Here is a 144179-nt window from a genome sequence, read left to right as displayed (position 1 = left end):
TATGAAAGTAACAACACGCTGGGACGCGTCGCGGTCATCAGGCGAGGGATCAAGAACCCCCTCGCCACCCGTACGCAATTTTCTTTGTCGCCAGCCATTCATGTCCTCGAGGATTAATCCTAATCCATCGGCAGGCATTCCCTTCGCTCTTTATTTTAGGCCGAACCCGAAGCCGTCCTTATTACGACCGCGTGTCAAAGTCCCGCGCGACTTCCACAAATTCGGAGCGAGTTATAGGTGTGATGGTGTATACCTATAGGGCTTTGATGACGCACGTTTCTCCCAAACGCTCCGGAACGAGTCCAAAATGTAACATCGGCTGGCCGTTATTAGCGCTTTGAGGTTAGAGCCGCGTTGACCCTTCATCTGACTCGCGACCATCGGCTTAAAGGGGATAAGAAAAAACAGGGCGACACGACTGGATTTTTAGGAGATCTTCCATCATAGAAACTTTGACAGCCCCACGGAGAGCCGATGGTCGAAGAGGGCCGCCATACGCCGAAATGAATTGGAGAAAAGAATTTCCAACATATATAGTTGCGAGAAAATACGGGATGGCGAAATTTATTCAAGAATAATAAAAACAGCGAGAAAGCGAAATTCTATTTTAACCTTACCCTTTTTCAAAGTGCATCCCGGTTTAGAAAACGATGAAAAGACCTATTTAGTTGAGCCAAGGCTTAAAAGGAGATTTATCAGAAAGCCTCGGCTAGTCCTAGTGTTATACAGAAATAGTCCCCAATTTGTTCCGAAACTTGGAATGTGTTGCGTTAGACATTGCGAAACCTATAATAATATAACGCGATATCTGCCGGTTATTCGAAGCTCTCTATTCGGATATTGCGTGATGCGATGAGCGGAAGTAGGTTATTGGATTTTTAAATTAGTATTGTTGTCATGTACCTTAACGTACGGGTTCTTTACGGGCCAAGGAAAGATAATCGTGTGTTAGGAAAATATCGATTTTTCGATAGCATCCACGATTTATTTTCCTCGGTTACGATAACAAGGTCAGTTCCGTATTGCCTTTCCCGGGTCTATAGCTTCGATTAGCCATTTAAATAAGTAACGAAATGTTTTTACATTTTCCAGCCAAAATATTAAAAGTGAAATAAGAAATATTAATCGCTAAATAGACACTTCAATAAATGCTGCTCTCTCTTTTTATTTCATCCCCTTTGCGCATGCGCGAGTCACTGAATAAATTAGTCGCGTGTTTATGTTAGTTTTATTTGTAAAGCCCCATTTTCATGCTCGCTGGTAGCGGGTAAAAATCGACAAAATCCGCTTCCGCTACACACTTTTTAACTTTCCGCGTCGATCTGTTTCCATCAGATATTTTAGCTTTATTTTCACGCTTGCGAGTGGCGGATGCGAATTTTGACAATTTTTATCCGCTACCAGCGAGCATGAAAATGGGTCTTAAGGCTGAAGTAGAAAGCGCGCGCGCATTTTTTATTTTGGAGGCGCGAAATTGAACGATCCATTCTATATTGAAATATATTAACCAGCGCGCTCTTTAAATAATAACGCTTTCACAAGTATGTCCTGGCTCTCCGTATTACTACTTCTAGGCAAATCGCTGAACAGGTTTTATTTAATCGTCTATTGACTTAATAAGAATTTTTAATTTTCGTGCGTGACTGTCCTGGCTGTCCCGAATTTTTTATAGGTGGACATAAACTTACTTAAATAATCTAATATTTATCCGCTACCCCCTCGATGTTTGTTCTGTTCTTGTCATACCGATAATTTTACGAGCGGAAATAGATATTTTGACCTAATAAATGAAACTAAATCAAATTCAAACAGCTACATGTAGTCTAATACGCGAGGTACCACTTTAGACCCAAGTCATCTATCGACTTTCAATAAGCATACCTTTAATTCAGATGACCTGGTTCAATGGTATATAAGAGGGTGGTGGCAAGGCCTATATGCCACGCGAGCCAATAGCTTCCTACACTTACTGATTACTATTACCGTTAACCTTTACAAGTTTTTAATTAACTAATTTAATAGTTAAAATTAAAAGGAAATAACTTAAAAATTAGTATGATTGAAATGTCAGGAATCCGTTGGTGGTTTTAAAATGTATTTACGTTACATCAATCGTTGTTAGTTTAAAACGATCTCGCTTCTATCTAATCTAAAACTCAGATTAAAGTCCCTAAGCTCTCAGTCTTACGCTACTCTATTCATTAAAACTATGTGTGGTTAGTACGGGTAACTCCTAACATTTCTAACTCCGAACACTTTTCGTTTTAAATAAACATTTAAACATTCGTTTGATCAAATTCGCTAAGATGGATCTCATTTAATAGCTTAGATATCGAAGAATTGGTCACCAAAGACTTTAAAGTCGTAGATAATAGTCTTAAAAGTCACGGGATTAGATAGCGCTTGCCCCCAACTAATCGACTTAAGATAATGCAATTTTGATGCAGGTTCGCATTATTCCCAGCCGGACTGAACGATAATCTTTCGTTCCGTTAAATTTTCTATTTCTGTAATATTTTTCCCCCTTTAGTTTTTCGGTATAGTTATTTCTAGCTCTCTTTTTTGCGGCTCGCGTTCATTAGGCATTCCACCGCGCGTGCTTTTAAATTACATTATAGGGCCTAGTAAATAGCGGACCTTAACAACCTAGTAATCACGAGAAAGAGAAAACACTTCTTAACAAAATCAACTCTTTAGACCCAAATGTTTTTTTTTTCAAAATTTAATTCTGAAAAATACGGTTTTAAAAATTAAGTGAATTTTCTAACTCTGAATAGCTCTCGCTTAATTTTTAATAATAATTCACACAAAACATCTAAAATCTGTGCCTAAATTGACTTTATTTGAAATTTGTCTACTTTAGAAATTTGAAAATTTGCGAGAATGTGTTTTAAGAATACTTATTTTAATTTTTCTCTGTACTTACAAATAACTAAGTTATCCAAGGATTTGTAAAATATATTCGGAGTTTTAAGTGAAAAGGAACCACCTATGAACTCCATTGTAAAGGATTATAAAATTAGCGAATAAGTAGATTAGTCCATTACGAAAAGGGATAATAAATCTAAACCCTAAAAAAATTTGAATAAATTTAAAAACTTACTAATAGCTCGTACCGATAGGTCTTCGAGCGAACAAAAAGACGCGAAACTCGGACCAAATAGATCTTCGAGTGAAAAACTAAATTAAATTAAATAAAATAGCCAGAAATTCCAACGGTAGACCGGTTTCGTCCTATTTGGGACTCGTCAGTACCGTGCGGGAAATCTGGCTCGCGACTATAACACCGAATAGAGAAACTAAGCCTAAATATTAAAATTTTCAAAACGAGTTGCGTAGCAACGGAAAGCCGAATAGGGGGAGAGTGGTGGAGATTAGTATATACGCAATGTTAAGTTACGAGCTATAAGTAAGTTTTTAAATTTCTTCAAATTTGTTTAGGGTTTAGCTTTATTATCCCTTTTCATAATGAACTAATCAACTTATTTGCTAATTTTATATTCGGAGTGTTTCCCTATCTATTCTTTTTTTTAAATATACAAAGTGGTGTCGACCCAAGGCCTTAGACACCAGTCCCTATCTATTCGTATATCTATGAAGTCATGTTCTGGTTGGTTAAAAAATACATAACGCATTTGCAACTGCCACTAAATCTGGAAACCGCTTCGTAACACAACGCTCGTACTTGTAATTTATTAGTTAACAGCCGTTCATTTGAAGATAATATCTCGAGGCTACGCGTGTGAACGTGTTCAGTACGTGCGAAGAATAAATGCGCTGTTTCTCTTGAAGTAAACGCGGCTCTTGGTTTACGATAAGCGTTAGAATACTAGTTTCGGAAATATCCACCATAAAGGCAACAGGTTCCTGCATAAATCGTCGCAACGGGCTTTTACGGGATAAGGGCCCGATCGAGAATGGATGTTACCCCTCGCACCGACCTCGTGCCCCAATAGATAGTAAACGCGATAAAACTCTTACCCATTTCGGAGGATATCGCGACGATGTAGGCAATATGTCTAATTGCGGCCAATTCGGATTGCTCATTCGATAGAACGGATCTCGGGTACGGGTTTACGTCGCGGCTTTGGAATGGTGGATGGTGATAATTATCCGAGCTGAAAACGAGCGAAGAGAAGCCTTTGGGTGGACGCGGAAAGTTTACCGGCTGGCCGATTAATGTTGGCCAATACCTATTAAGGGCTTTTGATGACCAATAATACAGTTTTCGTAACGCCAAGCGGAACGAATTCGAGGACCCAAAGAGTCTAGACGCGAGGACTTGGCCTCGGGTTACGCGTCGGTAACGCAAACAGTCGCCGAACTCGCAAACACGGGCTGTAGAGCTGGCCAAGGCGATCTCCGTACGGAATAACTCGCGGATAATGCAAAGTTCCTTCCTGACCTTAATAATGACCGTCGGCAATTAGTAAAATTTATAATAAACGTCTCGCGGGGAATTCGCTAAAGTCGTTTGCCTTCTCTTCCTTCTGCCTCTCCAAAACGCCAGGTCCCCTCTTTCGCTACGAATTGCAGTCAGTTTTGTCGGTAAACCGAATTCGCTAAAGACACGAAGTTACCAAGCAAAGACAAGGAATAAATGATCCCGAGTAGACCTCTTTTAAAAGTTTACAAGTACGACTCCCATCCGCTAGTTGCCGCTTTATCCTCTCGTGTCCGTAAACTCGTCTATTCGAGACTGCGAAACTGCGTCCTTAAGCTAGATAGCTATAGAGAAGTACTTTGTCATCACGCTGCTATTTCGAACTCGGGTCCCGGCGACTGTTTATTATTGCGGTTTGTTTACTCCGTCTCGCATTAACGTATGTGTTTCACACGCAACTCCCAATTGAAAATACTAAACATTTATTATTTATATTTTAATTTCTAAGATTTAGATAAAGACTATCGATTACTCGGATAAGAAATGTTCCTTCGTTTAATAGTTAGACCATCCTTTCTGTTCCAAAGTCAACCTTTTCGTCCGATATCATTTAGTATTAAATATATATATGTATACACTTGGAACGTCAGCCTGCATGGTGATTCTAATAGTTACGGCCATGGCTTACAAACGGATATTTTCACTAGCGATGTGTTGAAGCTAAGCTCTCGTAGTCGACATCAGGAATCTACTTGGAATGCTTATCTTGGCGTATCGCGTATGGTAAGATCACTCTGACGGCTTTGGCTCCGCCTACGAGATAAAAAATCCCGTCTGCACGCGCTCCCCTCTCACGTTGCTGTTTGTTAAGTTAACATTTCGTCAGCCAAGTCGAGACGAAATTCTGCAGCGATAAGCATTCCAACTACAGGTAAAGATTACTGTAATAAACTGTAATTTTTAATTTTGCCCTTATTTCTTATAAATGAACCAAATAATAACAGTTATATATCACAATCCAGGTAAATATTATATTTCAAATATAGTTTGATCTGGAAATACACTCCCGTCATGTAGGTTACCTTAGATTCATATTCTAGAAATCAAGCTAATCCGAGGGGTCTGATATTCAAAGAAATTCGACAAGAGATACGAAATCCAGTCTGGATTTCTTAAAAATCCGGAGATTTTTTCAAAATCCCGAAATACGGCAAGAAATCCAGAAATCCGACAAGAAATCGAGAAATTGTCAAATCCGAAGAGAAATCTCGAAATCCAACGAGGAAACCAGAAATCCAACGACAAATCCCGAAATTCGACGAGAAACTTGAAATCCAACGAGAAATCCCGAAATTCGACGAGAAAAACCGTCAGCCACATCGAGACGAAAATCTTCCGCGATAAGCATTCCAAGTAGAGATATGAATTCCTGTTTACATAAAGTCTTGTCCCGAGTAGACAATAAAACATTTCCAGCAAACAATGCTTAAACCATGGACAGTAAATTAAGAGGACAGGTTTTCGATACCCTTCCACAGTGCATTTTATTTCTCCCCGCGTATCAATCAGCTCGAGAGACTCCGAGGGAGTCTTGCAAGGGTCGTTTGTACCACGTGATCTTAAAATTTCAATATGACAATCTAATGCGGTTGATATTGTTACGTAAATTTTTGCGCTTTATATTTTAGTAATTTTTCATTTTGGTTTTTTAATTCAATAAAAACTATCAACTGATATTTAGTATATAATATTTAATCTATAAAAACGTGAAAAAATACCTTTTGGCGTAAAAATGTACTTCGTGTTTATCTTTTTACCTCTCCGAGGGGACTTTGTACCCAAGGAGGGGTTATACAACCACCGTGTCTGTCTGTCTGTGGGTGGGTCTGTCTGTTTGTACAAGGTGATCTTAAAATTTCAAAATGGCAATCTAATGCGGTTGATATTGTTACGTAATTTTTTGCGCTTTATATTTTAGTAATTTTTAATTTTGGTTTTTTAATTAAATAAAAACTATCAACTGATATTAAGTATTTCATATTTAATCTATAAAAACGTGAAAAAATACCTTTTGGCGTAAAAATGTATTTCGTGTTTATCTTTTTTCTTTTTTCGAACAGTATCGTCCACCCTTAGCGATACTTGTTTTTTCAAATAACCTTGGACGATTCCCTTAAAATTGTTAGTGTGATTGGTTTACGGGGGCTAAAAACCAGGCTTTTAACCGATCCTCTAAAATCTACTATCCATGCTTTAATACTCAATTTTCGAGGGTCGTATTAGAATTAGATTATTCGCAGATGACGGGTCAAATGTTTCATTGTACCCGCGTCAGTGCAGTGATGGGCATTTTTGAAAAATTTGTGATACCTTTCACTCCATCTCATTCCCATTTCTCAAATTTTACTCTCTTCTCACCACCGTAAACTAACTTTTGAGGTGATCTCCTCTCATCGAATTTCGCTAATTAAACTAACCTCCTAATACTTTCTTTCAAAAATCTTATTTGGTATCACCCTTCTCTCACTTAAATACATTACTTGGATACTCATCTCACGCTCCTCTCCATTGGAAAAAGGCTCACCTCCTCTCAATTGCTCTCACTGATCTCACGGTGAGAGGAGAGTGCCCATCACTGCAAAAAAAGTGTACCAACATTTACGGTTCACCCTGCTTAATTAACTGCCAATTAGTTAGATAAGTTTGGTGGCCAAACAAATTGGCCTTTAAAAGTTATTTAGTCTGAACGCTCCTTTACCTTCTGTGGTCTTTTTAAACAATCTAAATACAGGATATCACGCGAAACTAGATCAATTTCGTGAAGAACTTTACCAAAAGAAAATAAGTTTTAAAAACGTTCATTTTTAGCAGTCATACAAACATTACAATTTAGATGGGTACGCTCTACAACTTGTTCATTGATAGTTTTAGTCTAGGTAATATAGATTTTGAGCAAAATGCCTGGGGCGATCAAATTGAAACACCCTGTATAGTTTGCTGGTTATAGGTAATCAAAATGATGTGTACGAAAATTATTACGTAACTATTTAAAACTAAGCCTCGGTCACAAAAATTGGCCGTTGTCGAAAACTTGGCCCACAAAGGCGTCTGCGTGCCCGAAACGAACGTTGTGGAAAATTTTTCTACATTCGCACGGAGAAAAAAATGTTTTACGAAAATGTTGGCTAGTATGAATTCGCGACCGAAAACTATCTCTACGCTACCTTTGGTTTTCCATATAAACCTAGATAGGTGGCGGCTAAAGCAGACGCTATTAGTTTTATTTAAATTTGCAAACAACATATTAGACTAATCATGGAATGAAAACTTATTTAATTTTTTTCGTAAAATTACGGAAAGTTTCCGGAAAAACGGCCTCGGACTTTTCCCGAAAAATTTTCCAACTTGCAACACTAATTTAAAAAAAAAAAGTTCTTATGACTTTTCAATTTGTCTGTAGCAGACGCTAGATCATAGGCGCTAGCTCGGAGAAGCTAGCACCGTTACGCCACCTACACTCGTTTCGGTTGCGAATAGGCTTTTATATCTCTGAGAAATTCAACAGTACTCTGTACCAGGGTATATGCGGACGGAGTAACGACATTAAAGCAGATACGGAAGTGAAACGACTCCAATATTGCGTCAAAGTTCCAATTTCTTAAAAATATGTGAAAGTTAAGTAGAGTGGTCGAGGGAAAAGCGAGAGCGAGGCATCAGAAAATCAATTTTAATTTCAAGTATAAACCACGCGTCATATACATACAAGTATAAAGAAGCCGTTACGTGAAGAAGCTTTGATTCTGGCTCTACCAAACAATCCAAATCCCCGGGCCTGAAACGTGCTACGGCATAAGTATAAAAGTCATAAAAATATTGCAAACAAGCCGTCCCTTCACCCCCAAATACCGCTCGCGATGTCAAATTTTAAAGTTCACCGAAACTTTATACCTTGTTTGGCGCCAAAATGTGGGCGCAACCATTTTGTTCAAACCGTGATATTCAATATTGCTACTTACTTAAAAGTAGGTAGTCTATTTTATTAGCAAATATATAGATAGAGCAAGAAAAGTATAAGAAGTATAAAATATTTTCTAAATAGTCAGCCATAAGTTAATTTTTTTGTGTATAGTTATACAAATATTTTTTGTATAGTTATACAAATATTTTTTTGTATAGTTATACAAATATTATTTTTTTGTGTATAGTTATACAATTATTATTTTTTGTGTATAGTTATACAAATATTATTTTTTTGTGTTTAGTTATCCAAATATTATTTTTTGTGTATAGTTATACAAATATTATTCGCGACCGAAACGAGTCTAGCTAGCTTCTAAGAGGTAGCACCTATGATCTAGCGTCTGCTACAGACAAATTAAAAAGTCTTAAATAAACTTATCAAAATATAAGCAAATGGTTCCCAAAATTAGTGTCAATATTTATAGTCAGCTTTACGAATAACGACGAGGAAAAACGTTTAGCGTCTGCTTTAGCCGCTACCTATCTAGGTTTCAATGGCGAACCAAAGGGGGCGTAGCGATAGTTATCGATCACGAATACATTATTGAGATGTCGTCATTGTTATTTTAATAATTTAACCGATAAATGCAGTGATGTCAAGTACAAATCTGTCCAAGCCTTTGCCCCTTGATATTCCAAAGGTAGTATGATTGCGCGAGAACAACGGACTGACAAGGAGAGTACCCGAGGTGTTTATTGCCGATTTTGTTCAAAGTCGGCCATAATGTAGACCTGTATGAGATATGAAATTTCCCAAAAGGAGACTTTGCACTAGAGGTCGGGGATGGTTAACTTTTATTCAATAGATAAAGCTCTCAAAATTATTCGTAAAACGTTTTGATCAAGTAATTTATATTTCTGTTTTATCCGATTAATTTATTAATAAATTTGTAAAATTAATCGGAAAAACGACGATTTTTTCAATAAAAGCTCAAATTTTCCGAATAATACATGTTTTTTAATCATTTTCCGAAATATTAACCGGGTAAATTTTTTTGTTTACATTTTTCCCCCGAAAAAAATCAATTTAAACATGGATAATGATTAACCGTTACCGACCTCTACATCTCTATAATATTAATAGGTGTTTCTATAAAACCAAACAATAAAAATTAGAAGTATAAAATGTTTTTATCTGCGTCACGAGCTCAAGTTATTGAAGTGCTTTACTTTCACGCGAGATTTGCACGCGGGTTCCGGAAGGGTCTCGTGACTGCAGCGCGTGCTCTCTACCTTCAAGAGCTACAGCTAAGCATGGACCAAGAATTTACGGGGGCTCACTTTTCCCGATATTTTGACTCGGTAGGCGTCGCCTAAATCGGAAGGCTTACGGAGGTACATCAGCCGCTTTGAAGCCCCTCAAGAATTCTGTTCAACTATAACTGCGAGTTGGGACTTAGGAGACAGTGCGTGCGAGAAAGTTAGGTTAGGCTTAGTTCATTATATTTTTTAAGTTTAGAAATGAAATGGATTCCAATAAATTTGATTAAAAAACCTCAGTCATACGTGGCGTACTAATTATTTTTACTTAACACAATGTTTAATTACCATTACTTAAACTTTTAAAGGCCCAATTTCAAAAAAAAGGTCAAAACCTTACTAAGCCTAATCATTTAACCAACAACAACGGCACCATTTTATCAAAATTGAACGTGAACGCTGCGGCTTATCTATGAAACTACGCCGGAAATCGACTTCAGCGACGCCAAGTGTTTGTCCACATTGAACTAAAATTAACCGTGATTTTCCTATTCCCAGTATTCACGCGTGCTTTTTAAAGCCTAAACAGTAAGTCCCTTTAGCTTCTTTGTCCATGAGCTAAGTGGCGTAGACAAAACATTGTCACATGTAGAAACAATTATTAACCCAAGCTGAGAATCTCTCGACATCGAACCTACAACGCCGTTCTCAAACCGTTGGCTCTATCGGCTCTGCAATGGACCATTTCCTTCGACCACCGAGTCGAAATCAGTAGCTTCCCCAATCTTCCAACGCGCTTCTAGTCTCGATAAAAGCCACGAGGGCTGAGCGACAAAACCAAGTTCATCCAGAGACTCTTACAACTATGGTCCTAAAAATATACACGTCGGATATAAAAAAATAAACTTTCATTTTTGGCCTTCTCGGTCGCGCGGGTATCCCCCTGTAGTTGGCTACTCCCAAAGCACGCCTCGAGAGTCGCGTAGGCTCACGTCTCGAACTTATTGAGTCGTAACTACCTGAAAGCCCGCGCTGCCGAAAGAAGAAAACTACGGCGAGTTCATCTTTGGAAATAAGAAGCCGTCGTAAAGCGCGTAAGGTATGCCATATTCAGAAGGAGCGCGCGTCACCAGTGTATTAGGAGTGCTTCGGGGAAAGTGGTGCCTGGATTCGAGAATATCCATTGGCGGATATTCAAGGCTCGTGCAGATCGTCGCCCACTACGATGATTATTATTAAGAGCTAAAAATAGTTTCCGCGCCAGGATACTCTAGCCAACCTTTCCCCTTATAATTTAATATCGCTCTTTGATCCACACTTCGTTTATGGATGTTTAAAATGGCCCAGGGGCTTAAGAAAGACAATTATAATTGATTATTTGGGTATGCGTGGATTAAGAGTGTTACGACTATGGGTTAGTCCTTTTTTAAACTTTTCAATGTTTAGCTTTAATCAAAATGTATATTTTTGTTGTTTTATTATCAATTTTATTTTTTTATAAAAGTATTGAAAGTATTGCTTCGTCATGAAGAATCATTTTAAAATAATAAAAAAAATTGTTATATAATTTCAAATCTAATAAAAAACATTGTTATATAATTTCAAATCTAATAAAAAAAATTGTTTCATTTTTAATCTAATAACAAAATTGCTATAACATTTTTAATCTAATAACAAAATTGCTATAACATTTTTAATCTAATAACAAAATTGCTATAACATTTTTAATCTAATAACAAAATTGCTATAACACTTTTAATCTAATAACAAAATTGCTATAACATTTTTAATCTAATAACAAAATTGCTATAACATTTTTAATCTAATAACAAATTTTTATATAATTTTAACTCTAATAAAAAACTGGTATATAATTTTAACTCTAATAAAAAACTGGTATATCATTTTAAATCTAATTAAAAAATTGTTATATAATTTTATATCTAATAAAAAATTGTTATATAATTTTAAATCTAATAAAAAATTGTTATATAATTTTAAATCTAGTAAAAAAGTTGTTATATAATTTTAAATCTAGTAAAAAAATGATATATCATTTTAAATGCAATTAATTTTTTTTATGTATTTCAAATCTAATTAAAAAATCGTTATATCATTTTAAATCAAATTAAAAAATTGTTATATCATTTTATATCTAATTAAAAAATTGTTATATCATTTTAAATCTAATTAAAAAATTGTTATATCACTTTAAATCTACTTAAAAAAATGTTATATCATTTTAAATCTACTTAAAAAATTGTTATATAATTTTAAATCTAATTAAAAAATTGTTATATCATTTTAAATCTAATTAAAAAATTGTTATATCATTTTAAATCTAATTAAAAAATTGTTATATCATTTTAAATCTAATTAAAATGATATAACAATTTTTAATTAGATTTAAAATATATAAAAAAAAATTAATTACATTTAAAATGATATATCATTTTTGTTATTAGATTTAAAATTATATAACCATTTTTAATTTAGATTTAAAATGATATAACAATATTTTAATTAGATTAGACATCAGATTATTTATCACATTAAGTTTACATCAACATAAATAAAGTGGGATTTTGAAATTGTTTTCAATTGCCCCAATAAATAGAAGGTGAAAAAATCAAATTTACGTTTTTTTACAAAGACCACGCTACCCAAGCGTCCAATATTTAACGAATCTAAACATTAAAATGATTAATAATACATATGCTAATTTTAAATTTGTAAAATTTTTTTTCGAAACAACAGTTATTTATAACAACGTTCTTATTCTCTAAATAGGCTTATATCCACGCAATACATCTTCCCGAGTGCACTCAAAGCTATAAAATCAATATTCAAACGTGGAATCGCATGTTTTACGTTTGTCGAGATGCATCCATTGAGAGAAGGTAAACGAACTCTCGGTCAGGGAACTAAAGGATTTGCGTCATCGAAATGTGCCCTCAACAAACCATTAAAACCCTCCGCTCAACGAAACCAGCAGATGTAAAGAACTAACGCCCGAAGCTACCAAACCACCGTATTGAAGTTAATCAAAAATTCCCCGGAGCTACAAATAAAACTCCGGATTTAAGGATTTTACCCTCAACAAATGTTCTAGGATGGTTGCCAACAAAATTCATAACGTCTTCCGAAGAGGAAAAAACCCAGAGCTCTAGCATCCGGACTCCAGCATTTCCAATAGATATATATTCGTTTCCGGAAAGAACATTGCTCGAAGTTGGAGCATGACAAAAAACCGGGATTTCTTTATTTACCAGGAAAAAAGTACGCCGGGTTTTGCTCCTCGCTAACTGAAATTTATTTGCTTTAGCGAAAGTAACCACCGCGCTACGGTTATTTTTATTTTTCAAAAGAGTGATCTTCGATATCCCGTGAAATGTTTAGAGCGAGCCAAGGGTTAGAAGTCCGCGGTTCGACTAGCACTCACCCGGCCCTGGTGGTATGTACCCGGATTATCTCCTCTATTTCCCTCAACAACAACGAAACAACAAAGAAAGATAGAAATAACTACTTCAAACACGAGTTAGGTTTAAACCACGCTTTTCCAACAACGCAAAGAGTATGTTTTTACTTTAAAATGAAATCTAGGAAAGCAATAGTTGATTTTATAAAATGTCTTGACGCTTGCCCAGCTTGTTGAAATGTTGCCCTGGAATAGTTCAGCCAATGCCTAAGTATGACTTCATAAACTCTTTAGTGGGAGAGAAAACCAATCCACAGCTGAAGCGGGGAGGCAAACTTTTCAACAAGATGGCCAAGGTTATTTTATAAAAAGAACTATTGCGCCAAGAATGAGATGCGGGAGAGTCTGATTGGATCGGTACACTTTTCGTTCACAAAAACAAACATTTTGATCAGAAAATTTCTGACATTAGCATTCTCCTAGGGATTCTCTAATTAATAAATGTTTCTACAAAATAGCCATCAAAGTCAAAGAGATTAGGTCGATATTTATTTATTTTTCAGAGGTTTATTTTCGCCTGTTGTGTCATTTCGGAGTAGGGTAAGAAGAGTAACCCTATCACGTCATTTTACTTCGAGTAATGTGGTGGCAAATAGTTCGAGTCCGGATAATAACGTCTTTCCAAAATGGCTGCCCGTGGCTATTTTAGCAGATAAATTCTGAGTAAGCGGAAGATTTTTTCAGTTTACTCTCGCTTTTGAGAAGGATCTGGCGAATAGTTTATGAGCCAAAGGAAATGCCGCCCCCGGAACAGGCAAAAACGTTATAGAGTAAAAAGAGTACACTTTTAGTCCGAGAACAGTCTAAAATAAACCACCTATAGTAAGTCTAGTATTATCGTTTAAAAAGAATTTCCGTCAAAGTCAAACAAAGAGTTGCAATCGATAATTATTTATTTTTATATTTTCTATTAATAAGACCTAGGTAGCAAAGATTCGCTTAGCACACGTGTCTCCGTTAAGTTAAGTATACAGTATACGTGGAAAAAACACGTGTGGGAACCTTCGCAGATGTCCGCACGTGTGTAGCGCAACACGTTGGCTCACACGTTCCCACCACGTTAGGTCACCGTTGCAATAACGTAGTTTTACTTGTTCCCACGACGTTGGCTCATACGTTGCAACAACGTAGTCTTACATGTTCCCACCACGTTGACTCACACGATGCAATAACGTAGTTTTACATGTTCCCACCACGTTCGCTCACACGTTGCAATAACTTAGTCTTACATGTTCCCACCACGTTGGCTCACACGTTGCAATAAGGTAGTTTTAAATGTTCCCACCACGTTGGCTCACACTTTGCAACAACGTAGTCTTACATGTTCCCAACACGTTGGCTCATACGTTGCAACAATGTGGTCTTACATGCTCCCACCACGTTGGGTCAAACGCTGCAATAACGTAGATTTACATGTTCGCATCACGTTGTGACACGTTCACAGCACGTGGATACTCACATTTTCACTACGTCATAGTTAACCAAACTGAACGTTTATAATTAAGAGCAAGTCATTAATTAATTGAAATGACAACAAAAAATCAGTTTTGTTTGTTTTAATTTAAAAACCACTTGTCAAATCTCGTGTTCAATACATTAAGCCACCACCAGTAGACTGGATGTGCCCTTTAAGGGTTCATAATTACTGTACAGGAGTTTTGGCATTTTTCGGAGATCTGCCGATAAGAATTAAACTAATATAGCTGAGTTCCCCTTTATGTGAGCGGTACATTGCAATTTATAATGAAATTCTTCACTCATATTGCATGGCGGTTTTCGTTCATTAAACCACTTTTACGCTCAGGCTTCCGTCAAATTTCGACATTCGGATATACATACATAAGCCAAAATGAAACACAATCATCAAGATTCTTGGTCCAAGATCACGCACCAATGTCTTTAAAAATAAATCCGTAAAATATGGCGGCTAACAAATAATATCAAAGTGTCTTTATTACATTTTCTAGAATTAATTTCTACTGTGAAATAAAGATTTATCGGAATCCCGCGTTAAACCGCCAAATACGTAGTTGGTTGATACAACCATAGTGACCTAAAGAGAGATAGAGAATATTGAATTTACCATTTATTTACTATATTTACCATATTTACCATATTTACCATATTTACCATTTTTACCATCATTTACCATCATTTACCATCATTTACCATTATTTACAATTATTTACCATCATTTACCATTACTTACCATCATTTACCATCATTTACCATATTTACCATTTTTACCATTTTTACCATTATTTACCATAATTTACCATTATTTACCATTATTTACCATCATTTACCATTATTTACAATTATTTACCATCATTTACCATTATTTACCATTATTTACCATCATTTACCATATTTACCATTATTTACCATATTTACCATATTTACCATTATTTACCGTATTTACCATTATTTACCATCATTTACCATTATTTACCATATTTACTATATTTACTATATTTACAATATTTACCATTATTTACCATATTTACCATATTTACCACATTTACCATTATTTACCATCATTTACCATCATTTACCATTATTTACCACATTTACCATTATTTACCATCATTTACCATCATTTACCATCATTTACCATTATTTACCATATTTACTATATTTACTATATTTACCATATTTACCATTATGTACAATTATTTACCACTATTTACCATATTTACCATATTTACCATATTTACCATTATTTACCATTATTTACCATTATTTTCCAGTGGTATTCATAATATTCGAAAAGTTTTAATTTTGAAATATAACCAAGAATGTATTTATTTATTCTCAGGGAGAATAAATATATCGAGACGATCGACGGACACGTTGAGGCCCTAACCCCCTCACGCTAAGGGGGGGGGGGAGAAAAAGGAGGCGGTCTTATTTTTTGCGTCCTCGCAGCAGCGTTAATCGCGTCGGAAAACGTAATTTTTAAGAACCAATGAGATTGCAGTATTATTTGATTTTATTAAAGCGGAGGAGCATACCGGGGGGCACAACGGGTGGAATTAGAGAAACGCTAAAAATAATCTCAACATATTCATTCTCCCTGAAAATAAATAAATGCATTCTTGATATAACTATAACCTTTAAAATGCATTGCTTTTTAGTGTGTTTAAAACATTTTCTAGACTTTACTTGTAACAAAAAAATAATAATTTAAGAAAAACCGCGATAACCCGCCAAATGCTGACATAGTTGGTGAGATTATTGTCGAAAGAGAATTACAATTGCACATACGAAATAACGCGGAAATGTTATAAATAACCGAAGAAATCTCGCAACGATTATTTACACCTTAACATTTTTAATAATATATATATTATAGAGCGTCCAACACGAAATATCAAAACCAATAAATCATATTAATAATGTTTTATAAGTATGTCTCAAACTTTCCAGACTTAACTTGTACGTCATAAAATGTGGTAAACTCCACTTTACCCCTCCAAATGCAAAGATAATTGTTTGTGTGGGTGGCGATCTTAAGACATTTTAGACGTTAACATATTTCTAAAAAATAATTTATTTGTTTAAAATATTTAAAATTATTGTAATGTTACACTAAACAGATTCAGTTTTTAGTATACTTAATAGAGGAGTTTTTAACACGTGATATTAAACGAAATAAAGTTTGTGTTTTTGAATACCAAAAATACAGGTTTAAGAATTGAAAACGGTGTTTTGATATACCTAAAACACAAGAGTCGAAGTATATCACAAATATACGTTTATTCAACGTGTAATTTTAAACATTTGAAAAGGCGTGGTTGAGATTACTAACAACACAAGTGGATAACATGTGATTTTACACGCAATAAATTTTGGTTTTTGAATACCAAAAATACAGGTCTGAAAAACGTGTACTTTAATTAGAATTGAATGCGGTGCTTTAGTATACCTAAAACACCCAAAACACCACGTGTATGACACGTTTTTATATATGTTTAACACGTGATATACACGCAAGGCACGAAATTTCGACCTTAAATTCACATGCTATTGCTATCTGGGGAGTAATATTATTATTATGAAAAGTGTTATTATCAATAAAGTTACACCTTAATAATCATAACTAAGTTATCTTGGAAAACCCGGTGGCTGGAGAGATAATATTATTTCCGTCAGAAAATACGGCGTTAATTTAATTACTTTAACGTAAATATTGAATTCTTGACTGGAGATTAAAAGCGAGTCAAAAGAGGCTTATCGAGAAGAGCACTTTTAATCAGCCACCGTCAAAAACTTTTCCGAATTAAATAATTACGTATACAAATTTGCGTACAGGCAGAACTCATTCGTATCACCTAGCGAGGTTTGGAAAATGCTGCTTCTAGTCTTGATTGAGTACCACTGAGGAAAGACTTTGATCCTCCAGCTCGCGATGAATACGAAGATGAATTTGATGGATGGCCAAAGAAACGCGTTTTCTCGTTATCTCTGGCAAGGTGCGGAGATTAAGAAAGACTCGTTAAAATATCCTTTCCAATAAGTACTGGCAGTATAATATCGGAGAAGCCAATGACTTTGACGCTACATCTATTTCGCGTTCTACATAAAAAGAAAGTTACCCGTACAACCTATCTTTGCAAGCCACACGAGAAAAATTACTAATTGAGAAACCATATTCAAAGTAAAACAAAACAAAACCTTGGAAATATAATCATATTGAAATCAAATGGCAGAGCTTAGACTAATAACGTTATAGCTATCAACTTCGATCTTAGAAACAGGAAGTTGGAAATGGCTTAGACAAAGTGATACAATCCAATAATTTGATGGCTAAAACGAGGTACATGAGTTTCAACCCAATTATTTTGACCAGGTCATTTTAGTTTCAGAAATCGTTTGATCTTAACTAATGATTTCAGCTGCATTCAGTTTCAAAGTTTTGCCATAATTCCAAAGATAAATAATCAGGGTTAAATTTCCGAGAATTATAATTTTAATTTCAAACATCATTCTTTTAGTTATATATATTTTAGTCTGTTTAAAAACCTTGTGCAGTCCAGATTTCACGATTATAAAACGAAATTGTCAAGGAATTATTGAAAAATTTCGGGGAAGGTAGTTTTGGCGGTACTAAGGAACGTAGAGTGGTGTACCCTGGTGCCCAGCGTAGGCGTTCGCTCGCATGGTATGATCCCATCCTATTCGTCCCAAGGACGTGTCATTTTTTCCAATTTCATGGCTTGAAACTTTATCAGTATCCCTAAAGATTATAGACGATACCCTTTTTGTTCAGCCATTAGTCAAATCATAGCAAATTCGGAAAACCTTACTAAAGATTTTAAAATTTCAGGAAATGTAGATTTGACCTCCCTGGTGAACGTATGGCGGTATGCCCTGTAGTCAGGCGTGAGTGTACGCCTTCATCTTGCAAAATGGCGTACCAAAAACATCTATTGTATAACGTTTCACCTTTTAATTTAGAAACCATTCATCGTAAAAGCATGCTTGCCTTTTTATTGAGATAAAGGATCTACAAGTTAATATATTAATATGTATATGGACGGTTTCAGAGGTTATATTATAGGGACCCATATTTCAAATAATAGATTCATCAATAATGGACAGAAGGAATCGTTTTAAAATAAACACATTTTTTGGGCGGCATAAAGTTATTTCCTTGCATGAAACATAAAAGCGTTTATTGACCATGGGTTAAACCTAGGAGCAACAAACACAACATCTGTTGCTCCTAGGTTAAACTATAACGAGTTTGTAAATAAAGTATTTTTAAACTCCATGAAGTAGCAGTCGTTTTTAAAACTTTTAATAATTAAAAAAAACCATGGAACAGAATTTTAAAATTAATAACTATAACGAGTAACTTAATAAAAAGGAAGGTGCTAGTCGCGTGGTAGATCCTTTTTACTCAATACACATTTGTACTACGATTTGAAGAACAGAACTTTTCGATATAAATCATGAAATATCCAGGTCCATTCATTTAAGTCATTGATATACATGTTATCGTCTGTCGTAAACCGAAACTAGATGGCAATAGCTCTGCAGGTTTGAGATAGACTTTTTCAGGGGCGTAGGAACCAGGGGGGGGGCAAGGGGGGCAATGCCCCTCCCTATAATTTTGCTGGGAGGGGCAACTAATGTTATTGCCCGCTCCAACCTTTTGGTCAGTTGAAATCTTCAAAAGGCTCAAATTCTCATTTTAAAAGCATAAAAAACTTATAGAACCTCAACTGTGTTTAAATATCAGTCTTTTACCGCCAATTTACATACTAGTAAAATTTACACGTGCATTCGGAGAAGTTACGCTCCATTAAAAATTCAAAACCATTCTCCAGACCCCTTTTGGTTTATCTTTGCCCCCTTCAACTTCTAGAACGTTCCTCCGCCCCTGGACTTTTTACCGGACAGGTCAGCATTTCGACACATTTTACAATAAGGCGAATAACCCCCCTAACAATTTACCCTTCTCTTGTTCGAAAAGAGATAATACAGAGAGTTTTGTAACGCGTACGAGAGCGGCTACTTCCTCTCGCTTCGCATTGCTGTACGATGGACAGCCATCCCCTCTTTTTATCTATATAGTCATTATTCTCATTAAAGGTTCAATCAATAATTAAACCAGTGTAATTCTTTGATATCGCGCGCCATATACAAAAATTCAGTCTAAAACGCTCTCTCATAATTAATACGAGTTTTAATATCGTCGAAAACAAAATAACATTTTGATCATAGGGTTATACGTAGCCCGAGTTTTGAAATTGTATCTGTAATGAGATATTTGAGGTCAAAGGCACCATGTTAGATCTAATTTCCAAAAACATTCAATCATTTTGCATAGATATAAATTAGCTACAAATATTTATCTGTACATGTGAAGTCTATGGTATGGTATGTCGTAGTATGTCCGAAATGCACCGAACCAGGTGCAATACAACCGAATGCATCTACAATTAAAATTGTGGTGTCGAGAACGTCGTAGAGTCTTGGCCATATCACTGCTTAGGTGCCTTCCGTGCCAGTCATGTAACACTCTCCTAGACATGTTCAAAAATAAGAACGTGCTCAAAAGTAGATGTGTTCATCCTTTAAACATGTTTAAACGAATATGTGTTCATCCTTTCAACATATCCATAATGTCAGGTGTTTATCCTTTCAACATGTTCAAACGTAAATATGTTCATACTTTCAACATCGTTAATGTTCAGCATGTTTAAAATCTCTAAGACCCCATCTGCTGCAGAGTAATTACCTTGGAAGTATTTCTCCGCTTTTTTGATATTGGTCGTCATTGGTTTATTGGTATCAAATACCACACTGAGGACTTACAAAATGAAATAACGCGTTAGTCCTCTATATTATTTTCCTTTAAAGCATGATCAACTAGCAGAAATAACATACTATGTAAAAATAACATATATTTTTTTTTAATAATAATCGTTTATTTGTTTTAGTTATATTTTTTCCATCCTTTTGCGGTAGGCCAAGTCGCTATCGGACTTTTAGGTCACATTTCATATTATTACAAGCAATATAAAGTGTTAAAAGAGAAAATAACATAGTTAATTGTTTAAAAGGTAAATAATTAACAAAATAATACATTGCGGACACATTCGCAGAGTTACGTAACTCTTCACATATAAATAACATATACTGGTAATAGCTTAAAAAATCTTTTTATTAAATATTATACAAAATTCCTCATTTAAAACATTTAATTTCAAACATATGCAAACTTAAAATATTCATTTGGACATTGTAATGAAAATATTTATTATTTAATAATAGCTTGTTATTTAGCGAAAGGATTGAAATGTGTCCTCTCTTATACATTAACCCTTCTATTATGACTTGCACGCTAATTAGTAGGCCTAACATTATAAGTTTAAATTTGAAACCGTTTTCAAAATAATCTTAACTCAAAACTAAATGAACATGTTCATGAAATTTAAACGTGTTTATAGTGTAAGTGTTCAAGTTCAGTGTTCAAAGTGTTATAAAATACTTTTTTTAGGGGCTAACGCCAGGAAGCCAATTTATGTGTTCATAACTGATAACGTTTTAATCTCCGGTCTTTCTCTCAAATTCTAATCATTTTCTAGTTTTTTTAATAAAATTTGTTAATTTGGTAATAAATTATTTTTTGGGTATATGATTCTTAAGCTGGATATGAAATTTGAATTTTGCATATTATACGTCTAATTGAATACTTGAAGACATTGAAGTGAGTTACTAAATATAATAAAAAGTAATATAATAGTATAAAAATATAATAATAATATATTGGCACTTAATGATAATTTGTTTTTTATATGTTTGAATTTGATCCATCCCTACTAAAAGTCGATTCCAACACGTGATCCAATAATTAACAACCAGGGTCATTATCGAAATGCCACACCGTCCCAACAGCAATAATAAAGGACGAGAGGCTAAATAGCAGAGTTCTCGATAGTCTTTTAACCTTTAAGGTTGTTTCCTCGTCTCTGCAGCAGCCGTAAATCCTGGAGCAATTAATGGAACAATCGATGGATCCGCGCGTTGAGCTGCTCCAGACTTCCCTTGCCATTTGTACAGTCCCGATCAAAAGTTCCTGGAAAGGTTACGGGTATATCAACTTGCAATTAGAGTTGGCTATAGCTGTTTACCCTTAACATTATTTAAAGAGAATAGACTATCTAATAAAACATCTCCAAGGAAATCGCCAAGAAGTAATATTTCCGAGAACCAGAACCTGAAAGTTACTGTTTATATAATTAATGTTGAAACAATGGAATCTTTTCACCTGTTCGGTATGCAATAAGTGTTTTCTTTTAACCAGGTAGCTTTTTTGACTTTTTAATCCTTAGCAAAAACACGACGTTTTGTTTACATATGTTAAAGTTAATAAAAATCATATATGGACTAAAACGCAGTAAAATTACTTAAAAATGTAGAAAAGTCCATAAAAAGGGGTACGAAAAGCTAAACACTTACAAATTTAGAGTAATGATAAAACTTACGAAATACTCGGATCGATAGGTCTTCGAGAATAAAATTAAAACGCGAATCTCGGACCAAATAGATCTTCGAGTCAAAATGGAATTAAATATGGAATTAAAATAGGAAGAATTTTAGCGGTTTCCATTATTTCCACAAACAGTAACTTGTAGGTCCTGGCTCTTGGATTTATTACCTCTTGGCGATTTCCTTGAAGATGTTTTATTTAAGAGCCTATTGTGTTTAATTGAGTTGAAGGAACTTTTAACAATGAAAGCTCAGATCATGTAACCAATACGAGAAATTTTTAAATATTTGCCACTGCTATAAGTAATAATATATTTATATATCATTAGGGAGAATGACCATGTTGAATCGATCAGCGTGCATCATGATCGAATTTCCCTCAGGACGAGTGGGAGGAACGTTTCAATCCGTTGGATGACGTCAGTTTTAGGCAACCAATGAAGTACCAGGCTGATTGATTTTATTTAGGGGTAAGGAGGGATTGGGACCAACGCTAAAAATCATCTCAACATATTCATTTTCCCTAAGTATGAATAAATACTTTAATGCTATAAGCTTGTGTAAATTGATTTACTAGAATTTTGTTAAATATTTGATAATATTATTGGACCTAGCAAAACGCAGTTTTCCTAAATTTTTTCATATCAATAATTATGATAAAATTGGAATGCATTTTGGATTGTAATTTATATTCAAAAAGTCTAAATTTTGGAATGAAATCTGATCTATTATTTTCGTAAGCGAAATGTTTAAATATATTGCATACTAGCTGGGACGATTCTCCAAGTGACGATGACGCAGCCGCGAAATTGACTGAGGCAGAAAAATATTGGTTGTATAGGTGTATGTAGGTTGCAGGATTCACGGCACCTTTCCTGGGGAAAAAATGCATAGATTTCGACTTGCTTTTTAACATTATTTAATTAATTAATTAACTTAACCCAAATTGGAAATCGATGAAAATAGCGCGACAAGCTGCCTTTGCGCCATAAGAATAACTGTAAGAAATTTTTAGGTCCTAGGTTGAGCGGCTCGGACGTCTATAGAGAAACAGACGCAAGACAGACAGAAGACACTTCGGAATATAGTATAGAAGATCCACTTTAACATTTTCCAAGATGGCGTCCTATTTAAACGAAACCCATTGGTCCCAAAAATCAACGCGGAATATTTCATAAGAATCTAGTAGTATATTAACAATTACGGTAGTTATTGCATCCAAAACGTTTTATTTTTTTATTCACGAATTGCCACGATGGCGTCGAAATAGGTTTTATCTCTTGGGTGTTACCTACCAGCTCGAAACATTTAACCAAATCGGGTGGACATTACGGCAGTCATCACTTAAGGAACGTTTAGATTCTAATTAACTACTAACAGACAATGATTTTCAAGCATGCTTTACTAGTTTAGAGACTTTAAAATTGTATTTTGTTGCCTTTTAAACTTTTCACAAAGTTTGTCTGATTAAATTATTGTAGGAGTCATTATATATTTATCTCAAACTTTAATCAATTACTTGTTCATTTAAATTTTATATTTCAGATATATATAGGTTGATAAACTATTGAATAATGTTAATCAATTTTAGATAATGGCCTTCCTTGTATTTACTTTTAAAGTAAATAATTAATTCACCCACGACTTGATCAATCGTAATATATTTAGTCTGTGTTTATGCCGATTAGCTAATAATCAATGAAGTCTAGACAAATTTAATATATAAGTTGTTACGCGTCTTAAGTTTCAACTCGTACGAGATAGGATAATATTGATACTTCTCAGAAATTTAAGTTTGGAACTTAGATATAGAGATAAAGCAGAAGCCATAAACCCATAAACGTGCGTTTATAGATTCTTGGTAGACGTTGTAGAGAAAGTTAAGAAAAGAAGTGGAGTTACCAACCTTTCGCCGCGAAATCATCTTGTAAGGATTAGGGAAAGGTACGCGTGACCAGCAGTCTTTGGTCCAGATCTCAGACACGGCCGAGAATTATAACTTTTATCAACGACCCAAAAGGACAGAAGCGACTCTTATCTTTAAGCTTGAGAATCGTGCTGTAAACCTCGCCAAGAGTCCCGCAATCGGCCGCCAGCTCGGGGCATCTTTTGTTTCAAGAGCTTCTCTTTAAAAGCATCAACTTAGCTTTCCATTCAAGTGCCAACCGACCCGAGGCTAGAGGTCACACGAGGCAGTCATTTTCAAATTATCTAGAGGGAGTCGGGTTCGCATTGAATATTGCGGACGAGATTTCGAGAAAACCTTTCTGTGATTGTACGAGACTAAGAATGCGCCCATGATAGCTAATAAAGCCACGATAATTAAAATGCCTTTAATTTTTTACGATTTTCGAGTTAAAATTCAAACAGTAGTACCTAGTAAAATAACAACAATGATGTACTTTTTTCGAGTTGGGAATATAGTTTGAATAACTACGAATCAAAATATGCTTTTCGAAAAACTTGTAACGTAAAGAAAAGTTATTTAATATTAAAAATATTTTCTTATTCTTAGTAATTCTCTGAGGTAAGAACTATTTTTAAAGACGGTATGAATCTCAAATTACAATAACCACAGAGAAAGGTCACTTAATTGAATTAAAAGTATTATACTATTCTTGTTTCGGTAGCTAGCTCTGCCGCAAGAGCTATTTTTAAAGACGGGATGTATCTCGATTTACTGTATCCACAAAGAAAGGTAACTTAATTAAATTAAAAGTATTATACTATTCTTGTTTCGGTAGCTAGAGCTGCCGTAAGATCTATTTTAAAGACGGTATGAATCTCGATTTACTGTATCCACAAAGAAAAGCTACTTAATTAAATTAAAAGTAAATACTCAATTTTAATCTGAAGCTAACTCGGACGTAAGAACCTTTTTGAAATACGAATTGAATAGCAGTTTAAAACAATTAGATAATATAGCTAATGGTTTTGGTAAATTTAACTATAGAATACGGGAATAATTTCCATTTAAAACAATAAGGAAATATCGCTCAATTATTTGATTAAAATTTATAAGAATACGTTATAAGAAATTAATATATTTGAATAATATCATCCCAGAATTATATGCGATCAAAATCTGGAAAATAAATTTGAACATGGATATTTTTAGGGATCTGTAATGAGCCCGGAGAAAGATTTCTAGGGTATCAGCGAGCACGGTCACCGGTGCTCGAGTGTCTATTAAATTGGCCGTTGGGTACAGCGCGGCTCGGTACACAAAGGTAACGAACCTCCAGGGGCAATCTGGAATCGCTTGGCGCTCACCATCCCACGCTACCGCTCGATAGGAAATAGAAGAAAGGCGCATTCACATATTTTTACTTCGTTACGAAAACCTTCCAAACGCTTTGAATTCGAGGGAAATAGGTAAAGCAGCGAAATTCAATTAGTGACCGCCCATTGATATGAAACCGCCATTTTTCACACGGCTGAGTTCAGAGTTTAAATTTCTTAAGAAACTAATTAAATCGAAATTTAAGATTGAGAAGAAAGCCAAGTTTTTATAAGGTTTGTTTGTTCGTTCTTATATATTTGGAATTAATTACTTGAATATTTGTTATAAATATGTTGGTAAGTGGATTTTTTAACGTTTCATTTGATTGTAAAAACAAAAAAGAACGTTCCACATGGTTTGGTTTTATAAATACAGTTTCTAAAATGGTGCAAATTTATAAGGGTGTAAATTTAGAAAGAGCGTGTTAATTTATTAATTTTTTTTTAGCGTTGTTAATTTTCCGGAAAAAAATTCGGAAAAATTTCCAGAAAATTATCCGAATTGCGGAAAATTTTCCGCAAATCGGAAAAATAAAAAATTGAAACATAAATTACTTTTTAGTAAACATACTACAAAACATTAATAGTGTTACATTGTTATCCAGTTTAATCTAGTCTAGAGGTTTAGTTTTACTTTCAGATTCGAAAAAATTAGGCGAAAATGCCGCTTTATTTAAATTTGCAAACAATGTATTAGACTAATCATGGAATTAAAACTTGTTTTTATTCTTTTCGGAAAAATACACAAAATTTTCCGGAAAAAAGGCCTCGAAGCCCTCGATCATTTTCAAGAAAATTTTCCGCAGAAAAATTTACAACTTACAACACTATTTTTTTCCTGATTTCCAAAACAGGATGATATATCAAATTTGTGAATGGTGGGTTCAGCTTTTTAATTTTCTAATGTATTCTTCATTGAATTTTTAATTCTATTGAAGTAAAAGAATATTGCTGTTAAGAAAAAACTGAAATAAATTACCATTCGTTTCTTCTTGAATATCTGCCTTTTTTATAACTTCAGTGTACTTCTTTTCAATAGTGTACAAAAGTTAATTTGGAATCGAAATCTAATTATAATCTGGAAAGGTAATTTATTAATAAAATGTAACTTTTTTGGAATAAAGGTCATGTCAGTGGTAAATAATGACAAATAGTGGCAAATTTGACATACAATGGCATATAGTGACAATTAATACGAAATTAAACATATAATGGCAAATAGTGACAAATAATGGCATATAGTGACAAATAATGGCAAATTTGACATATAATGGCACATAAATAAATAAAATAGCATATAGTGGCAAATATGAAAAAAAAAATTATTTCTGTATTAATGGTAATTGCTAAAACTTTTAGCAATGAATATAACACCAAAATATTTTATTGTCTTACAAATTGTTTCAAACTTTCAATTATCTGACGTTGAATTATCTAATAAAAATATAAGTGATAAAAATAGCCAAATATTCCATACATTTACGGAAAAATATAATAAATAGCCCAATTTTTGGCAACCCTGCTTTGGATAATTACAGAAATAGCCAAAAACTGTTTTTACCGTATTTCTTTTGAAAAATGTATTATGTACACGAACCAACATCTGTGCAAAACATCTGTGCTTACGTAAAATATTTAACTTCTAATAGGATAATTAAAATTTTTTAAGCTAATATTAAAATTTGTTTGTAAATTAAATATCTTAGGACTACCAACTGCGCTACCATGTAATCCGTTTCTTAAACCCTAATGAACATTAACTAATTAACACGCACAGAATCCAAAGATAAAAGAAACCACCTCCAGGCTCAAAACACGAGCAAATAAAATATAATCACCAATATTGAATAGCTCTTCAATTTTTAATATTTATACTAATTAACATTGTTTGTATAACAGCTCAGAGGGGACATATATTATCATCTTGGCTCTGTTAGAAAGTACTGTTTATTTTATCTAAATGTGGGCGCTAACTTCAGTAACGCGCCACTTTCCGAAAAGTTTATATTCTAAAAACACTAATATTATACTCTATGAGACTTAATATAGAAATCTACCAACAAAGTACAATCATTCTTGAAACTCCACAGAAAACAATACAACTGAATAGCTTCTAGATCGATTAATATATATATATATACAAATAATAGTTTTAAACAGTACAATAGCATAATGTGCCTTTAATAGTATAAGTAGCATCGTGTTCCATCAATAGTATAAGTAGCATCGTGTTCCATCAATAGTATAAGTAGCATCGTGTTCCATCAATAGTATTTGGTAGCATTATGAGCCTTCAATAGTATAAGTAGCATAATGTGTCTTCAATAGTAAAACTAGCATCACGTGCTTTCAATAGTACAACTAGCATCATGTGCTTTCAATAGTATAAGAAGCATCATGTGCCTTCAATAGTAAAAGAAGCATCATGTGCCTACATTAGTACAAGTAGCATAATGTGTCTTCAATAGTACAAGTAGCATCATATTCCTACATTAGTAATACCCAATGCACCACCTTAGGCCTAAGTCATCAAGCCCCTTTTAAAGCCATTAATTAACGATCCGCCCTCGGGCTAGTTAGTGAAACAAAGTTATATTTTATTATTTTTCCATAATATTATAATATAATATTTCAGTTTAATGCTAAAAGTTCGATTGTGACAGTATCATAGATAATTTTATTTGAATTATTGAACAATTGTCAAAAGCTTGGCTCCAGCCCGAATCAACAAGCTAACAACTGCCTTTATATTTTTAATTATGGAAATTAGTGCTAGTATCTTTCCGCAAAATGTACTAGATATTTTGCCTTTCTTAACCCGCAACTGAGTGTAGCTTTAACCGTTAATTTTAAACTACATCTACAAAATTATTTAATGTGGAAATGAAACTTTCTTTTTAAGAAGTGTGCAGGCGGACAAACAAAACCTAATATTAAATTCTTAAGGAATCGAAAATTTCTAGGTGTACTAGCCACTACGCGGCCGCAAATTATTTCGCTAAGCTACCGAGTCTGGATATTTTTAGAAATTCTGCAGGCCGCGCAAGAATCTCCAGTTTCTAGGAAAATTTAATTTTCACGTTTCAAATGAAATCCTCAAAGAGAAGCAAAACGAAAACACACACAAGGAGAGACCGTAATTTAGAAATCCTTATCGTGGTTCTGCAGATATAAAAGAAGCGAGAAAACGTTTACAAGAAAATGACGTGACTCGGCACTTTTGCTACGCCATCTAGTATCGCGATTGCGTCATAATTTTAGAATTTAAACCTAATAAAAGTGAAAGGGTCAATTACGACTTTGAATGCAATGGACGTTTTTGGAAAGATTTTCTTTAACTAGAGATATGATTATTAAGCCTCATTTATGGGTCTAAAGGTCAGGTTTGACCTTAAAATTTATGATAAAGTAAAAGGGGTTGTTTTGACATAATTTCTTACAGTTATTCGAATTTAAATGAAATGCGAAGTGGCGGCTCTAGTGTAGTACCTCGATCGTTTAATAGATGTCGTTGGCGGTAGAAGAGTCCGACCTAGTGTATTACGTCCAATTGGTTGAGGTTTCTACGTGCAGGAACTTTATAACTGTAGTATATTTGCAAGCGCGTCACTTTAAGGTCTTATTCTACTGTCTAACTCAAGTATTTAAAAAGTTTGACGTCTTAAGATCGAGGCTAAGCGTTAAATTATATTTCGCAAAACTTAGTAATTATTTTATCGATTGAAGAAACTAAGGCGGAATATGAAAATTGCAGACATTTATTATATTTAATTACAATTTTAATACGAGAGATAATTATCAAATAATTACAAGACGAAATAGCAAGAACTTCGCTTCGGGTGATAATATTATAATATATTCAAAGATAGGGGCGATATTTTACAGTCTTTTTGGAGTATTAAGTTATCTCAGTAGTTGTTTGTGTTTTTATTGCCTTTTAAGTGTTTCGTACAAGTTAGAAATTAAATTAAGAAATATTTAGATGATCTCTGCTAGAATAGAACGAGAAAATCCCTTTATTAATATTGACATCTCTTCGCGCGCAATTTCCTTTGTTAATGAAATTGTAATTTATTATGTGTTTACATATTTGAATAATTTTAAGCTGGTATAAATTTAAAATAAACCCCTTTTAGGGCTACCTATTTCTAAACGAGCACGGTAAGTTGAACGTGAAATATGCATATCGCCCAACACATAAATGCGGAAACAGGTTATTAAGCTCATCTTTCACTTCACGTCCAACAAGGAAACTTATCACTGCTAGGTCGAAATTTAGTACTACATATCTCCACAGCAGAACTCTTTTTCACTCATAACATACTTCCAATAAGAATTTAATAATAAACTTCTGATGGCCAATGTTTATTCAAGGCACAGATGTTTCTTGAAAAACTACTTAAACTGGAAATTCGAAATTTTCAGTAAGGGAATTCTTATTTTTTTGTAAATTTCAGAAAAATCAGAAAAAATTTCATTCTTTTGAAAAAATTATTTTCTCACCTGTAGGCAAAAGTTGTAAAGCGTAAAATATATATTCTGAAATATGCCAATGGAGGTGGTTTTCCGAGTGCATACAAATGTAATTTCATGGTCGAATCCAGTAGAAAATTGGTGCCTAAAATTTCGTAAAAGCAAGTCAAAACCTACATTTTTAATTTTTGGGGCGAATATTTCCAACTACCAAATTTTAGAAATGTTTATAAATAGTATGATTTTGGAAGTTTAGAAAATAATATAGAATCGGAATTATATTAAATAGTAAAGTTTCGGAATCTTAGGATATAGTATAGTTTCTAAATCGTAGGAAACAGTATAGTTTCTGAATTATATATGAAATTGTAGAGTTTCGGAAATATTTGAATAAGTATAGTTTCGGAACTATTTGAAAAAGTATAGTTTCGGAACTATTTGAAAAAGTATAGTTTCGGAACTATTTGAAAAAGTATAGTTTCGGAATTATATGAAATTGTATAGTATCGGAATTATATGAAATAGTATAGTTTCGGAATCTTAGGATATAGTATAGTTTCGGAATCTTAGGATATAGTATAGTTTCGGAATTAGAAGAAATTGTATAGTTTCGGAATTAGATGAAATAGTATAGTTTCGGAATCTTAGGATATAGTATAGTTTCGGAATTAGAAGAAATTGTATAGTTTCGGAATTAGATGAAATTGTATAGTTTCGGATTCTTAGGATATAGTATAGTTTCGGAATCTTAGGATATAGTATAGTTTTGGAATCTTAGGATATAGTATAGTTTCGGAATTAGAAGAAATTGTATAGTTTCGGAATTAGATGAAATAGTATAGTTTCGGAATCTTAGGATATAGTATAGTTTCGGAATCTTAGGATATAGTATAGTTTCGGAATCTTAGGATATAGTATAGTTTCGGAATTAGAAGAAATTGTATAGTTTCGGAATTAGATGAAATTGTATAGTTTCGGATTCTTAGGAAATAGTATACATGTAGATGCATGATTTTTGTCTTTCAAGATAATCTGAACTTGAAGTCCGGTTGTAGGGGTAGAGGTGGTCCCATTGGCGAAACAGAAAACGATCTTCGAATGGAAACTAAAACAAGCGAGGATATAATGAGGTAACAACCGGAAATGGAAAATTCAAATTGCCGTCAGCACACGCTCGGCACCGGAAGTCGGATTTTCTATTCCGGTACTTTATCTTCTTGCCAAGAAAGACGAAAAAATTCTAAGATATGAAAGGACAGCGGCGTCCAAAAATACACAAACTTAGTAAAGAGCTGGGTATAGGATGATGCCGGTAATATTTTAAAAGGGGAAGTAAATGACCGCTTAACGCTAGGACCCCAGTTTGAATATTAGTCATCCGGGTCTAGTCGTATATTACGGCCCTGTTGCGCCGCCTTGCTGTCGTTTCGGGAAGTTTTTACCATAAAATTTCCCTGAAACTACCGGAGACCCGCAGACTTCGCTTCCCGATCTATACCGACACTGAGTTTCGTCGATAGCGGTCAGTTGGCACTCGAGTTGAAGTCACTCACGCGGTGAAGTCTGCGAAGACCTCGAGTCTAACGTCTCCCACTTTCTCCTTAAACAAGGTTCGAGGCAGGGGCGAAAACCGGGAGAATCTGCGAATCTGCGCTCGGAATCTACATAGGGCTTCGAACTAAGCCGACGCTGGTCTATCGTGTAATATGGGCGCTAGAAAAGCTGCTAGAAACAGCGGTGAAAATGTGCCCGCGATTTGCTTAATGAAGGCGAAATGATTGAGAAATAAGGCGACCGAGAAAGGGCGTTGGCAGGCAAAGACCGAAACCGAGATTCACTATTCAATTTTTATTACACGATGGACGCCTGGAAATTCGATATGAAATCATTTAAAATGCGAAAATCTTAAGTAGCTCACACGAATCTTAGAATTGTTTACTGTCTGCGCTTAGATTTCATTGGTTGTTTATCCGTGTAATGAAAAATTCGTGTTAATATACAGCTGTCCATCACCTTAAGACGTAATAAATCACTTCTAACCAAAAGGCTGGACGATCTGAAACTTCAAACTGTTAGTACTCGCAGTGAGGGTTACAATAAAGAACTATATAAATAGTCAAAATTTCAGCCACATATCCCACCAGCAGACCGGTTTCTGCCTTTTGGGGCTCATCAGTACTGTCTAGTAACTCTGACTTTACTCAGAAATCTGCCGATATAAGTAAATCTAATATACATCCAGGTTGCCCTATACAGGGTGTTTCAAAAGGTTATGCAAAATCTTTAAGAAGTTGTAGGGGTGAGTTGAGAAGTATACCTGTTTTTCCCCTATTTTCCTACGATGAGTTAAAAGAGCGCCAGAGAGCTTCAAAGTGTGGCCTGGAAGTAGGCTGCAACAAGCGCAAAACCAAGCAGCAGGGACTTTAAATACTATTTAAGTTTACTTTTTTACGCTGGTTACTTCGATTTGTTTACCCAAACCTTAATGTTCGCATTTCTCTGCTGCTTGGTTTTGCGCTTGTTGCAGCCTACTTCCAGGGGCTAGTAGGCCACACTTTTTAGCTCTCTGGCGCTCTTTTAACTCATCGTAGGAAAATAGGGGAAAAAACAGGCGTACTTCTCAACTCACCCCCTACAACTCCTTAATATTTGTGCATAACCTTTTGAAACACCCTGTATAGTTTCTTGTAGTAAATATTCTGTTATTCAACTAAATGGTTTTGAAATTATTCCTCAATTTTATTGTATTATATATAGTCAGTATTATTTTAATCTACTGGCGCAAATGAAAATGGATAAGCAGGTACGAAGTTAGAACATCCTTTACTCTATAATGGAAAAGGGGTGTGAAAGTTTCGCTCAAAAAATTACAACATAAGATTTTACATTTAGTGAAAGTTGAGTTAACATACCAAAAACCGTAAAAGTACAACATTATCGTAGTGAGGTTTTAGAGGAAATGATCTTTATTGGTTTTCCATCCGAATCTCCAATTGAATTATATTTTACTAGACAATTGTACTCTAATATTCTCCCTAATTAAAAAAAATGAAAACCGTAGCGCAAGAATTTTGAAATGCTTTCCTGAAAGGCAAAGTTCGGGAAAGAATTAAAAAAAAAATCTTTGGGAAATATTTCTATTCTTCAAAAGGGTTGTATAGATTTTTTCCTAAGTTGAGAAGTAGTGACTTCGATAGGTTTCTCCGGTTTTTTGTTCAGTAGGTAAGACTATTAGGTTGACGAGTGAAAATCCTTTTTCTTATCCTTCGTGACACAATATATAAAAATGATGTCTGTCGGATAGCCAAAAAGAAAGGAGACTTAACACACTCCCAGGGAGTAATTCGTATTAAATACGACACTAAAGCGTCCTTGTGGTATTCGATGACCTTAATGGCAGCCACTAAGAGCGACTCAACTAGCGAGACGAAGTCCGGTTGACCTTATGGTCCGCAATTAAATTAGGACGTCTGGTCATCTGGAATTGACCCGTGACATTTTCTGGGTAGCCTCCAGAAATAAGGATAGGAGGCTTCGGTAGAAATTCAATTAAACGAAAGAATCCTTGGCTGCTTTTCTCTCCGAACATCTCGGCCTTGGCTGACATAATATTGTAAAATGGACGAACTAGATCTACGACTGTTTTATTGAGAACAAAACAAAATGGAATCAATTTTAATATATTCGTCTTCGCAAACATAAGCGTACCTAACTACAATTTTTAGATAATTGGGCATTTTAACTTCTGCGAAAGTTGCAGACAACTTACCATTCTACAGTACTTATGGGTAATTAAAAAGACACCAGAACAGTTATGGCAATGAGAATATGTCGCTATACTGTCGTAAATTGTACATTTTTAATTGTTATACTTCCTTTGAAAGTTTAAGCCTACACAGAAAAAACAACGTTTAGAATCTAAACATTTTCCTAAACGCAAGCTTGTAACGCTTTTTTAAGCACGTGTAAAATCTAAACGCGTTTACTCGCAAAGCGTTTATGCGCCTGACGCGTTTAGCCACCTAGCGTTCTTATTACACTACTGCAACAAAAATTTTATTTCGCTTTTGTTAAGAATGAAATTTTATTAACTCGACTTACACTAATTAGATAATTAATGAAAAATGTCTTATTCGCTTTCGAAATGATGGCACCGATGAAGCGATGTGCTGTCTCAGTCTGATATGATTGAACAATGAACGCCACTTGTATACCGCCTTAGGTGAACCGCGCTACGTATTTTATTTCTAAGCCCCTGGAGGCGGTTTCAACGTCATCTTTTTATTTTCTAAATCCCTGTGTTTGATAGTGTTTAGCAGGCGTTTATCTTAAGTGGTGTGTAGTTATTACACGTGTTGTTAGCACTTGTGTTAGGTGCTTTTATGTTTAGCAGCTATCCGTTTAAAAATTTCAACACTTTGCCGTATATAGTTTAAACATAAAATCTAAGTGTTTATTTTTTTAACATGTTCATTTATTTTTTTATGTTGAAAATCTAAACTCTGTTTTTTCCAGTAGAACGATACATCATTTATATGACTACATTGAGGATTTACTTTCACCTTTCCTTTAAGATAAGTCAGTTCTTTTAAAAAGTGATAAAAATTAAAACTGAATCATCTGTAAGAAGGTCCATTTAATGTTCAAGGAATTCATTCTGCTAGAACTAAGATGGATTGATATGTCTTAGTTTTCCATACTTGAAATTAAATATTATTTTAAAAAATAGCTACGAGCCCTCAACAAACCCCGCATATTCTAAGTATTTAAAACATATTCAAACATGAAGGCGAGATATTGCCATATAAATACACTACAATGAAGAAAACTAACAAAAATTTTGCAAAACCTTTTAACCAGTACCGGTTGTGTGAATGGAGCAGGGTTGGTATAAAAACTATTCATTTTAATCCATTAGATATAAACCGGTTAAATCTACTTAAATATCCATTGTTATAAATTTCAAAGACTGACATTGTCTGGCCAATGGTTTACTTTGACTACCCCCTGCACAGTCGCGGATGCAAGGAGCCAAGATCAAAGCAAAACTGCGTAAGGATCTTAGCCTAAGCCATGCCGCGGAAACAACTAAGTTGTGGTTCTCGTCCAGTCTATATAATCAAAGACTAGAACGTTGTCGAATAGTAGATACTTAGAATAAACCTCAGCAGTCACTACTGTCGAAAGCGAAAGAGCCCTCTCAAGCCTGAGCGTAAAGTCTCAGGTCACATTGATTTCTAAGATACATATACGTACGCAATGTAAGGGTTTACGAAGAGTGAAGATGAGCTGTTCCTCTTGGCTTACGCGAAAGTCTTGGCTTATTTCCTGGCTGGCGCGAGGGTGGCCGCGTAATGAGGTGCCGAACCCCTCTTATCTGACTAAATGGAGCCTGACAGATCAGCCGGACAAGGAACTCCCACAAGACGACACTCGACGGCGAATTTTCTTCCGCTTTGGCATTTAATCCCTTCGCGTGAAGCTAAGAAATGCTAGAAAACGCAAAGGTTACACCTATGTAGGAGAAATATTGCCTTATATCTGTAAGGGTACCTAATATTTGAAAATAAAAGCCCTAGCAAGGTTCATGGGCGATTGAAGTTATTGATACATGGAAAGACAATTATATTGATGTGCGTGAATATTGTTGAAAAAAGTAAAGAAAAGTCGAAACCATTGCCAAACGAACAAGGCTTAAATTATAAGTGACGATCATTTGGTGCGAATCAACTACCGTCATCTAGGACGTTTTTGAATAGACCAATTGTTAAAGCTGACCTAACGACCATAAGAATAATCTTTAAATTGTTACAGATGAAATAAGAGTTAACCCTAAAAACACTGACTTGCGTTAACTTTATTTTAAAAGCACAACGAAAAGGTAGAAATTCTTAGAAACTGCCAAGAACTTTATTTTAAAAGCACAATGAAAAGGTATAAATTCTTAAAAACTGGCCAGAACTTTATTTTTAAAGCACCACCAAAAGAAATAAATTCTTAGAAACTGGCAAGAACTTTATTCTAAAAGCACAACCAAATGATATAAATTCTTACCAACCTCCAAGAGCTTTATTTTAAAAGCACAACCAAAAGGTAGAAATTCTTAGAAACTGGCCAGAACTTTATTTTTAAAGCACAACCAAAATAAATAAATTCTTAGAAACTGGCAAGAACTTCATTCTAAAAGCACAACCAAATGATATAAATTCTTACCAACCTCCAAGAGCTTTATTTTAAAAGCACAACCAAAAGGTAGAAATTCTTAGAAACTGGCCAGAACTTTATTTTTAAAGCACAACCAAAATAAATGATTTCTTAGAAACTGGCAAGAACTTTATTCTAAAAGCACAACCAAATGATATAAATTCTTACCAACCTCCAAGAGCTTTATTTTAAAAGCACAACCAAAAGGTAGAAATTCTTAGAAATTGGCAAAAACTTTATTCTTAAAGCATACCCATTTCTGAAAATTGTGAGAAATAACAATTTACGTAAAGAATGAGGCACGATCTTAGCAATAAACTTTATTTGACATGTCAAACAATTCTAATACTGTACAAAAGAGGGGGATTTCAATTACTATAGGTTTGTTCTACTACCTTTTATAATTTGATCATAATTGGCTCGAATATTTCTAATAACAACGTAACTACTAGCTCGAGAATGTATTTACACTGAGGTTATTGGGAAACAGAGTTGAAATTTGAGCTTCCCTCCGTGAAAGGGTTATGGTTAACCGTGAACACCTTGAAGCAAAACATCTAACGAATCAAATCAAGATAATTGGACTTGGAACGCCAAACGGCCAAAAGTTAGAATGAAAATTCTTTCAATGGAATCTAATTTAAAAAGGTCAACGATGGCCCAAATTCCGAGAGAGACTCGAGATATATTCAAGATGTTCTCTATAGATGTTCACCGAATGTGGACTTTCGTTAATATTGAAATGTAAGGCTCATTTTTTACACGCTAAGGAGTTTAAAAATTGTACATTCGGTCCTATCGTCTATGAACTATTTACAATACGCCATTGCCCAATACATATTTTTCCGAACCCGTTTCCACGCGAAACGTTTTGATTGTGTCCGATGTAGTGACGTCGGCAAGCAGCCGTGTTATTTTTATCGCCTCTATATATATTTTAATATATAATATATTTTTAGTTTGTAAGCCACGAGAATAACTATAACCTAACTTCGATATTTACACTATAAAAGTGTCGTAGAAGACGATCAAATTGTAATAACGTTACCTTATTTGTCTTTAACTATGCGTTAAAATATTAGCAAATAACGATATATTCTTCCGACTGCGCATTGTCACAAAATTATCTCGACAAAAAGAAATTCGAGTATAAAAACCGCTTTGTGTATTTTCATATTTATACTTCGGAAAACTGAAAAATTCAAGTCAAATTATTCGCTAATATTTTAATTTATTACCCGTAACGTTATAACCCTTAAAGACATCTTCACGCGCGTTTCTAATGATATATATTCTTTTACAATCGAAAGCTAAGTCTAGGATTTGTTACGAGGACAATTTATCCTTTCACCTTTATTGAGAGTCAATTGAATTTTTTTAATTGTTTTTAGTAATTAGAGGAAATTTTGTTATGATATGTGTTCAACGTAAAACGTTCGACTGAGCACCATTCTATCAGCACATTGTGGGGATTTTTAAATAATTTTAAAATTTGCTTGAAATTTGCATCGAAAGCCATTTAATTTAAACACACGATGGTATAATTAGTGACTCTTCTTTAGATTATTCGCGACTCGAAGCTAATGTACTTAGAAATATTTTTTTGGAAGACTAAGTTTGCCAATTTTTTGCGATACTTGTGATGCCGAGTCTACCACATACACGCGGCGAATAACTACGTAATTTTCTTAAAAGGGCATAGGCCTATATTTTTAATCTAATTTCGGTATAAAACAGTTTTTTATTTAACCCTGCATAACCTCAAAAACCGTCTAACACGGTTTGGTATTTCATTAATTTTAAAATTGTTTACAGTTAGCTATAATTTCTCGTGTCTACCAGTTTTTTTATAAGGTTCTATATATATCTTCATACGCGATATTATTTATACATTATTTATACAGTATAACAAAAACCGATCGCGTGATTGGCGCGTCGGTAGTTTAAATCGTTCGATGAAAGCGCGGGAACACCACCGTCAAGATGACCTTCAACCGCAGCTTCAAGGTCGTGGAAGAATTCGATGTCCCCGCTCTCCAATCGGGAGGAACGAATGCGGAGATGAGACTGCTCTCCTATTGGATGAGGTTCAGCTCGGGCAACGATCTCGCGTTGGAGAGCCAATCGTAGCGCTGCTGCTGCGGCAATTGTCATACTTGCGTGTGGGTGTTGGTGGGTGCGGGTTCCGATAGGCCGTCGACCGTGATCATGTGAGCAGCCGGGGCGTAGAACTGCAGGGTGGAAAGAAAATGGATTCCAAAATGATCCCCACTGAGATGTCACGACTTTTTACCCCATCAGCTGTTAACGGAACGAAAAAACGGCAACTACGTCTACTCAAATATATCTACTACCATCGCAAAGCCTTAGGGGCTTTTACGTTACACGTAGTAGGAAATACACTAAATGCCATAAAAACAAGAAAAATTGAAACTAAAAAGGAAATTAAAGTCTAAGAAGGAAATTAATGAAATAAAAATTAACTTTCAACGGAAGAAACAACGAAGGATTTTAACAGTATCCCCCGATACTTTGTTATTGAGTTTTTTAGGGAATCGCGTACGGGAGCCACATGCATCGGATACTTCCTAATATGAAAAACCGAATTATTTTTTAACAAATACAACCCAGAGCTTAATAGGGAAAGAAAATGGTGTTGGGGCTATAGGCCATACTGCCATCTACATGCGAATTAGGGAACGCGGATTTCTAGAGATTGGAAAACGTGGAAAGATTTGAGTTACGTGTGAAAAGAGTGCGTGACGCTGATGGATGAATTTTAGAGAGAGAGGCGAGTGATTGTTTTAGAGAGTGTGGGCATTTGCGCCTTTGGTTGGATAGTCACGACGCCAAGTCACTCAAGAGCCAGGCAAAAATTAGAACGATCACGCGCATCGTCCTAAAAATCGACGGACATAAAAAACAACGTGTTTTTCGGAAGGAGACGTCGAGGTTCGGGGAAAAGGTGGACCAATTAAAAGAAAGACAGGGTCAAAATGGAGAAAGAAAAATCCAACAGAATGTGTACCACTTAAACAGAGCCAGTCCGTACCCTTCCACGTTCGCCTTCGGGACATCCCGTGAAAGACATCCTCATCTTCGCTTTCATCGCGTCATACAGGGTCAGCTGACAAAACACAAACACGAATCGCTATAATTAGAGCCTCATACGATACTAACAAAGGAGACATCCCGAAGTGTAACCCACCGATTTTGTTCAAACTCAGGGGATTGGTAGACCTTCATGTATCATGAAAAATCCTAAAGGGAATTTATTCAATGGGCAACCGTTTTTCCATGGCAACGAAAAATGTTTTTGACAACAACAAATGGAAATTTTCCCATTGAAAATAACATGGGATTCTGACCGATTCCTAGGGGCCCCCCTGTGAAAAATTTTAACAAATTTCAAAATTTCGAAAATGCCAAAAAAAAGAAAAAATAAATAAAAATTGACAATAAAAACATCAAAATTGATCAACTTTTGATCAATTTGAGTTCAAAATCCCATGTTATTTTCAATGGGAAAATTTTATATTTTGTATTGTCAAAAACATTTTTCGTTGCCATGGCAAAACGGTTGCCCATTGAATAAATTCCCTTTAGGACTTTTCATCATACATGAACGTCTACCAATCCCCCGAGTTTGAGCAAAATCGGTGGGTTACACTTCGGGATGTCTCCTTGTTAGTCGAAAAGTGCAAAACGTCGCCGTTAAAACAAAACCACGTATTTTTTGCAGGGACTTGTGAAATTGCGTGTTAGGTTTTTACACGCGAGTTAATTTTATAGTTAAATAATTTCGTTTCAATATTGAATTTGAGGATTTTAATTTAAAAATATTTTGCTAAAGGGGAATTTTTAGAGATACGTGGTCTCGCGTCATGAAGTGAGATAGCAGCTGAAAATAAGCGAGATACGTGCTTTTGCGCGAAATGCGTTGTGAATATGAAAGATACGTTTAAATATTTTCTCCATTTTAAAAAAATCCAATTGCAACCTATTAATGTTTTTAATGTTATATACGTAAATTGAGGTGTAGAATCTAAATATGTCAATTTTGACAAAATCACGTATCTCAAGTTACATGGTTTTGTTTTAACGGTGACGAAATATTAAATCGATCGAAAAATATCTTGAAATATCTGTTTTTTTAAAAAACGTCTTCAAATAAATGGTGACATCAACTATACTTCAATTCTTCCCTCTTAAATCTTTGAACTTAATGGCATATAGGAGCAACAAACACAGCACCACTCACAAGGAGAACGCAACCCGTCAAAAGTCGTGCATTTTCTCACGTACATTTTTCATTAGTTAGACGCTTTAGCGCCTGCTGCCGTCGGAAGGGGAAAAGTCGGAAATTGTCTTCCCCCCGCCCGTAAAATGCTCAGCATAAAAGTTTGTCCAATGAAATTTGTACACAACACTGCGTTAGCGTGTTCAAAGGCTAGCTCCTCGATGGCATTTTCTAGACTATATTTTTACATATATATTCTAATTCTTATGGAAATTAATTAATAAATTGTGGTAAACTTATTTACTGCTTAATGTATCGGGCTAAAAGCGAACTGTGAACCAAAAAAATTATTGAGATAGTATAATTTATTAATACTTTTCAAATTAATTATATTTTGAATTTTATACTGTTTTCTAAAATCTCATTAATAATTCTGAACACAGAAACAACGAAATTTTCTCGCGCACAAGTGTTACAAAGTTTATTAAAATACCCGACCGTGGTTTTTTCATAAATTAAGGGGATTTTTAATATACCTAAAAGCAAAAGTGACATAATTACCAAAAGTGTGACAATCCCTGTACTTTCGTATGTTAAAGGTTTATTGAATGCTCGACTCGAGATCGACCACATAAAAGACTATTTATTGTCGCCTTTCTGGATCTTTTTTTAGTCTATGGTATTATATCGTAGGTAGATGGCGATAGCATCTCCACAGAACGACGAAAAATCAAAAAATACACTAACTTTGACCAGTGCTACTTAGTTCCTCCGTTCCTCACTACGAGGCGTTATTTGTGGGTTTTAACTTCCTTCCCTCCCCAAGGCATACTTTCCCTTCTCAACTTCCAACTTGTATTTCGCTCGTAACATTCATTAAGAAATAGGTCCGACTGACACACTTTTGGGCAATTATGTCATTTTTGCTAAAAGTAAAAGGGCATAGAGAAAAAGTGAAAGAGGTTGAGGAGTTACCTTGGATCTTGAGGCTTCCGCTCTGGCTTTTAAGCAAAATTCTAAAAGAGCTACTATCATCGACAAAACTAAGCCACCGATCAAAATATAGAAGCATCCAGCGACGTTGCTTAGATTGAGCTCCGTATGAGGGGTCTCCTACGCAACGAAAAACCACAAATCAATTTCCACCTCCAGCACCCGGGCCGAGTGATGCCTTACCTTACTATCACCTGATTTACATTCACTACGATCGTACCACCATTTATTTTCTAAACGGGCTAAGTCACCCTTTTCCTTCATCGACAGAACAGCTAAGTTTAGTGGTTCCCTGCAAAAGAACGAAATGTTCTACGATATGTCTAGTAAAGGGGAAGAGTACTATATCCCTTGCCTCGAGTAGTCTTAGTTCAAGTAAAACGTTTTCTATAAGAGAGTGATTTATGTCAAGATTGTCTTGTTTATTTTACTTATTATTATAAAAAGATTCTTATAGGATAAACGTTTTGAAGGTCGTCATTTTCAAGGTCAAGATTGTCGTTTAATAAAGTCAGCCATTTTGGTGCTTGAAATAGGTTTGACAATTATAAAGGTAAAAGTTAAATAGTTATAACGGTTAAAGGAAACCACTCTCTGACAAATGAAGCTGCAATTAGCCTTTTAAGTTTACATAGAGACATCCGGCGTCCAACTCCAGAAGCTTATAAACTGCTGGATTTTCGTCTGCTAAGCTGTCACTTTGTACTTACCCATTTATCACCTGTTTAGCAGATGCAAATCAAACAGGTTATAAGCTTCTGGCTATACTCCCCATGTTGGAGGCATTTTCCTTATGAAGTTACATTTTGACCTCGAACTTGAAATTTTGCGCGCTCCTAGGCCGAAAACTAAACGTTTTTGTTTCTATTAAAGCATTTTTTATAAATAGAAATAGCTATACCCACAATTCCCAAGTGCAATTTATCGCGTCAAAAGACGGGGATGGAAATTAGCTTTTATTGGACCCGATTTTCTCATCATTTTCATAGGGAAAACGCTCACCGATTCTGAGCGCTATTTCGATAACTTCGCTTAATTTACTTCTGGTTCTACTTGAACTAAAAATCAGTTTTAGAGTACTCTTTTGAGGTATTTGTCAGGTGGCAACCAACCTTAAGCTAGAACCTAAAGGCGTGGCCACTCCGTAACCTTTCGCATCAAGATTGCGACCCACTTTCATGGTGTCGCACGGTTGCCTTTCGTTTATGTAATCATTCTTCGTAGATTCTATAAGAAAGGCATATTTCCCTTTGGATTCTCGGACTCGGTTTATTCCGTCTTCATACGAAGATACAAAAACGTGAGACTTAGAATTCATAAATTCCCACATGCGCGCGTAAACGGCGATCCTGGAACGCTGCAATTTCAAATTCAAGTCATTAGGCGTAAAATTATTCAATATGTTAACTTCGCCTCTAATATAGTTCCAACTTTGTCTAACCGATAGCGATCGAATTTGTAATAACCGCGTTCATACTAGACACTTTGGAACCGTTTTAAAACGGTTTCGAAAGTACAAATTGTAAAATTTTTGTGTCGAATGTATTTATCGTACGACAATTAATACAGTTGACACCGAAAATGTTCAATTTTAGCTTTCGAAACTGTTTAAAAACGGTTCCAAAGTGTCTAGTGTGAACTCGGCTAATGAGTAATTGATATCGATAGATTTGTTTAAGAAATCTCTCATAAGAAAGTATTCATCTTGCTATTCTGCAAAATGTTATTGGCTTGAAAAAATGTACCCGAGCAAAATCCCCCTAATTTTTCTAACTACATTTTGGAATACAAAATTGAGAGGCTCGAAATACCTAACATAATAGACGGGTTAAGCCATCATCTTGAAAACGTGAGCCGGGGAACTTGTAGCTGAATGTATATTATACACAATGAATCTACAAGTTCCTCCGTTCACGTTTTCAAAGGGTGGCTTAGCTTGTCTACTATTTTTCTAAAACTATTACAGACCAAAATATGATTTACAAATAAGTAAGTAATTTTTACAGTTTAAATTTACGGTCCCATTGACAAGAGCTAATAACTAATAATCAGCTAGCTAGGCTAATACCCAAGGCGCCACCTTAGGCCCGGTCATCGAGCGACTTTTAATGCCTTCAAACAGGTGACTGGGTTACATTGCGTAGGAGGGTGGTGGCAAGCCCTTCATGCCACGCGAGCCAACAGCTTTGAGGCTGAGAAAACGCGTGTTTCATTTTGGTGGTCTAGAGGGAATAATTAATATTTAGTCTCATAGATATAATCTGGAAATAGCTTAGAGGCAAAGTGATTGCAGAATGGGACATCAGGCTCACCCTGAAAAACTCTTGCGTCGACGAATGGAGTAGCGTTCCATACTCCACTTCCGTCTGTTTGGCCAAGTCATCAGCCGAATTGATGGGTGCCACCATTCTCTCGACCGTCAAAAAGGCGGCCAAGTTGGCAGTATACGAAGATATGATGATTAAAGTAAAGAACCACCATACGCTACCCACTATTCGTCCGGCGAATGACCTGTACGTGAAATGGCGACAAAATCGGCATGGATAAATAGCGGAAAAAATACCCTAGCGTCCAACGGACCAAAAGACATTTAAATAATTCCTTTGTCACGTGTACGATATGTTAATGTAGGTATATTTTTGAAGCAAATTTTCGATAATAACCACATATTTCACTCTCCCTATAAGGGCCAAATTCCGCAACCCAAAAAATGAGCACGAATTTTCCTCGACCACCTTGGGCCACCGGGACGTCAGCAAGTAACAGGGCCGTGACCTCTGCCCCTTCACTTTTACGAATGAACCCTAATAAATCCTCGGAGGTGGAATAATGTCTCAAATTTATTTAACTTTAACCAATCCAAACCCTAACAAATGATAAACGCAACTTCGAACGAATATATTGCGTTTTATATACCACTCGTAATTAGTCCTAAAAAGTGTCGACGAAAAAAATCATAAATATTGACGAAAAAATGATTCGCGGAAAACGTCATGCTAACCCCGACTTCTAACGCTATTTATCGTAAGACTAGGAATTCGAGCTAAAATTAATATTAAAATGGAAATTTCAGCTTTCTCGGAAATGAATTTACCTTCAATAATTAATGTAATTTAACTCGCATTATTAATTAAGCTGTTTTGTAATTCTCGGTTTAGCCACTAGAGACGGCCTACAACGTTAGTAATCAATAATCTGGAGTGAAACAGTGCGGGGAGCCCCCACCGCAGGCCTCTTTCGAAAAATCAATTCCAAGTAAACTTTCTCGCGGAGCAAAAAATCAAATAAACTCGTAATCTGCTTTGACCGAAATAAAGTATTTTCTAACCGCGAGGGCTCTTCTAAATATAAGGAACAAAAAGTGTTTATTTGGGCGATGCTAAGACATAACGGGGAATTCGTGTGGCGTGAAATTCTGGAGTGGTTAAAGTGGTGCATTGGGTTCGAAGCCAACGGCAACCCTGCGTGGCCTTCGGTGGTAATTTAAACACTTCGGCTGCCCCATGGCAAAACCTTGTAACCAACAAATTTTTGAAAAATTAGATTTTTACGTATCAGTATTACTAAGGCATGTACAAAAGTACTGTAAAAGTTTTAGGTAAAAGTCATAAATATTTTAATATTTATGACTTAAAAAATGGTTTTGGATTTTATAATTTTCGCATTAAAAACCACGTTAAAATCTTATAACTTAGGTTTTGAAAAAGTCAAATATCTCAAAATTACGTTCGTGTTGGTTAAAAGGTTTTGCCATGGGACAGCCGACTTGGATTGACTTCCAATAGGGTAGGGTGACGTATATCAATTTTGAATTTTCCATTTTGACAAAGGCAATGAGTTCTAGGGTTTTACTACACTTTGAGAAAATAGCTGGCTATGAAAGTTCGTAAAAACTTGCTTCAAAAATATGTCAAATAGATATATATTTACTGTCATTAAGTCTATTAATTTACTGAGCAACACAAACAATTACTTCTCAAAATATTTAAGCTTGTGCAGGATATTCAAAGACAAAAAGCTGAAAATGTGAATTGTATAAACCAAGCTTGACGACAGCATTCTATTCTACACATTGATCTTAGAGACTTTTCTTTGATTTCCACTATTCTACTTTTTAGTCGAATGGTTTTATTAGGTTTTATTTATTTATTTTACTAAAACCTCTAGTCTACGATTTTAAGCCAAAACTAAAATATATATTAGGAATAGGGGCTAGGTTCCTACAGAAAATACTACTACAGACTACCATCGCCTCTGTCATGCATTTGAGAAAATTTCTACTAATCTTAGAATCTACCATATATTCGAGCATATTATCTTCATGCAGGTTATCAAAAGGCTTTATTAATTAATAAGGCTTTAATTGAAGCTGCAGCCGGCGCTAAAAGCATTTATTAATATTTCGTAATATCTTTCTAAATTTAATATTTTATAATAATGAACTGAAGGCCGGGATTCGAACCCAACACATGCACTTGATTAACACGGGGCATCTCTTTACGCCTGTGCTGCAAGTCACGATACTGGCTCCGCAATAATTGATTATTTTACATTAATTAGCCTGTTTTATTGACTCCAACAAAGAACCTATCGCTAAAACGAGTGCCTCAATTACGAAGCCAGTATTAACCGATAGTTTCCGTTCCTTCTTAAGAACCCTATAAGTGTTAAAAGAAATTAAACGAAAAATGGCGCGAGTTTACTTAACACTACAGTTCATGCACCGTTTTCAAAGAAATAAGAGAGACATACACGATATTTTTTGATAAAAGAATAGTTACACTACTCCACCAGAGAAAGGCGCTGTCGTTCCTACTTAAAGTCATTGCCTTTTTTGCTTCGACTCGAATTACATTTTTCTCTGTTTGCTTTATTGCTAAGAGAACGCGATGTTTTGCCCAAAGCCGTTTTTCTTTCAGCTTTACGTGTTATATTTAGACTAATGTAGAGCAGTAATTGGTCTGAACTGAAACTGGTCTAAATGCTATCTACCTTCGGTTCTTAATAATAAACAGACTGAAATTTAAGACTATTTCAAAAGGTTTGAATTTCAACTAGACGCATAATTCTTTTCATAATGTGAAATATTTTCGATCTGTAAACTGTTCCAAACTGAAAGGTTTTTCACTTAATAAAATATGCCCACCTGTAAACTGTTCAAATCTGAAAGATTTTCACCATGTGAAATATTTCTATATGTTAATAGTAGAAAACTGAACACGTTTTCACTATGTTAAATTTTTCGACTAATAAAATGATTTTACACCATATGAACTATTTCGACCTGTAATCTGTAGAAAACTGAAAATGTTTTCACAATATGAAGTATTTCAACCTGTAACCTGTCTATAACTGCAAGAATTTTCACAATGTGAAATATTTCTACCTGTAACCTGTCTATAACTGCAAGAATTTTCACAATGTGAAATATTTCTACCTGTAACCTGTCTATAACTGCAAGAATTTTCACAATGTGAAATATTTCGATATGTAAATTGTCCAAAACTGAAAGATTTTTCACAGTGTCAAATTTTTCGATTTGTAAATTGTATGAAACTGAAAACGTTTTCACAGTATTAAATATTTCGACTTGTAAACTGTCCAAAACTGAAAGATTTTCACAATGTGTTATATTTCGGCAGCTTACGTTAGCGAGTGAGTAAATAACGCGAGTCAAGCGTAAGGCGATGACTTTAGGCGTGGAGCGTAATTCGTGAGGGGGAGCGCAGTGCTACCTGGGGCAAACGTCACATCCCTGTTGCATGAAGGCGCCGAGTGAAAACCAAAGGCTGTTGTAGAGCGAAAAGTCGTTGGAGACGGAGGGCCCCATGAAGCCTTCCTCGAACCGCCATTCGTTGGGTGAGAAGCGGCTGACCAAGAAAAGGACCACAGACACCCCGACGTAGGCGAATGTGATACACATCCAAATTTCTTTGGACAATGGATTCATGAATGAAAAGACTCCGGGTTTCTTCTTGATGGGTTTTTTTATCATTATGCTGATGCCCAGTGACATAAAGGGCTTCGTGAAGTCTATGACTCGTTCTCGAGCCGAAGTTATCGTTAAAGGAGCTATCGCCATATCCGCTTCCTGCCAAAGAAATAACGTCACCAGTTCGCGTTAGAATCCACGCCATATAGGAATGAAATTAAGGTAATAAAGAGGAATATAGATATCCCGCAAGAACCTTTCCAATTAGCTCCCCAACCATGCCGTTCCATCCAGCTTGCGATCCTGGATTGGGACCACCGTATTTTTTGTCTTTCACCAGCTTTAGCGTGTAGTTAATTCCGAGAGTATTCGCGATTAGATCAGCCAGATCTTTGCAATAACCCTCAAAGACGTCATTTCCGTTCAAGATCTCTCCTTTGTCCGCTTTCTTAAACATCAAGTAAGGTTCTTCCTGGAAGATTCAGAAAGTAAAATAATTTAAGTAATTACACTAGTAGATAAATAGCGAAAATATTAAATTATTCTTACAAGAATACTGGTAACAATGTAGGTTCTGTTTTCTATGATCGTGTCCTGGTAGATGCGACGATAGCTCGGAAAATCCATTTCCAAGCCATGAAAGTCGGACCATTGAGCGATCTTGACCATCTCGCTGTTCGTGGTCATTTCTACGATGTCCAACGAATAGTTCTTCCTGCATCCGAACTCGTCAAAGGTGATGTTGCCAGTCAAACCAGTTATTTCAGTCTATTTCGTTAAAAAACACGTACAATTATCTTATTTAAGTAATCACCAGACGTAGGAATCCATAACGCTATTTGAAATTAATATATCCACATACTCCCTGTGGTATTTTGTGGCGGAACATTATGGGTTGGGACAAAAACGCTAATAGCGCCTTAAATGACGTAAAATTGGGTTACTTGAAAGCTCTCGCGTTTGATTCGTTAATAAAAATATACAGGTTTTTGTTAGTTGTCTGCTAGTTTTTATCTTCGGTAAAAATGGTACAACCCATCGGCATAGTTTATTTATATGATTATCCGGTATTAGAATTCGCGATAGATGAGTCATTAAAAGCAATTCATGACTTAAAAAAAAACAGTAGTTTGTAACCAAGCTTCAAAGAAAAGAACGATAATAATGGTCCCTTAAGATTAAGTCTATTTTCCTCCAAATCCCGAACAAAGGTCTAACAGCTCAGATTTAGAAGCATGGAGTGAAGCAAATTGTTATCAAAATCATGTGAGAGTTATCATAACATCCAACAAATTAAAGGCAATCCTATCATGATAGGATTCCATAGTGCTTGGCACAAAGGGTTAAAACCATTCGGTCTTTTCCTTGCAAGAGAGAATATTAAAAATGTCGTTCTCTAAAATATGTTGATTTTCGAAACAACTGCTTTCAAGCGTTTTTTAAGTTCTTTTAGAACGTTTTTTTCTTATCCGTATTTTGGTCTATAACATTATAATCAACTCTACCAAAAACCATATTAGCGTATCTTCAATGACCTTGAACAAAGACTCTAATTAGCAAGCAGACGACAGAGCAAACGACACATTAGTCACGTGGTCTTATGAGAGGAAGATCTAACACACACTCGGCTTATAAACTCCGCCTGATATGTTTCGCCACAATGGCAGATAATCAAACCCGTTAGTCATTTCAAGTAGCGTTATGAATTCCTGCCCGACGGTTTGAGAACAGGAGCCTACCTTCTTTAAGTACTTTGCAATCTTTTCTCCGTGTTCCCAGGTGGAAATAGGACTCTTCTTACAGTCTATGCCTTTGGTGCCGTTGTTGTACACTTCTCCTCTCCTGAAGTTGTTACGAAAGATGTCGGGCTTCTTCTTAAGCAAGCGGCTATAGGCGTCTAACAGAACCTTAGTGGAATCGTACATGAGGGCAGCTTCAGCCTGTAATCCAAACGGTTTAAATTAATATTAGATACGAATTAATTTCGTGTAAAAGGATTTACCGAAATATATTTGGTTCCGGCTCCTGGCCATCTGTACGGGTCGAGATGCTTCCAAATGCTTATAAACTGTCTGAATTCTTGACCGGTGTGCTGAAGAATTCTAAATCCAGTTACATTTAGGGCACCGAATTCCTGTACTTGCGAGTGCCAGTATTCATCCATTACCTGCGATTAAGATGATAAGACAAGTTATCTAATTGGTTTAAAGGCCACCCATTAACGAAATATCGCTTTAACCCATTCATAAGAGAAGGTACACGTATATGGCGTTTTCCTTTTGTCTACGCAGACGTCGTGAGTTGGCTCCCAAAATACGTGAAACGTAACCAGAATTTTCACGCTCGAAGTGAGAGCTAATATTCAAGAGCGACGGTTTTGTCTTAAGATATAAAGGTAAAGTTATTCCCTTCACAAAGCCAATGACTTCGACGCATCACGATCGGAAAATGAGCTATATAGAACACACGAATCTCTCACAGAGTTGATGAGCATTGTTAATGGAACTCATAACTATACCGCCCAGGCTTGAGCTATATTCGTGCCCCTTGAAACTTATCTAGCTTCGTCTAGGGGCCCCTCATCTAGAGCATACTCAGGCTTTTGGATAATCCGCTACTGCACTTAGCTATAAGAATAGGTGACCTCCGACACCAACCCGAGAGTGTTTAAGGAAAACTCCATAATGAGTAGGTTTCGAGTAAAAGGGTCTAGTTTTACCAAGTTAGTAAGAAGATAGTGGTAGGTTCTTCGTCCTAAGTTGATGTCACGCACATGTTCGATGATAAGATTTCTAGCCGTCCCCGCGTTGCAATCGAGTATGATGTATTTGTGCCCTTCTCTGTCTCGGTTCTCTAGAGTAAGCAAGAACTCGTGGGCGTCTGTCGAGTTTTCAATTCTTTTCACGATTCCAATACGCAAACCGTAAGCGCCACCCATGTGAAAGAGTTGCTGAAGCTTTTGTAGACCTGCGTGAGAGATAAAAAGAATAATAACATAAATATTTGTATTAACAGTATAATGAAAATAAAGTTCGTAAGGGGCTGTTCACAAATTACGAAACGCAGAAAATAAATAAAGTACAATAAGATCAGGTACTAAATTTTATTGTTTGTAATTAAAACTTGAAATGACAACTGTATTTTTATACAACACTTTATACCCACCCATGGGTTTTATTGTGGTGTCTTATCGGGGAACGCTTTTCCGTAAGCAGATGTGAGGGACGTAAATAGAGCGCTTTTGTCCATTTTTAACAGTGAAAAATCAATCTAACCTGAGGAAAAAATTTAAAACTTTAAAATTCACGTGGTAGATCCAGACTAATCGTTCTCGCACTTTTGTCCATCCCGAGCGGGGGGAAATAGGCGAAACTGTAGATCAAGGTCATATGCAATTCTTTTAAACGTGAGTAAACCAATGAAAATGCTTATGTTTTTAATAATTACGACTGTTTCTGAAAGTTATGAAAATTTTATTCTACGATATTAAAAATAAGATGTGTTACGTAACATTTTAGTGAACCCCCCCCCCACGTAACAATTAGTAACGCTTGCACAAACCCCCTCTCCCCCCCTACAGCGTTACGTAATTTGTGAACAGCCCCTAATGCAAAAAATGTATTGTGTGGTTAGTCATTTCTTTTTCTTAAAGGAATGTTGACATATTTGTTAATAAAAATGTTTGTGGTAAATGTTTTCGAAACTATTAAAATCACATAATTTAAACTTTATATCAGTATAATCAGTAGGTATCCTTATGGCTTTTGTTCCATTGGGTCGATTCTCATTCAACCGAATCCCATTCGATCGACATTTTGTTTGCTCACAAGTGGAAGCATAAAACTTAACCTAACCTAACGAAATAAACAGATTTGGATAGGTAAAAATATTCTATAAACTTTTTCGAATAAATGGGATTCGACCCAATGGGATTACAAAATTAGAATTCGATCATTGGGAAAGTATATTTTTTGATTCGATCCACTGGGAATTCGACCCAATAGATTCTATCCAACGGGAATATACCTCCGTATGTGGTCTGAACAAGGAAATTCGATTGAGCTAAATTTAAAAAACTTTAATTCTAATAAAGACCTAAGAAAATCAATAAATATCGATAACAAATAATAGGTCAACGTTGGAAGGCAAACTATTCAATAGATGGTGTTATTTGGGAAATATTTTCAAATCGATTAACCCATTCAATGAGGAATTCAATATAGGGAGTATCTATCAGGCAAGAGCCAACCAACAGACCTCCATAAAATCAATATATAATTTGCGGTTGATGACTCAGGTCTACAAACCTAATATCAGACACCGAAACAATGTCCTACTATTGTTATAAAGCTATTGATAAACTTGGGATGAGGATGTATGCCCTCCTTCGCGAGAAACAATGGGGAAGGGGACTAAGGTCGCTTACGAGGGAACTCCTATCATTCGGAAACTTAAAATTTGTTTTAATGGCTGTAGGAACTAGCGAAACCTAGCTTTCACTCAGAAATTCCTATCCAAAAATGGAAAGTAAAACGATGCAGCTCGACATCCGGTGACACCGTTTGCAAAAAAAGAAAAATATATCAACGGAACTTTGAATTCCTGGAATAGTTTACAATAAAAAGTTAATTCTTTTTGATTTTTTTTTTCAATTCCCGAACGTTGGTGTTTTCTATTCGCGCTATGCTAGTTTATGGGAAAAGTTTTTACAGGTTACAAGACTTGTAGTGTAAGCAAAATTCAAAAGACTCTGGGGAAATTAAGGTATCTGGCACAGAGGCAAAAAAGCTTGGAGAATTTGTGGATATTCGAGCCAAAACATATATATTGATATTCTTCGCGTGCGGATAAAAGATGATATTTCCTACCAAATTTATTTTGATAAGTAAATAACATGAACAAATAATGCTGGAAATATTGTGCCGCGCTGCAAAAGTACTCAAACAATTCCATTATTAATTTTGCAAACTGAACGCAATAAGCGTAAGGAACAAGAATATGTTTTGTGTGTGGAATATTTCTTGTTCCTAAGGTTACTTAGTAATTGCCGTATGTAAAAGCAGCAATAAGAAAAGTTTTCGTTGTATGTTATATTTTTCATTTTCCCTATGCTGATTTTTAAGCAAATATGAATACATATCATAGTTGTAATACCTCATTGTAATTCATCTAATTATCTAATTATACGAAATTACTGCAAATATGAAATCTTAATATTGTAGAAAATAATGTTTTTCATATAATTTCTAATTAATTAATTAAGAGAAGAACGCGTAGAAGTAACTAAGACCTATGAAAATATTGAATGCTGGCACCATGAAGTTGTTTCTCAAATTCAGGCTATTAACTCTCGTCCTCAAGTGCCTAAATTTACATTTACCATAAGTAACATAATAACAATAAGTATGAAACCTATTATTTTAATGCTAATTTCCTGATCGAACCTTTCTATGACACGGACTTTCACTCGACCTGAGCAGTGAGTTATCGTAATCGGCTTATGCAGTAGTATATTTAGCATTAGTAATATTTAGACATTAGGGGGCTTTGTGCTAAGAATAAATCCTAGATTGTGCTATATTTCTGAAAATCAGTTCGATGATATTTTTTCCTAATTGTCATACTTATTGTTATTATACTCCTTTTTGAATTTAAAATTTTAAGACAAAAGGTCCGATAAGATCCTATAAAGCTTAATTAATTAATTTTTAGAAATCTTTTCCAGTTTTATAGACTAATTGCTATTAAACTAAGTTAATTTTAAAATAGTTAATGGTCCATCTTCGGGTGGCCTCGCAGCAAGAGGAACCGGGTTCGATCCCAGCTTGTGGCACTGGGTGAAAACTCGGAACATCTCCTTCTGTATAGAGTTTGCAAGTTATCTCCTCACTGGTTTAAGGGGTTTCCCCTTCCATAAAGACTTGTTGAGGTTAACGGTAATAGTTAATGTAGCGAGCTGTTGGTTCGCGTGGCTGGAAGGACTGGCCACCACCCTCCTACGCATTATAACCCGGCCACCTGAATTAAAGGCTTCAAAAGTCGCTCGATGACTTCGGCCTAAGGTGGTGCCTTGGGTATTAGCCTAGCTGATTATTATTATAAGAATTGCTTTTTTTACTTTATTGGACCGAAAAGTTTTAGTATATATTCAGATTCGTAAGGTTCTTAATTGGGTGGGTTTTATTGGTTTATTAGAAACTTTTTCAGATGTCTAGGGAACAGATTTTACTATTTTTTATCAAGTTCTTGAATGGTTTATTTTTAGCTTTGCCTTATTGAACCTTATCAAATTTGTTTGGTGTAATTTTTTTAAGTCGGTCAAACCCGCGTATTAAAATTAGTAGCATTTAGTACATAACTTAAAAACGTAAATTCAATTTTAAGCTCCAACATAACGTTAAGCAGCCAAAAACACAATAAGTTTTACGGTCTGCTAAGTTGACTGTAGAACAGCATTCGCTAAACTGCGCCGGTCTAATTCAGTTCAGCTCGACTTCGGGAAGTCACGTTTTAAGAAATATAAAATTGAAGGAGAGATCCATTGCCGTTTCAAGCTCATTAACTCGGTTTGACGATAGGGCGCGTCCCACGGACTTTGAACAACAAATCTAAACGGATTATGTTCGAGTTGACGCGTGGCGGCTCGGGAACAACAACTCTGAGGAAAACCGCGCTCAGTTGTTTACAGTCGAGCTACACGCTCCAATTAAAGGAAATACGTTTCGGTCTCCTGAAAGTCGGATGAGCGTTAAGCCGGACTCCACTCTTGTAAATTGCACCGAAGCGATGTCTCAGCTTTTCGTCGGAGGAAACGCTAGCAGTAATTTCTCGCGCATAAAGGCTCAATGAAGCCCTCGTGTAAGGAGTCCGTTTCGATTACTTAAGGTAATCACTCGGAAAACCTAATTAGTCGGAATAGACGCTGGAGGTCGCCGTTGCTGAATTGGGGGAGGCCAACTGAAGTACAACGAGCCGTATGCAAATCATTTCGAGCATCCTTTCGGACAAGACGCCAACGTTACACTTCTCCCTGATTCTCGCGGAAGGTTCCGACATTTTGCGTCCACCCATTAAAGATTCCAAATGGGATTTTAACGTATTAAATTCTGTAGGTATAAAGGGATGAGGAGTGGGTCACTGTGGACACCCCGGCTCTTTTAAAACGTACCGCGACATTTTAGGCCGTTAATATCGGACGATTTAATGGTGGGCAACCTTCGGGAAATTGCTTCCTCGTTGGCCGTACGGATATTACCAATGTCTAGGTCTACGGTTAGCGAAATTGCTAGGTTTAATCGTCGGCCACTCAGCGTCACGTTCCTATCTAAGGAATACACGAAGAACACCAGATGGGACAACACGAAGACTTAGATATTACTAACTTTACCCTCTACGCGCCTTCGATTGAACTGTTCGCTAAACTGGGTTGCGACTGTAGAGTACGCCGATGGTTGAAGGGGTTCGTGTTTGACGTATATTAGTACGTGTTATTTGGACACACCACGCACTCTATACGGCTAATCGTGAAAGTACGACTCGAAGATTTAGAACGTCTAATAATGTCCGAGTCTCAAAGACTGAATCAAAGTCTACAACTAGAACAATATCGAAATCTGCTGTGTTCACGTGATTAAGTGTGGTAAAATACCGGTGTTTGCTCCTTTTTGCAATACGTGCTTCAATAAAACATTTTCAAAGGCCTATAGGAAGACCGTGAGTGATAATTTAACTCTCTTATCTTGTGAAGATTAACTTCCCCTACGTCACAACGTCGTCTGTTCCATCGTCTTCTCTCACACTCTCCAAACTTCAAGGCTGATTTTCATTGTGGCCAAAACGCCGCGATGGTATGCGTCGACGCAAAAATAAATTGATTAGGCCTAACGTTGATTTTTTGCGTCAACGTTCGCCGTCTCGACGGTTTTGCTCTATGAAATCTAGCCTTAAAGGATGAAGACGGAGAAGACGACGATTTGAAATTGGGGGAACATACATTTTTGTACACTGACTTTCGGAACCGACCCAGTAGCGGCCCTTACAACCATGGAGTGTAGCTACACTCCATTTTACAAATTTAGTGGCCCCTTATAAATTTTCCAGGAAGCGAGAAGAGCAAGGTCGTTTTCTTCGTGCGGCTCTCGTCACGTCTACTGGACCCCTATGACGTTGTATCTGACCTGGAGGGGATACGTGCATGCCCGGGGTATTTCCCTAAATTCCGTTTCTTTTCTTTCTATTGTCCATTCAACTTTCTATCAATTTCCGCTCCCTTCCTCCCGAATCTAAGTGTTTATGGTCTACTATTGAGTAAACAAATTGATTTTTTTCTCAGAATTTTTTTTCGCAATAAAAACAATTTCTAGAGATAAAGAAAATTCTTAAATTGAAATATGTGGCCTCTTAATTATAAATATGTCGCCCTTTTAATAGAAATATGTGGCCCCTCTCAGAAAGGCAGGGGGGCTAAAGCCCACTTCAGCCCACCCTTAGCGCCGCTACTGAACCGACCTATATTATTAGTTAACTTAAGGCCTAATGTTAAAAATACTGGAGGTGAATTTTTTTTATAATATTGTACTGTCTAAAAAGTAGTGCTCTGAATTGTTTATTCATTATCCACAAAATTTCCTATTTATTCAACAAAAGCTGATAAAAAGAATATAATTTTCACTTATTTAATTATGTTTTTTACGCAACCAATCATTTATTTGAATTAAAATGGTATTTATTTAAATAATTGTTTGTTTTGTTTAAATAATAGGCTTATCCACTTTCGATTATTTAAACATTTTACAACTATTATTCAAATATTGGTTATTTAAATAAATATTATTTAAATATCGCCGAACTTATTTTATCCATGGATAAAAGTTACTCGAACGCCGACCTCTACTAAAAAGTCAAAAGATTGAAAACTTGGTAGACAATGTCGTTTCAACGAAACCATACAAAACTCGCCTTTGGAAGAACACGCGCCATAACTTATACAACATTTCGGAATGGGACATTTCGCAGTTAAAGGACAGTAGCGCTAAGCTTTCCGTTCCTGTTTAATGGCTTCGTATATTAGTCCCTGGGTGATATTTCCCTACTTGATAAACTAATTACGCGTTGGTCCAGTCTAAAATTGGTTCCCTTAAAATAAAGTTTTCCCTAAATCGCTACGCATTAGCCGCTAGTATAAATATCCAACCGTGTGTACGGAAAGTCAGCTCGCCCAAATAATTCAGCGTTCCCAAGCGGCCAATTCCTTTTGCTAAATAAATAGAACGAGAAAGAGAGAGGATACCCGCCAGGGTCGTGTACTTTTCATTTGCCATCTCTCCGAGTAATGCAGCCATTAAAAACGACTAACTTTTCTGGGTAAATACGGCCAGCTTAATGGATATGTACAAACCACAGCGTTCAACGGTTTTCTCTTGGACAAATATAAAGTTCACGTTTTGTTTTTATCATTCTAGCTTTTGTACACGGATCATGCGGGTCCCGTACTCTTCAAATATGCTATTTGAAGTAAGGTAAATTCCCCTAAGTTTCAACTAAATCAATACCCCCCCCCCCCCAAATTATATTCTAGGATTTATTTGAATTAACGATATGAAATTTGAATATTATTAAATTTTAAATATGAATAAATACGAACTCATTTCCATTATAGGTGCGATAAGATGCTACCAATGAAGAAGTCTTTTAAATTAATAGGCATTAATCGAATTAAAACCAAGCTCTTGCGTGTTTTGGTCACTCATCAAAATATTGCTTAAAGTTAAAGAATACCTCTATAATTTTGAGTATTCTGTGATACATCGTTTAGAAAAGATAATGTAAAATTATATAAAAATTCTTTACTTAATTTATTTAATTTAAAGTTTAAATTTCAATAGACATTTGAATACGATCGTCTAGAAGTTTGGTTTTAAAACTCATTAGGAAGTACACTTTTTTGGAATATCTCAAATGTCAGTTCAATTTCAAACGTCGAGACACGAAAGAGTTACTGTTAATTTGTTTTCGGCAAATATGTCTACCATATCTCAAACTACGCTATTTCATACCAGAATAGTTGTATAATAAATTAATTACGTTTACCATGACTGTTAGTTTTCAATCTCGTAAAATGTTTACTGACAATTGTGAGAGACATCATTTGATTTTTAAGTTCCTTATTTGTGTCACTAGACACGTTTGTCTTTGGGGGTATGACATAATTTTTCGTAGCTCCACTCAACCATCAGCAATTGTTTCATATAATTGACCCCTTTTGCGAGTTATGAATGTTGGTTGATAAAGAACAACTAGTCTTAAAGGGTTAAGTAGATACTGTTTAATATGGACATACTACAAAAATGGAACTACAACGAAAACTGCGAGTCAGCGCCGATGATATTTCCTCTTCTCACTCTAACTTAGTGTTGTAAGTTGTAAAATTTTCTGTAAAATGATCGAGGCCTTTTTTCCTGAAAATTTTACGTATTTTTCCGAAAAAATAAAAAAAAGTTTTAATTCCATGATTAGTCTAATATTGTTTGCAAATTTAAATAAAGTGGCATTTTCGCATCATTTTTTCGAATCTAAAACTAAAACTAAAACTCTAGACTAGCTTTAAACTGATTACCAATGTAACACTATTAATGTTTTGTAGTATGTTTACTGTTATTAAAAATTTTATATCGATAAAAAGTTAAAAAAATTAAAAACCATTAAAAAGTCATTTATTTTTCAATTTTTTATTTTTCCGATTTGCGGAAAATTTTCTGGAACATTTTTCGCATTTTATTTTTCGGCCAAATTATCAACACTACTCTAACTGCGTAGATCTCCAAAAAATAATAACGTTCGGAATCACACTCACAGGTGGCGGTACCTTGTATTGGCGGTAAATCGCATCTACTCTAATATGGCGTTCATATTTAGTTCTAATAAAATTATATTAGATATCCCATTTTTACGTGAAGACATTAATGATCAGATTAAAAACGCGGCCTACAAAAATAAAGCTACGAGAGCTGATAATAAAAGGGATTGTACGCGCGAATAAGGACTGCACAAGAGAGTGAGTGAGAGAGAGAGAGAGAAGCTGGGAAATAGGCCTTTGTCGGATCGATGTATAGTGGCGGTACTATTACGCTCATCAGAATGTACTTTATGCTCGGGTTCGTCGTTCTAGATTCGTCTTAATCTAAAAGACGCACCAGGGTTCTCTCTCGTCGAAGGTCTCGCGTTTTAACAGAGAGAGAGAGAATAGAGAGATAGTGGAATACGAATCGGGAAGGTCGGCCAACCCTATATATTCCCTGGAACTGAGGGGAAGCCGACAGGAGCGGGGAAGCCAAAAGAAAGATGGATACATTGTGGATACTACATTGCTGCATCATTTGCAGCGAATTATCTATACTCGGGAGGAAGAGCGTCGCGGGAAAGAGGAGACGTAGGAGAGGGGGGAGTACAAAGATGAGGAGCTATAGGACGGAGCTATCTTTCCAAGGGGGCTGCCTCTTCCACGCGCCGAGTTAAGTAAAAATCAGAGGTGTAGGCTTACCACGCTAGGGGGACATTGGCGGAGCTAAAAAATCCGGGGACGCCGTCAGCCTCACCACCACCGTTGCCATAAATGGGGAAAAGCCCACGCGAGCATTATCTCTCATGTCAGACATAAAGTGTTAACAAAGAGGGGCGCCATAGCTTAGCTCTCTTATTTCCTGCCGGTTTACTGCAGTAAAAGAGGACACCCGGCCCAAAGCCGAACGCGGACCGTTAGCGTACGTCGAACGGTCTCGTTACGGACTGTAAACTGGACGGAATCGCCGCCTTCGAGTAAGCCGTCAGTTAAGCCAGAGATGAATTAAGATAAAAGTAAGACGGAGAGGCGAAAACGAAGTAGTTTTCACGGAGCGGCAAGCAAATTTAATGGGCAACAGAAACTAGCTTTTACAGGCGACAGAGCTTCCTTTCGTAAGACGATACCCGCGGCATTTTTTTCCCTTCGTTGTCCTTTATCAGGACGACACGCGTTCTGCTATTGAGAAAAAGACAAACAAGAGCATTACCCGCTTGTATGTAAATGAGGGAATTCGAGTCACGGGGAGGGGGAGGAAACTAGCCCGAATTCGTGGTAATCAAAACGAAATTTATTTATTTCCCCCACACGTTAAAGGTTCATTCGGATTTTTTTATTTTACGGTTGTCTACCTTAATGAAATCAAATTCTATTTTCTGACTCGTTGACTTTTAACGTGAAATTTGGTGTCCTACGAAAATAAATTCTTATTTTTCTCGTGGATTACATATTATCAATAATAATGTCAAATATACTTACGTCGTTAGTAATAAGAAATATCCATTTTATTTGTTTCTATCCATAACCGAAAATTATCAGAATAAAAACTTACTTTTGGTATATTAAATCGTTTTATAACCGCGAATAATATCCATAAATAAACAGTTAACCGAAATTTTGGCGGTTAATTTATCTGTTCTAATTATACTACCAAGGACAATAAACTATAAACTATAAGCTTAACTGTAATCATCTAACTAAGCAACTCTTATTAAAAGACTTACTAAGTAATATTAATAAATTACTCATACTAATAGACTCACCAGTATTTATGTGTATCTAACTGTTAACAAGATTATTAAAAAGAACATTGTTCAATAAATGAAGCTTAAATTCAACGCACTAATCTGCAATGATAATAAATTTAATATAAATTTACAGCTCTCGCTTAAATTAATTTAAATAATTGATAGTCCCTGGTCCTTTCCTAAGTACTAAGAAACTTTCAAAACTCTAACTGACTCAAACAGGTTTTAACTAACATTTTTTAAAAGTCAAATAGACTAATTAATAGGGCTTCCCCACCTTACAGTTTAATTAAATCAACATCAAGGTAACAAATGTACTCTTCGATTATAACTCCAAAAGTTTATCATAACTTATTATTTATAATAATCAGCTAGGCTAATACCCAAGGCACTACCTTAGGCCTAAGTCATCAAGTCACTTTTAAAGCCATTAATTCAGGTGACCAGGTTACAATGCGTCATCTAAATAAACAAAATAATGATGGTAAAGAAATGAAATACTTTATTATTTGAATTCAAAGAAATAAATATTTACACTGAAAAAAACAATACTGCTAGACTTCAGCAATATTTTCACATTTTATTTAAACAAAATAATTTTATTTAAACAAAATAATTTTATTTAAATAAAATAATTTTATTCAAACAAAATAATTTTATTTAAATAAAATAATTTTATTTAAACAAAATAATTTTATTCAAACAAAATAATTTTATTCAAACAAAATAATTTTATTCAAACAAAATAATTTTATTCAAACAAAATAATTTTATTCAAACAAAATAATTTATTTAAACAGAATAATTTTATTCAAATAAAATAATTTGATTTAAACAAAATAATTTCATTCAAATAAAATAATTTGATTTAAACAAAATAATTTATTTAAACAAAATAATTTTATTTAAACAAAATAATTTTATTCAAACAAAATAATTTTTTTAAACAAAATAATTTTATTCAAACAAAATAATTTTATTCAAACAAAATAATTTTATATAAACAAAATGATTTTATTCAAACAAAATAATTTTATTTAAACAAAATAATATATTTAAACAAAATAAGTTTACTTAAACAAAACAATTTATTTAAACAAAATAAGTTTACTTAAACAAAACAATTTATTTAAACAAAATAATTATTTAAACAAAAAAATTATTTAAACAAAATAATTATTTAAACAAAATAATTATTTAAACAAAATAATTATTTATCAAAATAATTATTTCAACAAAATATTTATTTAAATAAATTTTATCTAATTACAAAATTTATAAAGAAGATACACGCAAGGATTTTAAATATTAAGTGGGGTATATAGAGCCCTCAACACTGAGCTTTCAACCTCTAATGAATTGTAAAATTATCTAAATAACTCCAAATGTACACCGGACTGAAAAAAATAAAAGGGTCAGATTTTAATTATTTTATCGATGAATAAAAAAGGTGCACTTTAGAATTTATAAATTTTAATCTGGGAATTTTCTTTCTGAAATACGTTTAATTAGAAAATTTGGCGATCCTTTGTTCTAACGTTTGATTAATTCATATTAAAATTATCTAATATACCTTACTAATAATTTAAATTTATTAAATTTGTATGTATTATAACCAATATTTATCTACGTAAATTAACTTTAACACTAACGTTTGTGCATGGGCAAACTACTACCGGACTCGTAATGTAAGCCTATAAAACTTCGTCTTCAAAATGTCGCGTTGAAATTTTACGTGACGGGCAGCGCCATCTAGTGAAGTTCTTTGAAGTTAAAAATTTGGGACAAAATGGCAGCGTCCATGGAGTTGGAGATTAGATTATTGAAAGGTAAAATTAACGCCGAATTTTCATGTTAAGTTATACTAATCTATTTTATTAACTAATATGATAAGAATGTTTGAATATCAGATATTCTTGAGAATATATTTCAATCTAATCTTTGCGAAACGGTTGAAAAACTAGAGGAGGCACAAAATAGCCCTCTTAATGAATCTTCTAAAAGGCTTACATAATATCGAATGGATATTCAATAGAAAGAGATAGATAGATCTTCGAGTAATAAACTACATAAAAACTAAATAAAATAGCCAGAAATTCCAACGGTAGACCACTTTCGTTCTATTTGGAACTCATCAGTACCGTGCGGGAAATCTGGCTGGCGACTGTTATATCTAAAAGAGAAACTAAGCCTAAACATTAAAAATTTCAAAACGCGTTGCATAGCAACGAAAAGCCGAAAAGGGGGGAGTGTGGTGGATAAGTTAAGTTAGCAGAAACCACCTATGGACTGTGCGAAGGATGATAAAATACGCGAATAAGTAGATTAGTCCATAATTAAAAGGGATGATATAGCTAGATCCTAAACAAATTTGAAGAAATTAAAAAAGTTACTAATAACTCGAAGATCTATTTGTTCCGAGATTCGCGTCTTTTTGTTTGCTCGAAGACCTATTGGTACGAGTTATTTGTAAGTTTTTTAATTTCTTCAAATTTGTTTAGGATTTAGCTATATTATCGCTCTTAATTATGGACTAATCTACTTTTTCGCGTATTTTATCAGAATTAAAATAGGAATTTATTATCAGTTGAGTTACATGACTTTGGCCGATCACAATTTTATCTAAATAAAATGAGATTAATGAATGATGAGTTTATGACAAGCCATATTCGCCATTATTTATGAATATTTAGGTAAATTTTTCACTAATCAAATTGACTATACTCGAAATCACTGTTACCTGGGTACACTACCAAAGGCAGGGATTTTTCTACGTCCTCCGGAAATATAATCCCCCAAAGATAGCGATTGCTCTTTAGAAATTTTTGCTGAGAGTAAAGTTTGATATATTGATTGACACCAAAATAAACTACGAACGTAAAAGAGCTTGTAAAATATTTACTATTTAAATAAATACATTTTTTTTACCGAAAATTCAAATTTAAAGTAACACGGTGACCTCACTATCTCGACCATTGTCATTGGTCGTAACAACGGTTTCTTCGCTAAAAAGGACATGGCAACACTGTTTTAAAATAATACATAACCAAAAGACTAGCGATAGGACAGAAAACCGTTGATTTTTCTATGTAAATTAACACGTTGATTTTCCTGTACGAGCTTGGGTGCAAAGTCCGTAAGTTCGTTGTTGCGAGGGTGCGATTATTATAAGTAGCACCGCTAAAACCACTGTGGACGATTAACGCCATCTACTAATCAGTAAATGAAGTTCCGCTTATGAGTATTATTGTTAAATGCCGGACAATTTTCGGCCCCAGGTAACAGTGATTTCGAGTATAGTGAGCCCCCAGATTTCGATTAATTTGAGTAGTCAAATGCCGTGACTTACGTCCAACCCTGGGCGCTAATTCGGAGAAGCTAGCGCTATTATAATCGATCAATTTTTATCTCTTTAGTATTATCGATGGATAATTGTCTACTAATACCATAATTAACATAATAACATAAGTATGTCACTGAACGATTTCAATACCAATATTTCGTTAAGACACGGTAGCTGCTGCGTAAAATCTACGCGAATGGAACTCAAGAGGCGTAGAAATTAAGTTCCTTTCAAAACGATTTCTTCGTAAGTGTGTCAAGCAAAAGGGAAGGAACAATACCCGTCGCTATAGGCAATTAGTGACAACGACTATTTGCGTGTTTCTGTTACCCCCTCGAGTTTCAGCTGGTTATTAAGTGAGAAATAGAAAGAGGGGGTACGGTTTACGCTCTTTATAGTCTAGTCAACCCCGAGATAATAGCAGATTCTAGAGATTCCATCCCGGGTCCTGCGGGAAGGACCTCTGTCTTTCATTTCGTCGTTAGAAGCGAGTTAGCGGTCCATCAACGTCCATCTAGCCCGATATGCCAATACACTCTTCTCCACCGCGGCAGCGGCCACTATAGGGGTACGTACAACACGCCATCTATATCGCCGACTGCAAACGAACCGCTATAGGGTCGGCGGGGACATCGCTTCTCCATAAAGGCAATTGGTTCTCGCTCCGGGAATGAGAAAGAGTCCGTTAGTATTCCGCTTAGAGGCCTTTTTCCTTCGCTCCCTTCCAACTCGAGCCTCGATTCTATCTCGCTTTCTTGACCAATTTGAGCGGTCTATCGACGCGACTACGTTCGCATTAAACGAAGGAGACCTCAAACAGCCATCTACGACCCCGGGTTTCGACCTCATTTGGCTGATATTGGCACGCAAATTGCGGTGTGAATAAAGTATTCCTTCGGAGATTGGAATAGAACGATGTCCCTGCTTTTTGGAAAATGCTATTGCGCTCTCATTATCTGGTGAAACGACAACATACATGGAGTTTGATCTAACTAGGCGAAAAGTTAAATCGTAATACGGTTCTGAGTTTTAACTAAAAGTTCGTAAAACTTTTACCATTACTTAAATGGTGTTGGCAGTACTAGTCCAAATCGTAAGAAGGAATTCTTCTCTTGAGAAGAGTTCTTCGTGAAAATTTTTCTAAAAGCGTCAAATGTAAAAATAATCTTCTAAAGATGGCGGCTTACAAGAATACAACCTAGGCGCAACAAACACAGCACCCCACACAAAGAGAACGCAACCCGTCAAAAGTCGTGCATTTTCTAGGGTACATTTTTCATTGGTTAAACGATTTAGCGCCTGCTGCCGTCGGAATGGAAAAATTCGCCAATTGTCTTCCCCCCGCCCGTAAAACGTTCAGCGTAAAGGCTCGTCCAATGAAATTTGTACACAACACTGCGTTAGCGTGTTTAAAGACTAGCTGCGTTCTCCTTGTGTTTTTTGCTCCTAGATGCCACGAACGTTGTAATCTAAGCCTTTGACAATAAATATTATTTTTACACGATTTCACGACTATATATGAAGGAAGAAAACATTTTATTTATAATTTAAAAGGAAATATTTCATCGGAAATTAACTTAACATTCGGTTTTCTCTGAAATTCATTTTCGTCCAAAAAAATATCATACTGTTTATTTTCTTCAGCATCAAGTAATATGACTAGAATATTAGCTTCCATTTTTATTTATAATTTCCTCCCCTTTTTGACCAAGAAAACTCGTGAGAAGAGATGACGTCACCTCCTGTGAGAAAGACCGTCAAAAATTTTGAGAAGTGAGAATTCTCACTATCAAAGAAAGAATTCTTAGAATTTTGACGCGCCCCAGGGGGACACAGCCAACGTGTCCCCCACCCCCTAAAACACTTCATCACAACGTGATCTGCCTGTAGATAGGGATTCCAATTTCCAATCTAAGTTTTCAAAAATTGCAATCTAGCGAGTATCGTGAGTTGCATCAATTATAGATGTGTTCAATCTTTTTCTTAAGGTTTCTTCGAGCAGTTAATTTGGATAAGGCCACATCCTAACAATATTTTAATGGTATTCGTTGACTTTTGTTCAACTTCGTTACGTTATTGATTATTTCCATCGAAAAGTTATTTATATTTTATAACGAATTAATTTCTTAAGAAATTGATCTGCTTTGTTTCCTCATTAAAGGTTTGTGGATTTTTAATAAAACGATATAGGGGGTTTAAATCTTAAAAATATGAAAATTCTTAACTCGTTCGGGGATCATGTAAATAATGTTACGAAAATAAAAACGCTTTGAAGTGCAGATTATAGAATGCAAATTTGCATAATTCAAAAGTACAAAAAGGTTTCGGTGTAAACAAGACTCGTGTTGAAATCTTTAAGCATTGGGGGGTTGAGGGGAGAGAAAGGACCCCTAGGTCGGGGAAAGGGAGCTAAAGGAGGACTCATTATAAGGCCACGTGACTGGAAACAAAAAACTCCATCATCCTCATCTGGAAACGCTGGGCTCGTAAAAAGAGAAAATACCCTCTTATCTCAAATTGGAATCAAGGTGAATGAAAAATTCCGGACTGCAGCTCGAGCGCGTACTGGCATTCGAAGAAACTAGGAAGATGGTAATAACCATTTCTTTGGCTCTCGTATCAAACTGGAAGAAATGGATCCCCGGTGGGTTCACGAAAGAAGCTACTACGTGAATCAATTGCGAGAATGGATGGATAAGTAAGAACAATCGAAAATCCAAAGAGACTTTTTTCTACCATTTCTTTTAAAATAATGCTTTTTTTGTCTTTTTTCTTATTACTTATGACTAACGCAGTTGGCCTTTGTTTCCGAACTTGTTAATTTTGTAGTCTGTGTAAAATTTATCTATTTCTTATTGGTATATATCTCTGGTTGAAATTTTGACTTTTTTATATAACTATCTTAACGTTGGGTTTCAGCGACCGCCTTGCAATAATTGCTGGAGAATTTCACTATAAATTGTAATGGACTGCTTACATACAGGGTGTTTTAAAAGGTTATGCAAAGATTTTAACGAGTTGTAGGGGGTGAGTTGAGAATTATGCCGGTTTTTCCCCATTTTCCTATTATGAGTTAAAAGAGCGCCAGAGAGCTTCAAAGTGTGACAACAAGCGCAAAAACAAGCAACAGGGAAATGCGAACATTAAGGTTTGGGTTCATGTGATTGGTAAAAAAGGACTTTGTAAACAAATCGAGGTAACCAGCGTAAAAAAATGAACTTAAACAGTATTTTAAGTCCCTGCTGCTTGGTTTGGCGCTTGTTGCAGCCTACTTCCAGGGACTAGTAGTCCACACTTTGAAGCTCTCTGACGCTCTTTTAACTCATCGTAGGAAAATGGGAAAAACAACTGGCAAACTTCTCAACTCACCCCCTACAACTCCGTAAAATGTTTGCTTAACCTTTTGAAACAACCTGTATAGGGCACCCTGGATGTATATTAGATTTACTTATATCTGCAGATTCCTGAGTAAAGTCAGAGTTACTAGACAGTGTGTCAGAATTTATAGCCCGGTGTACCTACACTCTTAAAAATGAAGAGTTAAAAAAGTGGGTTGTCTCACTGCAACCCAAATTTGGGTTAATAACAACCCAACATTAGTTAATTTTTTTAAAAAAATAATTTTTTATGGGTTGTTTTATTAAACCAAAATTAGATTAAAAATTTGGTTTGAAATCCATATAGAATCTTTTCAAATCTCATTTGGTTTCAAAATTTTCAATTAATTATTCCTACCGATTATCATATTTGTTGAAAAGTACATATTATGTTAATTTAATAATTAAAAATAAAATGTGTTTAAAATACTAAAAAAAATGAATAAAAATAATACAACGAAACGGGCATAAAGAAATTTTCAGTATGTACTCTCTCGGGGGAGATCGTTATTATTTGTAAATTTCAGAAAAATCGTAAAATGTTTCACGGTTTTAAAAATGTTAGTTTTTGAACCAAACCAATTTACTTATATATATCGTATCGTAAAAAACCTAAAAAGTTATCAATCGTGAAAAAAATGTATTTTTATTTTTAACAATTGATAACTTTGTAGGTTTTTTACGAAACGATATATATAAGAAAATTGGTTCCTTTCAGATTAGTTTAACAAAGACCTGCGGGTCGAAAGCTCAAGCCAGTAATTATCTTGAGGAATAGTAATCCATGTGTGGCCTCCGTTAAAATTTTATTCCTTTAGTTTCTCCATGGATCATTTAAATGATTCATATCTAAGAGGGACATTAATTTGGTCCTTTATAGGTACACGAAATTTTTTTTTATCTACCTAGCTGCACTGCAAATCACGCGATTAAAATTCAACCCAAGGCGGAGTAGATTTCAACTCAAGGCGGAGTAGATTTCAACTCAAGGCGGAGTAGATTTCAACTCAAGGCGGAGTAGATTTCAACTCAAGGCGGAGTAGATTTCAACTCAAGGCGGAGTAGATTTCAACCCAAGGCGGAGTAGTTTTCAACCCAAGGCGGAGTAGTTTTCAACCCAAGGCGGAGTAGTTTTCAACCCAAGGCGGAGTAGATTTCAACTCAAGGTGGGGTAGGTTTCAACCCAAGGTAGGGTAGATTTCAACCAAAAATCAAGTTGAATTTTTAACCTTTAATGGGTCGAGTCTAAACAACCCAAATTTTGGGCTGGGTAAATAAGGACCCAGGTTTGGGCTGAATTTTAACCCATTTTGGGTTGAAAACAACCCAACCTTTTTAAGAGTGTAGTAACAAAGACCATACCACCGAAGTCCTATCATCATAGTGCCCTACGCCAGCGTCCTCCTAGCCCGGACAGGTGACAAATCCAGCATGGGTAGCAGAACCCTATACTACTGATGGTCGCACCTTTGACGCAAGCCACTCAACCCAGCAGAAGGTGTTGCAATGGGTGGACCAATCCCCACTTCGCACACAGCAGTGGGATTAAGAGTGGATGCTGTAGCAACTCCAGCTGACACCCTACCTATACGTAGGTAAGGAGTCAAACCCTTTGGAGAGAGCTCCTAAAGGGGAACGACGGGCACACAAGTAACCCGGCACCGCTGGCACCGGAGATCCCGGTGTGGCTCCAAAAGGCCGGGAAACAGGCCCGCGGTGCCCTCATACGGAGGCCCGCCACCCCACAGCAGGCTACCCAATCCGCCGAAGCGGCCAGTTTGCACGGACCCTCTCCGTTAGCCTGAGCCGAAGCGCAGTATCCAGCCCAAACCTGACCGAAGTCGGAGGTGGAGATAGGACCAATTGATCGAAGCTAACATCTCCCAGTGCGCCACCGCCGACTCCCCGGTAAAGCCACCAGTTATTGCACACTCCGACCCATTTAGGGCCAGAGTTACTAGACAGTACTGATGAGCCCCTAAAGGCAGAAACCGGTCTGCTGGTGGGATATGTGGCTGAAATTATGACTTTGTATATAATTCTTTATTGTAACCCTCACTGCGAGTACTAACAGTTTGAAGTTTCAGATCGTCCATGTAGCCAGCCATTTGGTTAGAAGTGATTTATTACGTCTTAAGGCGATGGACAGCTCGGCTTCTAGTCGACCGACTGTACCAAACTATCAAAAGCTAGAGCCCGAAGGACTTCAAGTTTTTTTGCAGATATATTCCCTATCCGGTTTCTGGGAAATAAGGCTGTCTGCAACCCTCAAATCTTTAGTGGCTTACTAGGCCAAGGGTTTCTGAGAAGTCGCTCAAATTTTGTTTAAGAAGAAGAAAGTATCAAATTTTGTTTAAGAAGAAGAAAAGTATCAAATTTTGTTTAAGAAGAAGAAAATAATCAAATTTTGTTTAAGAAGAAGAAAAGTATCAAATTTTGTTTAAGAAGAAGAAAATAATCAAATTTTGTTTAAGAAGAAGAAAAGTATCAAATTTTGTTTAAGAAGAAGAAAAGTATCAAATTTTGTTTAAGAAGAAGAATGTATCAAATTTATATTTTCTGATATTCGCGAACGAAACTATCGCTATTGAAACCTAGAAAGGTAGTTTTTCCTCATCGTTATTCGTTAATTTGACTTTATAAATAATCATACTTGCATTTTGATGTAATTTTTGCATCGTTTGCTCATATTTTGATGTTTATTTAAGAAAAAATGTTCTTATGATTTTTTTTATTTGTCTGTAGCAGACGCTAGATCATGGGTGCTTTAAACGTCGCTTGATGACTTAGGCCTAAGGTGGTGCATGGGTATTAGCCTAGCTGATTATTGTTTGTTATGTTAGGTGCTACCTTGGAGAAGCTAGCACCTTTACGCCACCAATAAGTCTTGAAAGATAAATTAATGACAACCCGTTGAAACATACGCATTTTTCTGTATGATAAAATACCTTAAACATTTTAAAACTTTCTAAAAAAGATTAGTTTAGTATTTAAAAACCACTCTTTCCTTATTTAAAGAAAATCTAGCAGTTATTCAATTAAATATTTTACTGATAAAAGTCTCTGAAAGGTCAATTTAAAACACAGATAGCATCGGCCTATGGTTTATCGAAGCTTTAAAGAAAGTGCCAATATTTTTATTTCAATTATATTATTAATGGGATTTGTTTACCGAAGTGTTTCGAAACTAAATTATTTGATGGTTTTAATCTTTAAACTTCTGAAGTTCTAAATATTTTATTTTCAGAAGTCTTTAAAAGATTAAATAAGGATATATCGACCATCAAACTCTCACTGAAATCGCAAACTGTAACTTTATAAATATTAATAGAATTCATCAAGTAGTTTTGTCCAAGAACAGTGCCTACCACGAATAATTAAGGCAAAAAACCATTAAAATTCGCGACTTAATTACATTTTAAGTCAACAAAAGTGATAACTAGTGACTTAATATATCCCACAAAGATAGTACGCAAGATCAAAGAGGTATACCCAAACGCAACCCTGTTCTTATCCTGCAAAATTGCGAAGTTGAATAATATTATAATTAAATATAAGCGCCTTAGTTACATTTACAATATAAACTTCGCGAGCTAAATATTTCAGAAATCTAACTATAGAAGTCCTTTAATTTATAGAGATAAACGCTAATGTTCAAATTCTGGAAAAGGAGTGGCGTAAATACTTAAAAGCGGAATCGATTACGCCTTCAGCGCTCACTAATCTTGCAGCTGAATCTTGGGAGTTCTAAGCAAAAATTGCTAGTTGGATTCATTCGCTCAAATCAGGGCTCGTTCCATCTCGCGCGCATTCCGAAGTGACGTAATATTTTATCCCGATTTTCAATTTGGCTTCGGGGAAGGGGGAGAGAGATAATTTTCTCAGCGCGAACTATCCGCGCCTAGAACAGCTTGTACGAATAAAGCGCGGGTGGGTAAACAGACAGGGAAGCTTCACCATAGGCGAAGGAGAGAGAGAGGGACTGTAACTTAAGCGAGGGCTCTTTAAAGGTGAGCGGGAGAGCGCTCGCGGCGGAGTTCCGCAGTGTTTAACGTCGTTTGGTTTAGACCAGAATTATTACGCTTCGTTCCTTCTCTCATAACTCGAGATGCACGGATCATTTCGTGGCTTTCCCTCTTTTGAAGGACTTTCTCTTCCCCGCACTACAGACCCTTCCAGCCGAAACGCACACTTCAAAGAGCCCGCCTCTCCTATTCAAAACTAAAACCTACAACTGATTAATTAAATTATTAAATTTGAACTTTTCATTTTATAAATCGGATTCTCTACTGATTTTTTATTTTAAATAATTAGGGAATAAATTACGAGTTGTAGTTAACCCATTATATAATTAATTCTGATTAACCGATAAATTAAATTATGTAAATTGAACTTTACGTTTTACATAGCTGATCCTCTAGTAACTTTTTTAATTTTTATAGTTATGAAATATATGACGGCTTGGGGTAAACTCATTATATAATTAATTCTGGTTAACTAATTAATTAAATTATGTAAATTGAACTTTACGTGTTACATAGCTGATCCTCTAGTAACTTTTTTATTTTTTATTATTTATGAAATATATGACGGTTTGTGGTTAATTCGTTAGATAATTAATTCTGATTAACTGATTAAATAAATTATGTAAATTGAACTTTACGTTTTAAATAGAGGATCATCTACTGAATTTCAATTTTAAATAATAATGATATATTTGGTGGTATTATTATTAATTTATTCCTAGAATGTACAATATTTATAGAAAAATTGGAAATATATTGGTAAACCAAAAGTCAAATCCTTATTAATTTATGCTGTATAAAATCAACCGTGACACTTACCCTGATAATCCTACCATCTATAACTGACAGTCTTACCGAATATCCCCGATAGTCCTATCATCTATCTCTGACAGTTTACCGAATATCCCTGATAGTCGTACAATCGATCCCTGGCAGTCTTACCGAATATCTCTGATAGTTCTACCATCTATCCCTGGCAGTCTTACCGAATATCCCTGATAGTCCTATCATCGATCCCTGACAGTCTTACCGAATATCCCCGATAGTCCTATCATCGATCCCTGGCAGTCTTACCGATAATCTCAGATAGTATTACCATCTATCCCTGGCAGTCTTACCGAATATCCCCGATAGTTCTATCATCGATCCCTGGCAGTCTTACCGAATATCCCTGACAGCCTTACCATCTGACATTGCCAATCTTACCGAAAATCCCTGATAGTCCTACAACCGATCCTTGGCAGTCTTAGCGAATATCCCTGATAGTCCTACCATCGATCCCTCACAGTCTTACCAAATACCCCAGATAATATTAACATCTATCCCTGACAGTCTTACCGAATATCAATGATAGCCTTACCATCTATCCCGGGCAGTGTTACCGAATATCCCTGATAGTCCTACAATCGATCCCTGGCAGTCTTACCGAATATCTCTGACAGTCTTACCATCTATCCCTGACAGTCTTACCATCTATCCCTGACAGTCTTACCATCTATCCCTGACAGTCTTACCGAATATCCTCAATAGTCCAACCATCGATAACTGACAATCTTACCGAATATCCCCGATAGACCTTCCATCGATAACTGACAATCTTACCGAATATCCCCGATAGACCTTCCATTTATCCCTGGCAGTCTTACCGAATATCCCTGACAGCCTTACCATCTATCCCTGGCAGTCTTACCGAATATTCCTGATAGTCTTACCGAATATTCCTGATAGTCTTACCATCTATCACTGACAGTCTTACAGAATATCCTCGATAGTCCTACTACGGATCCCTGGCAGTCTTACCGAATATCCCTGATAGTCGTACAATCGGTCCCTGACAGTCTTACCGAATATCCTCGATAGTAAAACCATTGATCCCTGACAGTCTTACCGAATATCCTCGATAGTCCTACTACCGATTCCTGGCAGTCTTACCGAATATCCCTGATAGTCCTATCATCGATCCCTGACAGTCTTACCGAATATCCTCGATAGTCCTACTACCGATCCCTGGCAGTCTTACCGAATATCCCTGATAGTCCTTAAATCGATCCCTGGTAATCTTACCGAATAACTGTGATAGCTCTACCATTTATCCCTGACAGTCTTACCATCTATCCCTGACAGTCCTACCATCTAGTCCTGACAATTTTCTCATCTATCCCTGGCCGTCTTACCGAATATCCCTGATAGTCTTACCATATATCCCTGACAGTCCTATCATTGATCCCTGGCAGTCTTATCGAATATCTCAGATAGTCTTACCATCTATCCATGACAGTCTTACCATCTATCCCTGAGAGTCTAACCATCTATCCTTGACAGTCTAACCGAATATCCCTGACAACCTTACCATCTATACCTGACAATCTTACCGAATATCCCTGATAGTCCTACCATCTGTCACTGACAGTCTTAGCATCTATCCCTGACAGCCTTACCGAATATCCCTGATAGTCCTACCATCTGTCCCTGACAGTCTTAGCATCTATCCCTGACAGCCTTACCGAATATCCCTGATAGTCCTACCATTTGTCCCTGACAGTCTTAGCATCTATCCCTGACAGCCTTACCGAATATCCCTGATAGTCCTACCATCTGTCCCTGACAGTCTTAGCATCTATCCCTGACAGTCGTACCGAATATCCAGTAGCTTGTATTTAATATTTCATCTCGCTTTAAAGGCCAGTCCTTCCAAAGCCTCCTTTTCTCCAACGAAAACAAAATATAAGTGTATCAAATTTTCAGTTCGGGTCAGAGCTTCTACAAAGTGAAGATGAGCTCCATCTCTACTCCCACTACCAACGAAACGCACGTGGACAGAGCTCTTTGAAGAACATCGACGGAAACGAGAGGCCAACATCGCTCGACCAAATTCGGCAGAGCGCCAGAGATCGCGACATACGCTCTTTAACAATGCACTTTACCTTCCGAATTGCGCGTCCGAGATAATCGTGTTTCTGATGACTAATCTCGCGTGCGGGGGCTGCCTACCGAAATTAAATTATCACCCCCGCCGATCCAACCGCTCTCTCTCTCTCTCTCTCTCTCTCTCGCTGGGAAGTCTGAACGGGGAACATTTCCTGGATATTTCGCGCTATGTTGTACTGCCTTTTAAGCACCCGACGTCATCTTATCCTGCTCCATTGACCTTACACTAAGCCGCCTTTTCAGTGGCGTATTTCGCTTTACGAACTTAGTCAGTCGTTCGTATTTAGATACCTCGCATTTTCTTCCCCGCATGTACCGTTTCCTATTTCATCGTTCAAAAGGTATATCCGAATCGGAGCAAACTTCACCCGCTCGCTAGTTTCGACCGCGCTGTCGTCTTACCCGCGTATAGGTTCTATGAATTTTGGCGGGAGAGCTTCCGCGATTTGGGAGAAAAAAGGTTACTTTTGGTATATGGGCACGGGACGATGGTTGATGTATGCCCTACGGGCTTACGGCCTGGATAACGTATCCCATTCCGGATGAGGCTTCAAACCACCAAGACTCGACGACGCTCTCTGTCCCCCCGCCCTCACTCAAACTCCCCGAATGCCCAAATTTTCACGCGTTCCTGGTCTAGTCTCCGAACCCTCCACTCATTCCAGTCAAAGCAAACAATAGAAACTAATACCAAGGCCTGGCGACTAAGGCTGGTAGGAGCGCGCGGGGACTAAATCCCCTTCCCCGTAATGGGTCTCTAGGTAAATCCAACAGAAAGAGACGTGGAGAGGGAATTTAACGTCGCCCTAGGCCCCACCCCCTTCCAAGCCTATTACCATTCAAAAACGATTCGCAAAATTACCAGAAAGTCCTTCTGAACTAAGCCGACACACTTTCCTGTCTTTGACGTCGCCTACAATAACCGTATGTTTTATGCATAGTGGATTAGATATGGTAATGCGGGTTCCTCTTTTTATCTTTCTCTATTTCTCTGGCGTATCTCATTTCGAGCCGGCTAATTCGTTACCGCTGTTGAAAATCACCATACAATACCAGAAAACCACTATAAAATACGTAAGACTTTCTTTAAAGGGGAACGGTCAAGCTTTAACCAGTTAGATAGCCCTATAGCCCGTTAAAAAGTAAAATATATGGCGAAAACCGCCTCAGAAAATATTAAAATTTAAAAGTTTTAATAAAATAAAGAAATTTCGGGAAATTGAAAAGCGACACCTGGTGAGAAATCGGTGAGACACTCCTTGCTTGATTAAAATTTAAAAACCATATAAAAGCGCGCGCTGCTGAAGACGCGAAAGATTTGTTTAGCACGCGCGGTGGGTTCCAGTTATACGAGACCTAAGCCTAAATTGCGCGATTTTAAAAGTTAGGATAGTTCGCAAATCGCTCACTGTTTCCGTGCTGGCGCTGGTGATACACCTTAAGATGGTGCCGAAAATTCAATCCCAAATACTTGGCGTTATTTTGCGTTTCAACTTTGGGGCCAAAAACTATTTTTCAAGACAAAATAAGGTACGTGTAAGTATATTGAACGTCTTGTTGATCTTTTGATATGCAAATAAGGCGATATTTGGCCTTCTTCTTTAAATGTTGCTCAAGATTACGTCACAGTTTCTAACTTTTACAAATCTACTAGCGCTCTACAGTCGCCCGAGGAATATAGGTTTTTCCAGAGCGCGTGCGAACAATATACTAATAAAGCTGGGTCTTGTGACGTAATAGCAACATTTTAACAAGTTGGGCAAGACCACTTTTTAATTTATAAAATCAACTATTGGTGTTTCTATAAAATAAAACCATAAATATTAGAAGTATAAAATGTTTTTATCTGCGTCACGAGCTCAAGTTATTTAAAGGGCCACACAAGCGTTTGTAAAATTCGGCCCGAATTTAGCCCGTGGTAGCAGATACGACCAATCCTATTCTGGAAACTAGCACGTGAAACAGGTTCAATTCAAACGTAGGTGTGGCCCTTTAAGAGGGAAGACTACAGTGGCCATTGTTTACTTTCGCGCTATTTCGAGCTGAACTCTTTTAATTTTATATTTTAACTTATAAAATTAATATTTAAATGTAGAACAGCCTCTTATTTAGTGCCTAAAATAATTTTGACAATTTTTAATTTAAAAATAATTAAGTTATTACGTTTTAATTCGCACCCCCGGAGATAAACAACCTGGACAAGCGCCCAAACTACCCTTTAGTTAGGACCTTATATCTCGTTAACTATTAATATTATAATTATCAAAATTATTTTAAGCACAAAGTTCCAGAATATCTGTAACTACATTGTTAAAAATAAAGGTGAATGAAACGACTAGAACTCTACTTTTAATTTAGGTACTAAAAAATTATTTATTTTAGACCTATTTTATCCTTAAGACTAAACCTCTTACAGTACTTGTGGTAAAGGTATAAAAAAGTTATGTACATTTACATTTAGTCCTTTTCAATACTTATTTAATTCCCTTAAACGAAGAAATAAATTATATTGATCAATTCCGAGACTAGTATTTTAATACTACGTTATTCCTTTTTTGAATAGTTTCTTTACGTAAACACTCCACAAAAGATCTGAATTTGGAGAGCAGAAGGCTTACATATTGGAAAGAGTTTAAGCCAATTTAGAGGTCTAAAAAACCTTTATTTCTAACAGTGTATGTCAGTGTTAAACCCTAGACCAAAATATATATTTAAATTAAACTTATTCAGTCTTATTCGCGAAAGATTGTGATCGATATAAGTCGAGTAAATTGTGACGGTTAATATAAAAAAGCTTAATATAATAAAACATGTTAAAACGTCAAAATCAAAAATCGTGTTGACAGCGTGCCTTTCAAGAACGTTCAAGAAGCTGAATATTTGAAAAGATTTAAAACAATTTGAGTTCATTTTGAATCTCTCCTTTCCGACGCGGTGAAAGATGTCAGACGTTTTACTACAGAACGTGTTGCCGGAAACCGCGACCCGTCTGTAAAAGAGTCTGTTCTGAGAACGGATATCCTTGGAGTTATGAGATGGAAGCTCGGCGGCAAAAAAGAACCATCCATTCAAGTTTTCCGAGCGAATAACCCTATTTAAAAGGCTATACGTTTTCGCAGTGGATCACTCGGTCAACTCTCAAAAGAAGAAAGAAAACTTAGAACAAAAGACTTGTTTACGAAAAGAAGGGAGATACCGTATAGTATATCCTCGTACTATAGGCCTTTAAACCAACTTCCGTTCCGAACTGTGTACTCAATTTGAGCCTCCATCTCGTACTGCGATGGTATAGTTTAACAGAGATATTAAACGTACTGGTACAAAAGAGAGATAACAAAGAAAAATGTCCAACCAGAGGGAAAATGGGCGATAGTCTAAAACCGCGTCATATTGAAAACTATTATAGCGCGGAGGGTGGTGACACCCCGTCATTTCCTTTCGGACCGGATGTAGACGGCTAGTCTAGCGGAAATTCCGTCTTAGCCACGAAACCCTCGACGACGCTTAGACTCAAAACCCAATATGGCAAATTTCATTTTCGGATAGAGCAAAGTGGGCGATTTGGTCCTTTTGAGAGTCGGCGTTAGACTCGAGAGAGTTACGCGATGTTTGTCGTCGATTGCTGGCTGAGATCCCGCGAAATAACTCGCGGCGTATAGAAAATGGTTAAACACATATGGCGACTAATGACCCACCTTGGTAACTATTCAAATACGGCCAGATCGCGATCTCTCTAGCGATACTGCGAATAGTGAATTTAAAAATTACGGCATGTGTTTAATGAGATAGAAAATCAACTTCAAAGAGGATCAACGCGATTGATGTACCGAATCGACAAACTCATTCCGGGACACGCTTCGACGCTTCGCCAATTACTCCTTGTTGTCTCGAGAGGTTGCCCGAGGCGCTCCTTCACGAGTAAAGGCTGGTTTACACTAAGGCAAAACCGCCATGACGGCGGGCGCTAACTTTTGAAATCCTCGTAAAGGCTGGTTTACACTAAGGCAAAACCGCCATGACGGCGGGCGCTAACTTTTGAAATCCTCGTAAAGGCTGGTTTACACTAAGGCAAAACCGCCGTGACGGCGGGCGCTAACTTTTGAAATCCTCGTTAGGCCTAATAGAAAATTTTTGCGTTCACGCCCGCCGTCACGACGGTTTTGCGCTAGTGAAAACCAACCCTTAGGCCTAATAGAAAATTTTTGCGTTCACGCCTGCCGTCACGACGGTTTTGCGCTAGTGAAAACCAACCCTGAGTTTGCACTTACCGGCGTCGGAATCGTAGATGAAGGTGACGTTCTTCCAGTCGTAGTATCGGATAATTTCCAGTATGGCTCTGATGTAGTATGGGCGCAGGGAAATTCCGTACGTCGCCAGCCTTTCCATGTTGCCCTTTGCTTCCGTGAAGGCCGGACTGACCAAGGGGATCTGGAACGCATTGGAATAAGACGCCAGGACATTGTACGATACGTCAGTCGTCGGGGCTACCAGGGTGAAGATTCCTCTGGTCATTTGGTTGCATACTGCGAAATAAATTCAAAATAGTTATTATTATCTGGAAATAAAACAAGTGGACCTTATTGTAATATTGGCTAAGGTTATTTAACTACGAGGTTGCCGCCCTGATTAGTGATCAACTGTACACTATAGTATAAAGAGTGTTAGCTAAAATAACGATACAGACCTAATGCCTCAAAATGTGCTTTAGGTACGAATTGGAAAGTTTAAGAGTGTATAAAGCTTGTAAGGGTCATTCGACAATGAAAATTTCAATGACCTTGAACCATGTCTTCAAGGTCATTCAAAATGTATCTCGAGAACCATTAAAGATGGAAACTTGGTTCCAATTAGGAAAAAGTTCCCCATCACTATTAATGTTGAAATAATGTAATGTGACCAATTGGAACTTGATAAATTTTATACTAAACACCTGAAGATCGTAAAGAGAATAAGGATTAATAGACGACACTTGAAGGCTAATAAATCGAAAACTACAAGTTTTAAGGCTTACAAATTTTCATGACCAACTAGTTTTAGTGAGGAAATTTGAAATTTGTAAATTAGGATGACTCTGAACCATTATGAAATTAAAGTAAAAAACCTGTAATGTCTAAGAATTTCATAATTTGAGTTATTTTTGGTCAATTTGTATCGGGTCAAAGATAATTTGACATATTGGCGCTTATTTTTCTAATTGGAATCATTCTTCTACCCCTAATAGTTCTGGAGATAAATATTGCGACGTCCAGTAAGGTTGAGGAAGATAATACGTTTATTTATAATCAAAAGGAACACGACTGAGTAACAATTAAGTATAATAATAAAAGATAATCTCGACGTTCAGGTCTTGTAGCGGGGATGGAAGATTCTTGGACGAAAATAATACTTTGGCTTAGCGGCGATTTCGGCGGTTGAACCTTCTCCTTCCTTCTCCGGACTTAAACCTAAAAACCCTTTTTTCAAAACCTCTTCCAACCGTCGTTTTTCAACCACGCTCGCGCGCTCCTTTTCTAATCTCCTCACCACGCTCTTCGAAGCGCGCGGGCTTTTCACTGCTCTTGAATCTTCGGAAACGTTGTTCTCTAAATGGGACACAGTATTTAATGACCTTGAACAAATGGTTCAAGGTCATCCTATTTCGCATTTTGTTTTTGAAATAATCTGAGATTAGTAATTCCTTTTCCAGTGGCGTTGCCGGGATTAATTAAAAACAATTACCAATGTCCTATTCGTATAATCATACACTTTGGAAATTCCCCAGTACCATGGTTATTGCAAATGACAAATCGCGCGAAGGATCAAAGCAACCGAAATAACGTTAATTTTGGCAAGTACCGTAAAGACATTATTTCTTCACTAATAGTTCGTTCGTTCCATTTGGGCCCCAAGAAATCCCAAGTTGATAATTTAAGACTGTTCTCGAATAACGTCTTTCTTTCGCGTCTAAAAATACCCGGGGCTCAAATCTAAGATAAAAATAGTATAAAAATACCCTTGGGATAGAAATAGATAGAAGTAGATGTACTCCCGTTTCTACGCCATCAAAAAAAGAAAAGAACTCGGTCTCTAAAGCGTTCTTACAAAAAAGGCGGCAAAGACGGCCCTACAGTGTCACGAGCAGTCGTTTTTCAAGAGAATATTCTGGCTCAACATTTTTCCTATTTAGCGTATCATTGGGAGGCCACTATCTCGGTCTCTTTCGAAAGAGTGTAGACCCGAGGGTTCAATCCCCCCCTCCGTCCCCATTGATGGTAGCGGGTTCTCGGGGGATAAAGCCCCTGAGGACGGGTCTCGGAGTGCCTTTTTTCAGTCTCTTTAATTCCGGCGTTGCGTCAACGTCTATCGAAAAGCGTTTGTTAATGCGTCCTTCTAGTAGCGCCATTTCTATCCGAGGTGAACGCCAACGGGAAGGGACCAGCCTCGACGGGTTGGAGGTGTCGTATGTCCCCTCTAAAAGGGGGGACGCGCGTTTTCCGTGAAGAGTATACGCTAGAGATGGTGCTCTCGTTTGTCACCTGTCACGGACAGACTTTTGGGTTAGCGGCTCCTCACAGAAAGCGAGCTCTAGCCGAGGGCGAATTCCCGTTTTGTCCAGCTGATAATTCGAATTATGACCGCCTCCGAATCACTCGAAGAATGAATCGCCGTGAGACGAGCGCAAATCGAATATAAGCGCGATACAGCCGCCATGCCAGTGTGGTTGAATGGTTGAATTTGATGGTTTTGAGGGCGTCCCATTAATGTTCCCGTCACAAACTGATCCGATCCACGCGCGAAAACAATCGAATAGGCGATAGCATAAATTGTTGTGGTCTTAGCTAACTTGTTAAAATGTTCCCGGAAATTCGTCATAGCACTGGCAACTTCTATATCGCGCTTACGCGATCGGGGTTGGCCGTGCTCAAAACATATTAGGGGCCAGTGTGAGAAATAAGGCACTATCACGGGCCAATCGCCAGTTTAAAAATTAGCTGGGCCAGTTTAAATATTACGTTAAAAGGAACCACCTATGGACTGCATTGCAAAGGATGATAAAATTCGCGAATAAGTAGATTAGTCCATCATGAAAAGGGAGAAAAAAGCTAAACCCTAGTCCATAGGTGGTTCCTTTTAACGTCACATTTCGTTAAAACTTTCCTCCACCACTCTCCCCCTATTCGGATTTCCGTTGCTATGCAACGCGTTTTGAAATTTTGTTAGGCTTAGTTTCTCTTTTCGGTTTAATAGTCGCCAGCCAGATTTCCCGCACGGTACTGATGAGTCCCAAATAGGACGAAACCGGTCTACCGTTGGAATTTCTGGCTAATTTATTTAATTTAATTTAGTTTTTCACTCGAAGATCTATTTGGTCCGAGTTTCGCGTCTTTTGGTTTGCTCGAAGACCTATCGGTACGAGCTATTTGTAAGTTTTTAAATTTCTTTAAATTTCTTCAAATTTGTTTAGGGTTTAGCTTTTTTCTCCCTTTTCATGATGGACTAATCTACTTATTCGCGAATTTTATCATCAGTTTAAATATTAAATGCTTGGGGTGTTAGTGGCCCTGGTGAACACTTAATTAATTCAAAGTTTTTTCCCTTCAAGATTTATTGTTCTTTATTTAACACTCCAAAATTTTGAAATACCCATAATAACTAACCTACTAAGCCTATGCCCTAGCACATATTGTCAAGAATAGATAATTTGACCATAAATGATGAAAGCCTGATTTTGAAGGTTTAAAATGGTAAGTGGCCAGTGGCCAGTTTTTTAATTAAACTACTCTACTGGCGACAGGTCCAGTTTCAAAAAAAATCCTTATTTCTCAGCCTGTTAGGGGCTGCTTCACTAAGCCTAGGTTAAAAACGTGTTCTAGTCTAAAAGTCTAAGCATTTTTATAACCACGTGACTATTTTTTAAACGTTTCTACCGTTTGATGGCGCTCAAATGTTTCCCGAAAGAAACTTTACCTAGTAAACCTCGCAATTTATGCTATCGCCTATTAACAATAATTGTCAAATTAAAGAATGTAATGATTGAACAAATCGTAATTAATACTCGGACAAAAATAAGGAAATCGTAAAAGTTTCATTTTTGATACGAACATAATATTATACTACGCGACAAACTTTTATTGATACAAACATTTCATTTTTAATATTTTTAAAAAAATTACAAGAGTGACTCAACCAAATTTTCTAAACCACCACTTCTCATAAATGGGCATATTTTATAACAAAAACAGTTCTTCGAACTGAAAAACAGTTTAGAGCTCGTTAGAGGTGCGGCCTTAAAGGGACATATATTATTTTTTATTGTTGATTAATTTGTGAAATTAGTTGAAATAGTATTAAAAAATACTCCTGTGAACAACAGAATGACGTCATTCTGCTTTCAAATCACAGTCCACTGCTCCTCCAATTTTTTTATTAGTTTATTAGTTATTTATTGCAGTAATCTGCAACAAAAAAAACTAATAATAATAAATTTTAAAATTTTAATGTTAAATGAGTAGTGAAGAAAATAAATATAAATATGGATACCTTTTTGGGCAAAATTTGACCAAAGATTTTGTGTTAAAAATTGGAGGAGCAGTGGACTGTGATTTGAAAGCAGAATGACGTCATTCTGTTGTTCACAGGAGTATTTTTTAATACTATTTCAACTAATTTCACAAATTAATCAACAATAAAAAATAATATATGTCCCTTTAAGGCCGCACCTCTAACGAGCTCTAAACTGTTTTTCAGTTCGAAGAACTGTTTTTGTTATAATACTCAATCGCTTTGATTTTAATATAACTTTAACGCTGAATATTTCCTAAATTAAAGCGGTAAAAATATTCTTAGACTTAAAATTTGTAAATATTAAATATTTCAGGTAAGAACTGACTTTGCTGTTCAAAATATGTATACGGTTGGATTTATGTGCAGAGACTAACCTGCGATTTGGCTATCTTCAATTCCTACTTAAGTGTGAAATTTCGGGATTGCGTTAAATGTGATTAGAAATAACTCAGATATCACATTAAATATTTAGTAACATTTATAACCATAATTCTAACTATGCAGAAATATTTTGTTGATAAATATTGTTCATAACACGAAAGCCATTGATAGTTTTTAAAGTGGAAAAACAAATTATTTTTTGCACTTTTACTTTGGAATTATAAAGATGAATTGTTGAATGAGAACAATAAATTTATTATTATAAGCATTAGCTTCGTTTCTGTAAGTAGCTATTTCCGTATTTGGGTCCCAAACGTACTATTACCCTAATTTATTGCCATCGAACTAACCTAACAATAATTTTGCTAATGAAGGAAGTTATGAATTTTCTGTTTGAAAACTTCCGATATAATTGGCTAAATGCCATACTTTAGTCTCTATGTAACTTATGATTTTACCTCTAAACAAAATTAATTTTAGACCTCAAAAGTACGTACAATTTTTTTCAATATTTTAGACCATTTAGTGTATTGTCACAGAACATATTTAAAGCTTCTGCTCTCCAAATTCAGAACTTTTGTGGAGTGTTAAAGTTCTTATTTTACATTTTTCTTATCCATTTTACTTCATAACCAATAAGAAGTTAGACCTTTTAAGCTCTATTATCAGTCCTTTATACGCACTTATTTATTAACATTTTTAAAATAATGCAATGTGAATCAATATATTAACTATTAACATGGCTAGATAAAGCTGGGTTTTGACCCGGGGCGTCCCTAAAGTCGCGGATCAAACAGGGGTTGAAAAATGTTAAATATAATTTAAGTATTTCGATATCTTAGAATTCTTCAGCGCCCTTATTTGGGTACGCATAGTTGAACGCCTTCATCAATATTCCCTATATATATATAACCTGTAATACAAATTCTTTAAGACTTAACTGTTGTTAAATGTTACAGGTTATTGGAATTAGTTCGCATTGTGTTATTGTGACGACAATATTCAAGGAAATAAAGTAGTATTCAAATACTAGACTCAAAATTGGTCCACATTATTTTTCCCTTCGTTTAAGGAATTTAAATGGGTAAGAACGTAACATTTTTTATACCTTTACCACCGGGACTGAAAAATGTTTAGTCTTAGGGTACCCATTCAATACCCCAAAAGGAATTGTATTCAACACGAAAGAGTAAAATGGGGGAAAAATAAATTATTAGACCTTCTGTGAACTTAAATGGTTCGAAATAAATTTAAAGTCCAATTGGTGTTTATATAAATAACCATGGCTTTCTTGTTTGAATGTAGCTACTACATCACAACTTTAAACCGCGCGTGTCAAAACTATTCTAATAAAGCCACATAAAACAAGTTCGGCAAGCGTAGCTGAATTTATAAAAAGAACTATTTTAGTGGACGGTAAAAATCATAGTATAAATTTAGAATAAAAGATCTATAATCGAGAAAATTAATACTACAAAAACCACCGCATAAACAAAGTCAAAATAGTCATCAGTCATTTTCGCTGAAGGAGTCACTTTTTTCCGCCATCTGAGCATCGCTCGGGAAAAGCTTTCGGGCTGACGACATAATAATAATAATAATCAGCTAGGCTAATACCCAAGGCACCACCTAAGGCCTAAGTCATCAAGGGACTTTTGAAGCCTTTAATTCAGGCGATGTAATCATGAAACGGAAGACTAAACGTCAAAACGTTTCCCAAGTTCGATAGAGAACATTCAACAAACTAATATTTCCAATAATACTTTATTTTTCAAAGTTATCGTCGAAGGTCTACCTTGTACAGCGAGTCATCGGAAAGCCAATACCTATCTTCAGTCAATCCGGGATATCGGCTAATAAATCCTGACTTGATTCTAGGAGATGGTATAGTAATAAAAACAGAGCACGCGTGCGCGATGGCAGCCAACGTTTATTAGTTCTCGCGGCTGCAATCTGTGTCGACGAAGTTGACACGAAGGAGGCTATATATGGGAAGGACCAATATCCACTGACAACTGGAAAAATAGTGGGTTATACCCGGCTTCTCTGTCGTTGGAAGCCTTATCGGGGGCCATCGTCCCCCGCGTGTGCCATCGCCAGGAAATGAGAGTGTCAAGAGAAATGCCTCGCAGGGAAGTTCTGGGGTTTCCTACGGTCTTCTTCCTCAGTGCACCAACGTCATGGCTACCGGACATTTCACGATTTAGTTCGAAGACAGAGACTTTACCAGCGCTTCGCCTTTTATCTAACACGTCACTAACACCACGCTAGTCCGAATCTAATATTTGAAGCTTTTCAACGGGCTGTGTGGGAAATTTTTGGATAGAAAGAGCCGGCATTTTTCGAAACATTGCGACCGATAAACACGGCGAAACATGTCGGAAAAGTTTGAAATGAAATTCGAAATGCTATGGTTCTTTTTTCTCGGAAACAGTCAGATAAATTTCTTTTTATTTCGATTTAAAACTTTGTCAGTAGACGTAATTCCACGAGTTGTCTAAATAAAATATAGGGTTGTGAGTCGGAAAATTTTCCGGAAAATGACCCGTTAAATTTAAAAAGTTTTTATTTCACGATTAATTTAATATTGTTTGCAAATTTAACTAAAGCGGCATTTTCACCTCAATTTTTCGAATCTAAAAGTAAAACTAAACCTCTAGACCAGCTTTATACTGATTAACAATGTAACACTATTAATGTTTTGTAGTATGTTTACTGTTATTAGACGTTTTATATCTATAAAAAGTTTAAAAAAAATCAAAACCCTTAAGGGGGAAGACTATAGTAAAAGCCTCTTTTTCGTTCGCTGAACGTTTTAGTTTTAACAATTACACAATCGAATTATATTTTTATTAATAGGCTGAGCCTTCCTCTAGTGCTTAAAATAATTTTGATAATTCTAATATTAATAGTTAACGAGATATAAGGTCCTAACTAAAGGGTAGTTTGGGCGCTTGTCCAACTTGTTTAGCTCCGGGGGTCCGAATTAAAACGTAATAACTTAATTACTTTGTAATTTAAAATTGTCAAAATTATTTTAAGCACTAAACAAGAGGCTGTTCTACACATCAATATTAATTTTATAAGTTAAAACACAAAAATAAAACAGTTCAGCTTGAAATAGCGCGAAACTAGACAATGGTCACTGTAGTCTTCCCCCTTAAAAAGTAATTTGTTTCAATTTTTTTATTTTTCCGATTTTCTAAAGTAGGTCATGATTTTGGAACGTTTTAGGTGTTTTCTCTTTTGATAGGTTCATATAAACCGCGCTATTCCATTAGATAAAATCCTAAGAAGATTACAACCACATCACTTTCAATATCGTCATTTTCTAGCAAGCGATGAGAAAAATACGCCAAACGATCTGGAAGCATAATGTTACTATCCAGGCAGAAAGAAATCACTGTCTTCCATATAAAAACCTTATATGGATAGAAAAACGTTGTACATAGGCGATAAGGATGGACTATGCCATCGTGATGGGGTTGACTTGGTTGAGCGCTGACCAATGGAGTGAATGAAGAACGGCCCTTCCATCACGGTCGGTCGCATTTTTGGGCCACGAGCTTGTCGTCGCCGTCCGACCGTTGATAGTGTACAGAGTCGGGGTCAAAGTGTTCTTGATAGCGGCAAGATACGAGAAGTCAACGCAAATCTGGAGCGTAGCTCTCCCGCTAGTCAATAATTCCCTTTTACGCGAATACCCCCGAGCCAACTTCTTTATTCTGCCAGAGAATATTTATTTTTTAAGACGCCTTATCGGCTTCATCCACTTTTCCTTTTAGTCGGATTTTAGTTACATAGGGTGAGTACTTTATCACCCAGTTTGACAAATCGAAAAGTAAAATGTTTTTGTCATCGTTGTCACGTGACTGGAGAGTAAACTCGAAGTTAAATCCGATGGTGATAGTTGGTATAGTTCGTACGAACCATTTCCATATAGACGGATGCACATTTGTCAAGGGAGATGATCCTTTCATATGGTATAACGCCATTAGAGGTCCATTTTTAAATACCCGAAGTCTCACTAGATGGCGCCAACTGTCTGTAGCGTTAAAATTTTTTTTTTAAACAGCAATAATTATATTTTTTTGCCCATTATTTACTAAATTGATTCTATGTTTATAGTTTTAAAATAAAATGGTGTTAAATAAATTAGTGAATGAGTATTCTCCTTAAAGTTAAAATTGACGCCATCTAGTATTTAATCAACACATTAAAATCGTACCTCCAAGGGCTTCCATCTAATTGTTTAATACCCTGTAAGCAATTTCTGAATTAGTCTATTCTCAAGTAAGGAAAGACTTCGTACACAGTCGAGTCAGCGTCATTAGCGTCTAAGAGGTTTGTTAGATATCGCGTGCTAAATCCTAGCCTACATCAATTTAGGACAGTGGCATTAGGTCACGTATTGAACTGCAGGGCGAATATCCTTACGCGAAAGACGTCGCCGACCCAAAGGCGCATTTAGCAAATCGGTTTTACCCGCGATACGAATGAATCTTTCTAATCTTTGCCATTGCCTTTGAAAGCAGGCAGCCAAGAAAAAGGGTAAAAGAACGAGAGAGTGCTAAAATCATGGCTGGGAGTCGAAGGGAAAGAGGACACCTGTTACTTCCTTCCTCGGGGCGCTTCAAACAAGAGGCCAATTTGTATAGAAACAATTGTCCTATCCCTCCTATAACCGTAAAAGCCAATGAGAGAAAAATAAATCTCAGTTCAGAGATAAATTCTCGCTAAACGGCCCATACAATTACCATTTCACCCTCGAAACAAATAAAAGCTTATTTGTCGCCCCAGTTTCGAAGGTATAGACCGAATGATTATTAATCAAGAACTGGAAAATTTAGGCGAACCTTAATCCCGTATCCCCTCGCTATACGAAATTGAAAAAGTAAACAAGATCACTTCCCCACCAGCTACCATCCCCGTTCACGTCAAAATATACGGAGAGATTACGAAACAATAAGGTCGCAGACTTTACCCTAGTCCTGGCGTGTTCCTAACTAGCAGTTATCTCTTATAGTCGCTATAGTTCCCTACTCGAGGCCCGAGTACGGATAGATGGATAGTAGACTGTTTTATGACTTTTTGACTGGAGGCTATTGGGATGTGTCCACAGAGTGTATGTTAGTCTTCACGTAGGAAACTAGCGAAGTAGTAACGTGTACTCGGTGGAGTCCGAGATAGGCAGTAAAGTCAACCCCACACTCCCCGCGTATATAAAAGGATTAATGCCAGAATTCACTGGATTACTGATACGCCGAGGAAAGCCTGGAGGATTATAACGGCCGAACCTTACCGGAGCCAACATTGATGTACTATGGGGGGGTTCCGCTCTCTCTCCCAATCCCTAGAGCCCCACACTGCAGTACAGTCTCCCCATTTTATGAGCGGTATTATTCCAGACATCGCGAGCCAGAGTCGATATGGATGTGATGCGTGATGAAAAATAGAGAAGATGGAGTGCGAACGCCGGAGAGATATTATAACAAACCTAACGAAAAAGTAAATCTTTCATTTTTATCCCCTTTTCCCTCCGCTGGTTTTATATTTTATTTCGTTGCCTTTCATCTTTTTTTTTTCACGTTCAACGCCAGCGCGTGATATTCATTTCTATTTCGAGCGAGAAAAGTTGATCCTCGGGTATAGCATTTGCTCTTAAGCCGCGCTAGAAATGGACAAAATTTATCATACGAGAACCGAGGCCTAAGGTTCGAGTTTCGCCAGAGAAGCGATTGACAAATTACCCGAAGGAAGAAACGAGAAACAAATCATTGATTTTCAGAGAACGAAAAAAATACTAAAAGAATGGGCAAATATTGGTATTGGAGTTGTTACGGAAATACATAAAACGCCCTCTTTTATTCGGAGCTAGATCTGGGTGTAAATGGATTCCTCCTTTCAAAATGCTGCTTTTGTATTCGCTACTAGGCCGTATTCCTAATTTTGACAAAGTACACATTTTATAGATCATAAATCAACTACTGTCAACGTCATGCTCTGAACAGTTTTAGGAAACGTGTTATATTATAATAATTTGAACTATAAAAAACACGTATTTGTTTTTAGTTTTTTTCAGTTTAGTTTTTTAGTTCGACTTACAAGGAGACGACCCGAGGTGTAACGCGCCGATTTAGTTCAAACTCGGGGGTTTGGTAGACCTTTATATAACTTGAAAAACCCTAAAAGGAATTTATTCAATGGGCAACCGTTTTGCCACGGCAACCAAAAATGTTTTTGACAACACAAAATGGAAATTTTCCCATTGAAAATAACATGGGAATCTAACCAATTTTAAGTGTACCCCCTTTAAAAATTTAAATTTTTGAAAATGCTAAAAAATAGAAAATATAAATATAAAAATAATGAAATAGTTCGAAATTAATTAAAATTTTTAAAGGGGCCCTTAAAACTGGTCAGATTCCCATGATATTTTCAATGGGAAAATTTCCATTTTGTGTTGACAAAAACATTTTTGGTTGCCGTGGCAAAACGGTTGCCCATTGAATAAATTCCTTTTAGGGTTTTTCAAGTTATATGAAGGTCTACCAAACCCCCGAGTTTGAACTAAATCGGTGCGTTACACCTCGGGTCGCCTCCTTGTTAGTTTTAATGTTGTGCTAACATAAGGTATAAATTCGTTTTGTTATCAAGTATAAAATGCGTGCATTATTGTAAAGTATAATTTTTTTCAGGTATAAATACTTTTTGGAGTCCGTCACAATATATTAATTTTTTATGTATAATCTTTTTAAGGTAGAAATTTTTAAAATATAAATTTTTTTAGGGTATAAATTTTTTATATATAAATTTAAAAAAATTATCTTCTACCGACTTTAGTTAAAAACCATTATCTTTTTAAGCAACTTGTGTTGTTTTAAGGCACAGATATTGTAAAGGTTTTATATTTAAGGATTTTTTGATCATTTAAAAGAAGATATTTCGAATCATCCTATTTAAAAGAGCAGAATTTGAGTCGGAAAGAGTACAATACCCAAAACCGTCTTCAAAAAACAGATGAGTAGGCATCACGGATATTGAAAACGTGGCCAATTTAAATATATATATTTTTGATTATCTACTAAATTTATTTGCATGATATCATTTAAAACGTGTAGTTTAATATTTAACATTCTTTCACAAATATTAGGCACCTCGTTATACAAAAATTATTAGTTATCTAACTAATTAATAGCTGTAAAACTTAGAAACTTTCTTTTGTTATTATAAATAACTACATGACGTATCCAGAAAGATTGAGTTTATGCGAAATTAAACTTCAAAAGCCGAAAGTAAATTCCGTCAAGTAAAATTATTAACATCACGAAAAATTAAAATAATATCTTCAAACTACCTCTCAACGGTTAGTTCTAGCCTTAGAATATTATATACACTCGATCGTACGGATAGGAAACTATATAGGTATACACTTGGAATGTCGAAGGAAGATTTTTACGGCCGTGATGAAGCTCGTAGAAATGTGCGTGTCTTAAAGCGGGAAAACTAACGATAAAAACTCTCGCGCCTCGCTACCCTCATTCGACGAAAACTCGTCATTAAGCCTAGTCATGGTTATTATATTATTAGCTTACCTGATTATCTCTTTTATAACCATACAAATACCTGAAATTAGGTATCACTACACTTCTTTCGCGAATAACATTATAATTACTTTAAAATATTAAGTACGATAACAAATTGAGGTTTTCAAATCCATTGTTTTATAAGCCTATTTTGCGCGGGAAGATCGCCTATTTGTTACCATGACGACGCATTATTTTCGCGTCAAACCTCGAGCCAATTAATTTTAAATGTCGCTTTACGTCTTACACTTGGCGTAGTTAAGCCCCGCCTTTTTCTCGACGCGCTTTGGTATCACCGTCCCAATGGAACCCTAGACATTCCAAGTGTATACCTCTATAGTTTGCTGATACGGAGGATAAAATGTTACCTTAGAACGTTTCATTGCTTAGAAAGGAATTCTTGACTAGGAAATAGTCGTAGCTTGGTAGTTCTATTCGCCGAAAGCACATGAATTATTAATAGTAGTGCCGCATTGATTATAATATGAATATTTTACTTCTTTTGAAATGGAGCCGGGTTCCCGAGTTTGCCGCGAGCAAGCACCGCAGCCACGCGGAAATCGCATCTACGCTTCAAGCAAATGTACGCGCTAGCGTATCTTCGTCGTAGCGCGGGAAAAAATCTTCATTTCCAAGGCGAAATTGAAATACATTTTTAATGCGAATCCCTATACTCGCTTTCGTAAGTCATACGAAGGAACAAATCCACTAAAATAAGTCGAGCATAACGGTACTCCAACCGCTTCGAGAACTGCCTTTTTTTTCTCGCTGCATACGGGTGTTGTCATCCAGCAGTGCTAAAAGTGTACTCAAGAATGTAGTTAAATTTAATATGGTATATTTTTTTCCGCAACAATGTGTAACACAAGGTGACGCCAGTTTGCCTTTAAAACTTCAACGTTAAGATATAGCTCGGTATCGGAATTCGTGATGTGATATACACATTCTGTTGGGTATAGATTTTGGGAAGCATTGGAATTTCAACCATTTTTATTTATCTTACCCTGTACAAGTTAATTTAAATTTAGATAAAGGATGTCAAGAAGTAACTAATTGGGGTAATATTGTGATTTAAAATTTTATTTTATTTTATATTTATATTTTAATAATTCACACTGACTTACATATACTTTGGATTTATCGGTTACATTGATTCTATTACACACGTAAATTGTTAAAATCAGAAAAACTTTTGTTTAATTTTTAACACGCTGACCTTCTGCTCGCGTGATATTAGAACTTGAATATGGCGCGTGGTAAAATTTTAAATCAAATTAAAACTAACGAACGACTGAAGAAGAGCCTCGGCTCGAAACGTCTTGTATAAAATAAGTTTTATCTTCTAATACCATGCCGTTTTCTCTGAATTAAACATAATTTCTACTAATATTCACCATGGTAAATAATAAGTTTAATATATATTAATTAAAGAAGTTTACCAAAATTTAAAAAGCACCTTAAGAAAATCCACGACTTTATTTGCGTTATCAGATAGTCAAATACAATGTTTTAATGTTATAGCTTGGAAAATAATTTACCACCATGATTTGAATCTATGCTAATTACTTTGCTTTCCGTTGCTATGCAACGCGTTTTGAAATTTTTAATGTTTAGGCTTAGTTTCTCTTTTCGATATAATAGTCGCCAGCCAGATTTCCAGCACGGTACTGAGTTCCAAATAGAACGAAACCGGTCTACCGTTGAAATTTCTGGCTATTTCGTTTAGTTTTTATGTAGTTTTTTACTCGAAGATCTATTTGATCCGAGATTCGCGTCTTTTTGTTTGCTCGAAGACCTATTGGTACGAGTTATTTGTAAGTTTTTTAATTTCTTCAAATTTTTTTAGGGTTTAGTTATTTTATCCCTTTTAATTATGGACTAATCTACTTATTCGCGTATTTTATCATACTATAAATCAAGAACGCATTAAGTTACCAAGAATATAGGAAAACAGATATTTTAAACACATTCTCGCATACTTTTGTAACAAAAGGTCATCTGCTTCGATTTCTATTAAGAATCTACTTAAAAGGGAATTTAACCAAAGAACGATTTTGGCTATTGGATTTATCATTAGAAGCTTAAATTTTGGAACACGTAATCCACAAAGACCTCATTCCAAAATCCTTTTACAAACTTGTTTAACTTCTAGTAGTCCAATTTCAACATCGATAAGATCACGAATCTGAGCAAAGCTCTTTTTAACACTAACCCCGAGTTTGAGGGCTCGTTTAAGGTCACGTGTAAAGAGAAAAGCGAATGCCCACTCACGTTCTCTATAATGAGGTTCCAGCTGATTGTTTGCTCAAAACAGAGAAGGGTGGGCGTAGGAAACCAGAGAGAATACATGTAAACTGTGTACTTCAAAGAGAAAAGGCTTAGCAAAAATACTCTCTTTCAATTCTATTAGCTCGCTCGGCAAAGAGTTATATATTATTTATAAGGGCTTCTTCTTCAAGGAATTTTCACATTTATTTTATGAAAGATCAGCTTGGAAATATTAACACTAGCTAGCTGCGAAATACCACCAGTTTCAGCTTACTACTAAAATTTAAAAGCTAGCGTACAAACTCTAAGACTTCGTGTTTACCTAGATACACAATGTTTCTTTCTCGTAAAAGAGCAAGAAAGGGTGAAACTCTTTTTGACTTTGTAACTTTAAGTTTATTTTAGAGACGCGCTGATGGTAAATCCCAAACGAAAATCGAGTATCAGTTTTAATAAATAATTTGTTTGGAATTTAAATTCAAAACCTTTTCTACAACAATAAGGAAACCTAAATCCAGTGACGTAAAACGCGTCATCAACTTTATAAATGGTAAACGGAAGTTAATGAATTTTTTAGCTTTGACAATCGATAGTTTAAGCTTGTGCCTCACGATCATGGGATTTGGTTTCCATGGTAACCTTTTCAATGGAACAAAGAATATAAAAAATTTGTATTCACTAATTGTATTTTACATGTGAAACCAGGTTTTAATGATATTTTGGCTTATCATACTTATGATACATATGCTACTACTATAGTTTTATATTTACGATGTATGAAGTATTTCATCACAACCGGTCCATGTCAGTTTAAATTAAAGGGTCTCTCGGACTTAATTACTAGATAAAATTACTTTGCAAAAACCATCCCAGGATCCTAAGGTCCTACAGGTTTTTGCTTTTTAAATATATTTCACCTTCTAGCTTGTGATTTAGAAAATAACAAATATGTCTTTATATAAAGTAACATTGGTCTTCTTGTTTGACGCTGCTGATGGGTCACGGGTGACGTATCGATGACGTTTTTCTACGAAAAGCCCTGGACATAAGGGTATATTCGACTAGGCACCATTTTTAAGCATAAACTGAACTGAAGTTCTAAGTATTTCGTGACAAATGAGCTACATAAAAACAAGTTCAGCAAGCGTAGCTTATTTTATGGAGATTAAATTAATTAATTAAATGATTAAAGAAGGAATTAGAATTTTTATTGCAGTTATTAAATGCCAAGAAAACTTACTAGCCTCTCACAAACAACTATGTTAGTACTAATTCCGGTCATGATTTGTACAAAATGGGATCGTCCACATTTAATAATAATAATAATAATCAGCTAGGCTAATACCTAACGCACCACCTTAGGCCCAAGTCATTTAAACAGGTGGCCGGGTTACAATGCCTACACTAACTATTACCGTTAACCTCTACAAGATTTTATGGAAAGGGGAAACTGAAGAACTTGGGGAAAAACCACATTAACCAGTGGGGAGAACTTTCAAACACAACGCAGAAGGAATAGTTACGAGTTTTCACCCAGTACCAAAAGCTGGGATCGAACCCGGCTCCTCTTGGTGCGTGGCGAAAGTGCTAACCACTTACCCACCCCACCCCACCCCACCCCACCCCACCCCACCCCACCCCACCCCACCTAACCCCACCCCACCCCACCTAACCCCACCTATGGAACGAAACGTTATGGCACGGAAAAAGTCAATAATTTTGAAAGAAGTCTATCTATACACGAGAGAGTTATATCCTGGCAAGCAACGTGAGCCGTTTTATTAAGATGAAGAGGAGTCAAAGCAGTATCTCGCAGACAGCGCTACCATCATTAGCTAGTATGAAAACAATACGAGAGCAATATAGCCATCATTACTCAAAGCGAGGCTGACCGCCGAAAATATCGAAACAATGGAAAGGGGATCGCATTTCGTGTCATTAAATTGATATAGCTTCGATGTGAACGCAAACGAGGCCAGAATGGGCCTCCACAAATAAACGCGTCCTTAATACGAGCCGAGAGAAATTCGATAATATTGAGAAAAGCATAGACTCCGCGAGGGCGGCATCAAGGGTGGCACGATGAAGCGGACGATAGAAGCTAATAAGACCCAGCTGACGACTGCGAGAGGCCAATCGGCGGTTTTGTTCCTTTTTTGGCCTCCCGCTGTCAAGATGAGGCTTACGCGCTATGATTTAGCGGCTGAGCAAACCATACCGCGGGAAGCAGCTGGAGTTAGCGAGCGATGCTCAACTAGACGCCCAGAAATAGCCAGACTTCTTTAGCCATCAAAGAGTTGAGCGAGTAGCCTCGTTTAAGACGAAGAACGGGTAAAGTTTGCGGGGTACCGTCTTCTATATCCAACAAGCCGATAAAATTCATAACGGCACAGCGGCAATCGAATGTTAGAACCCCGCAGTTTTCTCGTTTAATGGAAGCTTAAATCACGTCAAACACCCGCTGTTACGGTCTAGCAGCGGGAACAAAGAGACCAGACCTCCGAGCGTCTCAAACTTCGCGGTACCTACCTCCCACCCTTAGCTCATAAATGCTAAAATAGAAAATTCCATACAGTCTCGGCTTGTTTCGGAGGAATGATATTAATGGCTGTTCGTGTATCTAACGAGATTTTAAAGAACAGGGGATGGGTTCCGACTGAAATCCGACTTCAGACGCTGCTCGCCTGAAAAATCTCTTTCTATTCGAGGAGGCTCCGAAATTTGCGAATCTATTAGTTCGATCGGCAAATGAATGACTTGAGGTATAGTTTCGAATGTCTAATAAAATTGAGTTCATCGTCGTTTGAAAGGAAGGGTTCTGTGCCCGGTAATAAAAGGGACCTTCATTGTCAAACATAGTCCTTATTGAGCAATAACTTTTGATGGGTTTGTTAGGAACGTTACGCCGTATTAAGTCCGAAGTATATACTTTCAAAGGTGTCGTTATTGCTATTAAGATGACAAAGGATTTACAAGGAACAAAGGAATTCTGTTTGTTTAATGATATAGGTCTTGCATTGTTCATATTTCCAGCCATATATCTAAATAGAACCATATCTTTGTTCTTGGTGTTACGTTTCGTCTCTGCAACTTTGAAAAAGGTGGAATATCTATTACTGACGATATTTAAGAAAATTCATTTTATTGCTGTAGGTGATTTCTTTTAAATCTAATATGCTAGTGAATAGCCCTTTAAATAAAAGAGAATTTATAGCCGATTATAGAGTTTGTGCTGCTGCGACTGGACATATAATTGGTTTGTCTATGGTTTCTCTTTGTACTTCCAAAGCTGATAATTTTCTGGCAGCATTTTTCAACAGGGGGACTTGGCAGTCAGAGAGGGGTTTATTTAAGCGGCTAATACAAAAATAAAACTTTGTTAAATTGCACATTTCATTAAATGAAGATGGTATTTTCATTGTAATTATATTAATTAAAATTAATTAAATGTTAAAATTTATTTACATTGTAATAAACTTCACTTTATACATCAAATCTTGGAAAAATAAAGGATATGTATAACATTTTAGTTAAAAATTTGGGGGTTAAATCAGGGTTATATTTTCCAAACGTGATAAAACGAGTTACAGAATTCAAAAAAATTTAATCCCAGGCTTTAAAACTTAGAAGTTCTGAGAGTTTTCACCGAATTAAAGTGAAATTTTTTCGTAAAAAAATAGAACATTTTCCACATTCTTTATTCTCGAAGAACGATAAGGAATACCAATTTCTATTTCTCCAGTTAAAAATTATAGCAATATGATAAATTTTAATAAGATTTAAAGTAAATTTGGATTTCTTCCGAAGAAGTGATAGCGATGGTTCAGCCAAGTGTGAAGGCACGATCGTATGAACTCTTCGGGAGTAAAGAAAAGGTTTGCGTGTTTCGTTAAAGCAAAACTATTAAATGAAAGATCAAGATCAAAGGTATTCCCTGGAACGAATTCGCGAACCAAATTTAAATAATTAACGCGAGGAATTTCTGGAAATTGTAAAAGTAAAGACGAAAACGGTCTTGTAAAACTAGAAAAACCAAATTCGAAAACGAAATTCCACTTCAAACTAATTTTTTATACCCAATTGAAATTTAAATAGCAACCTTTTTTGTACTAAATTCAATTTAAAAAAAATGGAACTGAAATTGAATTATGGCATAGTGGGTTTATTACAATAGAAAAATGGGAAAAAAATGTTCGCGAATTTGATTAAAAGATGAATAAATAGCATTCCGATATTTTGATTAGCGGTGAGCTGTTTTGGAATCCTGAAAAGGCGGAAATAGCCGTAGGACTAAAAAATGTAACCCTCCGCTGTTTAAGGTCGTATTCGTTTTGGTGAAAAATTTAAATTTGGCATTTCCCATTTTTTCGGGGCTACCTCTCCATTCTCTCCCCTCCCTTAAATGCAATTTCTATTTGCATATATTTTTTGTGATGGGGTCAAATTTTGAATTGCAAATGAAATCAGGAAGAATAAGGGATGGAGGTGAGTGAGGGGACTTTAGGTCGGCCCCGAAATTTTTATCCCGCGTCGGAAGATAGAGAGCCAGGGTACTTGCGCATTCGAGCATCGCACCCCGTATTCACGGCCAGGGCAGCTGTCGATGTCACGTCTACATTTTTTTTTCAAGTCGACCACATTGAACTACTAGCCGGTATCATCATTTTTATAAAAGACCGGATTTATAAATATCGATACCCGTTATTCTAAAGACGGGTTTTCATGATAGCTTGTATAGATTGAGATTATTTTTAATTTTCTCGCACCCGAGGTGTAACACACCGATTTTGTTCAAACTCGGGGGTTAAGTAGGCCTTAATGAATCATGAAAATTCCCAAAAGTTTCAACGGAGCATTAGTTTTTCCATGGCAACCGAAAATGTTTTTGACAACACAAAATGGAATATTCCTTTCAAAATTTGATCAATTTAAATTTTTTTCGTCAATTTTGATAAATTTTTTCTAGTTTTGGCATTTTAATTTTTTTTTGTTTTTTTGAAACCTTTTCAAGGGGGCACCCTTAGAATTTTTCAAAATCCCATGTTTTTTTCGGTAAGGAATTTTCCATTTTGTGTTGTCAAAAACATTTTTAGTTGTCATGGCAAAACTAATGCCCGTTGAAACTTTTCCTTTTGGGAATTTTCATGATTCATTAAGGCCTACTTAACCCCCGAGTTTGAACAAAATCGGTGTATTACACCTTGGGTAGTCTTCTTGTCAGTGATGGGCATTTTTCAAAATTTTGTGAGAAGTCTCACTCCACCTCATTCCCGTTTCTAAAATTTTAAACTCAAACTCATCTTCTCTAACCACCGTAAACTACTCCTCTCATCGAATTTCGCTTATTAATCTAACCTCGCGCACACTCCAGTTAGTTTTGTTGAAAAATCTGATCTCATCTCACGCTCTTTTCCGTTTATCGAAGTCATAAAATATCTCCTCTCAATCCACTCTCTCTGAAATGCATACTTTGTGAAAGTCCTCTCACCTCCTCTCAAATTGTCACACTGTTCTCACGGGGGTAGAACAACGACCATCACTGACCGGTGCCCACATTAGATTTACTGCTTTTAACTTCTTTATAGCCTTCTAACGTCAGCATATTATGTTATTGTAAGTTTGGGCTTTGTAATGGGCAACCCATTATCCACATCTGTTATTGGCCAAAGTTACATAATTATTTCCAAGAAGGTCATGTTTTTATATTTCCTTCGATTTTTTTCCATTTTCTTTTATCAATTTCGTACTGTTTTCTATTTTGGGCTACTGGTAATACGGGTAAATATTACAAATAAACCTTTTCCGATAACACGCCGACCTCGTTATGCGCAACAAATTACAATTTACAACGATTAAATGTAGTCATATGGGCAGACGTTATGCTTGAAAAACTTTCTCTTGTGCGTGAAAATATCTTAGGATCTGATCAACGCTAGAAGCGAGTCCCCATCTAGTTTCGCAAGCCCTCGCAACTAGCGCAAAATACAAGCGTGGATGAAATCTGAAAAGCTAATGGCGCTGACGTGTATTTTGAACTATTTCTAGCTCACGCCTAATTTACACGCTAAAAACTTCCATGAAAACCCGGCTTAATGCCAATAATTCGTATAATTTTAATAAAAAAAATGAGTTATACCATAAGTAACATAATAACAATAATTATGTCAATTAGGACAAATTATCAACCAACTAATTTTCAGAACTATATCACAATTTAGGTGTAGTTCTCAGCACAGAGCCCTCTAGTGTCAAAATATGCCTTAGTCGAAATATATCAATACCAAGGACGATAACACGCTTCTCAGTTCGAGTGCGAGTCCAAGTGTACTGGACTCGTAAGCAAAAAATCCACTCTTTAAATTACATCACCCGGCAGCACCCCTACCGAGAGAATCGCTAAACTTTTCCATCTAGATACAAAGCGCGTGCGCAGTAACCTTAGATGACAAGCTAAAGATATTAGACCTAACGTCGTTTGCTTATATTGGGCGTGATAAATATTTACGTTTAAATCTTTCCACTATCGGACACCGTGGCGCTACAAACAACACTGCTCTTAAAGAACCAAGCGTGCAATCGAGATGCGAGTCCCGTAGTTTATTTGTCCAAGATACAACAGGGTTTAGGTTAGATTTAGTAAACCACTGTTAATCTTTTATACTGAAATATATATTGAAAATAAACTTGGATTTACGTAATTAAACTAGGATTTATTGGCCTCAGCTGAAAAGGGTACTTAAAATGTTACTTTAAATTTATTAAAGAATTATAAAAGTTTTAGGTAAATCTAAACTTTATAATATATAACTGTAGAAATATATAAAATACTATGAAACTACATTTCACAAGTCTTAAGTACAAACTGCAGAAGATGTTTGGTTTAAAAATGACTACTCTTTTAAGAAAGGATATGTGTCTTTTGATAGTATTAACATTTCAACGTTGCTTGGAAACGTTGCGTTTTTAAAGGGGAACGGTCAAGCTTTAACCAGTTAGATAGCCCTATAGCCCATTAAAAACTAAAATTTATTGCGAAAACCGCATCAAATAATATTGAGTGGTTTTTTTTTAATAAAATAAAGAAATTTCGGGAAATCGAAAAACGCGTCCGCCGCATCACCTGGTGAGAAGTTGGTGAGACAAAAAAAAAACAACGTAAAAGCGCGCGCTGCTGAAGACCGAAAAAATTGTTTTTCACGCGCGGCGCGTTCCAGTTTGAGGGTAAGACAGTCTCAGATAATCTGTACACCGAGTTCGTGCATTTAGCATTGTTAAAGGTACACATTTTCAAGAGTTCGCGAGTTCCATTTAGCATTGTCAAAGGTATGGCAGTGTACACCGAGTTCGCAGAGTGTCTTACCCCTCGTTCCAGTTATAAGAGACCTAAGCCTAAATTGCGCGAATTTAAAAGTTAGGATAGTTCGCAAATCACTCATACGGGGTTAGGGGCGCTGGTGGCAGCCCCTAAGATGGCGGCGAAAATTCAAACCCAAACACCTGGCGTTATTTTGCGTTTCAACTTTTTGGGTCAAAAGCTATTTTTTCAAGACAAAAAAGGTACGTGTTAGTATATTGAACGCCTTGTTAATCTTTTGATACGGAAATAAGGCCACCGTTCCCCTTTAAATAATAATTTAATTATTATTATTTTTATTATTAATAATAATTTAAACCGTTTTTCTATGTGTCATTATTAATTAATGTTTTTGTCAATTGTCACTTTGATATTATTAAAATGTAAAAATGTAATGAATATTTTGATTAAAATTACAAAATAAAATTAATCTTGGATTTGATGTACATCGTATATTAGGCTTGGCGATAGCTGCGAGTCTTGAGATTAGCAAATGCTATCACTTAGTAAATTGCGCTAATCAATCAAAAGACCGAGATATTACGGAATTGACGGAAACTATAAAATCATTTGCATATAGACAAGGAGATAATTAAAGCTATATTCAAGATATAATTACAATCTCTCACTAGCAACGACAATAATTTGCATTTAATTAAAGATCATTTTAGGGCCATCTTGCTGAACGTGTAATAGTTTCACTAAAAAAATGTTTGCATAATATAAAGTCATATTTTCATGAAATCAAAAGCCCTTTAAATAAAGGTTAGATATTTTCATACCCGCTTATAAAATTTCAAATATTGATTACAATTGGTTGTACATTTGTGGCACTAGGTGGAACAGCTTGCGCGTTGAGTTTACAAGTTCTTTACCGATTGATTAAAGGCATATTACCCCGAGTTATTCGATTCCCCTTTTCCATAAAATCTTGTTTTGGTTAGTGGCTCCTGTGGTGTGGGCCCGGACTGGCGAGATTGGCTGGTCAGCGATCACCGAGGGCCCCCGGCTCAGGGGGGCCCCAAATTGTTTTTAAAACGTTTTTCCTCAAGGTCCTTTAGACGCGTTTGACTTTTCAAATTAATGTGCACATAAAATCTAGTACACTTTAAACGTTATTTTTTGTCCTATAAATAAGCATTTAGATTTTTATTCCATACCCACACACCTTCCGGTAAGGGGGCCCCTCTTCAGTCTCTAGCCGAGGGCCTCCAAAGGAGCCAGTCCGGGCCTGTGTGTGAAGGGTTTTCCACCACTATCCATAAAAACTTGAGGTTAGCGGTAATAGTTGGTGTAGGGGCGCTTGTGGTTAGCAGTGGCATGAGGGCTAGCCACCACCCTCCCACGCAGTTTAAAGGGACCCTCTTGAAAATCAGCTATGAGCTGAAGAGGGTATCCCTTCTTAGAAGAAGCCATTATTATTATTATTATTGTTATCGCAACCAGGCCACCAAATTTAGAGGTGTTAAAAGTAGCTATATGACTTGGGCTTATGATGATGCCTATGGTTTTAGACTAGCTAATAATTATTACATTGTACTGTACCTTTTTAGATAAAGCTCTTAAATCCGGATATAGTAAGCCAAAGTGTATTTTTAAATACTTTACGAGTCCATTCTCTAGAGTGTATGAAAAAGTCATAGCTTATCGTCTAATAGCTATTGGCTCATAAAAATTCTATATGGGTTGCACGTTTTCGTAAAGTGTATTAAAAATATGTGAGTATACGTGCCAAGAACTCAGTGATAAACTAAAATAATAAATTTATAATTGTTTCAGATAGTACCCTATGTTCAACGTGTTAATTTTTACTGAGTGGTCCGCCAGTTTCGATTAGGAATTTTGAATAACAATGTAATTTCAGAAATCAGAAACTTATTTTGAGATTTCAGAGCGCGATTATTGGGTTGATTTCTGGTTATTTTGGTTGATGGTTAATTTCCAGATTTTGGAATTAATTTTCACGGAGATTTCGGAATTTTCCAGTTGATTTATAAATTTCTAAAATAATTATTTTCTAGAGTGTGCGGCATTTGTACGAATAGCTCAGAATAACCACTAATACGCTATCTTCGCCGTATTGAGACGTTGGACCCTCGGGTAATCTTATTTTCTTTATGACATCGATTTTACATCAATCCGTACATTGATATCAGTAATTATTTCAAATAACTATATGACTAATACACTTATGGCAAATCAAATAAACATCGGAGATGGGCATTTTTGCTAAATAGTACTGAATTTCGCACTTCTCTCTTTCGGCTCTTTTATGACCAGTAAATTTTAGCTCATTACTTTTCGCTTGTTGTGAGTGGTGAAATTTCAATGCTCTCTTTCTTTCTTTTTTTTTTAGTTATCTTTTGAAGCAATATTTTATATCTCAATTTCAATCAAAATTACAAGAACCGCTCTAAACGAGAGGAGCCTGAAAAACCCTTAGAATGGTTTACTGATCCTTTTGATATATTATAAGGGTTTATATATTTTAGTTATTAAAATATTAGATTTTGAATATCCGCTATGCTATTAACGATAAGCAAAATTTTGAAGTGATTATTTACGCCTGACAATATCAAAATGTATTCGGAAAACTTTTTAAATATCACTCGATTTTTGAAAAAATTCTAATAAAGCCAAAACCAACTAGGTCGTAGCTTATGACAAAGCCCAAATTCCGAAATTCGAAGTCAAAGTATACTTTTAAATATGGTCAATTGTCTGAAATATTTTATATCGAAGCTTATGATGTCAGTGATAATGTACGTCCACGTAGAATTAAATATTTATAACCAATTGCCAAATTTACGTGATCTTAGATAAATCTATTAGACAGAAAATTTATAAAATATCAATGAAATACCAAGCTTGAAATTGAAAAAATCGATTGCCTGAGATATCTACACTCTTAAAAATGATGGGTTGAATGTTTAGGGTTATATGGTTTTTAACCAACTTTTGGGTTAAAAATAACCCAAGAGTGGTTGAAAAAATTATTTGGGTCATTTTTTAGAGGGTTGAAATAAGTCCACATAAAAACACAACTCATTTTGGGTTATTTCGAATATTTTACCCTTTTTATTTGAATCGTATAAATTTTACGCGCATGCTGGCAACCATGAAAAGACCTGCTTTCAACATGACTTGCAATTGCAAATTAGTTCCTCACCTTTCTCACCGGCATCGTCATTAGGAGGATACGAAAGGTAAATATCAAAAATTATTTGTATTATAATATTAAGTCTATTAATCTATTTATAAATTTGCACGAAATAAGTTATTGTTAGATCAGGGTAGTCTTTCTATTAGCCATTATTTTTAAATTTAGTTAGGACTTGCACCTCAGCCTAATGCCCATGGCGCCAAAACGTTTCTGGTTTTCATTTTGTTATAAACATAAGGGTTAAAGACTTTCTTATATAACTATAGATATTTTATAACTGTAGCGCTACCAAATCTTTTCCTGTATTAATGGATAGTTTTGTGAAAGATAAATGACTGAATGGTCATTACTTGCATTTTAAGAAAACTTCATATGGAAGTGTTTCGTATAATTTTTTGCTTTAATTTAGCGAAGGGATAGATATTTATCTATAGTAAAAATGGCTTAATACTGTACAGTAGTAGTCAAATTACAAAGTATGTATGCAAATGTTTGGCATTTTTTACTGGGTTTATTTTTATTCTTTTAAAGTTTAGTCTGCATTGCCAGATTTTTAACTTTTACTGCGTGAAGCGTAGTCTATCGAGATTGAGTTCCATATATAACTAGCTAAACTACCAAAGGTTTTAGAGAGCGACCTTATATTTCACGTAATATCTAGTATTATTTTGGAGTTACTTTTACTTTAGGCCTAAATATGGCAATATTTGAACTGGTCAATATTTTTTAGAATAACAAATTAATTGAATAGAATCTTGTTTGTGATATATAATGTGTTTTTACTAATGTTTATATGAAATTATATTTTTAGGTAATGAAATTGACGAGGAAATATTTTGGTTTTTAACTCCTGAACTAGGTTATCCTAATAAGGGCAAAAAGATCTGGGAGCTTATTCAGTATTCATTTTTTGATATATCTGGGAAAACAAGTGCTCCTGTCAGCTCAATGAGACAATGGTTTCATCAAAACGACGACACTTCATCTTAAATGAAATCCTCTGCTGTTCATTAGTTTTGAATTTTTAAAAACGTAAAATATCTTTTTATTTTTGTGCTGTTATTGGAAAATCGATAACAACCAGATTAAATTTGTTTTTAACCATGTATTTTGCGCTTATTTAACCTGTATTTTTGCCTATTTTCAACCCAAATTTAGGCTAAAAATCCTAAAATTAACCTAAAATAGGGTTAATAAAATATTATTTAGAGCTAATTTTCAACCCAAGACTACATTAATGCTAAATTTAACCAAAATTTGGGTTATTGGAACAACCTTATTTAAAGCTAATTTTCACCCCAAAACTAGGTTAATGCTAAATTTAACCCAAAATTGGGGTATTGAAACAACCGTATTTAGAGCCAATTTTCTACCACAAATTGGGTTATTTTAAAAAAGCAAAGTCATTCACGAACTAAAGTCTTAAACTACGAATCGGCCTTAAAAGTCAGTAGCTTGTTTCGCGTTAATATCGGGCGCGATAGACAAAATTTTAATAAAATAAAACAATGAAATTTATCGCAGTAGACAACCTTACCGATAAAAAAACTAATTTTATTTGAAATTCCTTGAATAGATTCCGACCTCCTTTTTCCGCGTACGAATCAAGCGTCGAAAACGTCTCTTAAAAGGCTTAAAACGGGGCCTAGGGCTTTTAGACTAGAAAATAAACTTAACTGCACTCAAGGCAACGTTAAAACAATAAAAAAGGCCACAATAAAATTTTGTTTCTCGCCTTTTAGCAGCCGTCGGCGGGTGAAAAGGATAGCATTAAGCCGCGGGCACCGACTCGCCAAAACTAATTTCGCCAAGACACGAGCCACTTTAAAATGTTTTAAAACGCGTCCGCAAAAATAAAAGAGGCAAAGAAAGCTAGCTTTAAAAGGGGGTTTCGTTCAACCATTATTCTCGCTGGTGCAGTCCCGACCGGTCACATACCCTCATTCTCTGGAAAAATAATTTTCATTACTGGCCCCTGACGTTCCCCGCGCGCTCTGCCATTTCGTCCGGCCTAACGGTACCCGGCGGAGTTCCAAGAGCGTTTTAGGGGAGGATGCTCTCGGAGGATGTTCGGGAACGAGAGAGGATTTTGGGAGGGTGCTCCGCCATTTCTCCACATTCCAGAGCCAGAGCGGAACAGTAGGAGAGGGCGAGGGGAAGGGGGTCAGCCTTATTAGATTATGGGACAGGTAGGGTTGCCATGGCGACGGCCCTGTGATTTGTTGCCGTTCCCCGTTAAGAGGTGGAGCCTAACCAATTTTGGGGAGCCTTCGGGAAAATAGAATATTTTCTTCCAAAGCTAGGCACTCTTCGGCGTCGGATCTGAGGCTGGCTCAGGACCGGGCTCCCAGATTCCGTTCGATGGTGAAGGGGGAAAGGACTAGGGGGGCGAAAATGACCCGGATGTGGAGGTACGTGCGCAGATATCTTCCCATTGGCCACCCCCCAACATTCGCAAAACCTTATATCGTATCTTCTTCCCTATATATATGGCTTGGAAATCCGCGCGTTACGCGAGGCACTACGCTCCAAGGCGAGATGATAGTAAAATCCATAACCCAGAATTACGCCTTAAAACGCCGCGAAGTAAACTGCCAAGTCATGTTTTCCCGGTTTTCCGCAAATCTAGCCTACTGGCTTTTAAACCTAAGATATGACGATGGTTGAGAAAAAAGCTTTCTTCAACTTCCCAACCAGTCGGGATCTATACCAACGCTGAAGCGAAAATATTTTTAAAAAGAAATATCGTGGGAGGGTCTAAAAAACGAATATTGTTTGTAATGGAGTTTACACAAAAAAATATTTGAAAAAGATTTCAAGAAAGTCGAAAATCTTTTAAACGTTATTTGGTGGTTAAGTTTATTTTTTTTAAATAAAAATTTTACTTTTTCGTTGAAAAATGGGTTTGGTGGTAGGAAATGCTTTTAAAACTTCGTATTTTTTTTCTACACTACGTTTATCAGTGTACATACCGTGAAATGGATTTATAACTGAGGTTTTTCCATTAAATAGATAAGAAAATTATTTGATCGGGTTGAGAAAATGAGACCACGCGTAAGAAACGGTGGACATAAATTTATCGTGGTTTTACTACTTTTTTTAATATAAGCCTTTAAAGCAGTTCTTCCAGTTGCTATCCGAATGGTTTTCCCCTTTTAAACTAATAGACTGCGACCATTTAAAAAGTTTGAATATTAATCGGATTTCAATTAATTTTTATCCATGAATAAAATAAGCTCGGCGATATTTAAATAATATTTATTTAAATAACCAATAGTTGAATAAAAATTGTAAAATGTTCAAATAATTGAAAGTGAATAAGCCTATTATTTAAATAAAACAAACAATTATTTAAATAAATGCCACTTTTATTCAAATAAATGCTTGGTTGCGTAGAAAACATAATTAAATAAGTTAAAATGATATTCTTTTTACCAACGTTTTTTAAATAAATCGGAAAATTTGTGGATAATGAATAAACAATTCCGAACACTAATCGCGTAACCTTTAAAATTTCAGTAGGAAAAAGGATAAATGATTGCTTATGATTACAAGTCATCATTACGTTATAGCCTCCTGTATATAACTAACAAGGAGAGTACCCGAGGTGTTTATTGCCGATTCTGTTCAAGGTCGGGCGTGATGTAGACTTATATGAGATATGAAATTTCCCAAAAGGAGACGTTGCACTACCCGTTCGATTTGTCATGGCAACCGAAAATGTTTTTCACCACTTAAAACATAAATAAGATTTTTTCCTTATTTTACCCAAGAAAATTCCAATTTAACCAAACGTGATGAAATTTACCTAAATGTGGTCCAAATTACCCATTTCGCGATTTTAAAATTTTAACAAAAATTTCGTAGGTGATACCGAGAAAATCCCATGCTTTTTTAAATGGAGATTTTTTTGTTTTAAGTGGCCAAAAACATTTTCGGTTGCCATAGCATATCGAATGGGTAGTGCAACGTCTCCTTTTGGGAAATTTCATATCACCCCCGACTTTGAACAAAATCGGCAATAAACACTTCGGGTACTATCCTTGTAAGTCTGATTATCAGAGGAGTAGGTGTTTAATGGCTTACTAAGAGTAAATATAACGATAGATGGGGCTTGTTTGGAGTTTCGTTTATGTGAGAACCTATACCATGTTTATTTGAATTCTAAATTTAGCAATAATTTTAAAATTGGACCGGTCTATGGCACAAATTGTAGGTTTTGTAGGTAGAACTCTAATTGGAATGACCGGAAGTGACAAAGTCGGATTTTTCAAGTTTTCCAATGAGTCAAAATATAAACATTTCTAAAAATTTAACTTATTTCTCAAGAATCGAGAGGACGATGTTACCGAATTTGGAATCTCAAAGTAATTTCGGAAATCATAAACTGATTTTGAGTTTGGAGTATGATTTTCCCTCAACGAAAGTATGGTTTTCTTACTGTTAGCTGCGTAAGTACAGCTAGATCAACCGAAACGGCTCTAATTTTACAATTAAAACCACAATTTTTACGTTTTTACTTTCCTACTCTGTATCAAAATTACCACAAAAGAGAGACGAGGCTCCGTTACCAATATATCTCAAAAACTTTCCTGTGGAATTACACTAGAAACCACATGTATATTAATTGATCTAATCTTAAAATCCTGAGCTGCTCACTCAAATAGTTAAGAAAGTAAACGTATTACTTAATTCAAAATAGGAATCTATTTCACTTATGTTAGCAACGTGTGTCTTTTAACCTACGTTAGCAACGTGTATCTTTTCACCTATGTTAACAACGTGTATCTTTTCACCTATGTTAACAACGTGTATCTTTTTACCTACGTTAGCAACGTGTATCTTCTTACCAATGATAGCAACGTGTATTTTTTTACCTACGTTAGCAACGTGTATCTTCTTACCAATGATAGCAACGTGTATTTTTTTAACTACGTTAGCAACGTGTATCTTCTTACCAATGATAGCAACGTGTATCTTTTTACCTACGTTAGCAACGTGTATCTTTTCACCTAAGTTAAGAACGGCTATCTATTTACCTATGCTATCAACGTGTATCTTTTAACCTACGTTAGCAACGTGTATCTTTCTACCTACGTTAATAACGGCTATCTATTTACCTATGCTAGCAACGTGTATCTTTTTACCTACATTAGCAACGTGTATCTTCTTACCAATGATAGCAACGTGTATTTTTTTACCTACGTTAGCAACGTGTATCTTCTTACCAATGATAGCAACGTGTATTTTTTTACCTACGTTAGCAACGTGTATCTTCTTACCAATGATAGCAACGTGTATCTTTTTACCTACGTTAGCAACGTGTATCTTTTCACCTAAGTTAAGAACGGCTATCTATTTACCTATGCTATCAACGTGTATCTTTTAACCTACGTTAGCAACGTGTATCTTTTTACCTACGTTAATAACGGCTATCTATTTACCTATGCTAGCAACGTGTATCTTTTTACCTACATTAGCAACGTGTATCTTCTTACCAATGATAGCAACGTGTATTTTTTTACCTACGTTAGCAACGTGTATCTTCTTACCAATGATAGCAACGTGTATCTTTTTACCTACGTTAACAACGTGTATCTTTTCACCTAAGTTAAGAACGGCTATCTATTTACCTATGCTATCAACGTGTATCTTTTAACCTACGTTAGCAACGTGTATCTTTTTACCTACGTTAGCAACGTGTATCTTTTAACCTATGTTAGCAACGTGTATAATTTTACCTATGTTAGCAACGTGTATCTTTTTACCTATGTTAGCAACCGTGTATAATTTTACCTATGTTAGCAACGGGTATCTTTTTACCTACGTTAGCAACGTGTATCTTTTCAACTATGCTTGCAACGGGTATCTTTTTACCTATGATAGCAATGTGTATTTTTTCACCTAAGGTAACAACGTGTAATGGCAATGACTATAGAAATCACTTCAAAATAACGGACTGATCAATACGGGGCTAACAGTCTTTGGTTGCCTTGAAACGGAAGAGCATCTCATCGTCTGCTAGTCTGCAGGATTATAAGAATTAAGGATTTTGATTGCAGACGACTATTGTACTTTTTTTCTTTATCGACGAAAAAGGAATAGGCCCTTTTATGAACGAACAATGATGATAATTCATAAATGTGTATTTCTGTATAAAAAGAAAATTTTTGAAATATTTAAAAAAAATTAAAAGACTTAATATAATATATTTGCAATTCGCAAATTAAGTCAGGTAAGAAAAGTAATTTTTAGCTTATATACTTTTGGTATCAAGGCTAGTGTTTCTTATTAACTTTTTCGTCCCCCCCTCTTCTTCCGACCCCTCTTTGCTCATAGCGTTATTAATGCCCGTTTTGCGCGGCCAAGAATCGAGCAAGTCAAGCGAGAATGATTTATCGTCGCATCGCTTAAGCGGCATTAAGACCAGCGCCATCTACACGGTAAACTTTTTATGTTGTACCAGATACCTTAAGCTAACTTCAACAGACTCCGAAACCGTAGGCGAGGAATGGGTAAATTCTACATACTTTGGAACTTGGACTTGACTAAAGAGCATTTTTAATTCATCAACCCTAACTTAGTACTACAACGAAAGGATATTAAGCCTATATAGCTTGGTTTTCCGCTCTCAGTTTCGGGTGGTTTTATTTTCAAATATACGTATATTAGGGATAAAAGACAAAGTATGGCTCATATCTTTAATAGAAGCAACACCGTCCTGGATAATACATCCATCACTTTTTAATTTGAAAATATACTAGCTTATTTCTGGAGCTATTGTAGAATGTATAAATTTCGCTAGAGGTAGATTAAATTTTAACTCCTATCTTTATGCTGGACCGTATTTTTTATCATAATATTTATGGCAAAGGTTTATGGTGAAACAGGGGTGTATTTCTAATAGGTATATCCAGTAATTACCCTAAAATGTCTAGCCCCAACTACATTTAAGATATTGCCCCGGGGAATACACGCTCGCTTAAGCGTTTCGCGACGGTGATTATATCTCAACGAAAGTTTTGAAAATCTTTTGAGATTAGTTAAAGTGACGGCAAATGAAAAATGAGCGAAAATTTTTTATGTTTTAGTAAACGAAGTTTTAATTTCTTGAGTGACCAGATAGAGAAGAATTAAGCTCTTAATATAACTTACAAGGATAGTACCCGAGGTGTTTATTGCCGATTTTGTTCAAAGTCGGCCGTAATGTAGACCTATATGAAATATGAAATTTCCCAAAAGGAGACGTTGCACTACCCATTCGATTTGCTATGGCAACCGAAAATGTTTTTGATCACTTAAAACAATAAAATCTCCATTTAAAAAAGCATGGGATTTTGAAAAAATTTGAAAATCACGAAACGGGTAATTTGGACCACATTTAGGTAAATTCCATCAAGTTTGGTTAAATTGAAACATTTTTAGGGTAAATTTGTAACAAATTTTGGGTAAAATAAGGAAAAAATCTTTTTTTGGTTGTAAGTGGTCAAAAACATTTTCGGTTGCCATGGCAAATGGAATGGGTAGTGCAACGTCTCCTTTTGGAAAATTTCATATTTCATATAGGTCTACATTACGGCCGACTTTGAACTAAATCGGCAATAAACACCTCGGGTACTCTCCTTGTTAGTGTTGTAAGTCGGAAAATTTTCCACGGAAAATGACCGAAGCCTTTTTTCCGGAAAATTTTCCGTATTTTTCCGAACAAAAACAAAAAAGTTTTAATTCCATGATTAGTCTAATAAAATTTTCGCCTAATTTTTTCGTACCTAAAAGTAAAATTAAACATCTAGACTAGCTTTAATCTGATTAACAATGTAACACTATTAATGTTTTGTAGTATTTTTACTGTTATTAGACATTTTATATCGATAAAAAGTTTTAAATAAAATTAAAATCCCTTAAAAAGTAATTTATATTTATATTTTTTATTTTTCCGCATTTTATTTTTTCGGAAAATTAACAACACTAATATAACTAGATGCATTGATTTACAGTGCAGTAACTGAGTCTAAATTTTAAATATCTATCTATCATCTGAGATATTCCAGGTGAAAGTTTATAAAATACAAGTATATAGCAATCTAGCGAACACGTAGAATCGCTGCAGATCACCTCGCAATTAAGATTAAGATCGTTTTTATTGCTTTATGTTTAATCGGCATATGTTTATGCAATAAAAGAAATCGTTTTTACGTATTTAAACAGTGAAATGGGTCTACTGGCCACTCGAGTGCATTCAGTGAGCCACTTCAGATATTTGCTCAAAAAACTTAAAGGGGAATTGTCACCACCTTAAAATTGGTTAAAAATCATTTAAATGGATAGAGGACGTCCGAAAATGGTTATACAAAAATTTTCATATTAATATTTCCAGTATTATTAGCAACCAAATTTCGAGTTTTATCCCCCCCGACCCGAGAATCTCAGAACCGCTTGGTTGAACCTACCTGCAGCGCCATCTCGTGAACGAAATATTATTTCCCCCGGTTTTATCGTTATTCGGTCGGAACTGTCGTCTGCTACGACATTCTCCTTGACTTTTCATCCGAGTTATACTCGTAGATTGTAGTTTAGCCGGGAGTAGTGGCTCACTCCTGTAATCCCAGGCGTCCGGGAGGCAGAGTTTGTGGATGGCCGTGTGAGGACGACCACTAATCCCCCAACGGGTGGTTGTCATACTTCCGCCACGGGTGTCCCAACCCTATCCCTAAGCCCGTTGGCACATATCTCGCACCTGATTAATCAAATGGACGAGCGGACTGAATTGTCCCACCCGTTACAATCGCTTATAATGAGCTTCTAAAAAAAAAAAAAGATTGTAGTTTATCGTGTTTTTAAAATGCCTTACACGCCACACTTTCTCAAATTTTTGCCGCTTCATTCTTTTGGCGCTGCACGTAGGTTCAACCGCAATTTCTGAAATTGTTGGAGCCGTTTGATATAGGTTGCGGAAAAAGTAGCGTAACTTTTTAAATACTTTTCCAATAACTATAAAATTTCAGGCACATAATTATTAATATATTTTCTATCATTCTGTTAAAAAACCTCGTAAATTTTGGTTTTGGTGACAATTCCCCTTTAAGAACAAAAAACGTTTGCTTCAATCGCGTAAGAAGATTTTCGTTTTAGGAAACCAATGAAATACCTGGCTAGAAGAAGGAGCTTACTTTTCGAGCATAGTACCTTCATATTTATATTAACTATTCAGTTGGCTAGACTATACGTTTTGAGAAATAGCTCTGTGATATTCCTTGAAAAATCTTTCATGACTATTGCTTTCTAAACACTAGTTGTCCCACTTTTAGAAAACTGCTAGTAGTAAAAATATTAGAGTTAGGTTAATGAAGAAACTTATATAAGCACAAGTAATATAATACCAATGACAATTAGCTAAAATTATCACCAAACTGATTCAAGGTTTAATAGGCGATAGCGTAAATTATTTTGATCTAAGCTAACTCGTTAAGATGTTCCGGGAAATTCGTCATAGTACTGCCAACTTCAATAACGCGCTAAGATCATCGGGGTTGGCCGTGGTCAAAACATAGGGGCTGCTTCACTAAGCCTAGGTTAAAAACGTGTTCTAGTCTAGATCTTTCATTTTTTTACAATTTTCTAGTCAGAGACTTAACATCACTATCAAAATAATAATACCAATGTCCGAGTCATCATTAAATTAAGTTTAACAAATTAATCTTTTTTCTATTAAAAAAGTTAAAATATTGAAAAACACAACTTACCACAAATTTTAAGTATGATTTTCTTTAAAAGTTAAACTTTTAAAGATTTATTTAATGAAGCTGGAAGTCGCTGTTCAACGGTAAACTTTAAAGCAATTTTATAACCACGTGACTATTTTTAAAGGTTTCTACCGTTTGATGGCGCTCAAATGATTCCCGAAAGAAATTTTACCCAATATACCTGGCAATTTATGCTATCACCTATTGAAATATCTGTTAAGCGGAAATATGTCGAGATACATTTAACGAAAATTGTTCAAAAAAGTATAATAGAAAATGTATTATGAAACATTTGGGCAGATTCAAATTCGACTTTGAAACACATTTTTGAAAACGAATTTTGAATCCACTAGGAAACAAAACAATTTTTATAACATAATTTGTCACAATTATTTGGTCTAAACAGTTTTGAAACTGTATGTGTCTTGATTCCCGATATATCTAAATTTGGAAATTAAATCGGCCATTTTCGTTCAATTGTCAAAGCTACTGTTGCTATTCCTCTGATTTTTATAACCACGTGACTATTTTTAAAGGTTTCTACCGTTTGATGGCGCTCAAATGATTCCCGAAAGAAATTTTACCCAGTATACCTTGCAATTTATGCTATCGCCTATTCAGTACAGAGCAGCCTAGTGTCGAAATATGCCCCAGACGAAATACCAAGGACGATAATATACTTCTCAGATCGGTCGCGAGTCAAAATTAGTGTCGAAAAGAAATTCGATCAGAAATGTAGAATTAAAACAATAGGAAGTGTCATACTTTTAGCTATTATATTGCTTATGGTTTTACCGGTATAATGAAGAAATATGGCGTCGAAAAGTGGCGGATTATATTTGGACTTTTTTCAGTTCGAAAAGGCAACAAAAAACTTTGAGCATACAGACTATAATTAGTTTGCGAAAGTAAAGCTGGCACGGGTAAACGGGAAGATGAGCCGCTGAATATTAGTCACATCAAATGATATCGAGAAATAATTTAGGCAGCGCTTAGACGCTTGAAGACAGAGTAAACAGGACGGCTTTCTGCTCAGAAAGAGGAGGGCGTTCGCTGTTTACTCGTCGCTTACCAACGAAAAAGGGGACTTAAAAAGCTCAGCCGATGCGAGCTTCTTAAAGCTAATAAAGCTTAATATTAGTTCTCTGTTCGAGTCAACGCCGTTTACTTAGCGGCTAGATCAAGCTTCCCTTAATATCCTCTTCAGATGATCAGAAAATAAGCCTATTTTCCGCCAAGAAATTACACCGTTAAAGTTAGCAAGTTCACAGTTTAAGAAGTTAACCTTGGTTTATTAAACTAACAAGGAGACGACCCGAGGTGATTTTTACTGATTTTGTTTAAATTCGGGGGATAAGTAGACCTTTATGTTGCCCTGGCAACCAAAAATGTTTATGATAACATAAAACCTACTTTTCCCTTTGGAAATTAACACGGATAAATTGCAGATTTTAGTGGTCACCCCTGTGAAAAATTATCAAATAATAAAATAAATTATATTAAAAAAATTGTACATTGGATAATTCCAGGTAAATGCGTGTACAGTTATGGGGGGAAATAAGCAAATTGGGTAAATACAAGTAAATTTGGGTTATATTATTTAAAATTTTGCCAGTTTAATGTCATTTACCTAAACTTATCCACTTTACTTGAGTTTACCCAAATTTTTCCAATTTAATGGCATTTACCAATGTTACTTAAATAACCAAAATTTAGTCAATTTTACTTGCATTTACCTAATTTACACATTTTACTACTATTTACCGAAATGTACATGCGATCTATCCATGTTAATTCGGTAGGGTAAAGAAGACTTTAAGTAATCCAAAACATTTTTGCTTGCAATGGCAAAACTATTGCCCTTCGAAACTTTTATTTTTGGGAAATTTGAAGTTCCATAAAGGTCTACTTATCCCCGAATTTAAATAAAATCGGTGAAAATCAGCTCGGGTCGTCTCCTTATAAGTTTAATATGACTCGTCTGCGGAGCGTATTAAGCTATTAATATCGTCGTCAGTATAAAGCAAAACGAGAATTAATTTATTCAAGCGAGAAGGAAAAATGGTACCAGAGTGGTCTTCAATGGCGTCGGAAGACGTAGGAGTTAATGAGCCAATGAGATATCGAGTTGATTTGATTTTTGTTAGGGGGAAGGAGCTCATTGCTAGAGCATGCAGAGATTGGGGAAAATCTTTTATCCTTAATTATAAATAAATATATAGGCCTACTTGGCAAAAAAAGAAGCCGAGAAATAGTTTGAGTCGGAGTGAAAACGTTTTTCCACAATGACTGCCTGCAGTACTCCGGAACAAGTGAGTAGTTTATGGGACGGAGTAATTATCATCCCCGGAACAAGCGAACGAAACGTTTCAGTGTAAAAAGAGTACACTTTTAGTCCGAGAACAGGCGAAAAGAAACCACCTAGTATGTTTTTGAACATATTTTAAGCACGGTTTGAACTAAAACATAATATATAATTCCATTTAGCTATGCTCATTTCTTATATCTTAGTAATTGGAAAAATAAATATAATAACATGAAAAAATCTGGATGGAATGCTATTTATTGTACGTCTTTTCGAACTATTCAGCGTAGACAAATATCAAGGTAAAATGCTCAAACTTGATTATAAACATTAGATTGTATCGTTTATATAACGCGGTGTAATACTTCCATGACTTTGGGAAAATAGCCAAGGGTACCTCAGAGATTCCAAAAGGTTTATGAGATTTTATTATTACCATAACCTATTATTTTTGGTAAATTAGAGAACGACAAACTGTACTAAGAACCTAAATTCAGCCTAACTACATTTTCTTAAAATTTAGTTTCATAATTCACAATTATTTTATGATAATACATAACGTCATTTCTCGTGAACTGTCAACAATGGTACAAGTGAGCCGTGGTGTTGTAGCCTGAGTGCGTCTGAAGAAACGCAGCAACGGCTTACAATTATCATGTTGGTCAAAAGCAAAATATCTTAACATGCAAATAGAGAAATAATTTAATATAAACCTAACCTAACCTTAGATTAACTACAACCTGACCTAAGACTAACCACCACCTAACCAAAATATAACCACAACCCAACCTAAGATTAACAAAAAAACCTAACCTAACCACAACCTGACCTAAAATTAACCACAGCCTAGCCAATGACTAACTAAAACCTAACCAAAGAATAACCACAACCTAACCTAAGAATAACCACCACCTAACCTATAACTAACAACAACCTACCCTAACCACAGTCTAACCTAAGACCTACCACAGCCTAACCTATGACTAACCACAACCTGACCTAAGACTAACCACTCCCTAACCTAACACTAACCATAACCTAGCCTATGACTAACCACAAACTAGCCTAAGACTAACCACAACCTAACCAAAGACTAACCACAAACTAGCCTAAGACTAACCACTACCTAACCAAAGACTAACTACCACCGAACCTATCTTAACGTATACCTAGGCCTAGCCATCAATTTGTGAATTTCAAAGAAACGAGATAACGTAATCTGCAGCCAATGAAATTGGGAACCGGTTCGCTTTTGTCCCATTGGGTCGATTTTCATTCAACCGAATCCCATTCACCGCCTGTCCCATTCGACCGACATTTTGTTGGCTCACAAGTGAAAGCATGAAACCTAACCTAAACTAACCTTACCTAACCTAACCTAACCTTACCTAACCTAACGAAATAAACAGATTTCAATTTTATATTGCTTTCTTTATTGACCTTTGATTTGGATTGGTAAAAACATTCTATAAACTTTTTCGAATAAATGGGATTCGACCCAATGGGATTGCAAAATTAGAATTCGATCAATTGGGAAAGTATATTTTCTGATTCAATCCATTGGGAATTCGACCCAATAGGATTCTATCCAACGGGAATCTACCACTGTTGCTTTTTGTAGGAAATATTATTTATTTTAAGTAATATCGTTTTACTCACGAGCTCTCGAAATTTTGAAGGCGTCGTCGCTGTCAATGACGTCAATGACGGGATCAACTTTAAACCTGGCTTGGGTTTCGTTGGTGTTGTGTAGGTAGATGGCGTACTTGAATGCGGTTTGCATTTCCTCCGTTCCTGGTGTGAACACAGCTCCTACAAAGAATACACCGTTGTTAATTTCATTAAACTAGTAAAAAGTTTTTCATCAACAAAAATCAGAACTCGCGGTAAAACTAGCGATAAAAATGATAAAATATGCTTTTAGGAAAATTACCTGTAATTGAATAAGTTTGAGATTTAATGTAAGTTGGCGTGATAGGTCCAGGGTTTAAAATGCTTTATTTTGCTTAGAGGCAATGCGCTATATACCCTACCCTCGCCGTTCACAGAAAAATACGGCATTTGGAACTATGGTTACTGGTTAACGGTAATAGTTAGGGTTCATTAAAAGGTTCATCGCATTCCCCTTTCCATAAAAACTTGTATAGGTTAATGGTAATAGTTAGTGTAGGGAGCTGTTGTCTCGCGTGGCATGAAGGGCTGGCCACCACCCTCCTACCCAATTTACCCCGACCACCTTGGGGTCTCTAAGGTGGTGCCTTGTGTATTAGCCTAGCTGATTATTAAGGCTTTAAACGTCACACGCTGACTTGTGTCTAAGGTATTGCCTTGGGTATTGCCTTAACCTATAAATATTTTTATTATAGAACAGTATCTTTTAGCCAAGAAATTATGAAAATGGTTTTATATTTTCTATAAGAACAAAATTGATTGTCCTTGTAAATTAAATTTAACAATATCATTTAATTTTTATTATTGGTTAAATATGGAACTAATGAATCAAAACAAGTAACCTAACGAAACATTTCCATAAACCAAAATTGATTGCCCATGAAAGCATTATATTTTTAAATTAGTTTCGTTTAGCTACACAATAATCAGTTTTTTCAGATTTATAACATTAGAATAGATATTTCATAAAACATAAAATATTAATAACACTGTGGAGACAGAAATTGTGGTTAATAAATCAATATTTCCAAAAGACAAGTGACATTTTGAATTAAAATGGACGGGGAAAAAAAAGCAATCTGACTTTCTGTACTGTTAGTAACATTTCCTGGACCGTCATAAAAATATGACCCCTGCGCTAATAAAAACTGTATTGAAGATTTTTCGCTTTAGTAAGGGATATGTTTCTTATTGTTAAGCGAGGACTGGTTATCGAAAATATAAAAAAAAAACGGTTGGAGGATCTATTGTTTATGTGGCTACCATAACTTACTGATAAAAGTAATAAACTGAGCGGGCTTTTCTGAAAAGAGCCACCGTCATAAATACACCTCGGCTTCCGTGGGACGCAGACGGTGCTGCAATTTCCAAACCCGCGATATAAAAACAAATAAAATCAAGATTTTACGACCCGAAATTGCCAGAGAAGTGGAATCTGCTGCTAATATAAAAATAAAATATGCTACGCTGAATTATCGAAAACCGGGGAAAGGTACTTGAAGAAATACCCAATAAACTACAATATCCCTATTTTGACAGACCCGGTTATAGATCTGACGCACCAAAACGGGTGACACTCAACATAATAAATATATTTCTTGTCTTCTTGATTGGCTAATATTTTTCTCATCGTTATAGATCGATTTAAAATTTTCAACGGGCAAAGACGACTTTCAAGGGGTAAAATTCATCCGAGGTAACGTGGTGATGGCGTTATTTGTTAATAGATGGCGCTCTGATAGCAACATGACGTCATAATTTTGATTTTCAACGATTGGTTGAAAGTTTTCAGTTTTTAGTGGAGAACGGTTTTGTCGAGCTTTAAAATACAAAATTCTCTTCCCTGATTGGATGTTTAAAATTGTATTATAGTGCCATCTATGGCGGAGAGTGTTAACTACTGTTAAAATTAATTGTTAATTTAAATTACAAAAATTATATACTTTTAATAAAAATTTAAAGTACTATAATTTAGTAATTAATTAATAACTTTTTAAAAATATATATTTTTCATAAATTTTATAGTGTCGCCATCTATCTCAAACATTATTAAATAGGAAGGTACCTCGGGTGGATTTCGCCCCTTTTTGCATATTTCCCTGTAGGCAATATGTGAATGCGTCTATTCCCATTTAAATTTTTGTAATAATAAAAAAATAATACATGAATATAGATTCATGTATTATTTTTTTTATTATTTTAATCAATTTACATGTTGGTGTTTGTCAGTACAAGTACTACTGCTTAAAATTAGCATTAAAACTGCTAGTATTATTACTATAATTTCATTAGTGCTAAATTATTCAGATTTATATCGTCTATAGCCGGCCTAGTATGAAAGGTAATGTTTTTAAGTAATATGTAAAATGTAATAAGGAAGTTGATTTTACAATAAGCAAAAATATGCAGCATCACTTAAACGTTAAAAACAATTATTTTTATTAATTATACGTATAAAGCAGTGGTTATCAACCTTTGTTACCGAGTGGAACCATATTTCAGTTTAAAATTTATCGTGGAACCTTCGCTTTGAAAAAAAGTTCGGTAATTAAAGTTTTTCTGTCGAAACTAATTCTATCATAGCACAGCTCAAAATCTTGTGAAGCCCCTAGAATTTTAAATGGAGCCCCATTCAAGAATCACTGGTATAAAGTACCAACAAATATTAATAATTACCTAATATTTATGAAAAAAGGAGTTGATGGCTATAAAAGTTTTATAATAATACGAAATGTAACTACCATTTAACTTGGTATTTCAATAGCAACAAACTGAATAAACCGCCATAAACAAGCGACAAACACCACGAAACCATAAAAAGGCTTAAAATTCCTTTTTCCTGCTTATTTGAATTGGACGGTGTACTTTTAATTACTAATTACGCAGATTTCTTCAATCTCCGGAGGATTTTCGCTGGAGCGAGAAGGATTTCGGGAGTAGGATTAGAATCGGGTCATCGCGTCTGAATGGGGCCAAAAAAAACGAGAGCGAACGTAAGCTGGTGCCCAAAGGTCATCGAGGTCAAATGAAAACTATTTCTCTCGCCTTCGGATAAGAAATTTTCCGAATGCCACCCCAATTTCAGCTCCACTTGCTGTGGAATTTTTTAGATGACGACATTGCAGGCAGTCGCCGTCTCAACTTTTATAGCTCGCAGTACGACCCTTAACCGAAGCTCGTGCTTAGTCGAGCCACTAATTCGGGGAACAGCTACCAGGGGGCGGAAAGTAACGCGGGAGTGGACCGCTTAAACGACGGAATATTTTTTATTCGCATTTTCAATAAAGTTTCGAACTAGAGAATTCCGAGCAACTTTTTCTACAACTTCAGTCGACCAAGTTTAACTTTTGAAAGTTTTGGGCTTATTTTCAAGTATGTCAAAGAATTATGTTATTTTCCAGTTTGTCAAAGAATTATGTTATTTTCCAGTTTGTCAAAGAATTATGTTATTTTCCAGAATGTCAAAGAATTATGTTATTTTCTATTATGTCAAAGAATTATGTTATTTTCCATTATGTCAAAGAATTATGTTATTTTCCATTATGTCAAAGACTTATCTAATTTTCCATTATGTCAAAGAATTATGTTATTTTCCAGTATGTCAAAGAATTATGTTATTTTCCAGTATGTCAAAGAATTATGTTATTTTCCAGAACGTCAAAGAATTATATTATTTCCATTATGTCAAAGACTTATCTAATTTTCCATTATGTCAAAGAATGATGTTATTTTCCAGCATTTCAAAGAATTATGTTATTTTCCAGTATGTCAAAGAATTATGTTATTTTCCAGAATGTCAAAGAATTATGTTATTTTCCAGTATGTCAAAGAATTGTGTTATTTTCCAGTATGCCAAAGAATTATATGTGTTCCTAGTTTTCTGAATAATTTTTTTTATTTTTTTTTAATCAGCTAGGCTAATACCCAAGGCACCCCCCTAGGCCTAAGTCATCAAGCGACTTTTGAAGCCATTAATTTAGGTGGCCGGGTTACAATGCGTAGGAGGGTGGTGGCAAGCCCTGCATGCCACGAGATCGAGCCAACAGCTCCCTACACTAACTTTTACCTTTAACCTCGACAAGTTTTTATGGAAGGGGAAACCGAAGAGCTCGGGGGAAAACCCCTTAAACCAGTGGGGTTCTTTTAATCAACTATAGAGCAATATTTTCCTTCGGTGCCTTGATTTAACTTGAAGAGGTTAAAGGTAATAGTAAGTGTAGGGAGCTGTTGTCTCGCGTTGTATGAAGGGCTTGCCACCACCCTCCCACCCATCGTAACCCGGCCACCTGAATTAAAGGCAATAAAAGTCGCTATATGACTTGGGCCTAAGGTGGTGCCTAGCTGATTATTTTTATTATTAATGTAGCTCTTGTTTAAAATTTCCTATACTATACTAACAGTGGCGTAGCTACGGGGGCGGCGTGATTTGGGGGTGACACCCGACCGTGAAAAAAATAAAAACTTACACAAACTAGAGACTATAAGTAGCACACCATGATATCCGCCCCGGATGTCACCCATGCTAGCTACGCCACTGTATAATAAAATAATTACTGTGACGTAAGAGCAACGTGTTATATTTCTAATTTTATAATAATTTTATTTTACAGAAATATCTATTTCACCATTATTAATTTCCGTTATTGAAACTCTAACCACTCCAAAAGGTCAATTTCCGGTACACACGCGCTTGTGTAATTACAAGAACGAGAGTGTAAAACGAGCCAAATTTTAAGGAAAGACAAAAAAAATGCAAAATATCGATTGCAATATTCGAAGGGGCGAAAAATAACGCAAATATACGAGTAAGTCGTTATTCCTTGACTGCCCCCTAAAAACGCCGGCAATTTAAAAGGCTCCCGCTTATATATATATATATATATATATATATATATATATATATATATACAGATAGGCCTACCACCACTACCTAATCGTCGGGAATAAAACTTCGGGGCGTAAAACAAAATTGCTGGAGTCCGCGGCGCGGAGTATGGTATTATTTTTCGGCGGAGCCGCATTCAGGGCCGGAGGATGTAGGCGGAATTGAATCCGGAGCGAAGAAGAGAGAGACAGGGCCGTGGCGTGCCGCAGGGAGCGGCACTGGGCCTGCCGTTTTCCAGCGGAGAAACTGCTCTTTTATAGTCGAGACGGTCGGGCGAGTTCCTAGCCGTGGTTCTCGAGGCCCAAAACCGGCAACCACGGGCGGCGGGCGGCGCTGGATGAGGGAGAGGTCGCTCCCCCGACGAGCTCGTCTCTCTCCGTTCAGAGGGTAATGGTCCGAAACGAACACAAACTACGGAGAGCCAGGAGTGCGAAAAGCCAGATACAAGTTGATGAACGCCAGGCGTTCACGGAGAACCATAGCCCACTTTTTCTCTCTCTTACAACTATCTAGAGGGAGGCTGCGCTGGTGGTAGCGACGCTGGTGCTGCTGGGACTCTTTCCGAAGAGAAAAACCAACCCAGACCACCCTCGTTCTATATTAATAGAATAAAAAGTGGAGGCGAATGAAATACTAAACGCGGTTTTTCGGGAGATAAGGGATTCGAGAATTTCCCACGCGTCGTTTTGGAAAAAATGGCGTTGTTACGAGTGTGTTTTTTTAATGCAATATTCTTTTCCAGATTTTAGCCTGTACAAGAGTCAATGCGGTGGAAATTTTCGTTGATTACGGGCCGTTATTTTGACGAGATTAGAAAAAACTGGATAGTGATTGTTTATATTGCATACTTTATAGCATACTTCATTGCATATTTAATTGCATACTTTTCCTATATTCATTCCAAGCGTTCACGAAAATCCTATATACTCTACCGAAACAAATTTAAAAATCCCAAAATCTTCATGAAAATCTTAAAATCAGCTCAAAAAACATTTTTCAATTTATCAAAATCCGTTAAGAATTTCAGATTTCAAAATTCACAATTGTCGTCGATTAATTCAGGTACCAAAGAATATGGGAATTCAAATACCATCCTCACATACTTAGTCTGCTTTAGATACTAGGATGATAAAATTAGCGAATGAGTAGTTTAGTCCATTAAGAAAAGGGATAATAAAGCTAAACCCTAAACAAATTTGAAGAAATTTAAAAACTTACTAATAGCTCGTACCGAAAGGTCTTCGAGCAAACAAAAAGACGCGAAACTCGGACCAACTAGATCTTAACACTGCTTTAGATACTAGACGATCTTTGGTGACAAAGTACGCGAGAATGGTACCAAAGGCTAATGCTATTTTCCCATTATTAGGTACCTTATTAATTCAATCTTAATTTAAATTACAAATCCATAAGATACAAAAATTTCTTTTTATGCTCTGATTAAAATATTTTAAACGCTTTTACGCTAAGATCAAACGTAAACAAAAATAAATCACATTTTTAAAACTCGTAACTTTGAAAACTACCATGAGATGAATTAAAGAAAATTAAACAAAGTTACACCTAACACAGAGTTCCCTTAAAGTGAATCATCCAAATTCAAAAACTTAGTGTCAGTTTGGTCGCCTTCTTTTTAGTAGTTTCAACGAAATTCACGGGTCCTGGTCATAACTGACCTTGTTGACTTTATGTTGAGATGAACCAATCAAATTTCAATATATTTCAATCCTTTGATATATGAATAGAGCAGGATTTTCAATACAATACTAATGACCAAGCCGAATACAACAAAACACGAATTTTCAATCTAAATCCAGATCTAACAGTGACGCATTCCCCGAAGACCTCTTCAATACATTAACGTCCGTGTTATCAAATGGGAAGATCTTGTTCGGCCGTTTTTCCTTATACGGGAGTCGAATTAGTAGAGCTAATCAGAGAGAGGGATAATGGGAGAAAAACAGGCGTCTATGGCGCTATCGTCCCAAATACACGTCGCTCCTAAAATCTAAAGTTACAGCGGAAGACACTGCAACGAGGAGATAGAGAGAGTAGACGGGGCTCGCAATCGATGTCGCTGCCAAACGAGGACTTTAGAAACGCGTGTCGAGATAAAGAGATCGGGCTTAGTCTAATGTCAGTCTAATTCCTGGCCATGAATGCTGGGAACCCAAGGGGTTGAGGGGTTCTCAAAGAACGCTTCCACGTACTAGCGCACCCTCTATCCCCGTCTCTGGAAAGGACTAGTCAAATACTCCAGGGACCCGATCTTAGGTTACTAGCAGTTCCTTTCGGGGAACTATCAGTTCATAGCCATCGAGGCTTTTCTTGTTCCAGCTATAACGAAGGGAGCAGCCAATGCGGGGATGGCAATCTCTAATTCCCCGGAGAGATATTCTAACCATTCTCGCGTATCCCGATCGGCTCTCCCGTTGCCGTACCATCCGGGACACCTTACACTAGCATTAAGACTCCTCGCGGAGTTCCGTTCGGGTCGACACCGAGTGCTCGAAGGGGCGGACTGGTAAAGTCCGCGTCTTTTCCCTTTAGGCCTAAATCTCACCGTCTCTCGTACCACCCCGAGTTTGAGGATAAAATTTACTGCCCAACCTTAAGCCACCCCGCGCTGAAGTCAGACTGCGCCTAAGCCTCGGCTACCGTGTAAGGCGATACCGCGGGTCGCTTTCTTCGCGTAATTATAGTTCACGATATAAACTCCGGTTTTAATGGCTACTGATACATAAGGTTAATGGAAAGTGCTTGTAGGGCTCGGCACAAAAACGCTATATTTTCCAAATGGCTCTGGATAATGTAAATGCGACCGAAATCAGCCGGGAGACGGTGACGTCACCCACTGCCTTTAAACCAGCCCCAAACTCTAAAACGAACGAATAACTAGACGGGAAAGGTAATGGGGACCAGGTCCCCCTAATGGACGGTATAGAGTGTAAGAGCCATTCGAGAATGGGGAAGGCTTTACCTCTAGAGGTAATTACCGCACCGAAGATGTTAAAATGTCGTGAAAAGGGGTACGACGCACTCTTTAATATCATTTTCTGCCTTTTTTTATTTTCAAGTAATTTGATGAATGGCGTGAGATTGCGTGCACTGCGGCTGGAATATTTTTAAATGAGATGTGTCATAGAATTTGCGGCCAAATTCTCTACGCTATTAAATGGGTAATATTCGTTCCATTCTATTCTACATTAATTACTATATATAAAGGTGAAGTGAGAGTATAACGTACTTAAAATTAATATATTATATATTTTATGGGCACTTTTAATAAATTACTAAGCTGTTATATAACCTGCGATAGAGGGGAATTTAAACCGCGTTGGAGAGTCGTGGTTAGCCTTATCACAGCGAAACCAATGTAGTATCTATTGCTTTAAAACCTCTGAAAGTTAGTATGCGAAGGGTAAATCGGAATTTTACCAAATTTCATGTGTATTTGAGCACTTAATGAGAAATTAAACCTAAGTTTACTTATTCTTCCCATAAAACAATGATTTCGGGCCCTTGACACCCCTTGCTGCACGGGCCCTGGACATTTTAATTGCAGGAGATAAAGTTGTTTCATGAGGTCCTCCGTGTTTAATATTTTTGGGCCCCTTGTTGGGATTTTGAGCCCATTCACATTATTAACGCTAGAAAAACATGGTCTATTTTCATCCTCTGTCTAAAATATTCCGGATAATTTTTAGTAATTTTAAAAGTTAACCCCCAAAGAATAAATTATTTTGGTCCCCTTGGTAGATTTGGGTACATTTGTTCGAATTTCATTCGTCCGAACGGTTGTACAAATGTCCGAATGATCATTTGTCCGAATGCCGGAAAACAGGATCGTATGTCCAGAAACGTATAAATGAAATACGTTTTCGGAAAATTTATCCCCACTTTTGTTGGTGATTTAGTCGTTCAACTTATGTTAACTTTACTGGCGAATTTCATTTGTTCGAATAATCGTTTGTCCGTTTTTTCGAACATTAGGAATTGGTTGATTTTTTTTTAATATTGTTAATATAAGAAAATAGTAACATTAACGTGAACCTAACCTAACCTTACCTAACCTAAAATATCCACCAAAATTCAACGCAATTCCCACTTACTATATCGGCCAAAGAAACAGCAATAACAAATACTAATTTAGCGACAGAATTCGGACAAGTGATGCTACCGATTCGGACGAATGAAACAAACAAGTTGTCCAATTCGAACAATTGAAACATTTGTTATTTCGGCGTTTCGGACGAATGAAATTCGAACATTTGTTCCACCGTTCGGATGATTGAAACTCGAACAAATGTACCTACCCCCCTTGGTAGACCACGACTTGTATGGTCTATACTCGGGGCCTCCACGGAATTCCTTTTCAGAAGTACTTCACTATATTTGCTTAACTACGGTGTCTTCGCTCCATTATTTGTTTAAAGCGTCTTATGTCCGACCTCATTTACATAAAAGCCTACTCTAACTATAATCGACTCGCTTTTCAGAACGAAGGCTAGAATAATTTGTAAGAGAACGGAAAAACCTATGGTGAAATGTCCAATTTAAAACTTCAAATGTAAAGTTAACGTTTAAATCCGGTAATGACGGTACTTATACGAATGGCCACCGCGTAATAATTATCTCGACTTAATGACCGCCTAAACTGAGGCTTCTTAAGAGATAACCGCGCGAAGCTAAAAACCAGACAACAGTACTCCAGATCTTAAGCCACCGGTCGTTTTACTCATTAGTGAGAATGGCCAAAGAAATAATACTTAAAACTCTCCGAAAGTTCTAATTAAGAGAGGGCAAAACGAGCCGCTCGTCTCATCTAGAGGTCAACAACAAAGGTACACAGGCAACCGAGACATCCAACACCTACTTCCAGACCATAAATCGTATCATAAAAATGGCAACCCTACTATTTACATTTCGAGGGTACAACGTGGCGAGGGAGAACCCTGTCCAATTAATTTAACGACTCCTACGACGTTCGGAAAATGGCGAAAACTGCGACAAGACTTCCAACGCGGGAGACCGAACGCGATGCTTCAACCGGCTCTAATTTCTAACTCAAAACATACAAGAAGATTGAAAGAACAATACCGCTGGAGAATAATGACCAAAGTCCTCTCTTAACTACCACCATACATTTTAATAGGGATAATGGCTTACCCGTGAAGGTTTCCCCCCGCGCCACGAGATCGGCAACCACCGGAAATTCGCGGAATGAATTAACGACACGGAGCGCCCCTTTCTACCCAAGTGTCTGGTCACCTTAAATTTCGCGTTTCCAGCCGACAACCTTAGTGTTTGTTCATCATTAAAATTTAAGAAGGAAAGACTGAAGTTAGGCGCAATGATGCGCATTCATTTTCGTTTAAAGGCATTAAAGAAAGCTTTCGTACTGTAACGCAACCAGCGGAGAAGGGGCTATATACCTCCGCGGAAGGATATAATACCCCGGAGGCCTCCGCCGCCCTTTCATCGCGCGGTACGTTTTTTGAAGACCGGTATTAATCAGAAAGTCAAAAGATTAAAAAGCAAAAAAAAAGTTTGCTGGGATTTTTTTTTAAATGAAAAGATTTACATAAAGAAGAAGGGCTATGAAGTCAGCGTTTTGGAATTTACCATATTTGAAAGGAATGTTTTTCGTGCGCAAAAAAATGCGGATGCTTTTAACTAATTAGTTTCACGGCTAAGCGGTTTTTGTTTGCACAAATGTAAATGTATTTTTTGGTAATGATCAATTAAGATATACTTAAGATTATACTTTATTTATTTGAAAGTAAATTTACGTAACGGTGAAAATGTAATTGAGGAAATACATAAGTTATGTATTTATGTTTCACAATTCAGAGCTTTCTGCGTGTTCAAGTTTAATGTTTTTCTTGGTTATAACAATATGTTATATTTATTTTAAAGTAAATTTACGTAACGGTGATATTTATATATGACAATTCAACGAAGGAAACAAATATGGTTCTACAAAGGCCAGGCGGTAATATGTAAATTAACAACGTATTTTCTAAATTGTAAACGTACCTAACCAAAACTGGACTTTCAAAGTCTTAGCCAGAGTGTATTTAGGTTTGCAGCGAATTTTTCTCTAATCAAAAGGAATGGAAACACAAATTGGAAAGGAAAAGTAAGAATTACTCGACCATTAGTCGATTCGAGAAATGAGAAAAGGACTTGGATGGAGGAGTGTTCAACGAAACTCAAGAAAGCAAATATTTGCATACCTAATCAACGAAGAAGCACTTTCGAGCGACTCGAAGAATTATAAGGGCGTGGGCTCGTCTCTTAATCTCAAGTGTAAAGGAAAAATTTCCGTCAGAAATATCACCCAATTATTGAAAACAGCCAGAGCGTGAAGACCGTACTAGCTTGGCCTTTTCTTTGTTTTTAACGCCCGCCACCAGGGGCCGCTCAGTCACGATACTTTGGGCTACCGCGTGACGTAAATTTTAAAAGAGCTAAAAACGCCACAAGTCAAAAAAAAGCCTTCGTTTTAATACGGTACCCTCTCTTATAATTATCGTTAAATTCTTTTCTCCTTTTTGGTGAATGGATTTTGTTTCCCGTAACTTAGGAAGGGAAAATTTCTCCCTTCGCGATTAAACATTTAAAAAGGCAATGAGGATTTGTATTCTTTCTCGCTCTTTAAGGGGGATTTATGCCATGTTGGAATTGAAAACGTATACACAGGGTGTTTCCAAAGGTTATGGAAAAAAATTAAAGGGAAACGGTCAAGCTTTAACCAATTAGATAGCCCTATAGCCCGTTCAAAACTAAAATTTATGGCGAAAACCGCATCAAAAAATATTAAGTGGTTAATTTTTAATAAAATAAAGAAATTTCGGGAAATTGAAAAGCGCGCGTCCCCCGCGACACCTGGTGAGAAATCGGTGAGATATAAAAACAACGTAAAAGCACGCGCTGCTGAAGACGCGAAAGATTTGTTTTGCACGCGCGATGCGTTCCAGTTATACGAGACCTAAGCCTAAATTGCGCGATTTTAAAAGTTAGGATAGTTCGCAAATCGCTCACTTAGGTGCTCCTGGCGCTGGCGATACACCTTAAGATGGCGGCGAAAATTCAAACCCAAATATTTGGCATTATTTTGCGTTTCAACGTTTTGGGCCAAAAACTATTTTTTCAAGACAAAATAAGGTACGTGTAAGTATATTGAACGTCTTGTTGATCATTTTATATACAAATAAGGCGATATTTGGAAAAGCTTGGCCGTTCCCCTTTAAGGAGTTGTAGGGGGTGAGTTGAGAAGTATGCCTGTTTGTTTCCCATTTTCGAACGATGAGTTAAAAGAGCGCCAGAGAGCTTCAAAGTGTGGCCTACTATCCCCTGGAAGTAGGCTGCAACAGTAAAAACAAATTAAAAATAAATTACTATATCCAGAATTTTCAACGGTAGATCGGCTTAGCCCTATTTTGGAGCTCATCAGTACCGTGCATGGGATCTGGCAAGCGAATTCATTTTGCGCGTGAAAATACGCCGCCATGTTAGGGTATAAAAGCGGGTAAATATGCCTGCTGTACCTTACAATTTAAACTTTAAAGGTACAGCAGCTATTTCTCTAGGCCTATTTTTTCGCCCCAATAAATTTGTAATGCCTAAAAACAAATATATGTTTTTTTACATTACTATAAACCTGATACGTATATCCATTTTCTATCAAAACCATAAAAATAATGAATAATTCAGAGTAAATAATAATAATATTAACATTTAAAATAAGATGTCGTGAATCTGTATAAACACGTTCATTCTAGCGAGAACAAAATTTATTCAATACAAACTATATAACAGGGTTTAAAAAACAAAATAATATCTTGTATTTTATCTGTCAACATTGGAACCAAAAATATTTTTAATAATATATCGTTTTGTGATAATATATGGTTGAATTCAACAACTTGCAAAATACACCATTAGATAATTAGTTAGAATATTCGTCATACTGATATCGGAAGATCTCTAAGGAAAGCCGGAATTCCTACATAGTATTGATGAGTTGGGATGCACCGATATATCTGCCTATTTATCTAATATCGGTATTGGCCAATATTGGAAAAATATTTTCAGAAAAACATTTAAAAAAAAGAAAATTTTCAATTAACTAACTAATGATAATATTTTATTGATTTTTACCACTAAACGTACGCCAGAATTCAGAAGCTAGATCATAACTTTTTTGGACAGGGGGTTACGAGTGTAAACAGATAAAAACAACAATATTCGATTTGTGATAGAAAATATGTATCAAGTAAAATGAAAAGAAACATTTTCCGATATGCTCTTGCAAACTTGTTTTCATGAAAAATGAGAATAAAATGGTACGACAGTGTACTGAACCGTCTTTTACAATGATTTTAACATAAACACTACTGTTATGATAGATAACTTTGTTAATATCGGCAAATATATCGTCTGATATTATCGGCCACGAATAGCCGATATATCGGCTGCACCCATATCGGTGCATCCCTTCTGATGAGCCCCAAAAGTTGGAATTTCTGGCAAAAATTTTTTACTTTGTTAAAAACAATTATATCGATCTGACCCCTAGAAACTAAAAGAATAAATATTTACAAAATTGACACAATATTAAATATCCATTTCGTCATTTTTATATTCTATCAAATTCGAACAGATCGCGCTCGTGAAAGAACAAAGTTTGGCTTAAGAATCCATTAGCCGAGCTCTCATCTGCATAAAGAGAGCAGAGCCCTCTTCAAAACCTGATATCTCCAAGTATTTCGTCTCAGTCAACCTTTCTGAACACTCGAGAATTTCAGATCGCAACGAACTGCGAGATTGTCTTTCAAAGCCCAACGTACTGAACCCTCTTTGAAGCAAAACTCAGCGGAGCCCTCGACAGTTAACTAAAGCCCTACACGATCGCCGCAACTTCTCGTACTTTTCTAGGTTTCAAATAAGGCTTTAAGATACGGCGACGTTAATAAATCGCGACTAACTTCACTTTCCATCCTTCACACGTGACGGTAAGCGCTACACTTGGCGTTGGGAGGTTTGCAAAGACGCCGGGTGTTTAAATCGTGGTCACATCAACAAGTGATTGCCAGAAAGTCACAATTGGAAACGTATTGGGAAATTTCTGGCAGCTGCGTTTTCTGACGCGCGAAAATCTGGGTTATATTTAATCATATCTCGGCGCCTGGTTTTCCACTTCTCATCTTCCCTCTTCCAATATGGGACGCGAATTGGACTATGGTGACCCCCTTGTATTGGAGAAATGCCAGATTTGATCGGGCGAGAATGCCCCACCGTTTCATTTATTAGGTGATGGGAAATTCTGCAGCCAAAATATATATATATAGAAAGGGGGCAAAAGCGCTGTTATTAAATTGAAATTATATCGATTTATCAAACGTGCCCGATCATTAATTAATTTCATTGTCGTTTATGCGGATGTTGCAGCCTAAGACGAAAATCTTCTACACTTATTGCGGACGTATATATAGGTTTTCCCGCTGACTTCTCCTACTGTACAAATATTAATTATATATATGCTATGTTGTAATATTTGACATTAATTACCCTTTGGAATGACAGAAATTGAAAATCATATATGCAAAAAGATGTTACCAATATCGAAGTTTTAATAGGAAATATTATTTTGATTTGGGTACATATGTTTGAATTTCATTCATCCAAACGGTGGTACAAATGTCCGAATGCCGGAAAACAGGATCGTATGTCCGAAAACGTATTTCATTTGCCCGAAAAATTTATCACAACTTTTGTTGGTGGTTTAGTCGTTCAATTTATGTTAACTTTAATTTAATTTGTTCGAATAATCGTTTGTCCGTTTTTTCGAACATTAGGAATTGGTTGGTTTTTTTTTTAAATATTGTTAATATAAGAAAATAGTAACATTAACGTGAACCTAACCTAACCTAACCTAAAATATCCACAACATTCAACGCAATTCCCACTTACTAACAAACAACGATATTTACTATGTAGTTTTCATTTTTAATTCTTGCACTTAAAAAAATCCGGACCAAAAAAAACAGCAATAATAAATACTAATTTAGCGACAGAATTCGGACAAGCGATGCTACCGATTCGGACGAATGAAACAAACAAGTTGTCCAATTCGAACAATTGAAACATTTGTTATTTCGGCGGTTCGGACGAATGAAATTCGAACATTTGTTGCACCGTTCGGACGATTGAAATTCGAACAAATGTACCTACCCCATTATTTTAAATGGTGTAGAAACTAAATAGATAAATAATCTGCTAACACGAACTGAGATTGGTGTTTAGCTTAACTAACGCTAATCACCTTCAGTTTCTATTCAACCTGGTGGCAGAAATTTCAGATTCGTTGATTCAACTTATAATAATGGTTAGTTTTTATCGGTAAGTTTTTAAATTTCTTCAAATTTGTTTTTAGCTACACAGAAAAAAAGGTGTTTAGGTTTTTAACATCCAAACATGTTTGAAAGCTAAACATGGGTAAGAGTTGGTGTCGTTTCCTTAAACACATCTGTTTTAATTAAACGAGTTTCTCAAACAATCTTCCAAGATCTATCCGGTAGTGTTCCAAACCGGAACAGCTGGTAAGAGGTCATGTTTAGAACATAATGCTAAACACTGATGTTTAATAAGTGTATATTGCGTTACAAGTTCAATGTATATTTCGAGTTGTCTATATATTTCGTGTCATTTCGTTTTCTATCTTTCTAAAAAAAATAATATTCGTTAACCACCGTTATATTAAGTGTTAACTACAATATGGACCGGGTTCTTATATCATCTCATAATTTTAAGTTATTGGTAATTGAGACTAATTAAATAAAACTAATGTATGTACATCAATAATTGAACATGAACTACTAAAAATTAATAAAATAACATTACTTTTGATGTGATTTAAGGCCGTATTAACACAAATATAATTTAAATAAATATCGCTAAAATATAATCAGGCAGTTAAAGATATGAAATCGACAGTATAGACAGTAGGTTTCATTAATTCGTAGCCAATTAATATTAATGTTATTTTAGATCGTAATTAAACAACTCAAATATACGGCTACTCAAAGAGTGGCGTATACGGCGAATTAACAGATGTTTCAAACCACAACACCCGTACCTTTGAACATGTTTATAAACTAATCTTAAAAATCTTTAGACGTGTTTTCATTGTAAGTGCCAAAAGCATTTAATATGTTTCATCTCTAAACGTATTCTATCTAAACACATTTTAACTATAAATATGAGAAGCAAATAACACGTTTAATTTCTAAACGCATGATGTTGCAAAGCTGAACACCACTATCGCCTAAACATGATCTTTTTTAAACATGATAAATATTCTGTTGCATTTTGGTGTTTAAGAAAGTGTTTAGTATCTAAACACTTTTTTTTCTGTGTAAATTGTTATCCCTTTTCTTAATGGACCAATCTACTTATTCGCTAATTTTATCATCCTTAATAATGGTTAAACTTAAAATATTTGTTAAACTATTTTATATTTAGAAACAAAAGATCCCATTGTTAATAAAAATGATTTTGATTGAAATTTAGCAAACATAATGTTAGAAAACAAATAACGAGATCGAATTTATTTGGGAGGAACAGATAAATTAACGGCCAAAATTAGGATTATCCGTAAACATTTCGGTTAACTGAATATTATGGATATTATTCGCGTTTATAAAACGATTTAATATGAAAAAAATAAGTTTTTATTCGGATAGTTTTCGGTTAAGGATAGAAACAAATAAAATGGATATTTCTTTTCCAAACGCCGAGCTATAGGCAAAATCAATAAATAGTGGGATTTAATTATTTTCGATTTTACAACGTAGTTCCTGTACAATTCGTTACCTGATTTTAACTTTATCGTAGATCTATTATGAACAATTTGTAGTGTATTGTGAGTTAAATACTTAATTTCAGCATCGTAGTTCTATTATTATTATGTATTATTATTGATTTCAGCACAATAATAATATATTTGTTGACCCCTATGTAATTAAAATGTGCAATGTATTAAAACTGAGCCACAAATTTTTGGTGCTATTGCATTTACGTAGTAGAATTCATACAAATTTATAAATAATTTAATTACTTAAATGATATATTTTATTAACTACTTAAATGTTATATTTTATTAACTATTTAAATGTTATATTTTATTAACTATTTAAATGCTATATTTTATTAACTATTTAAATTATGTATTTTATTAAGTATTTAAATTATGTATTTTATTAAGTATTTAAATTATGTATTTTATTAAGTATTTAAATGTTATATTTTATTTAACTATTTAATGTTATATTTTACTAACTATTTAAATGTTATATTTTACTAACTATTTAAATGTTATATTTTACTATATATTTAAATGTTATATTTTATTAACTATTTAAATGTTATATTTTATTAACTATTTAAATGTTATATTTCATTAACTATTTAAATGTTATATTCTATTAACTATTTAAATGTTATATTTCATTAACTATTTAAATGTTATATTTCATTAACTATTTAAATGTTATATTTCATTAACTATTTAAATGTTTTATTTGATTAATTACTTAAATATTATATTATTTTTATTCATTAAATAAATAGTTATTATTAAATTATAGTGTTCCCTCATACCTTACAACTTTCCATATTAATATAAATGGTTTCAATTAGTAATGAACTGGGACGTCAACAATTCTAAGAAGAAATAAAAAAATATTTCAAGTTAAAAGGATTTTCATTAAATATTCTATATAATATTCAGAAAACCTTTCTATGGGGATTAAGAATACCTTAGGGAAATTAGTTGATAAAATAAAGAAGTATGTCCATGACTCAAGGATTATTTTATGTTAATCCGGATTCTCCAGCAGCGAGATAGAGGTTCACTTTAATTTATTATTTAAATTAAAATTGTTGAAAGTAACTGTTTTATGTACTAGAGAAGAGAATAGTTCTACTGGAACTGGAACTAGTTAATCAAATGTTATTTCATGCGATATCAGTTAATTAATAGTTATAAATTTATATCTTAATTTTAGTCCGTTGATTGTTGAAATTCTGGATTGATGAATTTTTATTATTTGAGTAATATATTGGCCACTATTATTTTAATTTGCTGCAATGAAAGTCAACTAGAATTGTCATTATACTTTCTGCCATAATATAGCCGTAATATCTTGCATTATCACTTATAATTTTAGTGTCTATATATTTATGAACAATATTTTTAATTAGAATAGATAATCATAGCTACATCAGATAAGTTCAAATATTATTCGTATACATTTTGTGACCAACTAAATCAAATACTAAATAATTTTTCCTCGATCATTGACTCAAGCATCTTCCCTTGAGGACGTTCTATAGAAAAATTGGTTTTACTTTACCGTAAATGTAATTTTTGTGTATTATATTAAGTAGGATTTCCAAAAAATTGATTATGTAATGAAAAGAAAAACAAAGTGTTGATTAAACTCTATTCAGAAACCAAAATAAAATAATAAATAAGTAAATAAATATATCATAAATGAAATCAGGCACGAATAAATTATAAAGAGCAATAAAAACTTAAATAATTTAAATAAAATATATTAATTCTAAAGTAAAATATAAATTTATAGTGCAAAAACCTAAACTTATAATTAAATTTCAGGCAAAATAAAATGTAATAAAAAAGTAAGAATAAAATACATCGAAACATACAAAATTTAAATTTATATTGAAAACATTAAAATTAACGTTTGATCTTACCGATAGGAATTTTATCGGGCAATAGATGGACTGAATTTACGAGAACACTTAAACTAAGAAAAAAACTCTTAAATCTTATACACCTCATATTTATTTATAAAAAAAAGGAAAGCCCGTTAGTGATCAACAAAATTTATATTTATATCGAAAGGGAGATACTAATTGAACAACCGAATAACGACTAACGATTAAATATTCTGGCACGCGGTTTAAATGGGTATCGACAATATTTGGCTAAAACGAAAGACAACGGCAAATGCGAACAGGGCATGATCGCGTCCGCGATGTTTCGAGCGACTTTCTCAGAAGGGATGCCGCGCCGATCTCCATCTCACTTCCCGGCCTAGTCTGAGCCCCCGAAAAGCCTCGCATCCCTCCTCCCCTCAGCTTCACCGGATCCTTCGTCCCCCCTCGCTCCCGCTCCTCCGAAGATGCTCTTGGCCATTCATCCGTCGGAGTCTGCGCGTTGCCATCCCGGAGGCGGGAGCCGATTGCGGCAATGAGAGGATGGTACCGTCGAAGATCGCCACCGCACAGGCAAAGGCCGAGGCTTCCAGACCAGCAGAGAGAGAGTGTGTGTGTCAGAAGCCGCGAAGGCGAAATCAGAAACGCAGCCACTGACTTATTTACGTTTGCACCGCTAACGGACAACAAAAATATTTATCGCAATTATTTTGCCTCAAAAATTGGACCACCATCTTAACCCCGACGGTTTTAATTTGATTATAACTCTTATATTAACGAGTCACGCCGCCTGGCGTGTCAAAGTGGCTGAAAAATTAATTGGAATCGTATTAAAAGATGCGCTAGTTGGTTAACGTGTTGGGCGCCCCTTGGATTTTAGGAAATGCTGGGGAATTAAAGATAATTAATTAGTTTTGGGATTGCTTCTTGTAAAATCATTAATTATACCCCCCTCTAACCGAAAAGTTTTCTATCGTTCGCCTCCCTGTTCATTTTCTGTTTTCCCAGTTTTCTCTTTTAGCTGTTGCTAATAATATTTCCAAATGTCACTTTCAACCGTTCGTCATTTTAATAAATTATGGGGAGGATTTTCGTAATTGGGAAAACTGCTTTTAATTCGAGGATAGCCTTTCTAAAATTTCCTTTCTAAATGGAAGTCTTGTTAATAACATGCCGAAGTGACGCCTAAAACACCCGATTAATTTTGAGGAATTGAAATTCAAAATTGGTCAAATATAGGTCTGACGCCTGTAGAAGTGTTCCACACGCAGCACCGCGGTGTTCAGGGCGAAGCTATCTACCGGGATGACATCACTGTTTAAAACTGTGGTTACGTTTTTATTTTTCAAGGAACACTCGTAAACTACTAGTTAAAGAAGTTGAATTTTAATAAAACTAGGCCACTATATCTTATAGACTAATTAACCAAAAAACCTCAAAAGTATTTTAAATTGTAAATGGCAATATAATGTATGTTAAATAAAAGTCGTTTTTATAATACCCTTCTTAATAAAAATACCTTCCGTAATTTAAGATTATCAAGATATTATTTATATCCAAAATAAATAATAAATAATTTATTATTGACATTAAAATGTTACGTAACATTTTTCATAATAAAATTAATATTCGTTTCTTGAAGGTCACTAGGAAAATTGGTTCGGTTTAAGATAGTTTAAAGTTTATAAATAAAAATAAATGAAATTCCGTATTAGTTAATTAAATTATTTCATAACAATATTTATTTAGTATTACTGTCGATATTAATAAATGTCATTCTTGTAAAGTGTATATTTAATTAATGTTTAAACAAGGTTTTGTTATTGTTTCCATATTTAATATTAATTAATTAAACGTTTTATTTTAAATTAATCGTGTTATTGTTTACAAAAGGTTTTTAATTTTGAAAAGATTAATTGATCATTCCATGAAATTAATCAATGTTTGCCAACTTTTAAAATCAATTCTGTTGCCTTTGACATATTTTTAAAATAAGGAGAACTTTTAAAAGCCCCCAAAAATTGGGTTCTAAAAACAGAAAAACGGTACTTAATATTTTCCCCTTAATTAGTCTTAACTAACATTACGATAACAATAGAAATTTGGTAGTTGAAATGGAGTACGTTCTAGCAATGGCATCTAAAAAGCCACAAAAACGACTAGGACGAAAATTGTGTTATAAAAACAGAACTACGGTAGTTAATATTTTCACCTTAATTAATCTTAACTAACATTATGATAAAGATATAAATTTGGTTGTTGAAATAGAGTACATTCTAGCATCGGCATCTTAAATGTCTGTCTCAGCGCACCCCCATATAAAACCTATAAGCATTTTTTGATTTATGCTTTAGGTCGTTTTATAAAAAAAAGCTGGGGTTCCGGCCCCAAGAATTTGCGACAGGCATCGTTCTTATATTCACTGCGAGACCAGGGTGCTTTATTGCCACAGAGTACGGGGGAGAAGCCAAAATAACAGGAGACGTTCCTAAAAAACCCCCTACCCCCCAAAAACTATCCCTGGTCTTGGCTTTCCCCGCGTGGTGGTCGCGAAACCCCTCATTTCCCCCGGGCAGCCCCAAAAACCATGTATCTAAGGAAGAAAAAGCCACTACGCCTTAATGGAACTATATATATCTGCAGAGACCGTTGGCTGTTTATAATGCGTCTTCCAAGGATAGAGGAAAATGGGAAGAGTAGCCAACAAATAGTCTTAAATGCGCGGTTCACTCCATTGTCAGAGAGGTCCGCAACCGGAAATAGCCCTCTCCCCGCAGCCTGTCTGCTTCCTGGATCTAACCTTCTTCTCTTTATCCGCGAATTGAAGAAACTCTAGATCCATTGCCAGCGAGATCGAAGAGTTTTTGATTTCTTCGTCAACCGCCGTGCTGGCTACGACTAATGACCATTTACGGTAAATAATGTTCTTTTATCTTAAAGTACGACTTTTTTGCGCTTATCTGTTTACTATTTTTTACTTTTATCAGTATGGTATCTGGTTTTTTGCGCTTATATGTTTACTATTTTTTACCTTTATCAGTATGGTATCTGTTTTTTGCGCTTATGTGTTTACTATTTTTTACCTTTATCAGTATGGTATCTGTTTTTTGCGCTTATGTGTTTACTATTTTTTACCGTTATCAGTATCGTATCTGTTTTTTGCGCATATTTGTTAACTACTTTTTAAATTTTATCAGCATGGTATCTGGTTTTTTGCGCTTATATGTTTACTATTTTTTACCTTTATCAGTATGGTATCTGGTTTTTTTTCGCTTATCTGTTTACTATTTTTTACCTTTATCATTATGGTATCTGTTTTTGCGCATATCTGTTTACTATAATTACCGTTATCAGTATGGTATCTGTTTTGGTCACTACGTCAATTCCGAAATAGGAGGCTGAGAAAAAAAACATGGTCACAAAGTCGATACGATTGTGTCAATAAGTTATATATTTTTCAAAAGGATTTACTCATAATGGAAAGTAAAATGGTGTTTTTATATAGTCACTGAAGGGCAGGAGTGCCTCAACTTCCAAATAAAAAAAGCTCACCGTTAAATAGTAGTAATTTTTATTATCAGATTTTATTATATTTTTGAGATAAAACTTTTGAAGGTCGATATTACCATTAATACAGATTGCCATTTTTGGCAGAACTGCTCTAGAGTTTCCAAAAATGCAACCATATAGGGTTTTACTAAATTTGTACTCATGGAGTTTCCAAAAATGCAACCATATAGGGTTTTACTAAATTTGTACTCATGGAGTTTCCAAAAATGCAACCATATAGGGTTTTACTAAATTTGTACTTATGGAGTTTCCAAAAATGCAACCATATAGGGTTTTACTAAATTGGTACTCATGGAGTTTCCAAAAATGCAACCATATAGGGTTTTACTAAATTGGTACTCATGGAGTTTCCAAAAATGCAACCATATAGGGTTTTACTAAATTGGTACTCATGGAGTTTCCAAAAATGCAACCATATAGGGTTATACTAAATTGGTACTCATGGAGTTTCCAAAAATGCAACCATATAGGGTTTTACTAAATTGGTACTCATGGAGTTTCCAAAAATGCAACCATATAGGGTTTTACTAAATTGGTACTCATGGAGTTTCCAAAAATGCAACCATATAGGGTTTTACTAAATTTGTACTCATAGTTTCCAAAAATGCTACCATATAGGGTTTTACTAAATTTGTACTAATAGAGTTTCCAAAATGCAACCATATAAGGTTTTACTAAATTTGTACTCATAGAGTTTCCAAAAATGCAACCATATAGGGTTTTACTATATTTGTACTCATAGAGTTTCCAAAAATGCAACCATATAGGGTTTTACTAAATTTGTACTCATAGAGTTTCCAAAAATGCAACCATAAAGGGTTTTACTAAATTTGTACTCATCGAGTTTCCAAAAATGCAACCATATAGGGTTTTACTAAATTTGTACTAATAGAGTTTCCAAAAATGCAGCCATATAAGGTTTTACTAAATTTGTACTCGTAGAGTTTCCAAAAATGCAACCATATAGGGTTTTACTAAATTTGTACTAATAGAGTTTCCAAAAATGCAACCATATAAGGTTTTACTAAATTTGTACTCATAGTTTCCAAAAATGCAACCATATAGGGTTTTACAAAATTTGTACTCATAGATTTTCCAAAAATGAAATCATATAAGCTTTTTCCAAAAAAGCTACCCTACAAGGTTTTTCAAAACAAGTACCCATACAAAGTTTTTCAAAATGTAAAATAAGGCTTTTCAAAATGTAATATAAGATTTTTCAAAAATGTACATATATAAAGTTTGGCAAGACTTTACATCTGGTATTTAAAATATTTATGGTTGAGTTTATCAAAAATATACCAAAAAAAAAGGTTTTTCAAAAATATACCCAAAAGAGTTTTATCCAAAATATACCCAAAGAACATTTCTCTTAAATGTTACCCATAGAAGATTTAAAAAAAAAATTACACAAAGAAGGACTTTAAAATGTTAACCATAGAAGGATTTCCAAAATGTTAAGCATGTAAGATTTATAAATAATTAGCAGCAGAAGCCTGTGTATATGGTATTTACATAAGATTTTTCCAAAGTTTTACCCAAAAGAAGTTTTCTAAAATGTTACCCATAGAATATTTTCCAAAATTTTACCCATAGAATATTTTTCCAAATGTTACCCATATAATATTTCTCCAAAATTTTACCCATAGAATATTTTTCCAAATGTTACCCATATAATATTTCTCCAAAATGTTACCCATATAATATTTCTCCAAAATGTTACCCATAGAATATTTTTCCAAAATGCTACCCAATGAAGGTGTCTAAAATGTTACACACAGATGGTCTTTCCAAAATGGTACACGCAGATGGTCTTACCAAAATGTTACACGCAGATGATTTTTCCCAAATGGTACACGCAGATGGTTTTCCAAAATGTTACACGCAGATGATTTTTCCAAAATGTTACACGCAGATGGTTTTTCCAAAACGTTACACACAGATGGTTTTTTAAAATGCTACCCACAGATGGTTTTTTCAAAATGTTACACGTACGCAGATGGTTTTTCTAAAATGTTACACTCAGATGGTTTTTCCAAAATGTTACACACAGATAGTTTTTCCAAAACGTTTCACACGGATGGTTTTACCAAAATGCTACCCACATATGGTTTTTTCAAAATGTTACACGTACGCAGATGGTTTTTCCAAAATGTTACACTCAGATGGTTTTTCCAAACGGTTCACACGGATGGTTTTTCCAAAATGCTACCCACATATGGTTTTTTCAAAATGTTACACGTACGCAGATGGTTTTTCCAAAATGTTACACTCAGATGGTTTTTCCAAAACGTTTCACACGGATGGTTTTTCCAAAATGCTACCCACAGATGGTTTTTTCAAAATGTTACACGTACGCAGATGGTTTTTCTAAAATGTTACACTCAGATGGTTTTTCCAAAATGTTACACACAGATGGTTTTTCCAAAATGTTACACACAGATGGTTTTTCCAAAACGTTTCACACGGATGGTTTTTCCAAAATGCTACCCACATATGGTTTTTTCAAAATGTTACACGTACGCAGATGGTTTTTCCAAAATGTTACACGCAGATGGTTTTTCTAAAATGTTACACGCAGATGGTTTTCCAAAATGTTACACACAGATGGTCTTATGGTTTTTCCAAAATGTTACACACAGATGGTTTTTTTAAAATGTTACACACAGATGGTATTATGGTTTTTCCAAAATGTTACACAGATGGTTTTTAAAAAATGTTACACACAGATGGTTTTTAAAAAATGTTACACACAGATGGTTTTTAAAAAATGTTACACACAGATGGTTTTTAAAAAATGTTACACACAGATGGTTTTTAAAAAATGTTACACACAGATGGTTTTTAAAAAATGTTACACACAGATGGTTTTTAAAAAATGTTACACACAGATGGTTTTTAAAAAATGTTACACACAGATGGTTTTTAAAACATGTTACACACAGATGGTTTTTAAAACATGTTACACACAGATGGTTTTTAAAAATATTACCTATAGAAAGTTTTTCCAAATGTTATCACTAAATCAATGTGTAAATATTTTGTCACTGTAACATAAACGCCATCAAACGCATGTGTGACTTTGCCTCGATAAATGAAATTTCCAGGCACCTTATCGTCGAAAAGCAAAGTATCCCCGAAGCCACTGCATTTATATGTCACCATGTAAAGAAGGACAGAGAAGAAACACAAAGAACTGAACTCGACTTAACAACGCGTGTCGAAAAGGGTTGGTTTTGTATAGCCCTTAGCTAGCGCTCATCAATCTACTGACCCCGAGATTTATTTAACTTCTCCGGGGAAACGGTATTGTTAAAACCGGAGCTAATATAACCCGAAGCCTACGAACCATCCAAGAGAATAGCCATGCAAATTTCACCCTTTTCGCGTCTTTGCGTTCACTGTTAGAATTTGGGCTTGCTCTAGCACGGAGCTCAAGTTAAACTTCAAGACAGAGGTTTCTAATTCAACAACTAAAGCACGCGAAAGCTAAGCTCGAGGGCCTTCAGTGGATCTTTTTCAAATTCTTGGAAGAGTTTGTTGTTTCTGGCGGCATTGAATGCCAAAACTGAAAAACGTATTTTCCTTATTTTATAAGATAAAATTAATTTGATAGTATGAAGATAAGTGTTTAGAACTCTTTACCCTGACTACTGATGGAGATAGAAAGCTTCTAACACGCTTATTTATATTTCACTATTTTCAAGATTAATTACTTGGTCTACGATAGTAGTTTTTTGCTAGGCTCGTTTTTGCTCAAAATATAAAGAATGGGCTGGTACCGTCACTTTAAATTTAATGATTAGTAGAAAATTATAATTTCTATAGCTAATTTTTCCATAATATAATATATCTTACAACTAATAAGCGGAGTAAAATATATGTATATTTCATAACAAAACGGATAACATAATAGACTTTTCTATGAAATCTTAGATAAACAGATCGAATATTTTCAGTAGGACTTGCAAACTTATTTATTCTTCGGTTTTATAATTTTGACTTACGCTCATTCCTATTTGATTGATATTTTCCAAATAGAGCTAAGGTAGCCTAAGTGAAGATAGTATATTTCAAAATATACTAAGTTTTTAACTGAACTATTTACAAAATTAATGAGATATAGTTATTTTAACTATTTATAATGGTTTGTATAAAACTATAAACGTTAAATGAGTAGATTTTGATCAAAAATACACTATTTATCCAGACAAATAGGTTAGCAGGTTTGCCAGATGATCCTTTCTTGAGCCTCCCTGGTTCATGAAAAATCTGGTCAAACCTTCTGCCTCTCTATACACAAAAGTAAATAACCACATAAGTAGTATTTTATAGAATGGTCTATTCTAAGAATCGGTTTAAAGGAGTGAAAACTAAATAGAAGAATCTTCTGCTAACACCTGCTACGACTTCATTTAACGTAACTAACTCCAATTACCTTTGGTTAAACCTGGTGACCAAAATGTGACATTGGTTGAATTAGCACCAATATGAAAGTCCATCCCCGTTTAAAGGGCCACTCCGGGGTTTTAAAAATTCGGCGCGAATTTAGCACGTGGTAGCAGATACGACCAATCCTATTCTGAAAACTAGCACGTGAAACAAGTCAAATTCAAACGCCGGTGTGTCCCTTCAAGCTGTTTTCCAGGAAACACGTACATACTTTCCAAGTAATTTTGAAAGTAATTTCAAAAAGTTCTTTTTCCAAAACCAAGTGCTTACTTTCAAATTCCAAGTATTTTTGAAAGTTTCTATAAAACTAATTTCGGTTGAAATTATAAGCACAGATAGTAGTAATAGTAACACCATTGTATTTATTTATTTATGGAGAATAACTATTTTGAAACGATTTTTAGCGTTGCTACCAAACCTTCTCATGCTCGAAAATTTGGTTCCTTCCACTTATCAATATCAGCCCACTATATCATTGGTTCCGAAGCGTTTGTTTTATAATAAATAAATATATTTTTGGTATTAATTATTACAGTCATTATGTGAATAACAATTATAAATACAATACATATTCTTGCACAAATAATAAACATCCCCTAATTTCACAAGCGTGTCGGAACAGGGCTAAACTCGCATTCAATGAAAAGTGCATTCGGCGGTACACAGGCCAAAAAAAGTAAAAGACACCCCCGAGTTTAACCGTTACTTTTCCTCGAAGAAACTCTATGAAAAATGAGCGTCTACTTCACTAGGTTCCCCGCGTGTATTGGAACACCATTCAGCCAAAATATCGGCTCACTCTGGCTGGTTCTTTTACTTTTCTAACCGCGGGCCAAACCCTGGTCCATTTTCCGCGTCGCGTGACAGCGTCTATAAACACTCGCCCCGTATTTTATCTACTGTAAGCTTTCTCGATCTCGTAAAAACCAGCAAAAGATAGCACCGAACGAAGAAATTTGAATTGAAAAGTTTTCAGTCGAAGATTCCTCGAGAGAACCGCCAACAAAATATTTCGCTGGAAAAAAACTTCATCGAACGAAC

The 144179-nt window shown here is 35.6% G+C and overlaps 1 protein-coding gene across 5 annotated transcripts; it reads right to left on the bottom strand.

Annotated features, from left to right (window-relative positions):
* Positions 1 to 36433: 36433 nt before the first annotated feature.
* On the bottom strand, positions 36434 to 135650 carry LOC149943513 (glutamate receptor 1-like). Of its 5 annotated transcripts, XR_016480824.1 has the most exons (16): positions 135153 to 135650; positions 116471 to 116623; positions 77736 to 77990; positions 49929 to 50176; positions 49212 to 49376; positions 48949 to 49149; positions 47759 to 47977; positions 47466 to 47681; positions 47013 to 47368; positions 43590 to 43788; positions 42390 to 42634; positions 41461 to 41569; positions 41260 to 41397; positions 39097 to 39171; positions 38789 to 38943; positions 38176 to 38275 (listed from the first exon to the last, which is right to left on the bottom strand). XR_016480824.1 is itself a non-coding variant. In XM_090174632.1 (15 exons), exons 1-14 carry the CDS (start codon positions 135238 to 135240, stop codon positions 39076 to 39078), a joined length of 2688 nt encoding a protein of 895 aa, XP_090030758.1. In that variant the 5' UTR covers positions 135241 to 135650; the 3' UTR covers positions 36434 to 38275; positions 39073 to 39075. The 5 variants fall into 5 exon arrangements, 4 of the variants coding, with proteins under 4 accessions (XP_090030758.1, XP_090030757.1, XP_090030761.1 ...); XM_090174632.1 differs by lacking the exon at positions 38789 to 38943 and having other exon boundaries at positions 36434 to 38275; positions 39073 to 39171; XM_090174631.1 differs by lacking the exon at positions 38789 to 38943 and having other exon boundaries at positions 36434 to 38275.
* Positions 135651 to 144179: the final 8529 nt, after the last annotated feature.

The sequence above is a fragment of the Leiobunum rupestre genome, chromosome 5 (genome assembly GCF_980474605.1).
Source record: "Leiobunum rupestre chromosome 5, qqLeiRupe1.1.hap1, whole genome shotgun sequence".
NCBI classification, from domain to species: domain Eukaryota; kingdom Metazoa; phylum Arthropoda; class Arachnida; order Opiliones; family Sclerosomatidae; genus Leiobunum; species Leiobunum rupestre.
The sequence above is the reverse complement of the archived record's forward strand: the minus strand, read 5'-3'. Positions and strand labels throughout refer to the sequence as shown.

What these genes read in the sequence shown, in the direction of transcription:
- LOC149943513 (XM_090174631.1), bottom strand. Translation starts at nt 135,240, where the DNA reads ATGAGGTGTATAAGATTTAAGAGTTTTTTTCTTAGTTTAAGTGTTCTC. An exon ending in CGACGCAAGAGTTTTTCAGG is followed by an intron (nt 42,635 to 43,589) that starts GTGAGCCTGATG and finishes TTGAAATTGCAG; the next exon opens with CGTTCCAGGATCGCCGTTTA. An exon ending in CGGAAGCCTCAAGATCCAAG is followed by an intron (nt 39,172 to 41,259) that starts GTAACTCCTCAA and finishes GTGTTTTGTCAG; the next exon opens with CTGACCCTGTATGACGCGAT.